Here is a 144,179-nt window from a genome sequence, read left to right on the forward strand (position 1 = left end):
CATTCATTAAAAAAATTATCACTTTTACTAAAAAAAAAAATTTGGCTTCAGACAAAAAAGTTCAATTTCACTCAGAAAATTCCACTTAATTCTTAATTTCACTCAAAAAATTGTAACTTTCACATTCACACAAAAAATTGTCACATTCGTTAAAAACATTCTCACTTTCACTGAAAAAAATGTTTACATTCATACAAATAATTTTACTTTCCCTAAAAAAACTCTTATTTTCGTTAAAAAAAATTTTCACTTTAATTAAAATAATGCTCACTTTGACTAAAAAAAATAAAAAAAAAAATAAAAAAACTAAAAAAAACTTTACTCAATAAATTGTCACTCTTACTTTTACACGAAAAAATTCCGCATTCATTAAAAGAATTCCCAATTTAACTGAAAAAAATTCAGTTTCATTAAAAGATTCCACTTTCCCTAAAAAATTCTTAATCTTACTTTCACTCAAAAAATTCGACATTCATTAAAAAAATTATCACTTTTACTAAAAGCAATTCAACTTCAGTCAAAAAAATATAATTTTCCTTAAACAAATCTTACTTTTACTCAAAAAATTGTCATTTTCACATTCACTTAAAAATTTTCACATTCATTAAAAAAATTCTCACTTTCACTAAAATAATGTTTACATTCACGCAAATAATTTTATTTTTCCAAAAAAATTCTTATTTTCGGTAAAAAAAATTGTCACTTTCAATAAATAAATTCTCACTTTCACTATAAAAATGTTGACTTCCCTCATAAGATATTCACATTCATTAAAAAAATTCCCACTTTTACTAAAAAAATGTTTACATTCACACACAAAATTTTATTTTTCTAAAAAAGTCTTATTTTCTGACTAAAAATTTTCACTTTAATTAAAGAATTTTAATTTAATAAAATGAACTTTACTCAATAAATTATAACTTTCACTTTTACTCAAAAAAATTCCGCATTCATTAAAAAAATTTTCAGTTTTACTAAAAACAACTCGACTTCAGTCAAAAAAATATAATTTTCTTTAAACAATTCTTAATTTTACTCAAAAAATTGTCACTTTCACATTCACTTAAAAATTTTCACATTCATTAAAAAAATTCTCACTTTCACTAAAATAATGATTACATTCACTCACAAAATTTTACTTTTTCTGAAAAATTCGTATTTTCGATCAAAAAAAATTTCACTTTCAATAAAAAAATTTTCACTTTCACTAAAATAATGTTTACATTCACTCAAATAATTTTATTTTTTCTAAAAAATTCTTATTTTTGATAAAAAAATGTCACTTTCAGTAAAAAAATTCTCACTTTCACTAAAAAAATGTTGACTTTGCTCAAACAATTTTCACTTTTCCAAAGAAAATTATCACTTTCACTCACTAAATTGTCACTTTCAGTTTGACTCAAAAACTATTCACATTCATTAAAAAAATTCCCAGTTTTACTAAAAAAATTTGACTTCACTCAAAAAATTCAGTTTCAGTGATGAATTTTACTTTCCCTAAAAAATTCTTACTCTTACTTTCCTGAAAAAAATTCTCACTTTTACTAATGAAAAATTCAACTTCAACCAAAAAAGTTTAATTTCACTCACAAAATTTCACCTTTCTCTTACTTTCACTCAAAAAATTGTCACTTCCACATTCACTCAAAAAACATTCCTTAAAAAAATTCTCACTTTCACTAAAATAATGATTACATTCGCACTCAAATAATTTTACTTTTCCTATAAAAAATTCTCATTTTCGTCAAAAAAATTGTCATTTTCATTAAAAAAATGTTGACTTCACTTAAAAAATTCTCACTTTTACTAAAAAAAATTCTCCTTCAGTCAAAAAAGTCCAATTTTACTCACGAAATTTCACTTAATTCTTACTTTCACTCAAAAAATTGTGACTTTCACATTCACTCAAAAAATATTTACATTCGTTGAAAAAATTCTCACTTTCACTAAAAAAATGTTTACATTCTCTCAAACAATTTTACTTTTCCTAAAATATTCTTATTTATTGTCAAAAAATTCTCACTTTCACTAAAAAAATGTTGACTTCACTCAAAAAATTTTCACGTTCATTAAAAATATTCTCACTTTTATCAAAATAATTCCAATTCACTTAAAAAAAATATTGTGAAAGGGAAAAATTAAAGAAATAAAAATTAAAAACTGAAAATTTTTGAGTGAAAGTGAAAGTTACATGAACGCATCTCTGAAAAATTTATTTTTTTAGAAGAAAAGTAAATTTTTCTTCTAAATGAAAAATGCATTTTTTTAAAGGAAAAGTTGTAAATTTTTTTTATATACAAAAAAAGAGTCTTTATGAATTCTGGAAAAAAGAAAAGTTACCAATTACTTTCAAGAATCAGAGGACATATTTAATTTCCGCAGGATAATGAGAGTGGGTTTGGGAAGTACTTTGGAAAAGATACGACTAGGAGTGCCGGAAGGCGACGCCCGTTTTTCTAGTGTAGAAAGAAAAGGAAGAGAAAAGCGTCCAGAGTTATCACCTCTCTCCTATACTATATTCTAACATTTAAGAAACATGTTTCAAAAAATTTAAAACAATTTTTGCATTGTTCCTAATTAGAAAAACCTATTTTTTCTTTGTAGTTTATTTCTATTAAAAATTCTCTCGCTTAATTCTTCTATATATCAGAGTTGTAACAGGACAGATGCAATAACAGACGAGGCGCTCGGACTGATCCAAGCAAAAATTGGTGAAAATTAAAGAAAATAATATCGAGAAAGCTTGTGCGTTATGTAATTCTTGTAAATCTATCATAGAATTATTACTTGTAAATTATTTAATGAATAATTTTATTTTAATATTTTTAAATTAATTATATTTTAAAAGAGTTGCGATAACACTTTTCATAAATAGATTAAATTCAAAGGGATTGAATTTTAAAATTTATAAACATTTCAATTTTGAATGGATTTAATTTTAATTAGAAATTTTAATGAACTTAGATTTAAAAAAAGATTTTAATAATTCCAATTCTTCTGAAATTAGTTAAAGTTTTTAATATATTTTTAATTAATTTATTAAAAATAATGAATTTATAGAAGATTTTTAGTTAAAAACACTAAAAAAAATATTAAATTTTTGAGAAGTTACAAATAATGATTGCGAAAATTCAATTATTATTTTCAAAAGTAATAAAATTATTTTCACAAAATTCAATTATTTTCAAAACTAATAAAATTATTCTCACAAAATTTAATTATTTTCAAAAGTAATAAAATTATTCTCACAAAATTCAATTATTAAAAATTTTATTAAAATTTATGAAAAGAATTCAATTATTTAAAAAAAATTATAAAATTTATGAAAAGAATTCAATTATTTAAAAATTTTATTCAAATTTATGAAAAGAATTCAATTATTTAAAAAAAATTTGACATAATTTTATTTAAATAATTGAATTCTCGTAGAATTTTCTAATAAAAATTGATTTAAAAATGAATTTCAGTTAAAATTTTCGATTATATAATTGAATATTAAAAGCATATTCTTGCATGAATTTTTAGAAATAATTGAATTTTGAGAAGGTTTCAAATTAAACTCTTTAAAAATTAAAATTTTTTATACTTTTGACTAACAATTCTGTAGAATTAATTTCTTTTTTTGAAATTATTTCAAGTTTTTATTTTCTAAATAATTAATTGAAAAATTTCCGAATAATCGAAATTTCGAAAAATTGAATTGTAATCAAATGGATTTGAAAATTGTTAAGGAACTTTTGCAAAATTTATTAAAAATAAAATTAATAATCGATTTCTTTTGATGTGAATTTTAATAAAATTTTTAAAAACAATTACATTTTTCGATTGGAATTTATTTAAAATTCCATTAGAAATAATTTAAATCCTGTGAAGAATTTTATTATTTAGGAAAATAATTGAAATCCTATGAATACTATTATTATTTATGATAAAATAATTGAATTTTTGCAACGAATTTTATCACATTTCTTTATTAAATAATTAAAATTCCTTTGAAAAACTTTTCTAAATGAAAATAATTGAATTCTTGCAACGAATGTTATTACAATTTTTAAAAAATTAAATTCTTTGGAGAAATTTTATTAAAATAGTAGATTTTGAAAATATTTGAATTTCAGCAAAAAATTCCATTATTTGTGAAATGTAATTGAATTCTTGCAAAAAATTTTTAAATTAATTACATTTATCGAGGAATTCTTTTAAAATTGTATTCAAAATAATTGAAATCCTATGAAAAATTGTATTATTTATGAAAATAATTGAATTCTTATACAACGAATTTTATTACATTTTTCCAAGTAATTGAATTCCTGCGTAAAATATTTTTCACAGTGAAATAATTTTTCCGAGTCTTCGACTCGGAGTGACCCGTTTCTTCATGCTTTATAATAATTAATTGTATCCATACAATTTTTCAGAATAAATCAAATTATTTACAAAAATTTTTTAAATTTGATGAATTATTTCAGAGTGACTCGGAGTTATTCGACTCGGAGTGATCGATAACTTCATGTTTTATAATTATTTAAATATCCATAGCATTTTTCAGAAAAAATCAAATTATTTTCAAAAATTTTAATAAAATTATTATATAATTAAATTTTTGTGAAGAATTTTATAAAAATTTTTGTACATAATTTAATTTTTTCTGAAAAATTTTATGGATATTTAAATTATTATAAAACATGAAGTTTATTAGTTTTAGTTTTTTTATTTCGAGTCTTCGACTCGGAGTGATCGATATCTTCATGTTTTATAATAATCTTATAACTTATATAATTTTTTGATTTTGAAAAAGGTTTGAATTTAAAATTTTTAGAAAATCCTAATTCCTATGGAATAATAATAATGATTAAATTTAAAACAGAAGTTATATTGATGTTTTCGAATAACTTTACAATTAAAAAAAAATTCGTAAATAAATGTAATAGAATTTTTTTTTTTGAGTATCTAATAATTTTTAAAGTGATTCAGAATATTCTTTAGGGTAAGGAAAAAAGTCAAAATTTTGTCTGCAAAATGGAAATATTTAATAATGGATCTATCTAATTATACAAAAATAGATGAAAAAGAAAAGAAGACGTCACAAAATTGAAAAAGAGAAGAAAAAGAAACTATTTTTTTTTAAATTCAAAAAGAGAGAAGAAAAAGAAAAGACGCGGCTAGAAAAAAAAGTGTCTGGAAATAAAATTCTACAGGAAGTTGAAGTCAGTCATTTAATTGAACGTTAGAATAGGGAGAGTTTAAAAGCGGAAGTCAAAGTTTCATCGTTCATGATGCTAAAACGCGGCATTCTTCTCTACCTTACTCCGACACAGATGAGCGACCATGAGTATACAAAAGATCGCTAATTATGATTCTTTTATGAATTGATTTAGCCAATCCGGCTATAAAACCGGTAGTCGCTTGGTAAATTTGCGCGCCTTCTAAATAATCTATATATGTATATACATATTGTGAGCGCGAATTAACAGACTATTAGGCATCGGACAAAAGGGAATTTTTTTTTATCTTTTATTATAGCACGAGTGAGGCAAGTCGTTGATCAATGTTCCATCAGCTATGAAAACGTTTTCTCCGCTACCTGTTTTCTTCCCATTGTCATTTTGCGCGCTACTTTCGTAGTAACTTTACTTTTTTTTACTTAAATTTCACCCGCAAACAAAACTTGTACTACATTTTAATTTTTATTTCTATATTATACAGTCAATGTAAATTCCCTATAGAAATTTTTTTTTCAAATATCAAAAATGATTTTTTGAACAAAAAAAAATTAACTATAATAATCTTCGTATTCATTCTTCCAAATAGTATTACTGTAATTTCTTCGAAATTATTTTCATCACTTCAATTCAATTATTATTTTCTAGAATTTGTAACTAAAATTATTTTCTAAATCAATTTTTTTTAATAATTTTAGACAAAGTTCTTTAAAAATTATCAAATCCATTTGTTCACAATTCAATTTTACAGAATTTTGATTATTCGGAAATTCTTCAATTAAATATAAATTAGAAAATTAAAAACTTCAAATAATTTCAAAAAAGAATTCAATAAAATTGTTTAAAAAAAATTAATATTCTATAGACTATTATTAGTTAAAAGTATGAAAAATTCAAATTTTCAAAGATTTTAATTTAAAACCTTTTTCAAAATTCAATTCTATGTGAAGTCAATTATATAAATATAAAAATAAATATTTTATTAAATAATTGAATTTCTTTTAAATTGAATTTTTAAAAAGAATTTTATCAACAAATTTTTAAATTCTGCTATTAGTTTTATAGTTTATGAAAATAATTGAATTAGTGCAAAAAAATTTATAAAAACTTTCGAAATAATAGAATTTGTCTGAAATTTTTTTTATTATTTATCAAAATAAATAAAAAGTGTAGAATTTTATTAGAATTTCATTTAAATAATTGAATTCTTGGTAAAATTTTATTAAAATAATTGATATTAAAAAACATTGAACTAAGGCAAATTTTTGAAAATAATTGACATTTTGGAAAGATTTTTATTAAAATTTTTAAAAATAATTGAATTCCGTAGAAGAATTTTTTTATTTTTAAAAATCATAATTGAAATTTTTACGATAATTCTATTAAATTTTTTCAATTAAACTTTTTCAAAAAAAATTTATTCTACAGAATATTGTTAGCTAAAAGTATGTAACATTCAAATTTTCAAATATTTTAATTTGAAACCTTTTAAAAATTCAATTATTTCTAAATATTCACAAAATAATGCTTCTTATATTTAATTATTATCTAAAATTTAAACTAAATTGATTTTTAAATATATTTTTATAAGAAAATTCTACGAGAACTCAATAATTTAAATACAAAAGTGAATCATTTATTGAATAATTGAATGTTGCTTAAAATTTAATTTTTTATTTAATTTGCTTTAATTTAATTCTTATAAAGAATTTTATGAACAAATTTTTGAATAATTGAATTCTTTTGACGAATTTTAATAAAAATTTTAAGAATAATTACATTTTTGGAGGAATTCCACTAAAATTGTATTAAAAATAATTGAATTTCTACAATGAGTTTTATTATTTATGAAAATAATTGAATTCCTAAAAAGAATTTTATTATTTATGAAAATAATTTAATTATTGCGAAGAAATCTATAAAAAATTTATAAATAATTTAATTCCTGTGAAATTCACATTATTTTTGAAAACCAACTATTTTTAATGCAATTTTAAGTAAATTCCTTTAGAAAAATGCAATTGTTTTTAAAAATTTTATGAAAATTCTTCACAAGAAATCAATTATCAACTTTATTTTTACATAATAATTTTTGCAAAAGTTCCTTAATAATTTTCAAATTCATTTGTTTATAATTCAATTTTACGAAATTTCGATTATTCGGAAATTTTTCAATTAATTATTTAGAAAATAAAAACTTGAAATAATTTCAACAAAAAAATTAATTCTACATGAAGAAATCCAAATTTTCAAAGATTTTAATTTGAAACCTGTTCAAAAATTTAATTATTTCTAAAAATTAACATTTAACTGAAATTCATATTTAAATCAATTTTTATTAGAAAATTCTACGAGAATTGAATTATTTAAATACAATTTTATCAACATTTTTTTAAATAATTGAATTCTTTTCATAAATTTTAATAAAATTTTTAAATAATTGAAATCTTTTTATAAATTTTAATAAAACTTTTAAGAATAATTACATTTTTCGAGGAATACTATTAAAATTGTATTAAAAATAATTTAAATTCTTTGAAATATTTTATTAAAATAGTAGACATTGAAAATCATTGAAATGAAGAATTTTTTTGAAAATAGTTAAAATATTATTAAAACCTAGTATTAAAACTATATGCCAATTCATATATCATTTTTATGAAAAAAAATATGAATTAAAAAGTTTTAAATTCTATTATTTTTAAAATTGCTAATTTTATTTTAAAAAGTGAATTGCGCGAATTTTTGATAGATAGTAATAATGTAAATGATAAAATAAATAACGAACAATTGATATTAAAAAAATACAATATAATTATATAATACAATATAATATAATAAATAAAACAAAGTAAATAATAAATAGTTAATAGAAAAATATTAAAATTAATTCAATTCAATTAATAAATTGATGATAATGACGATGAGAATAAAAATAATTTTTGAAAATGAAGATAAAAATTGAATTGAAGATACATTTGTATGCAAAATCGATTAAGTGGCTATATAGCTAAAGGGGATTTCCCGTTTTTTTTCTGTGGGAAAAAAACAGCGAGAGAGTAAACCACGTTCTGAGACCTATTTAAATCCACTAAATGGTATAGGGCAGCGTTTTCTTTCAGCAAAGAAGATTCAAAGGCAGTGGTTTTACTGTTAAATTTAGTACACACGAAGGACTTACAAAAAAGAAAATAGCCAAGAGAAAAAAATGTTGAATGGAATTTTAAAATAATCTTGTCGATTTATTTTGCAAATTAATTGCTTAAGTTTACAGCTAAATTAGCATTCGAAACTATTGTTATTAATTTAATGTTAATTTAACAATAACATAATAATAATGTTAATAATAAAAATGTAAATAATAAAACTGTTAATAATAATAATGTTAATAATAATAATAATTTTAATAATAATAATGTTAATAATAATAATAATATTAATAATGTTAATTTAATGTAAATAACGTTTATTTTTTTCCGCTCGTCCGGTTAATCTAAAATAGTCATTTTTACTAATAAAATAAGCGTAAAAAAAAAAAAAAATTTTTTTTACCTACCATTCCAATTATTTTTATCAATTTTTGAATTTAAATACCGATATATGAATTTTCCAGAACGTGCGGTATTTTTTCGCTAAGTAATTTTGATCTAAAATTGCAGATAGAATGAATTTGGACCTATATTGTTTAATTTAAATCACGAAATTTCTACTATAAGTGAATATTAATTATCGAAATTATGATGAATTTGAAAAAAGAGAAAATCAGTGAAAGTGTTGAGAAAGAGATGTCTAACGGATGGTCCACGACACAAATTGCCTCTTTAACAAAGGTTGCTATATATTCGTCGAGTCGAAGATCTAGTTCTGGGTGGAAAGATGGAGTGGTCCCATGAGAGGGAACGCTTCGAGAACAAAGAAAAAATGTCCGGTCTTAGGACTCATGGGGAGATACCGAGACATTGGTTCAATCGAAATTTTTCCTCAAATAAAAGGTTTATACGCAAAATCTAAAAGAAGTGTTGTGATAAAATTGTCCCTGATGGAATAGCAATAAAAACACTATCAAGTGTGCATTGTCAAATTTTATTTAAACATTTTTACTAAGATAGCACTTAATCTTGCAGTAAGCAAACACCTCATTTTCTAATACGTTTTTTTTTGTCTCAATTTGATATATCTGAAAATTTTGCTGGAATTCTTTTTGGTATTTTTTTATGAAAACTGAAACTTTAACAAATTATCAAGAAATAATAATTTATTTAGCAACAGTTACTATGGTTACGGTTGCTATGGGAATCATTACTATAGCAACGGTTACTATGGTAGCCACTACAACGTAATTATCTTACTTTAATTAATTTAACTTAATTTAATTTAATTTAATTAATTTAACTTAATTTAATTTAATTTAATTAATTTCCTTAAAGTTTGCAGAAAAGTGTTCAGTTTCTTAATATTATGAAATAAAGAAAATTTTTATTTTATAAAAATTAACAACATTTAGAAAAAAACTTGAAAACTCTTAAAATTTTCAAGAATATATACATTTTACTAGAAGTTCCGGAAAACTACCCTAGAGCTTTCTAGGAACTTTCCCTTGAATTCTTAGTGAAGTCGTCTTTCTTTAAGGTTCAAATGAAAGCTACCTTACAGGGGTGCGTTCACGTAACTTTCACTTTCAGTCAAAAAATTTTCAGTTTTTTTAATACTTTAATTTACTTTCCCTTTAATTAAAAATAATTTTATTTTCATTTTCTCCAACAATGTTCACTGTCACTTAAAAAATTTTTACTTTCACAACAGATTTCCAAATTTTTCAATTAAAAGTGAAAATAATTTAAGTCAAAGTAAAACCACTTTCAGTGATAGTGAGAATGTTCTTCAGTGAAAATGCAAGTATTTGAGTCAAAGCGAAAGTGACAATTTTGTGAGTGAAAGTGAGAAACTTTTAGGGAAAGTGGAAATTTTTTGAGTGATGTCAACATTTTTTTTTAGTGAAAGTGAGAATCTTTTTAAGGAATATGAAAACTTTTTAAGTAAATGTGAATGTTACAATATTTTAAGTGAAAGTAAAAATAAGAATTTTTTAGGTAAAGTGAAATGCTTCACTGAAACTGAATTTTTTGAGTAAAATTGAATTTTTTTAATGAATGTGAAAATTTTTTGAGTCAAAGTGAAAGTGACAATTTAGTCAGTGAAGGTGAGAATTTTTTAGGGAAAGCGAAAATTGTTTGAGTGAAGTCAACATTTTTTTAGTGAAAGTGAGAATTTTTTTAATGAAAGTGATAACTTTTTGAGTGAACGTGAAAGTGACAACTTTTTGAGTGAATGTAAAAGTCATTTTTTAGGGAATGTGCAATGTTTCACTGAAACTGCGAATTGTTTGAGTAAAGTCGAATTTTTTTTAGTACAACTGAGAATTTTTTTAATGAATGTGTAAATTTTTTGAGTCAAAGTGAAAGTGACAATTTAGTCAATGAAGATGAGAATTTTTTAGGGAAAGTGAAAATTGTTTGAGTGAAGTCAACATTTTTTTAGTGAAAGTGAGAATTTTTTTAATGAAAGTAATAACTTTTTGAGTGAACGTGAAAGTGACAACTTTTTGAGTGAATGTAAAAGTCATTTTTTAGGGAATGTGCAATGTTTCACTGAAACTGAATTTTTTGAGTAAAGTCGAATTTTTTTTTTAGTAAAACTGGGAATTTTTTTAATGAATGTGTAAATTTTTTTAATCAAAGTGAAAGTGAGAATTTTTTTTATTGAAAGTGACATTTTTTTGACCGAAAATGAGAATTTTTCAGGAAAAGTAGAATTTTGTGAGTGAATATAATCATTACTTTAGTAAAAGTGGGAATTTTTTTAAGGAATGTGAAAACTTTTTGAGTGAATGTGAAAGTGACAATTTTTTAAGTGAAAGTAAAAGTAACAATTTTTTAGAGAAAGTGAAATTCTTCACTAAAACTGAATTTTTTTGAGTAATTTCGAATTTTTTTAGTAAAACTGGAAATTTTTTTAATGAATGTGCAAATTTTTGAGTCAAAGTGAAAGTGACAATTTAGTCAGTGAAAGTGAAAATTGTTTGAGAGAAGTTAACACTTTTTTTAGTTGTAGTGAGCATTTTTTTTTTTAATTAAAGTGAACATTTTTTTAATCGAAAATAAGAATTTTTTTAGGAAAAGTAAAATTATTTGAGTAAATGTAAACATTATTTTAGTGAAAGTGAGAATTTTTTTAATGAATATGAAAATTTTTATGTGAATGTGAAAGTGTCAATTTTTTGAGTAAAAGTAAGATTTGTTTAGGGAAAATGATATTTTTTTGACTGAAGTCGAATTGCTTTTAGTAAAAGTGATTTTTTTAATGAATGTCGAATTTTTTGAGTGAAAGTAAGAGTAAGAAATTTTTAGGGCAAGTGAAATCTTTTAATGAAACTGGATTTTTTTTTAGTAAAAGTGGGGATTCTTTTAATGAATGCGAAATTTTTTCGTGTAAAAGTATAAGAGTGACAATTTATTGAGTAAAGTTCAACATTTTTTTTAGTCAAAGTGATCATATTTTTAATAAAAGTGAAAATTTTTTTTACCGAAAATAAGAATTTTTTTAGGGAAAGTAAAATTATTTGTGTGAATGTAAACATTTTTTTAGTGAAAGTGAGAATTTTTTTAACGAATGTGAAATTTTTTTGAGTGAATGTGAAAGTCACAATTTTTTGAGTATATGGAATTAAGAATTAAGTGAAATTTTGTGAGTGAAATTGAACTTTTTTGTCTGAAGCCGATTTTTTTTTTTAGTAAAAATAAGAATTTTTTAATGAATGTGAACATTTTTTGCAGGAAAGTAAATTTTTTTTAAGTGAAAATTAAAATTTTTTCAGTTGAAATGAAAGTTACGTGAACGCACCCCAGGCAGAAATTTTGAGCTTCAAGGCGGTTCCCTCAAACTTCTAAAGGAAGTTTAGAAAGATTCCACTGGAAGCTTTCGGAAAGATCTTGTGCTGTGTGGGTACTATTTATTATTATTTATATAATTTTATGGCTTCCAAAAAATATTAAATTATTATTATTATTCACGAAAATAATCTAAATTTTACTGTAATACAAGCAATTAATATTCAAGAACTTATATTCACTCTAATCTTGCTTAACGCAAGATTATATAGCTCACGAAGACGAAATCTCTTTCAGAAAGTTTTTAAGCCTTTTTTTGAGGTTCGGATGTTGGTTGCGGGTTAAACTGTATGTGCATGCTTTGAAGTCATAATACAAAAAAGTAACCCCTTGACCGCGAAACACCTGCTAGCGTTATAAAGGACAATAATATTTTTATAATTGAAATTAATTTCAAATTAAGAATTGCACGTGTGCTTAAAGAGAGAAGTGTTTTGAAAGTTTTTGTATAATATATATGTTGAGAGAAAAAAAGAAAAATTCTTATATCTTATATTCACTTTTTTTTTAAGTGTGAAATTAAAAATTCGATTTGTCCAGAAGAGAAATAATCGTTGCTAATTTATTTTAAGGGAAAGTACCCCGAGATCTCGAATTCCTGAGGGCTACATGGTATTCGCATTACCTCCAGAAGAAGGGTCAAGGGGTGTGTCTCCAATTTTGTTAAGGCACCTTCTAAAATGAAAAGGGACGAGAGGGATTCGGTGGTCATGGGTTTCTACTCTTTAAAGTGACGCAAGTAATGAAAGGGATACAAGTATAAGAGAGAGAGAGAGAGAGAGAGAAAAGGAGAGAGAAAGAGGGAAATTTTGATAGGGCTTAAAATATAGGAGAAGAAAACGAAGAGAGCGTATATATTGTAGAGGAAGAAGGTTTTGGGATGCGGCGTGTCGGCAAACGAGAAATGCGGCCACAACACACGCGGTGGCCGAGAGCAAACCAAACCAAAGATTAATGCACTACACTTACTGGGGCAATTTGTGCCAAGTGTTGGTCGAAAAACCCTGTACCTCAAAACGACTCGGGTTAGATTTGTTCCACTACGCGCCCTCTATATCCAAATCCCAAAGGACACAAAAGTTCCTCGAGAGCGCCAAGCAATCCAAAAAATACACATATCATTCGATTTTCTTTCGGCGCAGCTTATATCTTTTTCCTCATACGTTTTCTACTCCCCAGTATACCACAAATGTATTTCTTTTACAATAAAAAAAAAAAATCTTCACCTAAAACAATGAAAAATTTCACTATATTAGTGAAATTTTTAATTTCAACTAATTTCGCTAATTTCCCGTGTAGAAATTGCCATGTTATGGCCTACACAATGATCATAAGATCTGGCCCCGATTTGGGCCATGGTTAAATTTCTACACGGGTTTAACTAATCCCGTGTAGAAATTTTTCCATGGCCCTAATCGGGGCCAGGGAAGGTGTTTCATGCCAATAATAATAATAGGGCCACAATATCACAGTAAAACGTGAGGTGTTAAAATAACACCAGAATGGATTAAAATAATCTGCAACAGTTTATAATCCCTCTAGGATTAAATTAACACCCAGAAAGGATTAAAATAATCTATTTTGGTGTTATTTTTAACTATGAATGAATTTTTACTTTAAATAAAACACAAAAGTCAACAATTTGTAAAAATTCAACGAATTTACATAGATTCTCCAGGGAGAATAGTAAGTTAGTAAGTTAGTTACTAACTTAGTTACTAACTTACTAACTAACTTAATAACATGGTAACTAAATTTAATTGTGTTCAAAAATTTAACAAAATTTTCGTCAAAATTTCCATTCTCTTTATAAATAATAAAATTCTTCTCTGATATTCAATTATTTTACAAAACTTTAATCAAATTCTTGTCAAAATTTCAATTAATTTCAAAAGTTTTCTAAAGTTCAATGATTTTCAATATCTACTATTTCAATAAAATTTTCCAAAAGAATTCCATTATTAAAAAAAAATGTTAATGAAATTCTACGCAAACATTCAATTATTTTCATAAATAATAAAAAATTTTACAGGAATTCAATTAATTACAAATTTTTTTTTATAAATTTCTTCGCAATCATTCAATTATTTTCATAAATAATAACATTTTTACAGGGATTCAATTATTTTTATAAATAATAAAATTCTTTTATGAATTCAATAATTTTCATAAATAATAAAACTCATTGCAGAATTTCAATTATTTTACATGCAATTTTAATTGAATTCCTCGAAAAATGTAATTATTCTTAAACATTTTATTAAAATTCGTCCAAAGAATTTTAGTTAAAATTTAAGATATTATATGTAATTAAATATAAAAAGCATTTTTGCATGAATTTTTCGAAATAATTGATTTTTTGTAAAAGTTTCAAATTAAAATCTTTGAAATTTTAAATTTTTCATACTTTTCATACTTTTGACGAAAAATTCTGTAGAATTAATTTTTTTAAAATTATTTCAAGTTTTTATTTTCTAAATAATTAACTGAAAAACTTCCGAATAATCGAATCGAATTATCTTTAAACATAAAAAAAATTCTTCTCCGGAATTCAATTATATGTATTTTCAAAGATTTTAATAAAATTCTTTCCAAAATGTCGATTATTTTGAAAAAATTTCCTTAGTTCAATGATTTTCAATATCTATTATTTTAATAAAATTTTCCAAAGAATTTAATTATTTAAAAGTAATTCTCATAAAATTCTACAATTTTTATTTATTTTTATAAATAATAAAAAAAAATTTCTCACGAATTCTATTCTTTCGAAATTTTTTAAAAATTTCTTTGCAATAATTCAATTATTTTCATAAATTATGAAACTTATAGCAGAATTTCAATTATTTTTAGCACAATTTTAATCTAATTTCTGGAAAAATGTAATTATTCTTAAAAATTTTATTAAAATTCGACGAAAGAATTTAATTATTTAAACATTTTTTGATAACACTCTTTTTAAAAATTCAATTAAAAAAAAGATTCAATTATTCAATAAATAATTTATTTTTGTATTTATATAATTGATGACGATGATTTCTCGTAGAATTGAATTTTGAAATGGTTTCAAATTAAAATCTTTGAAAATTTTAATTTTCCATACTTTTAACTAATAATACTCTATAGAATATTAATTTTTTTAAAAACAGTTTAATTGAATTCTTTTTTAAAATTATTGGAAGTTTTTAATTTTCTAATTTATATTTAATTGAAGAATTTCCGAATAATAAAAATTTCGTAAAATTGAATTGTATACAAATGGATTTGAAAATTTTTAAAAACTTTGTCTAAAATTTAATAAAAGATGTTAAAAGTGTTGATCAGTCAATTCGTAATTTGTCTAAAATTATTAAAAAAAATTTATTTAGAAAATAATTGCAGTTAAAAGTTCTAGAAAATAATAATTGAATTGAAATGATGAAAAAAATTTCAAAAAAATTACAGTAGTAATAATATTTGGAAGAATTAATACGAAGATTATTATAGTTAATTTCTTTCTGTTCAGAAAATCATTTTTGATATTTAAAAAAAAAATTTCTTTAGGGAATTTACATTGACTGTATAGAAATAAAAATTAAAATGTAGTACAAGTTTTGTTTGCGGGTGAAATTTAAGTAAAAAAAAGTAAAAAGTCTCATAAAATTCTACACTTTTTATTTATTTTTATAAATAATAAAAAAAAATGTCTCACGAATTCTATTCTTTCGAAATTTTTTATAAATTTTTTTTGCAGTAATTCAACTATTTTCATAAACTATAAAATTCATAGCAGAATTTCAATTACTTTTAATGCAATTTTAATCGAATTCCTCGAAAAATGTAATTATTCTTAAAAATTTTATTAGAATTCGTCCAAAGAATTTAATGATTTCAAAAATTCATTGATAACATTATTTTTATGAGAATTTAATTTCAAGAAACATGAAATTAATAAATAAAATTCGACAAAAGAATTCAATTATTTAAAAATTTGTAAATAAAATTCTTTATGAGAATTGGAATTTGAGAAACATTCAATTATTCAATAAATTATTTACTTTTGCATTTGAATAATTAAAATCTTGTAGAATTTTCCAATAAAAATTAATTTTCATTTCATAAAAATGATGTTCAGTTAAAAGTTTAGATTATAATTGAATATTAAAAGCAATCTAACGTAAATTTTTAGAAATAATTGAATTTTGAAATTAATTTTTTTGAAAAAGTTTTATTTTCTTTTATACACGGAGAGAGAATATATATTAAATTTTGTAAAAATATTTTCAAATTGGGGAAAAAGTGCAACAAAGCGAAATTTTGATATAGAAAATACTAAACTTTAAAAAAACTTATGTGAAATTTACTAAAGTTATATTAGAATTTAATTAATATTCTTGATATTTAATATAATTATACTAAATTTCACATAAGTTTTTTTAAAGTTTAGTATTTTTTATATCAAAATTTCGCTTTGTCGCACTTTTTCCCCAATTTGAAAATATTTTTACAAAATTTAATATATATTCTCTCTCCGTGTATTATTTGAAGTTTTTATTTTCTAATATGCACTTAATTATAGAATTTAGGAATAATTGATATTTCGCGAAAATGAAAATTGTAAACAAATGGATTTAAAAATTGCCAAAAAACTTTTTCGAAAATTATTAAAAATAATTGATATAAAGTAAAATTGTAGTTAAAATTTTTTGAAAATAATAATAGAATTTGAAATAATGAAAATAATATTCTTATAATATAAAATAATGATTTTATTACTCGGTCATCTTTAATTATTATAAAATATGATGAAATCGATCACTCCGAGTCGAAGACTAGGAGTTATTGATATCTTCATGTTTTATAGTTATAAAAAAATTTATTGAACTAAAATTTCATTCATTGTAAGAAATAACACCAAAATTGATTATTTTAATCTTTTTTGGTGTTAATTTAATCTGCAACACTTTTTAATACCTCTCGATTTACTGTGATGACACTTTCTACACAGGATTAAATTTCAATTTAATTTCACAATATTAGTGAACTTTTCAATTGTTCCAATTAATACTTTCGCTATTTTAGAGTAACTTGTCGCTCTTTCAAGGTGAAGGTCCTTTTTCGTGTTCCAAACTATACGAATTAAAAGTCTAATTATCAAATCGAACCAACTGTATATCCATTCGTCAATTATACATAGATTACAACATACATAATACAACTGTATTTCTACAAGATATATATAAGGTAAATATCAAAATATATTTCTCAACATTACGAAAACCAATTTTCATTAACAAATTTCTAAATAGTACCAAAGAGCGAGTTTGCGGTTTTCGAATAGTGGAAAATCACAAGCTGCGGTCGCGTCTTGACATTAGGTGAAGATTGCCTTGTAATGACGTCGTAAGTCGAGCAGGAATGTGGTTTTCAATATAGTTATAGTGTAATTTAATTTAGGTAAACCTTGTTTTCAAAGGACCGCCCATATAGCGAATAATATTTGCACTTAATATACTGTGTCAATATTACGCCAATATTCACAAAAATATCACTCTAAAAACAAAGACTTGAAAGTACAAATTTATTTGATTTCATAAAAAAATTATTGAATCCGCTATTTTCAATTTTTAAAAGCTGGTGTCAGATTCGTAATCAGGGACTACGAAAGCTCCCACGCGGGTATGACAAGTTTCAAGCCAATCCGATTGATTTTTAATTTTGTCCCAAAATTAATAGGTATTTGCCAAATTGGAAATATTGCTATGCAACATTGACACAATATTGAGCCCAAATCTTATGCTACCGTGTGAAAATTTCCTTGTTTATTCTTGTTATAAACAAGCCTAAGAAGGAACAACAATTTTTTTGTTGTTAAGAAATAAATATTTCTGATATTGATCCCTATAACCGGAAGCGCGAGTCATTCCTGCGGTATCACGTTAGGTGTATAAACTTATTCGCATAAGGCTTTTATGGTTTCGTCGTCTCATCATTCTCCAGAGGAATGAATGATGACTTGCAATAGTAACGAGAAAGCATGACTCAACAATCAAGCGCGCAATAACACCAAACGAAATCTTCTACTCTCTTCATTGCTCGATTCTAGAAAAGCAGGTCCCTAAACTTTTCTTCTTACACCACCCTCTAAAAAAAATAAAAAAAAAAAACTAAATTGTCAGTCCCTTTCGCACAATCATTTATCTATCCGAGAAAAATAATGTTTACTCAATTTACTATTTTCTCCGCAATGATAAGCAAACTCTCACTATATAACAAAATGTTCATATCTCGGTGAGACTACTTTTTATTCCATCAGGGTGAGACTACTTTTTATTCTATCAGGGGTGAGACTATTTTTTTATTATATCAGGATAAGAGTATTTTTTCTTATATCACGATGATTTTTTTTATTATATCACGCAGAGAGTATATATTTTTTATTGTAATACGGTAAGAGTATTTTTAATTACACCTCTGTGCGAGTATTTTTTTAGGAAAAAAAGTAGGGGTAACACCAATAGGCGCCTGGGTTCCGCCAGTGGGGAGAGAGGGCAACGCCAATAGGCGTCTGGGTTCCACTGGCAGAAAGAGGGGGCAACGCCAATAGGCACCTGGGTTCCACCATTAGAAAGAATAGTTCCGCTACACACTGTAAAAAATTTCTTTTTCCTATTGTTTTTAAAATTGCTAATATCGCTAATATGTACGAAAATGATCAATAATTTTCAGTAATTTATCATGTCTAATATATTCAATAATTTTTGTAATATAATCTTTTCTCTCTCGTATATAGCCGAACAATTATTTCGAACCAAAAAGAAAAAAAAATGGATTGCGAGATGAATATATGGATGATTCTTTCTTGGGTCTGAAATGTTGGTGGAACAAGAGGATTTCTTGTGAGGGAATGAAGAGAGCGAAAGAGAGAGGGAGAAGGAGTCTGAGGTTTTAATTAAGCTTTCTCTAAAGCGATATCGCAGACCTCTTTATACTTCATAGCGGCCAGATGTTGCTATACGGTTATCCTTACGACGATTTCAATGCACAGCAACCAGCACGGCTAACCTCGAAGTGCGTCACTCGGAAAATGCGAGCGGTAGACTCTCTTCAACCCTTTAATTATGCATATATAATTTGCTTACATCTTGCCTCATGATACCATAGTCGAGACAGTCCCTCCCAACACTCTCGCGATAGGGAGGGGGTTCAAATGGATCCTTGAATATAATATAGAACTTGCGATTATACAGGTGAAGTGCCTCAAAGTGTAACTTGAATTTCAAGAAAGAACACTCTCTTCAAATTGCATTTTAATTTCATCCATTTCTTTTAATTTTACATTTTTATCATTTTTTCCTGTATACACTGAAAAAAAAAATTTAATTGATTCAAATAACCGATTAATTGACTATTATCAATTAAATATTTAATTGAATCAAATAATTTTTATTGGAGTCAATTAAATGGTTCAATTCATATTTGCTTCAATCACTGAAATTATTGGTTCAAATACCATTTAATTGACTCCAATAAATATTATTCGATTCAATTAAATATTTAATTGATAATAGTCAATTAATTGGTTATTTGAATCAATTAAATTTTTTTTTCAATACGAATTAGAAATGTCGATTTTTAAGACTTAAGATTCTATTTATTGCGCAACTGTAACTTAAATGATTTAGTATTTTTTTATGAAAAAAATTAAAAATGTTATTTATATAAATAAAATGATATTATACATAATTGAAAATTGTATAATAAATAATAATTATTCAGTTTGTTGGTACGTTTAAGCTTGCGTCGAATATTCCACAAATCAGTAAGGAACAGTATTTTTATTTTTTACTACAATTTTATCAAAATTTTCTACATAATAGTAAATCCAAATATTATCCAAAGACTATTTATGACCAGATAGGAAAGAAATTAATTAATAATGTTGTAAAATCCAGTGGTACTACATATTTCAATTAAAGCGAGACTTCGACTACATTTTTAACTCATATATCAAGAAAATGATTTAAATCTTTCATAACATTATTTTTATAGTATTTTTTAAAGAAAAAACCAATGGTCGGAAAATTAAATCAATCAGAAAATATTCTGACCCTTATTTTGGAATTTATTTTTTTTTTTAAATTGCAACAGATTTTAAAATCCATCCATAATTTTGTAAAAAATGTTTTTGTATCCACCAAAAAAATTGCCGAGTGAAAAAATTTATTTTTATTATTTTTTAAGCAGTTTTTTTAAACATTGTTTTTGTATTGAAAATGCTAAAAAATACCCTTGTTATTCAATTTTTTTATACGGAAATTCACTCGTTTATTTTTCTAACTAATTTCAAATCATAATTTTTCAAAATAAAAAGTATAAAATACAAAAAAATTATAATAAAGTTATGATTTAAAATTAGTTACAAAAATAAACAAGTGAATTTCCACATAAAAAAATAACAAATGGTATTTTTTTGCGTTTTCAATCTAAAATCAATTTTTTTGTTAAAAAAAATGCTTCAAAAATAAGAAAAATAATTTTTTTCATTCGGCAGTTTTTTTCTGAATATACAAAAACATATTATCTACAATAATTATGGATGGATTTTAAAATCTATCAATTTTTAAGAACAATAAAAATCCAAATAGGGTCAAAATATTTTTTTCTGACCATTGATTTCCACTCTAAAAATTACTTTAAAAATAATTTTATGAAAGATTCAAATCATTTTCTTGACATATAATTAAAAATGTATAGTTGAGTTCAACTCGCACTTGTTCGGTTTTTCATATTTTTGATAATAATTTGTCATTAAATAACTTTATTCTTGAATAACTATATCATAAAATAAATAAATTATTTCACGAATAATTTTACTTAAATATTTTTAAATTAATTTAATTTTCCCATAAGAATTCATTTATTTAAAAAAATTTTTAATAACATTGTACGCAAACATTTAATTATTTTCATAAATAATTAAAATTTCACAGGAATTCAATTATTTACAAATATTTTATAAATTTCTTCTTAATAATTCAATTATATTCGTAAATAGTACAATTTTTTTTATGAATTTAATTATTTTTATAAATAATTAAACTCAACACAGACTTTAAATTATTTTTAATTTTCGAATTCTTCGAAAAATATGTTCTTAAAAATTTTATTAAAATTCGTGAAAAGAATATATAATTATTTATTTATTTACATACGGGTCAAGCCCTATAATTAAAATCTAAGTTACAACCGGCAACTAAATTATACAAATTTGGCATTATAAAAGTTTTTTTAAAATATTTAAAAATTTGTTGATAAAATTCTCAAAGATCTTTTGTAAACATTATTAAAAATAATTGATTTCTTTTGCAGAATTTTAATAAAATTTTTGAAAACAATGAGATTTTTCGATAGAAATTTACTTAAAATTATATTAAAAATAATTGAAATCCTGTGAAGAATTTTATTATTTAGGAAAATAATTGAATTCCTGCAATGAATTTTATTACATTTCTTTGAAATAATTGAAATTCCTGTGAAGAATTTTATTATTTATAAAAATAATTGAATTTTTGAAAATCTTAATTCCTATAAAGGAAAAATAATAATTATTAAATATTTATTTAAAACATAAGTTACTGAAGAGTTATTGATATTAAAGTGAATCAAATTGATGCCAAAAATTTATATCAATTTTTGATTTGATCCACACTTTTGATATCATTTCATTTTGATACTATTTAGTGCAGAAAAAATGAAAGAATGGATACGAAGATTGTTATAGTTAATATTTTTATTTAATATCAAATTGAGACAAAAAAATGTACCAAAACAGTTAATTTTTTTTTGTCTTTTTTGTTTATAAAAATAATAAGAAACGTCAAAGGGAAACATTATTTCCAATGTGTAAAAGCTAAGAGCGTTATAGTGCTTATTGCGAGGAGGGAATAATGTTTTCTCAACCGTGAGGTGTGGGTTACACATTTAGTAAAAACGAGAAATTTTTACTTTAGCCTCTAACGAGTTCGTTTTGAGCCAGACGTCGCCAGAGGATGCTCTGCAATGAAGGAAGGAAAAAAAAAGTTGGTCTCGAAACGGAGAATGAGAGAGAGAAAGAGGGGTTGAAAACCCTCCCCTGTTTCAGCTAAAGCGCGTAGTTTCGTTTCAGTGATCCGGTGATTGACAGCTGTGCCCCACACTCGACACTGTCATGCGACGAAAATGGCGACGAAAGATGGTGTACTTTTTTAATTACCCAAATTCCTTCAACTTTATTTTCCATTTGTCATCGAATTTTTATGAATATTTGTCGATTATTATAGTTAATATTTCATTTCTTTTTTATTATTTATTTTATTTTTATTATTTCTTTATTATTTTAGTTATTTAAATTATTATTGTATTATTATATATTTTACTTGTTTATTTATAATGTTATGTATTTATTTTTATTTATTATTTATAATATATAATATTATTTAATATTATGAACTTAACAACATTACGAGGCAACATTGGATCAACATTGCCATGCAAAATATTAACACAATATTCCGCTTAAGTCTTATGCCTTTTTGGAATATATAAATATTCTTGTTTATTATTATTTCAAAATTTTAACAAAATTTCTCTAAAGAATACAATTGTTCTTAAAAATATTAATTAAATTCGATTATTTTTAAGAAATTTAATATAAATTCAATTATTTTCAACAATTTTGATGAAATTCTTTTAAAAAAATCATTATTTTCAATATTTATAATAAAATTCCCTCAAAAAATTGAATTATTTTCAAAAGTTCAGATAAAATCCTTCAAGACAATTAAATTATTATTATAAATTATAAAATTCTCCACAGGAAATTAAATTATTTTTCAGGTACAATTTTAACAAAATTTATCTAAAGAATACAATTATTCTTAAAAATATTAATTAAATTCGATTGTTTTCAAGAAGTTTAATATAAATTCAATTATTTTCAACATAATTTTAATGAAATTCTTTTTAAAAAATCATTATTTTCATTTTTTTAATGAAATTCCTTCAAAAAAATTGAATTATTTTCAAAAATTCAGATAAAATCCTTCGAGACAATTAAATTATTTTTATAAATTATGTAAAATCCTTCGAGACAATTAAATTATTTTTATAAATTATGTAAAATTCTCCGCAAGAATTCAATTATTTTTGCATAAATAAGAAAATTATACGCAAAAAATTCAATTATTTTCAGATACAATTTTAATAAAATTTCTAGGAAAAAATTCAATTATATTCAAGATAATTTTAATAACATTTCTCCAAAAGGTTCAATAATTATTTATAAAAAATGCAATAAAATTTTTCTAAACAGTTCAATATTGTTCTCAAACGTTTTTAATAAAATTCTTTGTTAATTTCAATTGATTTCAAAATTTTCAATTAAAATTACCTACTTTTAAAAATTACATGTTATTTTTACAAAATTTAATAAAATTCTTCAAAAAAAAAAAAAAATTAGGAATTATTTACAAAAACTCTATAATATAATTGTTGAAAAGAATTTAATTTTCCATGAATAAATTTAATATAATTTAATAGGCAAATCTTTAATTGAAAATAATAAAAAGCACGATTATTTTAAAAACTTGAAACAAATTCTTATTCATAAAATTCAATTTCTTTCAAAATTTTCAGTAAAAATTATTAGAAAGACTTCATTATTTTCAAGAAAATTGAAATAAATTCTTAAAGACAATTGAAATATTTTAAAGAATTTTAATAAAAATCTTGCGAAGAATTAAATTATTTTTAATACAATTAATTACATTTTCCTGAAAAAATTCAATTATTAGAAAAAATGTTGATTAAATTCTTGAAATGAATTAAATTTCTATTTTCAAATGTTTTTATAAATATATACATACTTAACAAGAATTCAATGATTTTCAGTACATCAACAATTTAATTATTTCTAAAAATAAATTACTTCCTTAATAGAATTTTATTAAAACTTTTTTAAATAATTGAATCCATGCGAAAAAATTTTTTATTTCTACAAATAATTTAATTTTTGCAAAATTTAAAAAATCATTGAATTTTTGAGAAGAATTTTATTAAAATTGTATTTGAAATAATTGAATTCCAGCGAAAATTTAATTATTTTTAAAAATAATTGAATTCTTAAATTGGATTTTATTACAAGTTTTTTAAATAATGGACCTCCTGTGAAAATTTCAATTATTTTTTCAAAATAATTGAATTTTCTCGGAGAATTTTTACAAGAGTTTTACAAATAATTGAAATTTTCGAAAAAAAATAAAAAAATAAAATAAAAAAAAATAAAAATAAAAAAAAATAAAAAAAATAATTGAATTTTTTACGAAGATATGATTCAGTATATTAATTTAAAAATTTCAAACATATAAAAAGAAAAATTATTTAAAAAGTTAGGAAACAAAAAAGCAAGCAGCAAATATAACTTCAAAATGACAACAGATTGCCGGAATCAAAATGATACCAAATTGGATTAAATTGATAGCAAAAATTTGGATCCTATTATGATTTGATCCACTTTTTGGTATCAATTAGTCATGCAATTTGCTATTTTTAAGTCAACAGTGAAACCAAAAAGAGTTCGTTACATTACGTCAAATAGGTCAATTTTACCCCATTATCTTCAATAACCTTGAATAACTTAACTTATAGATCGAAAAATAAGTCAAATTTGACGTAAAGAAACTTCCCCTAGAGGGGTCGTTAGCTTGAATGACCTAAAAAAAAAATTCCTTTTAGAAAAAAAATTTTCTTTTCTGAAAAATAATGGAAGATTGAAGTTTTATAGTTGAGTTTTTCACCTGTCAGTTTGGATTTGCAATATGTCGGGAAGAAGACTACGCTTCTTAGGGGAAAAAAGAAGAAGAGAGAAAATGAGAGAGAGGAAGAGAGAGAGAGAGAGTGAGGCTGTGATGTCAATATATATGCAAACGCCGACATAACGATCTATCGGTACGTAAATATATAGGGTGAAACTGGGGAGGAAAGAAGGAAAAGCTCAAGTAAGGAACTTAGGTTAGGTATGTCTAAGAAGGGCGGAGTAAGCAAGAGAGAGAAAACTCCAGGCTTAATATAAAACTTCATTTCGCAATCGGTGAATAGAAGAAGAGAGTATATATATATATATGTACATAGAAGACTGTCAGTCTCGAACAAAGATAAAAAAAAAACTCAACTATTACTTGGACTTATTTTCTATTTTTCAATTTCAAAATCACTTTCTGTTTTGTAGTATCAAATTTTAATAATTGCAAAAATGTTAACAACTGGGATTAAATTATATACAATTAAATATTATTCCAAATAGCACCCAGTGAATATATAAAACCAATTTTTTTTTTTTTGAATTTCGCGCCAATGAATTTCATTAAATTGCCGCCTAGATGGCATGAATACTCGCTCACAAACGAAATGAAACGAATCGAGTATAAGTAGTTATACTCTTTCATAATTAAAAATATAAAAATAAAATATAAAATAATATAAATATTATATATTATTATATTAAAAATATACAACGCAGCTATAATGCCCACAGGTCAGGAAAATCAGTGAATTTAGGAAAAAGTAAGGGATTTTTATTGAAATAAGTGTAAAAATGAAGTGTTTAGAATTTATAAGAAAATTCTAAATTTCAAAAAAACTTAAATTTCTTCAATTTCTGACAATAATTTATTTTAAATAACTTAATTCTATTGAAGAACTTCCATAAAGTTATTACTTATAATTTGATTTAATGAAGTATTTTTTTTTTAATTTTAATTTCACTTCTATTGAAATTATACTTTCAATTTTAAAAATATTAACGCAATTCTTCAAAAGAATTTAACTATCTTAATAAATATTAAAATTCTTTACAGCAATTCAATTATTTTCAAAAATTAAAAAAAAAATCTCGTCGACACTTTAATTATCTTTATAAAATTCAATTATTTTCATAAAAAACAATATTCATCTCAAGAATTCAATTATTTTCAAAATTAATCAAATTCTTTGCAAAAACTCAATTATTTTCAAAAATTTCTCTCAATTCAATGATTTTCAATATTCTATATTATTTTAATAAAATTTCACAAAAGAATTCAATTATCATACAAAATTTTTGATAATATTCTATACACGAACATTCAATTATTTTTCAAAACAAATAAAAATTTCACAGGAATTCAATTATTTAAAATAGAATATGCATAAATTTTTTCGAAAAAATCAAATGTTTTAAAATTTAGCATTAAATTCTTCGCAGTAATTCAATTATTTTTATAAAATTTAAAAATACTTTTCAGTAAGGTTTTAATTATTTTTATAAATAATAAAATCATTCAAAGGAAGTCAATATTATTTTCATAAATAACAATATTAATCACAAGAATTCAATTATTTTCATAAATTTTAATAAAATTCATTATAAAAAAGTCCAATTATTTTCAAAAATTTTTCCTAATTAAGTAATTTGTATATAATCGATTACTTTAATAAAATTTCCTAAAATAATCCAATTATTTAAAAACAATTTTGATAAAATTCTACACGAATATTCAATGACTTTCTAAAATAATAAAAATTTAACAGGAATTCAATTATTAAAATTTAAAAATAGATTAAGAATAAATTTTTTCGAAAAAAGTTAATTGTTTTAAATTTTTTTATAAAATTCTTCGTAATAATTCAATTATTTTCATAAATAATAAAACTCATCGTAGAATTTCAATTATTTTTAATAGAATTTTAATCGAATTCCTCGCAAAATGTAATTATTCTGAAAAATGCTATTAAAATTCGTCTAAAGAATTCATTAATTCAAAAATTTATTAATAAAATTCTTCTTGATAATTTAATTTGAAGAAACATTGAATTATTCAATAAATTATTTATTTATTGCATTTAAATAATTGAATTCTTGTAGAATTTTCTAATTAAAATTGATGTAAAAATTAATTTCAGTTAATGTTTTAGATAATAATTGAATTTTAGAAAAGTTACTAATAATGGAAATTATTTTTGAATTATTTGAATTATTTTTGAATTATTTTTTGAATAATTTTACAATTAAGGAAATTCGTAAAGAAATGTATTAAAACATTTTTTTGACTATCTAATCATTTTTAGAGTGAATCAGAAAAAAAATAAAAATGTTGTCTGATGAAAATCAGGGAAAAGTCAGACAAAAACAAAATCAAATTTTCCTGGTAACTCTGTATAATAATATAAAAAATTTTCTTTTCAGTACTAGAATAAATATTATTAATGACATTTAATATACATTGAGAAAAACAATATATTTAAATCAAAACATATAATAATTATCTTCGTTATACAGTCAACCAAAAATTATTTTTGAATTAAGCATAATAATTTTGAGTCAATACAAAATAAGTTTAATTCAATTATAAAATATGTTTAATTCGAACATATTCTTTTGGTAAGATATAATAACCTGCGGCAACCTCTTTGTATTGACGTCAGTCATATAACAAATAAACTATATATATTCTTTTGGTTGGTTATTTTTTAATTAAAAAAAAATTCTCTCACTGTAGGTGTTTGATTAAATTAATTTATTTATAATAAATCATAATGAGAATAATCTAAAAAATTGAAATAAAAATTGAAAACAACATATATAACGAACTCGGATAAAATAGAGAAAGAATGTTTATATGCAGGATACTTTTCGCGTCATTTAGAGACGAACTCTCTTTTCTCTCTCCCCCCCTTCTTCGCAGTCTGGAATATATATAAAAAAGTTGAATCGAGAAAACTACAAATGGAAGTTTGTCGAAAAGAAAGTTCGTCTCGCTGTTTTATTGCTGGAAAGTAAATAAACGTATCAGAATCTATCTCCGGCAGCGTTTGGTCCGGAAGTTGGTTCCGTATTTGGAAAAGGTTTTCTTCAAAGGCGCGCGCAAAAGAAAGAATCAAGAGGGAAAAAAAAGAAGAGAGAGAGAGAGAGAGGTGAGCGGCGCGCGATGAAACTTTTAATAAATGGCAGAGTCGATATGAAGTATAGGACTTTGACATATCGTGTGTCTGTAATGTATAGTTAAATCTGGCAACAGATGTGGCGGGTGCGCTCATTCTCTCTCTCTCTCTCTCAAACTCTCAGTGGGGTCGAGAGGGGTGAGGGGGAGGTTTTTTCCACCCTCGCAGCATCCCTGACTTTTACTCCCCTGAACCACCATATATATATATATATATATATATATATATACACATCATCCTCTGCTCTCACATCCACTGTGAAATCAAATAATTCACCGCGAAAAAAAACAAACTACAATCGAGAGGCAGGTACGTTTCATTGGAAAAAAGTTGACTTGTCTCGTCGTTGCGCTCTCGTTTTTATAGCTCAACGATTTTCAAGTGCATATGGAAAATATATCTCACTTCTCATCCATTCTTCATATATATATACGTGTTCAATTCCTCTCCTTTAGTATAAAATAAATATTTATATTAACCGCTTTTTAAAATTTATAAAAGATTCAATATTATTTGGAAAGTAACATTTTTTATATTCTGATTGTCTTTCCTGAGGAAAATTCTTTTTAGGAACTAAAAATTAACTTCAGTTTATCGAGAGAAGAAAATTTGGAAAATTCTTCTCTTAGAGAAGAAAATAAATATTTGAACTAAAATCGCAAGTGGTTTAAAAATTGAAAAATATGTTCCAGAACACGAGGACAGAGTTTAAAACTAAATTTGTTGCCAACAAAAATTTAATTTTTTTTTTCCTGACTTTCCCATGAACAAGACAAAATTCCCAGACGAAATTCTTCAGGGTTGGTATAGGTCAGGGAAGTCAGAGAATTCAGGGAAAAGTCAGGGAAATTAAAATTGGTCTGGGAAATCAGGAAAAGTGAGGAATTTTTATTAAAAGTACTGGAAAAAATTAAATTTTTAGAATTTATAAGAAAATTCTGAATTTTAGAGTTCTTTTTGTTTGCCTCATAAACTATATGAAATTGTCAAGAATTTTAATACAAAACCTTCAATTTTTTCTATTTATGACAATAATTTATTTTTACATAACATAATTTTTCAAGAACTATCATAAAATTATTACTTAGAAATTATTTCAATTATTTTTAATATCTACTATTTTAATAACATTTTCCAAAAGAATTCAATTATTTAAACAAAATTTTATTAAAAATTTCACAGGAATTTCTTGCCAATTTTTTTTATAAATTTCTTCGAACCAATTCAATTATTTTAAATTTTTTTAATGAAATTTCTTGAAAAAATTATTTATTGAGAGAATTAAAAAAAATAGTTCTGAGAAATTCAATTATTACGAAAAATTTAAATAAAATTGTTTTAAAAATTCTATTATTTAAAAAAATGTTGACAAAATTCTTTACAAGATTTAGTTAATAAAATTTTCAATTCAATTCTTCTTAAAAATTTAATTATTTCCCCTAATACATTTTTTATGCGAATTAAATTATTTTAAAAAAATTGAATAAAATTCTTCGCGAGAAAACAAATATTTTCATAAATAATAAAATTTTTCTAGAGAATTCAATTATTTAAAAAAATTTTGATAAAATACTTTATAAATTTGAAAAATTATAATAAAATCGATCATAGAATACAATTATATTCGTAAAATATAACATTCTTCCTTGGAATATACAATTATTGTTAAAATTGTTTGTAAAAATCTTCGAAACAATTCAAATATTTTAGTAAAAAATAAAATTTTTCGAATCAATTCAATTATTTATGAAATTTTAATAAAATTCTTCTCAAGAATTCAATTCTTTTTAAAAAACAAACATTTTCACAGGAATACATTAAAAAAAGTTTAATAAAATTCTTTGTCAGATTTTAATTATTTTCAATTTTTTAATGAAATTTCTCGATAGAATTTAATTTTTTTGAAAAAGTTTTAAAAAATTCTAAGAAATCCAATTATTATTTAAAAAAATTGGAATAAAATTCTTTGCAAGAAATTAATTATTTTCATGAATAATAATATTTTTCTATGGAATTCAATTATTTTCACAAATAAAATTCTTCACAGGAATTCAATTCTTTAAAAAAAATTTTAATAAAATTCGTTGCAAGAATTCAATTATTTCCATAAATAACAAAAGCTTTTATGTCAGAATTCCAATTATTTTTTATAAAATTTTAATTAAAATGATAGAAAATTGCATTTATTCTTAAAACATTTTTTTTTAATTCGCCAAAAGAATTCAATTATTTTTAAAAATTTTGATAAATTTCTTTATAAAAATTCAATTTTAAGAAATACATATTTAATGATTTAATAAATTATTTATTTTTGTATTTAAATAATTCAATTCTTGAAAAATTTTCTAATAAAAATTGAATAAATAATGAATTCTACTTAAACATTTTTAGAAATAATTGAATTTTGAAAAAAAATAATTAAAATAATTAAAATAATTAATAATTAAAATTAATAATTAAGGGGATTTGAACCTTGATGACGTCACAGTTTGTGCAAAGCATTAGTTTTAAATCTGTGACGTCATCATGGTTCAAATGCCCTTAAAATGTTTGAAAATTTGAATTTATAGTTTCAATATTTTTATGATATGAAATAATGATTTTATCACTATGTCATCTTAAATTTATCATAAAACACGAAGAAAGCGAAAATTCTACGAGAATTCAATTATTTAAATAAAAAAATATATAATTATAAAGTTGAAATTATGTTGAAAAAAATATATAATTTATGGAAAAATTGAATGTTTCTTAAAATCAAACTCTCATAAAGAATTTTACCAACAAATTTTTACAAATTAAAATTTGAATTTTAATAAAATTTTTAAGAATAATTTCATTTTTCGAGAAATTATAGATTAAAATTGTATTAAAAATAATTTAATTGAATTCAGAAAAGTTTTTAAAAATAATTTAAATTTTGCTAAGAATTTTATTAAAATTTTTGAAAATAATTGAATTTTGAAGAAGAATTTTATCATTTCAAAAAATAATTGAAATTTTGACAAGAATTTTTTAAAACTTTTTGATCATAATTGAATTCCAGCGAATAATTTTATTACTTTCGAAAATAATTGAATTCTTGAGACAATTTTTAATAATATTTCTTTTTAAATAATTGAATTCTTTTGTGAAATTTTGTTGATAGAGTAGATATTAAAAATAATGGAATTTTGATAAATTATTAAAATTAATTAAAATTCTACAAAGAATTTTACTAAAATTATTGTGAAGAAAATTGAATTGTTAAAAAGAATTTCATTAAAATTTTTGAAAATAATTTAATTCTTTTAAGAAATTTAATTAAAAATGTATTGACAATAATACTTGTATTCTAATAAATAAATTATAGTTAGGATTTTAAAATAATTCAATTTTTTTGATGTATTTTAATAAAATTTTTAAGAATAATTACATTTTTCGAGAAATTTCATTAAAATTGTATTTAAAATAATTGAAATTCTGCGATGAGTTTTATTATATTTATGAAAATAATTGAAAACCTATAAAGAATTTTATATTTTATTATTTATGAAAAAAATTGAATCTCCGAAAAAAATTTGATTATTTATGAAAATAATTTAATTATTGCAAAGAAATTTATAAAAATTTTGTAAATAACAGAATTCCTGTGAAATTTTTATTATTTAATCCATTTATTAAAAATTAAAATTTTCTAAAATTTCAAATTAAATCCTTTTAAGGTTCATCTTTTTATGAAAATTGTAATTACGCAACTCTTTTAAAATTCAATTAATTTTGAAATATTTAAGTAAAGTTAGATTTCAATTCCATGACATTTCCAGGTTGCGTGGCAACCCTGCGAGAAAGAAGAGACGAAGGATTGTCAAAGAGTGGGGAGAATGAGAGCGAGAAAGAATGATTGAGATTTCTCTCTCGGTCCCATTGCCCCACTCCGGCGCTTGCGCCTGCGCGTCACGGTTAATTTCGTCCCGTTCGCGCATATAAAATAGAAACACGAATAAAAAATCCATCAGAAATTCTTTTGATGTGTAAAAATTAAAGACAAAAGTAAATGAATAAATTCTATAATAAAAATTAATAAAAAGTAATGAAACAAAATGGATTTTACAAGTACCAAACAGTTTTTCTAAGGAGATCAAATTGAGACAAAAAACGAATCGAAAGTGTTGCGAAGCAACATTTTGATTCGTATTTTGTCTCAATTTGATATCCTTAGGAAAATTGTGCTATTTAAAATACTAACTAACAAAATATAAAATTAAAATACTAATTAAAAAATCCACAAGGTTTACCTTTATTAATTCTTAATTTACTAAAGAGAAACTTTTCAAATTCTTGTTAAATTAACTTCTTTAAATCACTTTTTTTTTGTCTTGAATTATTTATTTAAAACTATTAAATATAATATGAAACGAAAATCATTTCTTTTTTTTTCTATCCGCATGAAAGTTTTTTAACGAAGAACGTGGAACGAAAGTTTTTTTTTCAGCTCGCGGTAAACTTTTCAATCAAATTTACCGTTCAAATGAGAGCCCACCACAAAGCGAATCAGAGTAATCTGTCATCAAAACTGCCGCACGTTTTGTCCCGTCGTGTCTCCGTTACAACAGCCGGCGCCCACAGCAGTTCCGACCGTTAATACAACATACGCTTGCTTTCTGGGCATACAAAACTGTTTCAAAATAAGCCTTCTGTTTTATAAAGATACACATACATAGACACTTGTTTTTTTATATAGTCCAAAAAGAAATATTAATTTTCATATTTGCAGAAATGATTAAAATTGATTATTTAAAAATTTTAAATATTAAGAAAATTAACTTCTCTATTTACATGGGCATTCGAATGGGCAAAATTGACATTAAATGATGAGTGGTTCAATTAGTGGTTTTATACTCGAATTTAATGAGGCTATAAATGAGGCTCATTAAATCCGAATTGACAACAAGTATATAGGAGTAGTAGATTTAAAGCTCAAAAGTCGATGAAAATTGGGGGACAAAAATCAACGAGAATGATTGAGGTTCAGGGTTTATATTTACTTTATTTGTTATTTATATTTATAAAAATTTATATTTGGCTTATTGTTACTAATAATTAATTATATAGATAAAAACTTAAAGTATTGAGCCTAACTATATACAAAATCACTGTTAACTTGAAAGTATCAAATATAGTAAAGAATTGATACCAAAAATGTGGATCAAATCATTTTATTTTTAAATAAATAAATAAATTAATTTTTGGCATCAAATTGATCCACATTGGTATCAATTTGATAGTTTCAAGAAAACTACGAGAAAACTCAAAATTTAAGTCTGAATCTTGATTCAAGACTATAGAAAGGGAACGAACCTAAAAGCTCAAATAAAGATTTTGGAGGCTCAAACTTTGATTATAATTTTAGGATAATCTACAGCTGAAAGCCCCATTAAACTTCTTGTTTCAATCAGTTTCCAAGCTCACGTTTGAGCTTAACCTGAAACGAAATAAAAAGTGTGAATAAATTTTAAGAATCTTAAGGTCAAGTGGCCTGAAATCTGAAACAAAGTTCTGACCTTAAATTAATATTTACAGACTCGAAATCGTTTACGAAACTGAAAAGTGAACAAAATTATTTTTCAAGGCTCATGCCTTAATTAATTTTAAGCCTCAAACTCTTTTTGACCTGATGGCTTAAAAAAATCTATATAGGAAACTTTGAGTGATCTCAAAAACATTCGGAGCTGAAAGGATTATTGGACCTTTCATGCTTTAATGTCCATGAAGTCCATAACTCCATAGTTTAATAAATTTCAAGGATCAATTTAAACTTCTTCAAAATTTAAAAACTGCTCAAAAATCCTTTCAATATTTTAAAGATCAACAAAGGAATCATTAATATTTTGAAGTTATTTAAAAAGAGTTAAAATTCTAAAATCAAGTTTTAAGTTTAAGGCTTTGATCTTAAGACTGGATCAAAGTTGCGAGAGCTTCAAATCCATTAAAAGATTGAGTTCTAAACATATATATATAGCCTGAAGCTGTAATTTTTGCACTCAGAGTCGATTTAGCCTTGAAAGATTTCTTTAAATTTGTTCGAAATTTAAAAAGCCCTCAGAATTTTAGGTTTAATTATAGCTCATTTTATAATCAATGTTCAAAAATTGATGAACATTCGGGTAAATAGTTCAAAGTTTAAGTATAAAATATAATTTGAGACTTTACTCTCAAGACTCAAAGTCGATTCAAGATGAAAACTAATATTCTCAAAATTTTTCAAAATCTAAAAAAGTATAAAATATAATTTGAGGTTTTACTCTGAAGACTCAAAGTCGATTCAAGATCAAAACTATTCTCAAAATTTGACCAAGCTTCAAAGATTATTCCTGATTTAAGGTATGATTAAAGCTTATTTTTTAATCACTGCTCAAAAGTTATTCGTAAAATTCAAAAATTTATCAAAGCTTATGAGTTGAAACTTCAAACATCACTCACGATTCGGAGTTTAATCATAATATTTATATTTTATATATAATTCACGGCTCAAAATGTCTTAAAGTCAAATTAAGCTCAAAAGCGTTGATAAAATTTGTTGAAGATTTTAAAAATCTCACATGATTCAAGGCTTGCGATTAAAGCTTATTTTGTTAATTACTTCTCAAAGTTACTCAATAAGTTTCCAGATATATGAAGATCAAAGTTTGATTCCTACAAATTTACTTCATAGTTTGTTTAATCATAAAACTCAAAAACGGGTTTTGAATTCAACCCATTTTCTGGTTTAAACTTTAAAATAATAATGAAACAAGTTTAGGTCTTAAAATCAGTTTTCGAATGAGAAATTTAGTCAATAATTGGACTAATGTTTAGTTGTTTCAGCCAAAATCAATAGCTTAAAGCAAGACTTATTTTTTACAGTGTTGACCAAAGCTCAAACATTATTGATTAAGCTTCTAAAGTATATTTAGTTTATGTTTATGTTCTAAACCGTGCTTTGAGGCTTATTTGATTTTAAGACTCAAAATCGGTTAAAGCCTGAAGAAATATTCTTGAAGTTATTGTTTAAGCTTCAAAAATTATTTATGAATCAAGTTTTCAATGAAAGCTCATAGATTAATAATTGCTCAAAAATTGCTCATGCTTTTAGGTATAGAAAAATCAAAGTTTGAATTCTGAATATAAACTTTAGGGCTTATTTGAACCTAAAACTCAAAGTTGGTTAAAACTTAAAGGCATTCTTAAATTTTTTTAAACTTCAACATTTGCCCAAGAATAAATTTTGATCGAAACTCAAGCTCAAAAATTGCTCAAGCTTTCAGGTATAAAAATCAAAGTTTGAGTTCTGAACTTCTAAACATATACTTATAAAAACGCTCATCTGATCTTAAAACTCAAAGTCAGGTTTGAAGGCACATTCTTCAATTTTTTAAGCTTCAAAAAACTCTCTTTCGAATCAAATTTTGCTCAAACCTTTATAGTAGCTTATATTATGTTAATCACTGCTCAGAAATTGTCCAAGCTTTCAGTGTACAAAAATCAAAGTTTGCGTCTTAAATATATTTTGAAGCATTATTTGCACCTATAATATTCAAATCCGTTTATAAGCTTAATAACCTTTTAAACTTTGTATAGAAGCTTCAAAAATCGAATCAAACTTTGAGCAAAACTAAAGTTCGCATATATTAATCAATTTGAAAAATTACTTAAGGTTCAGATACATATATTTATCAAAATTTGTGTCCCAAAATACTATATGAAAGCTCAAATTTCAAGTGTCGATCAAACAGGGTGTCTATAGAAGTTTTTCAGGTCGTTGATTACGAATTTAAAGTCATTTTTTAAAAATTCAAAATGGCGATTCCAATATGGCGGAAGAATTTAAAAAAATTATTTTATCTCAAACTTTGTTATTTGTTTTCAGGGTCACTGCGATTATGAATCTAAAGTAAGATTTTAAAAATACAAAATAGAGTCATCCTAATGTATAGCGGACGAATTTAAAAGAAATTATTAGTTTTTTTATTAAATGTGAAGGTCTCTAACAAATTAGGGTGTTTGAGAATGGAAGGGGGGGGGTTAAAGGTTTTAGGGGAGTAAGACCATTTTTGAGGAAAAACAAAAAAGTAGGTTCAAAAATTTGTTAAGGAACAGATAGTACCTTTAAAGACATTTGACCCCTAATTTTTAAAGAAATCAGCGATTAACACTTCCATAGTGTTACTTTTGTAAGACACTAAGAACTATTAAGCGACTTTTAGAAAAGCCTACTATTGAAAACAACTCGCAAGCCCCCATGGAGAATCACTTTTCTCTTTCAATAAACATATTCGATTCGGTAAATGGATTCCTGCCTATCTCTCTCTCTCTACCTCCAACGATAAGAATGTATTCGTTCATCTTTATCCATGAGATGAAAGTTTCAAAGAGTATACCTGTAAAACCTCGTGGTCGAGCACGTGACATTGGCCCCCTCCACCTTAAAGGGAGAAGAAATACGCGCCAGCGCGTACCGCCCACGGTGCGTCAATGTTCGCGGCCGCCCTTGGGTGCCTCGTGCTCCGCTGCACAAGAGTCGGTTATATGCACTGCCGCAGTCCGGACCTACGTTCTTTCAAGCCCGTTTATGCCCTCCAACATGATGCCAATAGCCCGCCTACGTTAAAAGAGGGTTGAGCTCAACGGGCCCGTTACCGTATTGCCATTGGTCCGCACCCAATGTCACGTGATCCTCACCAAAGTGAGTGCCCGCTTCCTCCTTTTACTGGTGTCCAAAGAAAAGGAGACAGTAGTAACAACAGAGACACGCCACGAAGAACGTTTTTGGAGAGAAGTGAAAAAGATCGTGTGGGATTTCAAAGTATAACCATCCTCTCTCTCTCTCTCTCTCTCTCCACCCTCTCTCACTCTCTTTCTCTCGCTTCATCTCTTTATCTCTCTCTCTCTCTTTCTTCATTTCTTCTTTTTGCTCTTTCTTCATCTCTCCTTCATTTCGCCACTCGATTCCGTTCGATCGGAACAGTACAAGCTCGACAATTGTTGTGAATATTTCTTTGCAAATTGTAAATGAAAATTCACTCGTGGAAAAATAGTGTTTTTCAGTGAATTGTGTGAATTTTAATCTGGATAATTAATGTTCGCAATTAGTGATTGAATATAGTGATGATAAATAGTGCAAGGATCAATTATTGTCCCGTTTGCAATAGTTTGGAACCAATTCGGTGTGCTCAGTATCTAAACAATCGAGTTGAGACAATTAGGGGACTGGTTGTCTTCCCTTAATTTTTTAATAGTCCAGTGGTTCAAATCCTATTCCAAAGGTTGATATTAATAAAGGAAAATTTTAAAAAGGTTTCAAAGGGAATTTTAAGGAACCTTCAGAGGGAATTTTAAAGAAAATTCCAAGAAATCTCCAAAAGGAACTTTAAGGAAATCTCAAAAGGAATTTTAAAGAAATCTCAAAAGGAATTTTAAAGAAATCCCAAAGGAATTTTAAAGAAATCTCAAAGGAAATTTTAAAGAAATTTCAAAGCATATTCCAAGGAAATTTCAAAGGGAATTTTAAAGTAATTTTGCAAAAGGAATTTCGAAGAAACCCCAAAGGGAATATCAGAGAAATTTCAAATGATATTCGAAAAAATCTCAAAGGAATCGCAAAAGGGATTTCAAAGAAATAAAGGGGATTTTAAAGAAATTTGAAAGGACATGCTAGAGAAATCTCAAAGGAAATATCAAAGAAATCTCAAAGGGAATATCAAATAAGTTTCAAAGGATATTTAAAATCGTAAAGGGAATTTCAAAGAAATCTCCAAGGGAATATCAAAGAAGTTCCAAAGGATATTTGAAAAAACTCTCAAAGGGAGTTTCAAAGAAATATCAAAAGGAATTTTAAAGAAATCTCAAAGAAATCTCAAAGGGAATTTTAAAGAAATTTCAAAGGACAATTGAAGTCGCAAAGCGGATTTTTAAAAAATTGTAACGACTATTGAAGAAAAACCTGCAAAGGAAGTTTTAACGTAATTTTTCAGGAACGTTAAAGGATTCAAGGAAGGTTATTTCAAGGAATTTTGAGGAGAAATTCCCCCTTTTTGGTACATTTGTGAAAGACACCCGTTTTGCGATTGATGCGAGGACAACAATTGATTCATCAAGAGGAGGGTCATTATCGGCAGCATTTGGAACAAATTGAGGGTCTAATTGGGGATAAGGCGATTGCATCAGTGAAGACGAGGTCCCCGACGCCCGTCCTGGCGAACGACGGAGGGGGTGGTGGCTTCTGGCTGGCCTCGGTGGCCGCGGGGGCCGGGGCTGGAGCCGTTCTGCCCCCGCACGGGGCCCATCCATCAGTGATGGACCCAAATTGTGGCTCAGCCGAAACTGGCTTCATCAATAGTCAACCATCAATGGCCGAATTTATGACGGCATTGCCCCAATTGTCGAGCGATGGTCCTCTTCAGCATTCGCCAGGCGCTGTTGGACCAATGAGTCCTAATGCAGGACATCATCCCGGTTATCATACAATGATTGATCCACACGGTGTCGCGGATCCCTCGGGTGTCAACGTTCCCGAGTACCCGTGGATGAAGGAGAAGAAGACCACGAGAAAGAGTAGTCAGCAAGGTAAGAATTGTCTTTTAATTTTTGATGAAGAGAAGAATTAGTTGATATTTTGGTTGATTTTTGGCTTGAAGATGAGCCGTCCGCAGATAAAAATTATATATCCGCAACTATAGCCGGATTTCTATATAGCCATTTCTAAAAACTATTCTTATTGGATCCTGTAGCTATAGACAGAAAATTGTGGAGTGTATTATTTTAATACCATTTTGGTGTTAAAGTATACCCAAAAGATTGTGGGGGGTTATTTCAACACCAAAATAGATTAAAGCGTTGCAGACCTGCAACGCTTTAATCCATTTTGGTGTTAAAATAATCCCCCACAATTTTCTATGCAAAAGTCAGCTGTCCTGTTTTATCTTTCACACTCTTAACTAAGGACCAGTTTCACCAACTCCGATTAAAAGTTAATCAATGATTAAAGTCGTTTTAACCGCCCATGATTGGTCGGTTAAGGATTTAATCATTGATTAACTTTTAATCGGAGATGGTGAAACTGGCCCCAAGACGGATAATAATTATCGGATGCCAGAAAGCTAAAAGTGAGCTGTACTGTTATGGGTTCCACATTTTAGCTATGGTGGATAACAAAATTAAATATAGTTATTGATTGCAGTATAGGTAAAAATGTACTATCTGCTATATCTTCCAGATTTTTTATTTCACCCAATTAGTATCGGCTGCCGTAGACTTTTTGTTTCAAAAGTTAATGTAACTCATTTTAAACATTAATATGGTTCATTTTAAACAGGGGAAAAAGGTTTTTTTAGGTTATTTAATTGTACGAACGTATCAGCTTTTGACAAAGTAATATGCAAAAAATTAGTACGGTCTGTACCAATCTTTAGTATGAAAATATAATAATAGTTGATACGTTCATACGATTAAGTAACATAAAAACATCGTTTTTCCCTGTTTTAAATGATCATATTAAATTTTGAAACATAGAGCCAAATAGTTAATTTTTAGCTGGACAGTTGTTAACTAAATAGTTAACAACAACTGTCCAGCTAAAAATTAGCTATTTGGCTATAAGTTCCACTATACATTTCTAGTCATGGTAGCTTATAAAACTATTATTATTGTCTGTTGTTGCTATAAAAGTTAGCTATCCGACTGTAGCTTTTATATTTTTAGCTATTGGCAGCTCAAAATTATCAGCTGCCACGTAACTAAAAGTCAGCTGACTAGCTAAAAATGAGCTATTCTGCTATGGGTTCCACATTTTTATAGCTATGTCAGCTAATGAAACTATACAGTTATTGCACTGTTTTCTTAAAAGTAGAAAATTGATACTACAATAGAACATATTGATGCCGAAAATCCGAATCAATTTTTAACTTGATACACATTTTTAGTGTCAATTCGTTGCACTTTGATACTTTTATGCTAACAGTGTGGCTGCAGTACAGATAAAATTTAGTTATCCGGCTGTAGCTTCCATATTTTTAGGTATGGTAGCAAATAAGTATCAGCTTCAATGTAGCTAAAATAAGCTGTCCAGCTAAAAATTAGCTATTCTGCTATGGATCCCACATTTTTGGCTGTGACAGCTAATAAAATTATATATAGTTTTTGGCTGCTCTCTAAATTTTAATTAGTAAAAATGTTTACTATAATTTGACATAGTAACTGACTTTTTGCTCTTGGAATAGTAAAGTTTACTAATAAATAGTTATTTCTACTAATTTATTGGTAAAATTTACTAATTCAAAAGCAAAAAGTCACTAATTCAAATTTGTAAACATTTTTACTAATAAAAATTTAGAGAGTGCTGTAGAAAAAAATTAGTTATATCTTCCAGATTATTAGCAATGCAAAGGAAAAAAAATTTTATCCTAAATTTTAAGAAACAGATTATTAAACTTGGGTTTTTCGATTTTAGCTAGAAAATATTAATAACGTCACTAGTAAAATGTCACAGAGAAATGAAAGGAATGAACTAAAAGAATATGCTAAAATATTTTCGTCTTTTCGATTTGATAATCTGCTAGTGACTATGTTAACTATTTCAAATAAATCTATTTCAAATGCAAAATAGAAAATGCAAAATGTCTATTTTCAGTTTATATTTTAAATGCATTTGCCGAAAACAATTTTGCATTTTGATTTGAAATGGTTTTTTTGCTATTTTGGTATTCGAAAATGCAAAATACAAGAAAACTTTTTTTAAATTGAAGTAATTTTTCTTTTAAGGAGGTTCATTTCCGCCACATTTATTTTCTTTGAAATTTTACCAAACTTTGGGAAAATATTCATTTTTGTATGCTTAAAATGGAACTTTTTAGGTTCAAAGTTATAGGATTCCATATCAAGCATTTGAAAATGAAACATTTTATTTAATTGCTGACAAAGTTTTCTAACAATTTTTTCAAAAAATTAGTTTATTGTATAGAGTCAAATTAAAAGAATAATATAAAACATTTTCAGAAGGGGTTACCATGCTCGCTTTTTTAATAGAGCATTTTGACTTTTCTCTTTTGGAGGCATGATCATGAGAGCTTTTAAAGGCTTTCAAATTTTTAGTGTTTTGTAAATTATATTCTGATTTAAACTACAATCCTATTTTATGAAAATGTCAAATAGTTATATAAAAATAAAGTTCATTTAAAGAAAAGCTTTTTATTTTTGTAAAACTATTTTAAAAATACGTATTTTCTATTTTGCATTTGAAATAACTTTTTAAAAACTAGTTTTTATTTATATTTTATATTTGAAATACTTTTTGAGAAACCATTTAGTATTTAGCATTTCAAATAGGTTTTGAGACCCATTTTTAACATCTCTAGTGACTATTAATATTTTGTGTATAGCTAACATCACATAGTCAAATTTTGTGATTATTATAACAGCTAAAAACCATAATTATTCGTTACCAGCATTATAGCTAAAAATCGCAGCTATTGTGCTAAGGTTTAAAATTTTTGGCTATAGCAGCAAATCCTGTTATAGAGGTGTAAAATTTTTTGGTTGTAGCAGCTAATAATCATAATTATATTATAATAAAAATAGCAGATATCCTGCTATAGAGGTTTTAAATTTTTTACTCCATAGAAGCTAATAATCATAATTATTTGCTGCTAATACAGCTAAAAATTCGTGTGATGTTTGGGAATTCCGAACTAAATACTTTTATTTCATTACCTTTTATTCTTAATTAAAAGATCATAATATAAATTTATGCGATAACTTCGACCATTTTAATTACACATTTCTATATAGAAAACTTTTAAACATGCTTTACTCATATCTCTTTAGATTCTCCATTTGAAAATTAAATAAAAATTTCGTATTCATTAGGATGTTCATTATACTAATAGAGGGACGTTCGCCAATATCGCGTCTGCCGAAGCCGTCGGTTAACCGTCCTTGAGAGGTCGTATATTATGAGGTATTCTTAAATATCTTAAATAGAAAAATTTTGATAGAAATTAGATCGAATTAGGCCGAATTTTAGGCTAAAATTAGCCTACAATTTTTATTTCTGAGCATTCAGGTCTGCCATTTCTTTTCGTTTATTTTCCGTCCCCTTGTATGGAACCAATTTTTTTCCTCGAAAATCATTCTGTTAGGATCATTATGCAGAAACTGACGTTTACGGATGTTCGACAAATGTCTCAAAATCTTCCTGTTTTATCTGAAAATATAGTTAATTTGAAGATAAAAATTATTGAAAATAGCTAAAATATAGATAAACTATATGAAAAATTGTTAGATTCACAAACAGATGGATCTAAAACAATCATACAGTAACAACAAAATTATTTAAAAAAAAGTAGAGAATAAACAAAAGAAATGTTGTAATTTACCAAAGAAAAACGAAAAAAGGAAAATTCGACCAATTTTTGACGACCATATTCGAACATTAAGTGATCCATTCATTAAGTTCAATATGCACTCGTGCTTTAACTACCCGACACCAAATTTTCAACCCTCCACAGGGTGCCGCATGGACTTCCGACGGCTAATGACACTCCTCGAGCCACTCCTTTCATTTTCATGAAAATTCTGCATCTGGAATACAGAAGTTTGTATTGTATACATGCAGGATATGGTGTATGATGAAAATTTACCGCCGCACGCATGCATTTACAAAACATATTCGACTATTATAGAAATATTGTCTACCGCAATGTGTAGGAATATCGTTTATTTTCCCGTATGTATGAAAGGATTTTGACAACCACCGTATCCAAATTGTCTTGACCGATGGACTATATTATAGGAGAGTCAAGACCCCTTGGACCATTGCCGCTGAGTGTAGAAAAATAGAATTAATTCAGGATTCATTTTCATTTTCCGAATACAAATTGGACCTTTGTAATGTGTGGATGGAGAAAATTTTGTTTTGTACTTATGTGCGTACATGTGTGGACTGCTGTGAACAAAATGCCATCATCAACAGCATGGGGATAGTTTTTAATGGTCACTATTTCCTATGTCTCATTAAGCAGGATCATTATGATATTTTGGGGTATTTTTGTATACTTGTACAAGAGGGAACTGGAACTTTTGGGACGATAGATTTTACTACTTTTACTGGCATTGTTACTAGGACTACTTTTACTACTAAAAACACTATTGATATTCTACTAGTACTATTGTTATTGTTACTAATATTATTTCTAATACCACTAGTAAAACATTACTTTACTCTACTAGTACTACTATTGCTAATAATACTTCTACCACTACTAATACCACAAAAAATACTCTTCTATTGCTGCTGTTGATAAAAAAAACTATTATTAATACTATTACTACTGAGTACTACTACTACTACTACTTCACTAGTACTTATGTTACTAATGTTATTATTAATAATAGTAATTAAGTAGTTGTAGTATAGTCAATAGTTACTAACAATACTACAACTATTTCTTATTACTATACTATCATTAATTACATAACTTATTACTATTATTTATACTACTAATACTATTGAATATACTAGTTTAGACCCCCTCCAATAGGCTAGTCAATTAAATAATCAATTAGATAATATTTCTAGACCCCCTCCAATAGGCTAGTCAATTAAAAAATCAATTAAATAATATTTCTAGACCCCATCCAATAGGCTAGTCAATTAAATAATCAATTAAATAACATTTCTAGACCCCCTCCAATAGAATTGTCAATTAAACTACAATTAAATTACAATACTATACTAATACTACTAATACTATTTAATCTACTAGTAATATACTACTAGTGAAACTACTCTTACTACTTCCAACGGCTAATTACTATTAGTACTAAATTGATAATAACCATTAGCATACATTAATGTTGCAGGAATTTTAAAATATCTTAAAATTATATTTGTAAAATAATGGCAAGGTTTTGGTCAAAAGCTCAAAGAAGAAAAGTATTCTTAAAATTCAGGTCAAGTTTTTAAATGTAAAGAAGAGAATAAGAAGCCTACTAATTTTTTTATTCTCTATATACTTAATGTTTTCTAGTTCAAAAGCTATGTAGTTCAGTGACCAATCATAGACTCAAAATTTAGGTCAAAGCTTAAAGAAGGAAAGTATTCTCGTAATTCAGGTAAAATTCAAAAAGTCAAGTCGAAAATTAAAAATCATTAAAATTTTCGCTTTCTTTTGTATGCTCAAATGTTTAGGTTAAAAGGTAAAGTTCAAAAAGTAATTTTAAACATAAAGTTCAGGTCAAAGCTTAATGAAGAGAAGTATTCTTAAAATTGATGTCAAATTCGATAGGTTAAGTCGGGAATTAAAAATCATTAATTTTTATGCTTTATTTTACACAGAAGTGTAGATTTGAAGGTAAACTTCAAAAAGTAGTTTTAAAATTGAAGTTCAGGTCAAAGCTCAATAAAGAAAAGTATTCTTAAAATTCAGGTCAAATTTAAAATAAGGTTAGGTCAGGAGTTCAAAATCTTTAAAATTTTCGCTGTCTTTCATGCTTTCTTTATCAAAAGGTAAAGTAAAGCCAAAAATTCTTATCTTCTTTTTAGTTTTTACTCAATGTTCTAGATCAAATGCTATAGAGTTCAGACCAGAGCGAAACAAAAAAATTTTAGGTCAAAGCTCAAGAAAAGAAAAGTATTTTCAAAATTCAGGTCAGATTGGAAAGGTTAAGTTAGGGAGTCAATAATCATTAAATTTTTCGCTTTCTTTTACGTAGAATTTTAGATTGAAAGATATAAGGTCCAAACAGCAATTTAGTTTAGGTCAAAACGAAAAGTATTCTCTAAATTCTGGTCAATAAAAGCGGTTAAGCAGAGAATAGAAAACCCTTAAATTATTTACCCTTTTTTTTACTTAATATCAAAAGATCAAAAGCTATAAAGTTCAGCAAGCAAATGTAAACTTAATATTCAGGTCGAAGTCAAAGCAGGAAAGTATTCTCGAAAGTTCAGGTCAATTTTAAAAGGATAAAAGATGAATCGAAAACCCTAAATTGTTTTACTTGCTTTTACTCACAATTTTATATTTTAAGGTAAAGTTCAGTAAACAATCGCAAGCTCAAAGTTTAGGTCAAAACTCAAAGGCGGAAAAGTATTCCCTAAATTCAGGTCAATAAAAGCTGTTAAGAAGAGAATAAGCACCGTCAAATTATTTATCGTTTTTTTACTTAATGTTTTAGATCAACAGCAATAAAGTTCAGTTAGCCATCGTAAACCTAATGTTTTAGGTCAAAGTGCAAAAGATGAAATAGTATTCTCAAAAGTTTAGGTCAATGTTAAAAAGCCAAAAAAAGAATCAAAAACTCTACATTTTTTACTTACTTTAACTGACCATTTTATATTTTAAAGTAAAGTTCAGTAAACAATCGCAAGCTCAAAGTTTAGGTCAAAGCTCAAAGATGAAAAGTATTCTCAAAAGTTTAAGTCAATTTTAAAAGGGTAAAGGAGGAATAAAAAACCTAAATTTTTTACTTACTTTCAGTCACAATTTTATATTTTAAAGTAAAGTTCAGTAAACAATCGCAAGCTCAAAGTTTAGGTCAAAGCTCAAAGGCGGAAAAGTATTCTCTAAATTTACATACAGTTACTTTTACTCACAATTTTATAACATAAAGTAAAGTTCAGTAAAAAATCGCATATTCAAAGTTTAGGTCAAAGCTCAAAGATAAAAATTATTCTCAAAAGCCCAGGTCAATTTTAATAGGCTAAAAGTGGAATCGAAAACCCTAAATTTTTTTAATTACTTTTACTCACAATTTTATATTTTAAAGTAAAGTTCAGTAAACAATCACAAGCTTAATATTAAGGTCAAAGCTCAGAGGCGGAAAAGTATTCTATTAATCCAGATCAATAAAAGCGGATAAGAAGAGACCAGAAAACCCTCAAATTATTTTCCATTTTTTCTTTTTCATGTCTTAGATCAAAAGCTATAAAATTCAGTAAACAATCGCAAGCTCAAAGTTTAGGTCAAAGGTCAAAGATGAAAAATATTCTCGAAAGTTCAGGTCAATTTTAAAAGGCTAAAAGAGGAATCAAAAACCCTAAAATTTTTACTTACTTTCACTCACAATTTTATATTTTAAAATAAAGTTCAGTGAACAACCGCAAGCTTAAAGTTTAGGTCAAAGCTCAAAGGCAGAAAATTATTCTCTAATTTTAGGTCCATATAAGCAGTTAAAAAGAGAATAAAATGCCTTAAATTGTTTACCGTTTCTGTACTTAACAATCTAGATCAAAAGCTATAAAGTTCAGTAAAGAAGCTTAATCTTAAAGTTCAGGTCAAAGCCAAAAGCAGGAAAAGTATTCTCGAAAGTTCAGGTCAATTTTAATTTTTTGTAAATTCCACTTTTTTAGATATAAGTTTATTTAATTTAAGTCTATTACTTTTAATTATTATTAATGTTTTTTATTATTATTTTTCTCATTGAATATTTTTTTTCTTATTATTATTGAGTTATTAGCAATTATTATTGAAACAAGGAAATTAATTTTCCGCATGAAAAATATTGAACTGGAATAAGTGTCACTTATCGACGTTAAGATGTATTGGCTTGGGATCGTTTTCCGCCAACTTGTTGGCTATTGTCGGACGATCGAGGACCCATAAATCTGCGGAGAGGTCAGGGCACGCGTTCTGTGTGCACGGAGAAAACCAATGTATATCTATACATATATATAAAGCGATCAGTGAGAGAGAGAAGAAGGGTAGAAGTTTATGGGCCACGAGGGTCGGCATTCAACGGGGTATGAGATGAACAACAAAACCCAAACGACGACTTCTCTATGAAACGACAATTTCGCCAGCATATAATATTTATAGACGAAAATGGTCCATATATACATTTGTATTTGTGTGTGTGTGTGTGTGTAGGTGCGAGAGAGTATTTAATGTAACGCTCGCGGAGAAATGGATGGAGGGGAAGATTAAGTGTTTGGCACGAAGGTTAACCAGACGCGGACCAGTGGTAACACGCGGAATCATCTGTAAATTGAGCGCCGGACTATGAGTGAGAGAGAGGTCCGTTTGGGATGACCATAATTCACTCGAGAGCCTGCCGCACACAAAATTCAAGAGGTGGAGAGGTACATAGTGCACGTCCCTTATCGCGTCAAACCACTGACCACTTGGCCATTCTGTTTGGCCATCCTCATGATTTGCGACCTTTCTGCACTTTTTCAAATTAAGAAAGATAATTTTTGTTTTTAAAAAAAAATTTTTAATTTTATGTCACCAATTCGTGAAAATTTATTCTTTCTTATAATTTTTTTCACTGGGTTGGTTCAAGATAGGTCAGGGAAATTTGCAACAAGCTTGAAACAACGGGGTTACCACAAAAAATTTAATTTCGTTTTTTCCTGATTTCCAAACAATATTTTCACTTTTTCCCTGACCCCAAAGAATATTCTGATGATTCACTCTTAAAAATGATTATAGATACTTAAAAAAATGTTCTATCACATATTATTTACGAATTTCTTTAATTGTAAAATTATTAAAAAATATCAACAGTTTTATTTTAAAAAAATCATCATCTTTATCAATCATATATTTATCATTTTTCCATAGGAGTTACCTAAGATTTTCAAAAATTTCAAATGCAAACCTTTTTCAAATTATAAGAATTATAAATTATAAAACTTATAAGAGTATTATTCTAGAACATGAGGAAATCGATCACTCCGAGTCTTCGACTCAGAGTAATCGATTTCTTCATGTTCTAGAATGATTAAAGATGACCGAGTAATAAAATCATTATTTTGTATTATAAAAATATTATTATTGTAATTTCTTCAAAATTATTTTCATCATTTCAATTCAGTTATTATTTTATAGAATATTTAAATAAAATTCTTATCTAAATCAATTTTTTTGAATAATTTTTGACAAAGTTCTTTAAGAATTTTCAAATCCATATTTGTTTACAATTCAATTTTACAAAATTTTGATTATTCGGAAATTCTTCAATTAAATATAAATTAGAAAATTCACTTAAAAACTTTAAATAATTTCAGAAAAAGTTCAATGTTCAGTGTTTCAAAAAAATTAATATTCTACAGTATTGTTAGCTAAAAGTATGAAAAATTCAAATTTTCAAAGATTTTAATTTCAAATCTTTTCAAAATTCAATTATTTCTAAAAATTCACGTTATAATGCTTTTAATATTCAATTATTACCTCACTTTTTAACTAAAATTTATTTCTAAATAAATGTTTATTAGAAAATTCTAAGAGAATTCAATTATATAAATACAAAAATGAGTAATTTATTAAATAATTTTATGTTTCTTAAAATTATATTCATATAAAGAATTTTATCAGCAAATATTTAAATAATTGAATGCTTTTAACAAATTTTAATAAAAATTTTAATAATAATTACATTTTTTGTGAAATTTGATTAAAATATATTGTATCAAAAATAAATAAAATCCTGCGATCAGTTTCATTAGTTATAAAAACAATTATTAAATTCCTAAAAAAAAATTATTATTTATGAAAATTATTGAATCCCTGTAAAAAATTTTATTATTTATTAAAATAATTGAATTATTGCGAAAGAATTTATAAAAAATTTCGAAATAATTAAATTTCTGTCAATTATTTTTATTAGATATTTATGAAAATAAATGTAAAGTGTACAATTTTAATAAAATTTCTTTTAAATAATTGAATTCTTTGGAAAATTTTATTAAAATAATATATGTTGAAAATCATTTAACTAAAGAAAATTTTTAGAAATAATTGTAATTTTCTGAAGAATTTTATTAAAAATTTTTGAAAATAATTGAAATCCGAAGAAGAATTTTCTTATTTCTAAAGATATAATTAAAATTTTTACGATATTTCTTTTGAATTTTCTAGACTAAACTTTTTCAAAAGAATTCATTCTACAGAATTGTTATAGTTAAAAGTATAAAAAATGTAATATTTCAAAATATTTTAATTTGAAACCTTTTCAAAATTTAATTATTTCTAAAAATTTACGCTATATATTGATTTTAATATTCAATTATTATCTAAAATTTGAACTAAAATTCATTTTTGAATTAATTTTTATTACAAAATTCTACGAGAATTTAATTTAATTAAAAAGAATTTTAGTTTTTCTTTTAAAGCAATTGAATCTCTGTAAAAAAATTATTATCTATGAAAATAATTGAATTATTGCTAAGGAATTTATAAAAAAATTTGTAAATAATGGAATTCGTGTGAAATTTTTATTATTTATGGAAATAATTAAATGTTTGCGTACAATTTTATTAAAATTTTTTTTAAATAAATTGAATTCTTTTGAAAAATTTTATTAATATAGTAGATATTGAAAATCATTGAATTCATGAAAATTTTTGAAAATAATTAAAATGTTGCCAAGAATTTTTTTACATTTTTGAAAATAATTGAATTTCTAAACTAAAATTCTTCTATACTTTTCCAAAAAAAAGCATTATCAAAAATTTCCAATTTTCCAAAAGTGGAAACTGGAAAAGAAAATTCAAAGTGAAAGCTATGAAGGAAAATTCAAAGTGGAAACTAGAAAAGAAAACTCATAGTGAAAGCTGGAAAGAAAATTTCAAAGTGAAAATTGGAAAAGAAAACTCAAAGCAAGAGCAGGAAAAGAAAATTCAAAGTGGAAATTAAAAAAGAAAGTTCAAATGTAAAAATTGAAAGAAGAAAACTCATATTGATGGAAACTTCCAAAACCAATTTAACAATTTGTTGAAAGATTATTATAAAGTATAAGTGACATTACTAATAAGTAACATTCCTAACGTATAAGTTTTTAGTCACAATGGTATATATAAGCAATGCTCTAGCGTACTTTGATATCAGCCCCTCCCCCTCACGTATTAAATTCCAATCTGTTACCTCGAGACGTGCCCTTCATCGGAGTTATGCCGTCGCGTCTCCTCTAGGAAAAGTGTTTTCCAGAAGGGAGTCACTGATTAGTTGAGTTATTTGCCATCAGTCAAGCTCCTTTGCACAAATTGTTCCACACAAATTTTTTGTCACACACATTATGTGTGCGTGTTTATCTTGCGCCAATATATACAAAATAAACATAATATCCATAATAGACATAATACATTATAATTTTTAAAAAAATTTAAATCTCGATTTACTCTCAAAAATAGGTCTAATGTGTTGGAAATTTTAACATGATGACTAAGTACTGACATGTAATTCGAAAATAGTTTAATTTGAACTGTTTTGACGAAAGGTAAAGTTGTAGCTATGTAGTTGTAGTTATGTAACGTTCCCTTGGGAACGTTGTAGCGCTAATTTTTGACCTGTAGCTATAAAATTAGGTCACTTTTGACCTAAATTTTGACGTGGGGTACCGACTCTCTAAATGGCGTTTATGGCGTCTGTTTTTGACCCGTAGGTTAAAAAATGGGTCAAATTTGACCTAAATTTTGACTTAGGGTAACGAGTCTTTAGAGGGTCTTTATAATGCCTCTTTTTGACCTAAAGGTTGAAAAATACGTCAAATTTGACCTAAATTCTGACCTAGGGTAACGCTACTCATTAGGGGGGCCTTACGAGGTCTTTTTTTAACCTGTAGGTCAAAGAAAGGTTAAATTTGACCTAAATTGTTACCAAGGGTAACGACTCTTTAGTGGGTCATTATGGGGCTTCTTTTTGACCTGTATGTTAAAAAATAGTCCAACATTGACCTATATTTTGACGTAACGTAACGGTCCTCATGAGGGGGCCGTTAGAAAATTCTGACTCTACGGCGATAAAATATTTTTAAACAATACGAAGAGTATTTATATACATAATCCATAAATAATTTGTAATTTTTGGATATATAGGCTTTCGAGAGAGCAAAAAATAAGATTACGCGAGTCCTTTTTTTCAACGCCTTGTTCTCATCAGTCACGAGAAAGAAACCTTATATATACTAGAGAGCAATAGATGCGTTCTCTCTTGACAGTAAAGGCATCTCAATGCCAATGTGTCAATTAATCCCTGAATCTCGGGGGATATAGGAAAAGTTGTTAGCTGCGGTCAGGTTATATCCAAAAAGAAAAAACCTCTCCTAAACCATTTCTCTTTCTCGAGAGGACATTATATCCTTCTCACACGTCTTTCCTTAATATATATGCGTCTCCAAATACACGTACACCCTTTCCTCTCTCTCTCGCAGAGACTCTCGCAGAGTCGCAGCATCCCTAAAATTAATCTCAAGCGCGTACTTTGTGGTATTCGACAATCCACTAATGGTTTATGGCTTCCTTATTGTCGCACATCTTGACGATGTTATAACATCATCGTAAATGAAGGATTTATTAAAATTTCTCAAATTGATATTTTCTGAAAACGTTTTCCAAAAAAATTTTTTTTTAAATTTTCTTAACATTTTTTTTTTTAAATTCTTTCTAAATATATTTCTTTTAAAAACTTTATGTAAAAAATTGTCACTTTCTCATTCACTCAAAAAGTTTTAACATTCTTTAAAAAAATTTTCACTTTTACTAAAAAATTGTTGACTTTACTTAAAAAAATTATCAGTAAGGAGAAAATATATCAGGATAAATTCTCTCGTTTTCAGGGGAATAAAGAACAAAAAATTTAGGTCAACTGTAAAAAGGGCAAGACGAGACGAAAACCCCATGAAAATAAAAAAAAAATTCACATACGAGTTTAGGAGGTCTTTTATTATTACTAATATGACTAACTAATAAGGTCACTAAATTCACAAAGGAACAAAAATAATTTTAAAAAATATTTTCCGTCTTTATATAAATAATTATATTCTTAACAAACAACAAACATAAAATACTAAAATAAAGAAAATAAATTATGTTATAAATTTAAAGAGTATAATTTTTAAGTCAACTAAGAGAATTTCGTATATATAACATTAGAGAGCAACCCCATAGAGAAAGATGAGGAGAAAAATAGAGGGGGGGGATAGAGGGAGAAAAGAAACGATACCAACACCCCAAGGCTTTTATAGCGGCCCATTTGGCGCGACAACGAGCGTAGAAACTTCTTTTAGTATCAGAGGGCCACAGATTTAGTTGAAAAATATATTCGTATACGGTTATGGGGTTCCGGATTATCAATTTGTTATCCCGTGTTTATTATTTCGTTGTGGTGGGGGAGGAGAAAATAGATGGAAAGCATGCGATTTTATTGTGTATAGATGTATGTGTAATATTCTATGTTCTAACCGGACGTGTGCATCATGTATAATAATTTGGTGTGAGATGTATATTCGTATATATATAAACCATAGGATTTCTCCATATGCCACTGCCGTATGTTCAAGAGGGATATTCCCTCTAATTTATGATCTCAATTCTCGCACTCAAATTTAATTAAATATTCATCTTTAATTGCTGTATTAATACTGGAGACAAGTAATTATAAGAATTCTGCGAGAAAAAAAAAATTCCACTGCTGAAAGTCGAGCAAACTATGAACAAAAACAAAAATACATTTAAGTATGAAAAAATTTCAATTTTTATATATAAAAATATGGCAAAAATCTGTAGAAAAAGTGCCCACCTACCATGGTCAAAATATGCATATTTTGAGGGTTTATAATATTTTTGGCATTGGCTAATATTCACTAATATTTTGGATTTAGCTAAAAATTTTAATAATTTTTTAAAAATAAGGAATTAATAGTTATTTACAAAGAAGAATGAGTTAAAACTTAAAAATAAGTTTGAGATAAGTTATTTATAAAGAACCTTTTCTTCTTCTTTTACACAACAATTTTTTACTTTTTAGGGAAAGGGAAATTATTTCACTAAAACTGAATTTTTTTTAGAGAAGTTGAATTTTTTTTAATGAAAGTGACAAATTTTTGTCCACAAGTAGGAAAAGTTTTTATTCTTAGGAAAAGTAAAATTCCTTGAGTGAATGTAAACACTATTTTAGTAAAAGTGGGAAATTTTTTAACGAATTTGAAAATTTTTTAAGTAAATGTGAAAGTGACAATTTTTTGTGTAAAGTACACATTTTTTTAGTGAAAGTGAGAATTTTTTGAATTAGTGTGAAAATTTTTTAAGTGAATGTGAAAGTGACAATTTTTTGAGTGAAAGTAAAAGTAATAATTTTTTAGGAGTAGGGAAATTTTTCGATAAATCAGAATTTTTTGAGAGAAGTCGAATTCTTTCTAATGAATTTGAAACTTTTTTGAGTTAAGTCAACATCTATTTAGAGAAAGTGAGAATTTTTTTATGAATAAGTGACAAATTTTTTACCATAAATAGGAAAAGTTTTCATTTTTAGGAAAAGTAAAATTTTTTAACTGAATGTAAACATTATTTTAATGAAAGTGGGGAATTTTTAAAAGAATTTGAAAATTTTTTAAGTAAATGTGAAAGTGACAATTTTTTGTGTGAATTCAACATTTTTTTAGTGAAAGTGAAAATTTTTTGAAGAAGTGTGAAAACTTTTTGAGTGAATGTGAAAGTGAAAATTTTTTGATTGAATGGTAAAAGTAAGAATTTTTTAGGGAAAGTGGAATATTTCACTGTAACTGATTTTTTTGCGTAAAATCGAATTTTTCTAATGAATGTGGAATTTTTTGAGTCAAAGTAAAAGTAAGAATTTTTTAGGGAAAGTGGAATGTATTACTGAAAGTTAATTTTTTGAATGAAGTTGAATTGTTTTAATAAAAGTGGAAATTTTTTTAATGAATTTGGAAATTTTGTGAGTGAAAGTGAAAATGACAATTTAATGAGAATAAAGGTCAACACTTTTTCAGTGAAAGTGAGCTTTCTTTTAATGAAAATGAAACATTTTTTACCCTGAAAATAAGAATTTTTTAGGGAAAGTAACTATATATTTTGAGTAAATGTAAACATTTTTTTGTGAAGTCAACATTTTTTTAGTAAATGTGAAAGTGACAATTTTTTGAGTTAAAGTAAGAATTAAGTGCAATTTTGTGAGTGAAATTGAACTTTTCTGACTGAAGTCAAATTCTTTTTTTTTAGTAAAAGTGAGAATTTTTTAAAATTAATTTAGACATTTTTTGAGTGAAAGTAAAAGTTTTTTAACTGAAAGTCAAAATTTTTCTCGTGAAAGTGACAATTTTTTGAGTGAAAGTGAAAGTTAATGAACGCACCCCTGGACCTGTGACACTTGACCTAAATTTTTTGCTTTTCTGATTCCACGGTAGACGAGGGAATTAGTCTTTACTTTCAAGTTTTTTTCTCCTTTGGACCTAAAACTTGACCTAACTTGACTTTTACTTCAAAAAATTCTCACTTTCACTAAAAAAATGTTGACTTCACACAAAAACTTTTCACTTTCACATTTACTTAAAAAATTTTTTACACTGTTTTTCTGTTCCACTGCTGAAAAGTTAATTAGACGTGAATGTTTAGTATTTCTTCCGGTCTTGACCTAAATTTTTTTCTCTTTATTCCCCTGAAGATATATCCTAAATTAAAATTTTTTTTCTACTTTGGACCTTTGACACTTGACCTAAAAATTTTTTCTTTTCTGTTCCATTGCTGAAAAGTGAATTTGACCTAAATTCACTCTCAGGTGAATTTAGGTCAACTAAAAGTATTTTTTGTGACCTGTCTTGACCTAAAATTGACCTAAATTTTCTTCTCTCTATTCCCCTGAAGACGAGGAAATTTATCCCAATTTCAAATTTTTCCTCAGACCTGTGACACTTGACCTAAATTTTTTTGCTTTTCTGTTCCACTGCGAAAAAATAAAATTCGACCTAAATTTTAAGTTTTCGAATTCAAAAGTACGAGAACTTTGGAAAAAATGTACTTTTCACTAAATATCAGGACCAACAGTGTCCCTTTAATGTCGAGAAGACGGGCTTTACGAATCTGATATGATGACAAGATTCTGAAGATTGGTCGATGAAAGGAGGGGATTTTTTTTTTTTCATCTAAAAAAGGTCGAAGGTATACGCGAGTCAAGTTATCGAGTTTTTGGTTGGCTGGAGCAGAATCCACTGTCCTGCCGCTTCGCTTCTTTAAATCATCGTAGCAGGTCTCTTCGATGTCGGACTAGATAAGATTCTTTTTAGAGAGTCTACACACCTATCCATCCTTTTTCCTCTCTCAAGACTAGAGAGAAAGAGAGAGAGAGAGATTGAGAGAGAGAGAGAGGAAGAGATGAAAAGAGGGGGAGAAAAAGAGAGGCATCGCCATCTTGAAAATGTCTCGTTCGTCTTTTCTCTTCCGCCACTTTTCCATATATATAGCACACAAAAAGGGGTTGAGAGGGAAAGGAAAAAAAAAGAATGAGAAACCCCACGGTTTACGATTCACGTCAAGAGTTATCTTTAATTCGCTAAGGATTTACTTTGACGATGAATCTTTAAAATTAGACGCTTTTCTTTTTAAACCCCTAAAATGTTCTGTGACAATTTTATCTCAATTTGTGAATATTCTCAAAAATTTAAGAAACAATTGGGTGGGGGGGAGAATTTATTCCTTTTGTTTATATGAAAATTAAATTTTTAGATTATAATAATTTTATTTAAAATTAAAATTGACAGAAATAAGGAAATTTTGATTTGTATAAAAAAAGTATAGAAAACAAGATTGCGACAAAAATTTTATTTGATTTTCCCCTGACTTTTCCCAAATTTTCAGAAAAAATTTTGTTTTCTTACTGACACTGAAGAATATTCTGATTCACTCTAAGATTATATAGATACTCAGAAAAATATTCTATTACATTTATTTACGAATTTCTTTCAATGTAAAATTATTCGAAAACATTAATAATTTCTTTTTTAAAAATATATTTGATTATTATTATTTCTCAATAGAAATTAAGATTTTCAAATTTCAAATTTAAACCTTTCTGAAAATTAACAACTTATAAGAATCTATATTATTATAAAACATGAAGATATTGATCACTCCGAGTCTTCGACTCGGAGTCATCGATTTCTTCGTGTAATAAAATTATATATTTTTATATTATAATAATTTTAGTTACCGCAATTTCTTCGAAATTATTTTCATCATTTCAATTAAATAATTATTTTCTAGAATTTTGAAATAAAATTCGTCTTTAAATCAATTATTTTTGAAAACTTTTGAAAAAGTTCTTTAAGAATTTACAAATCCATTGTTTACAATTCAATTTTACGAAATTTCGATTATTAGGAAATTCTTCAATTAAAAATAGAATCTTTAAATAATTTTAAAAGAATAAAATTATTTTGAAAAATTTTAATAAAATTCTTGGCAAGTATTCAATTATTTTCATAAATATCAAAATTTTCACAGAAATTTAAATATTTTCAAAAATTTTGATAAAACTTTTTCCTAGGAATTCAGTTATTTTTAATACAATTTTAATAAAATTATTCAATTTTTTATAAAATTTTAATTAAATTCTTTAAAAGAATTCAATTATTATGAAGAATTTTGATACAATTCTTTACAACAATTAAATTATTTTCAATATAATGTTAATTGAGTTCCATGAAATAATTAAAAAAAATTTAAATAATTGAAATTTTGAAATGATTTTTGTTATTTGTGAAAATAATTGAATTTTCGGGAAAAATTTTATTATTTGTGAAAATAATTGAATTTATGGGAAGAATTTTATAAAAATATTTATACATAATTGAATTTTGGTGAAAAATTATATTATTTGTGAAAGTGATTGAATTTGAATTCAATGTTTCTTAAAATTGAATTCTCATAAAAATTGTTATCAACAATTTTTTAAATAATTGAATTCTTTTGCCTAATTTCAATAAAAATTTTCGAGGAAATTTGTTAAAATTGTATTAAAAATAATTGAAATTAAGCATTGAGTTTTATTATTCATAAAAAGAATTGAATTATTGCAAAGAAATTTAAAAAAAATTGTAAATAATTGAATTCCTGTAAAATTTTTACTATTTATGAAAATAATTGAATATTTGCGAATAATTTTATCAAAATTGTATTTTAAATAATTTAATTCTTTTGAAAAAGTTAATTAAAATAGTAGATATTGAAAATCATTGAATAGAGGGAAATTTTTGAAAATAATTGAAATTTTGCCAACAATTTTAGAAAAATTTTTGAAAATAATTAAATTTTAGAGAAAAATTTTATTATTTATGAAGATAATTGAAATTTTGACGAGAATTTTCTTTTAAATTTTTCAACATAATTGAACTTCTGCGAAGAATTTTATTACTTTGAAAAATAATTGAATTTCTGCAATCAGTTATTACTTCTCAAAAATTCAACTTTTTTAATGTTTTTAACTAAAATTCTTCTAAAAATCCTTTATTTTTAATAATTAATTAAATATACCTAAAAACTGTAACTAATTTTACAAACATTTTAATTATTAAAATTTTTCAAAAATTTAAATGTTTTTATGAAATTTCTAATGAAATTAATTCAAAATTAAAATTTTATGAACTTTCCAATTAAAAACTTTTTGAAGTTCATCTATTTATGAAAATTGTTAACCCAACTCTTAAAATTCAATTAATTTCGAAGTATTTAAGAAACAATATAACATTAAATAATTTATAAAGTGTATGAATTTATAAAATTACTTTACACATAATTGAAAGGAATAAATTAAGAAAAAAAAGAATAAACAAAAAAAAATAAAGTAAAAAAGAGAAATAAAAAATAGATAATTAAAAATTAAAGTAATTAAAATTATTTAACGATTCGGTTATTGGGCGACATTCGGATAATTCCTTTCATCGCTGCGAGAGACGGCAATATAATGATCAGTTTGAAAAATGAGGTATCGATTTTGATGGACAAATTAACGTCAGAGAGAAATGTGAAAAGAAATACAAGAAGAATGAATTGAGTATTAGTTAAAATTAGTTTTCAGTCTTCTGGTCAGTCTTATATTCGAGACGTCGAAGACAGGATAAAAAATTGTTTTTAAAATTATAATTAAAAAAAAAAATTAATTTCAAAAATAAATTAAAAGTTGTATTTACAAATAAATTTAAAATTGTATTTAAAACTTAAAGTTAAAAATGTATTTCAAAATGAAATTCAAATTATATTTCAAAATAAATATTTGATTTAATAATTAATAAATAATATTGAATAATAATTTCTATTAATATAATAAATAAAAATATTGTGGATAAATAAATAAATAATGGAATAATTATGGATAATAAATATTGTGGATTTATATTTTATATTTATATTATTTATTTAATTTATATTTATATTTAAATATATTATTTATTTAATTTATATTTATATTTAATTATATTATTTATTTAATTTATTAAAAATAAATGTGACGCGTCGCGAAGTAAAGAACTTAAGAAGTTAAATTTTATAGGTTACTTTTGTCTCGTTTTAAGTGAAAATGTATAAAGCGGGTTAACTCTCAATTAAAAATTAAATTCATATGCCTTTATTACATTTAAAATATTTAATAACAATTGTTTTTTATTTTACAAAATTAAAAATAAATCCTTTATTCAAGGTAAGAGGGTAACAAACATAACCTATAACATTTTTCTTCTTACGTCTCTTTTACTTCACAAATTTAACAAAATGAATAAAATTAAATTAATAAACAGAAGAATTTAGCAAAAAAAATTTAAACTAATTAAAACAAAAAGAATAAAAAACGAAAAGAATAAGAAACAAAAAAGAACTCTTTCTTCAAAGAACCAGCTTACATTTATCAATTTTTATTTTCTTTTTTTTTTGCAAAGAAGAAACAGTTCGATCTGAGTAAATAAATTTCTCGTAAATATATATACTTTAAAAAAAAATTCCGGACCCTTATAGTGTACAACCCACATTAGATATATATACTACAGAAGCGTAACCGCGACTCGGAGCGTTAATAATAATTTTATGTAAATGTCCGACGGCAAAGGAAACGAGGACCGCGACGCTCTCTCTCCGGAAGAAAGGGATGAGATTTCTCCTCTGGTTTGTTACTTCAGTCACTCGTAAAAGGGAAGTAGGTGTAAAAATTTGCAGGGAATCACTATACGGTAGCATATGGAAGACCGGATTTCCTCTCAATGACGATTTTTTTTTCTTTTCCTTGTTTGAAAGAGGAGGGATGAAAAAGAAAAAGTCGTAAAACTCGACGCATGGTTTCATTACAAATGATAATCTCTGCTAAAATCGGGACAAAACAGTTGAAATGAAAATTTTATGCTCTTCGTATAAAACTTTGATTCTGCAATTGAATGCTTTTGACGATATCATAAAAGTATTCTCACGCACGTATATCGTTCTAAAGTAAATTATATATCGAAACATATGTATACTTATCGAAATTTTTTCAAAGAGTTAACGTAATATTTTGAAATAAATACGAAAGAAAAAAGTAGAAGTCAAGCTGAAAAAGTTTTATACAATTTCACTAGAATCATACAATATTATTTGTAAAATTTTAGAGAAATTACAAATGCGATTGCAAAATTTAATTATTTTCAAAAGGAATAAAATAATTCTTAGCAGAAAATCAATTCTGTTCAAAAATTTTCGTAAAAATTTCAATGATATTTATAAATAATAAAATTCTACTCTAAAATTCAATTATTTTCAAAAATTTTAATAAATTTCTACACAAAAATTCAAATATTTTCATAAATTTCCTTCAATTCAATTATTTAAAAAAAATTTTCATAAAATTCTACACAAACATTTAATTATTTTCATAAATAATACAATTTTTTACAGAGATTAAATTATTTTCATAAATAATAAGATTTTTTTACAAAGATTCAATTATTATCATATAAATAATAAATTTTTTTAGGAATTTAATTATTTTCACAAATAATAAAACTAATCGCAGAAATTCAATTATTTTCAGTACAATTTTAATTGAATTCATCGAAAAATGTTATTATTCTTAAAAATTTTATTAAAATTCACCAAAAGAATTCAATTACATATTTAAAAATTTGTTTATAAAACTCTTCGTGAGAATTAACTTTTAAGAAACATTCAATATTATGCAATAAATTATTTATTTCTGTATCTAAATAATTGAATTCTCATAGAAGTTTTGAATAAAACTTGATTTAAAGATCAATTTCAGTTACAATTTTAGATTGCAATTAAATAATATAAGCATTGCAGCACGAATTTTTAAACATAATTGAATTTTGAAAACGTTTTTAATTAAAATCTTTCAAAATTTGAATTTTTCATACTTTTAACTTGACAATTCTGTAAAATTAATTTTTTTTGTAAAAGTTTAAAATTCAATGCAAATGATTGCAGAAATTTAATTATTTTACAAAGTAATAAAATTCTTCGCAAAAAAGCAATTATGTTCAAAAATTTTTATAAAATTCTCGTTCAAATTTCAATTATCTTTATAAATAATAAAATTCTTCTCTAAAATTTAATTATTGCCAAAAATTTTTATTAAATTCTTGGCAAAATTTTAAACAAATTCCTCGAAAAATGTAATTATTCTTAAAAATTTTATTAAAATTCTTCGAAAGAATTTAAATTTTTTGAAAATTTGTTTATAAAATTCTTTATGAGAATTCAATTTTAAGAAACATTCAAATATACGATAAATTATTTTTTGTACTTAAATAATTGGATTTTAGTAGAATTTTATTATAAAAATTGATTTAAAAATCAATTTCAGTTAAAAACAAATAAATTTGAAAATTCTCAAAAAAATATTTCAAAAATTAATAAAAATAATGAATTCATAGAAAAATTTTAGTTAACACTAAAAAAAAATTAAATTTTGGAGAAGTTACAAATTATTGCAGAAATTCAATTGTTTTCAAGATTAACAAAATCTTTCGCAGAAATTTAATTATGTTCAAAAATAGTAAAATTCTTCTTAGGAATTCAATTATTTTCATAAATAATAAAACTCAATGCAGAATTTCAATTATTTTTCAAACAATTTTAATCGAATTTCGCGGAAAATGTAATGATTCTTAAAAATTTTATTAAAAATTGTCGAAATAATTAAATTATTTAAAAATATGTCCGTAAAATTGTTTATGAGAATTTTGAATTTTGAAAAGCATTCAGTTATTCAATAAATTATTTATTTTGTATTTAAATAATTGAATTCTACTAGAATTTTCTGATAAAAATTTATTTAAAAATGAATTTCAGTTAAAATTTTAGATAATAATTGAATATTAAAAGCAATATAGCGTGAATTTTTAGAAATAAATTAATTTTGAAATTAATTTTTTTGAAAAAGTATAATTGAATTTTTTTTATTATATTTGAAGTTTTTATTTTCTAATATATATTTAATTGAAGAATTTACGAATAATTGAAATTTCGTAAAATTGAATATTGTAAATAAATGGATTTTTAAAATTGTAGAAGAAAACTTTTTTTAAAATTAATTGATTTAAAGAAAAATTTTAATGAAAAATTCTTAAAAATAATAATTGAATTGAAATTAGAAAAATAATTTTGAAGATGTATACAATATTATTATAATATAAAATAATGCTTTTATCAATTTGCCATTTTTAATTATTATAAAACATGAACAAATTTTAATTATAAAAATCCTTCGAGAAACAATAATATTTTTCCTTTTCCGCAAATAGAATATAATTTAAGAGAAATTTTTTATATTGTATATAATTTCATATAAACTATATAGTATCAAAATGTTTTGAAAGTTTTTGTGAAATTCAGTTGAAAAAAAAAAATGTTCACAAACTGTTGTTAAAAAATAATTACTCTTGTCTCTCACAATTTCTTATATACTTTACTTTCTCTTAATTTCACTAAATTACATATAATTTCTTCTATTATATAAATTTTGAATTATAAGGTAAACAGTTTTTATTCCGCGCACTAATCAATGTTTCTCTCGCTCAACAAATATAATAAAAAAAAAGAAAAAGGAAATTTTCTCTTTTCCCTGAATAATAAAAAGTGTATAAATATTTCTCAGGGTAAAATTGAAATTTTTGCAAATTCATCTGTCACGCGTATCATATTTCACTTTTTCATAAATTGTCATATGAAATTCAATACGGCCACGGTCTTTTTCTCCATAAGGGAGCAATCAACGGAAATAGATCATTAATTTTCTACTGACTGCAAATGGAAAATTAAGGGTCTCAGAGCACTTCGAAAATTGAGATGCCATATTTCAAATGTAAATTTATTCAACGCTCGGAGAATATTTTTATATTACTATTTTTAGACTCTTATGCATTAAAAATATGTTTATATTTTTATTAATTTTTATAGAAAAGGAAGTAAATAAAAAGTTGGGAAAAAATTAAATGGAAAGAAAAGAATAAGTAAATAAATAGTAAGTAGAAATCGAAAGAAATTTCTTTTTCTTTGTATTTATTTTTTTACCTTTATACTTTTACTTTACCTTTACTTACTTTTTAGTTACTGTTCCGCTTTTACTGTTCATTTACTTTTTTATTTTTATTATTACTTGTTTACTTTAGGGGTCGTTCATATTCCACGTGGACAATTTTTTATCACTTTTTGACCCCCCTCCCCCCATCGTAAACTTTTGACAAACCCTTCCCCTCTCATAATTATTCACGTGGATAATTTTTCCTGACAAATTAAAATTTTTGATAGAATTTGAAAACTTATAATTATAAAGAAGGTTTTCTTATTTTATGATGGTAAATAAATTGATATTTAATAATAAAATAATTATTTAATATTTTTTAAAATATCTTAAAGTTTTGTCACGAAAATTTTATTTAGTATTTCCCTGACCTTTCACTGAATTCTAAATTCAATTATTGAACCCTTCTAAAATTCAATTATTTTCTATAATTTTAAACTAAACTTTATCTCTTAATCAAATATTTTTAATAATTTTCCGAAATTTTTTCAAGAATTCAATTATTTAAAATTTTAAATACAAAAATTCAATTTTTTTTATAATAATTTCAACTGTAATTTAACCTTTTAAAAATATTTTAAATAATTAATGAAAGATAATAGATTTTCAATTGTATAAAATAAAAAAATTTCCAAAGAATTAAAATTTGGTAAAATCTTATAAAAATAAGTAAATTTAAGAAAAAATTTTTAAAATATAGTTATGTAATCAATTTCTTGAAGAATTTTAATTAAAATTTTTAAAATTATTGTTGTCTCCAAAATGTAAAAAATGATTTTAAAAAATTTAAATGTCATTATTTATTGTATTTATTTGAATTTTCAAAAATATGTAATTGAAAATATGGAAAATAATGGAATTTAAAACAAAATTGAATGAATTCAATTATTTTCAAAATTTGCATTTAAAATTCTTTAAAAGTTAATTTTTAAAAACTGTAATAAAATACTTGAAAAAAATCAATGAATTAAATTTTACAATATTTCAATTATTCAAAATCTTAATAATTGTACATTTGGAAAATTCAGTTAGAAAAATTATTCAAAAATAATTTTTAAAAGATTTGTCTACAGTTATATTTTTAACACCATAAAAATCGAAATAAATTGCATTTTATACTAAAAATGTGGTATTTTGTTGCAATGTTTGGAGGAGAAGTAGTTAAAGTCGTAATTTTTGAAACTCAGTCGAAAAAAAACTTTTTAATAAGAAAAAAAAAATTAAAAAATGATTAAAAATGATTAATCAATAATCATTAATAATCATGATTAATAATTAATCAATGATTAATCAATTTTAATTTTTAATTTTGTGGAACGTAGTCAGGGTTGGACCATCTTTTGTTTTTATAATTTTTTGTAAAAAATAAATTTAGGAAATTTAGTCATATTGTTTGTTCTTATTTAAAAAGTAGCAGGGGTCCAACCCTGACTATGTTCTCTTACTTTTCATTTACTTTTAATTTACTTTCATGTTTATACTCCATTTATACTGTTTATTTACTATTTTATTTACATTTATCGCTTTTAAATAAATAATAACAAATAAATAGTAATTAATAATAAATTTTAAGTAAATAAAGAGTAAATAAGAAGTAAATAAAATGTAAGTATAAAAAATAAAGAAAAAGTAATTGAAAAGTAGATACAAAATGAAAGAGAAGTAAATAAATTGAATGAAAAAAGTAAAAAAGTGAATAAATAGTAAATAAAAAGTAAATAAATAGAAAAGGAATGAAATAAAGGAAAGGTAAATAAAAATTAAATGCAAAATAAAGAAAAAGTAAAGAAATAGAAAAGGAATGAAATAATGAAAAAGTAAATAAATAGGAAAGGAATGAAATAAAGGGACAGTAAATAAAAAATAAAGTAAAAATAAATAAAAGGCAAATAAAAAGAAAAATTTTTTAAAACTTCTGCAAAAAAATAAATTTACATTTTTCTTTTAATTGATGAAAGTTATTTCCTGCTCGTTTAAAATTGAATCTCTGCGGTGGTGATGGTGGAGGAATCAACTCTCGGCGAGTGGACTAATGAATCGGCGTGCTGGGACTGTTTATAAACCGTTTAAGCGTTGGCAGGTTCGCGAACTGAGAGCGTATGGAAGGGAACGAGAAATCGAGGCTTTTGGGAAAAAGGACGAAAGCGAAGAGAGTGATGAATGAATGTGGACAGGTGGCTGAACCTTGAAGACTCTGTATATGAAAAGTACAATTATTATTATGCCCGCATACGCCCAGAATTGAATGAGCGCATATATTTCATTTTTTCTTTTTTTTAAAAATGTAAATTGGTAATTTTTCAAATAATGAAAATTGGTTATAATTTTAATCTCAATTTTAATATATTCGATTTTTTAATGAAAGAATATTGCAAAACATGATTATGGTAATGATTATGAAACATGTAGTTATTATATATGATTGAAAATTATTTCTCTGTCATGATGAATATAAGATTTCATTATGAAGATGAAATAAACATATGAGAGCAAATTTATTAATGTAAATGCTTTGATAAATTTTTTTCAATGCATAATAGCTTTAATGAATTTTAGTTAATAAATTTGCGTGAATTTTTTTAATGCAATAGCGCTCAATTGCGCTCAGTTTGCACTTTTAAACTTACTAGTCAGTCCGAGTTTATATAGTAACCGTAATTCCAGAAACGTGAGAAAATTATTATTCTTAATAACAAAATATACTTTTTTCTCGGTTCTGTAGTTGAAATAATAAGAGTAACATTTTTTAGTATAAAAAGATAAGCGTTTATAATTTTTATAAATAAATCAATTTCAGAAGGTTTTAATTTGAAATTTTATAAAATTTCAATTTTGAATAAATTTAATGAGACATTTTAAAAAACTTTGATTTTTAAAAAATTTTAATAATAATTCAAATCCTTTTAAAATTAGTTAAATTTTTTGATATATTATTTAATAAATAATGAAAAATAATAGATTTATATAGAAGAATTTTAATTAAAAACATTAAAAAATTGAATTTTAGAAAAGTTACAAAATTCTTCGCAGAAATTCAATTATGTGCAAAATTTTTTTTTAAATTTTCGTAAAAATTTCAATTATTTTTATAAACAATAAAATTTGTCTCCGAAAGTCAATTATTTTCAAAAATAAGAAAACTCATAGCAGAATTTTAATTATTTTTAATGCAATTTTCAATCGAATCCCACTAAAAATGTAATTATTACTATAAAAATATTATTAAAATTCGTTAAAAGAATTCAATTGTTTAAAAATTTGTTTGTAAAATTCTTCATGAGAATTGAATTTTTTTATCTTTATAAATAGTAAAATTCTTCGCGGAAATTCAATTATTTTCCAAAAATTTTCTCAATTCAATTATGTTCAATATCTACTATTTTAATACAATTTTTCGAAGAAGTTAAATTATTTAAAAATAAATTTAATAAAATTCTAAGCAAACATTTAATTATTTTCATAAATAATAAAAATTTGTACAGGAATTCAATTAATTACAAATTTTTTTTATAAATTTCTTCACAATAATTCAATTATTTTCATAATTAAAAAAAATTTTTACAGGTATTCAATTATTTTCATAAATAATAAAATTCTTTTTACCAATTCAATTATTCTCAAAAATAATAAAATTCATAGCAGAATTTTTATTATTTTTAATACAATTTTTAATCGAATTCCTCTAAAAATGTAATTATTCCTAGAAATATTATTAAAATTCGTCAAAAGAATTCAATTATTTACAATTTTGTTTATAAATTTTTTTGGCAATAATTCAATTATTTTCATAAATAATAACATTTTTTTTACAAAGATTCAATTATTTTCACAAAGAATAAAATTCTTTGCAAAAATTCAATTATTTTCTAAAAATCTAAAAAACATTTCAATTATCTTTGTAAATGAATAGTAAAATTTTTCGATAAAATTCAATTATTTTTAGGAATTTTCATAAAATTCATTGCAAGATTCAATTATTTTTGAAAGTAATAAAATCCAATTATTTTCAAAAAATTTAATAAAATTCATGGCAAAATTTCAATTTTTTCAAAAATTTTTCGTCATTGAATGATTTTTAATATTCTACTATTTTAATAAAATTTCCCAAAAGAATTCAATTAATAAATAAAAATTTTTATAATATTCTACACTAACATTTAATTATTTTCAAAACAAATAAAAATTTCACAGTAATACAATTATTTAAAATAGAATTTTGAAGACATTTTTTTGAAAAAAATCAAAGTTTTAAAATTTGGCATTAAATTCTTCGCGCAGTAATTCAATTTTTTCATAAATTTTAAAATTTTTTTCAGGGATTTAATTATTTTTATATAGGATAAATAACAAAATCATTCAGGAGAAGTCAATTATTTTCATAAATAACAATATTCATCACAAGAATTCAGTTATTTTAGAAAGTATATAAAATTCAATTATTTTCGAAAATTTTAATAAAAATCATTGCAAAATTTCAATTATTTTTAAAATTTTTCCTAATTCAGTAATTTTTATATCTATTTTAATAAAATTTCCTAAAAGAATTCAATTATTTAAATCAAATTTCTCGAAAAATGTAACTATTCTTAAAATTTTTTTTAAATTCGTCGAAACAATTCAATTATTAAAATTTTGTTTATAAAATTCTTTATGAGAATTAAATTTTGAGAAACATTCAATAATTATTCAATAACTTATTTATTTTTTCATTTAAAAAAAAAAATTAAATTCTCGTAGAATTTCCTAATAAAAATTTATTTAATAATGAATTTTAAGTTAAAATTTTGGATCATAATTGAATATTAAAAGCATCATATAGTGATTTTTTTTAGAAATAAAATAATTGAATTTTGAAAAAGTTTCTAATTAAAATCTTTGAAAATTTGAATTTTTCATACTTTTAACTAACAATTCTGTAGAATCAATTTTGTTGAAAAAGTTTAATTAAATTGTTTTTGTAATTATTTGAAGTTTCTTTTTTAAAATTTATTTAATGGAAGAATTTTCGAATTGGTCAAAATTTCGAAAAATTAATTTGTAAACAAAGTGGCTTTGAAAATTTTCAAAGAACTTTTTCAAAATTTATTAAAAATAATTGATTCAAAGAAGAATTTACAATTTAAAAAATCCGTAGGAAATGAATGTAACAGAACATTTTTTTGAGTATCTAAACATTTTTTAGGGTCACAGGGAAAATAGTCAAAATTTTTCCGGAAATTAGGGAAAAACCAAAATTAAATTTTTGTATGGCAACCCTGATGTATAAAGATTACTAAAATGATCTTTAAAGTAAACATCGAAGTATTATACTTTGATAATAATTGAAATATAACGAGAAACTGAAGGTAAATGAAGAAAACAAGTTTTCTCCGACATTCCTGCGAATACTTGGTGCTGTTATTTTTTATTTTTTTTTTTTTGCGAGCCACCCTTCTTTCTTTTATATTAAAAATGAACTGTCGCTTCCACTGACGACATGGACGGGTATTTGACTGTACTACCGCTTTAATTTGATAAATCGCGGAGCGACCTCCTCTTTTGGTCATCTGAATTTCTAATGCATTATTTTTTCCCGAGCGGCAGCGCAGCCACCATCCGCTATACTATGGCAACGCCAAATGCCAAGGGGCGTGAGGGCGGATAGCGAATTCGCGTTATGGAATGAGGACGAAAAAAAAACACCCCCAAGAAGAAAATCCCGCTCGACTTTCAGCCTCTGACAATAATTTTTGTCCAAATCTGAATGATGACCTCTTTTTTATTTATTTATTTTTTTTTTTGCTAAAAGCTGGATTTTAAATTCTTTAAAGAAATATTCATACAAAATAAGCAGTCAATTATTATCTTCAACAAAATTATAATTACAATTTTTCAAAAGTCTAATTTAATTATTTCCTAAAATTACTGTTATAACGCTTCTAATAATTATTCAGATTAATGTTTTTATTCAGATTTTGTATTTTATTCACATTAATTTTTCTATTCAGAATAATTTTTTTAATTCAGATTTATTTTTTTATTCAGAATAATTTTTTTAATTCAGATTAATTTTTCTATTCAGAATAATTTTTTTTATTCAGATTTATTTTTCCATTCAGATTAATTTTTTTATTTAGATTAATTTTTTTATTTTGATTTATTTTGTAATTCAGTGTTTGTGTTCAAGTGTTAAAATTGTAGGACTGAAAGAAAGGTTTATGATTCTTTAAAGCGGAGGGATTTTTGCGCTTTCATATATTGTATATAAAAACCTGTTTTTGAAGCGATAAAAGACGATTCTGACAATACAGTAGCAAACAACGAAGTGTTATTTAATTCAACTCTTCATCATGAGTGAGTGGTGTTTAGCTTAAAAATACAGAGACGCAGAGTCATCTGACGATCAAAGTGGGTGCCGCGCGCTTTTAAATCGTTTGCGCCGCGCGTCTTTTCAGTAGCTTTTGCTGCCAGTTTTCTTCTTCTAACTTTTTGAAGGCTATAGGCGCTTATATTTGCGCGACAATGTTATATACCTTTTCCCTCTAATGAGCACGAGTATTTTTATCCTCCCTTCTTTTTCTTTCATTCTAATTCTTTAGGGACATTTATACATATGATGAAAGCAACTTTTATTGTATTATTCTTTCTGTATTTTCTGTTTTTGTATTTCTTCAATTTTTCACCTTCTTTTTGACGAATGTCAACGATTTTCTTTTTAGAGAATTAATTTTGTTTCTTTAAACAAAATGTTGTCACATTTTGTTTAAAGGAACAAAATTAATTAACCGATTAATTAACCGCTTTTGATGACTCTTCAGGTGCACCTGAAGAGACGCACATGATTATTCACCAAATGTCATTTGACCGAACTGTCATTTTACCGCATTGCATTTTTTCGAATTGCCATTTTTACGAAATGTCATTTTTGCGAATCGTCATTTTTGCGAAAAATCATTTTTACGAATTGTCATTTTTGCGAAAAATTATTTTTACGAATTGTCATTTTTACGAATCGTTATTGTTCCGAAATGTCATTTTTTCGAATTGTCATTTTTACAAAATGTCATTTTTAGGAATCGACATTTTTGCGAAAAATCATTTTTACGAATTGTCATTTTTGCGAAAAATTATTTTTACGAATTGTCATTTTTTCGAATCGTTATTGTTCCGAAATTTTATTTTTTCGAATTGTCATTTTTACAAAATGTCATTTTTAGGAATCGACATTTTTGCGAAAAATCATTTTTACGAATTGTTATTTTTGCGAAAAATTATTTTTACGAATTGTCATTTTTACGAATCGTTATTGTTCCGAAATGTCATTTTTTCGAATTGTCATTTTTACAAAATGTCATTTTTAGGAATCGACATTTTTGCGAAAAATCATTTTTGCGAATCGTCATTTTTGCGAAAAATCATTTTTACGAATTGTCATTTTTGCGAAAAATTATTTTTACGAATTGTCATTTTTACGAATCGTTATTGTTCCGAAATGTCATTTTTTCGAATTGTCATTTTTACAAAATGTCATTTTTAGGAATCGACATTTTTGCGAAAAATCATTTTTACGAATTGTCATTTTTGCGAAAAATTATTTTTACGAATTGTCATTTTTACGAATCGTTATTGTTCCGAAATGTCATTTTTTCGAATTGTCATTTTTACAAAATGTCATTTTTAGGAATCGACATTTTTGCGAAAAATCATTTTTACGAATTGTCATTTTTGCGAAAAATCATTTTTACGAATTGTCATTTTTACGAAATGTCATTTTTGTGAATCGACATTTTTACGAATTTTTACTTTTGCGAAACGTCAGTTTTGCGAAATATCATTTTTACGAATTGTCATTTTTCCAAATAGTTATTGTTCCGAAATGTCATTTTTTCGAATTGTCATTTTTACAAAATGTCATTTTTAGGAATCGACATTTTTGCGAAAAATCATTTTTACGAATTGTCATTTTTGCGAAAAATTATTTTTACGAATTGTCATTTTTACGAATCGTTATTGTTCCGAAATGTCATTTTTTCGAATTGTCATTTTTAGGAATCGACATTTTTGCGAAAAATCATTTTTACGAATTGTCATTTTTGCGAAAAATCATTTTTACGAATTGTCATTTTTACGAAATGTCATTTTTGTGAATCAATATTTTTACGAATTTTTACTTTTGCGAAACGTCAGTTTTGCGAAATATCATTTTTACGAATTGTCATTTTTCCAAATAGTTATTGTTCCGAAATGTCATTTTTTCGAATTGTCATTTTTACGAAATGTCATTTTTGCAAATCGACATTTTTAAAAATTGTCACTTTTGCGAAAAGTTATTTTTTCGAATTGTCATTTTTGCGAATTGTTATTTATGCGAAATGCCATTTTTTCAAATTGTCATTTCTACGAAATGTCACTGTTGCGAATTGTCATTTTTTGCGAAAATTGCTATTGTAAACTTGTGCGAAATGCAAATAATTGTGATTTGTTTTTCCTGAAATTAACTGATTGTTCATGATCCTTCAGAAGCATCTGAAACAATTTTTTGTTTTATCGAAAAGATATTTTCGAAAAGCAAAAATTGCAAGCAATTAGAATTTAATCAAAAGTCAAAAATAATTGCAATTTGAAAATTAAATGCTTTTGACGAACTTAAAATGCATTTAACAAAATTTTCAGGCCTCGAATATTATATATATATAAATAAATATAAATAAATAAATATATAATATATAATAAATATAATAAATATATAATAAATATAATTATTTATTTATTTATTTATTATTATTTATTATATATTAATATAATAAATATATAATAAATAAATATAAATATATAAATAAATATAAATATATAAATATATATAAATACCTATATAGAATTTTTAAAACAGACATATAATTAAAAAATTGTAGAATAATTGAAATTTTGTACAATTTAATTGAAAATAGTTTATTTTTTTAAAGTGTTTTATTACAATTTCAATTATGAAAATCAATTTTTGAAGAATTTTAATTGCAAATTTTTTAAATTTAATTAAATTCTCAAAAATTTTAATGTCAAATCTTTAAGTGTAAATTTAAAAATGAAAATTAATGAAAATTTGTTTCTAAAAATTGTATTAAAATATTTTAGAAAAAAAGTATTCTTAGAATTTTCCCATTCTAATTTTTAATAATTTTAAATTTTTCAATATTTTTACTTAAATATTTCAAAAAATTCAAATACATAAAGAAAAATAACATTAAAACTTTTTAGAATTATTTTTAACATTTTAGAGAATACAATTATGTTCAAAATTATAAATTAAAAGTTTTTCAAAAAAATTTACTAGTTTTCTATAACAAACAGAAATTCTTTTAAGAAATTTTATTATTTAAAAAAAAATTACAGTAAAATAGTTTAAAAAAACGAAGTCTTAGAAATGTTTTATTGTAATTTTTTAACAATCAATTGAACAAATAATTAAACAATTCGAACAAAGTAAATTAAAATTCTTAAAAATTTAATTTCTTAGACTTAATAAAATTTTGGAAAAAACAATGTTCATATTATTTTATAATTAAAATTGTTTAAAAATTTCGTAACTTTTTTAATACTTTTCAAAAATTCTTTTATTTTTAAAAATATTTATTAAATTTTAATTATTTTTAACAGATTTTATCAAATTTTAATTATTATTATTTTGTCAAATTTTAATTATTTGGAAAATTTTGAATTGTACCTACATTTAATTAAAACACTATTAACTTTCAAAAATTATTTTAAAATATTTTTTTTAATTTTATTTAAAAAATTCTTTTATTAGGTACAATGTTTTGAAAATATTATACTTTATTAACTTTTTAAAATAAACAATTTAATTATTAAAAAACATTGAATTTTTGTATTTAAATAATTGATTTAGAGATGAAATTTAGATAAAAATTGTAGAAAATAATTGAAGTTTGGAAGGACTATAGTTGTAATTTTTAGAAAGTATTCAGAAGGTTTTAAATTGAGATTTTAAAAAATTTATTTCCTGTCGTAAAACGAATAAGAAGAATTTAAATATTTATTTAACAAAATTATTCAAGTTTTGAATAATTGAATTTAGAAATCAGTGAAAGGTAAGGGAAATAAAAAATAAAATTTTTGTGGCAACACTGATATTAAATATTTAAATTAAACGACTTTTTTTTTACTTTTTTGTATTTTTAATCGACTAAAGCGATTTGGTTTCAAAATTTAGTTTTCTGAACTAATTAGTTAAAAACAATTTAATTATTAGTTAAATAATTCCAGATTGACAATTATTCCAAGTTCAAAGGCCACTTTAAAAAAACGAAAAAGAAAAGAAAAAAACAAAAAACGAAGAAACAATAAAATAACGAAACAAACAAAACAAAAAAGCAAAAACACCGTAAAATTGCAAGCAGTTGAAAAGCCACTAATTTTCTCCATCCGAAATATACATACACACACAGAGAGACACAAATGTTGTATTTTCAGCATAATTCAGTAGTGTCCCAATTTAAAATCAACTTAGCGGTAACCAAATGCCTCGGTTACATCCGGTGTAGACTAAGCACTTTACTTTTAAAGGACATTAGCCCCCGCTTGAAGGGAAAAGGTGGTTTCCATTCTCTCATGCTTTCTTTCTCGGCTAAAGCCAAAGCCACGACGGCAGAGGGTTGGAACTCTCCACATTTTCCAGCAGGGTTGTCTGGGGGTAATTAGCCGACAGCCCAGAAAACGATCCCAAAGATTTCCCATTCCACGAGGCGAAAAATCATTCAACTCAAGTCACAATTTTTTTCTTTCGAATAAAAATTAAGAAAAAAAAAGAAAATATGCCAGCCAGCCAACCAATAAAAAAAAAGTCACGCAATATCGAATGAAGGGAAGAAATATCTTTACTGTATCAATTATAGAATGTGTCGAATTTTATTCTTTAAGTCACGAACACTGTTTGATATTCAGTTTTCAAAAAGGTCAATAGTTCCATTAGGTTTATTATAGAAGATTGAATTTATTTTTCTTCGAAATAATAATAAATTATTTCTTCGAAATATTACCTAATAAATTATTTCTTCGGTTTTTTGATTTCATTATTTTTTCAGTTTACTTTTAATTTTATTATTTCTTCGGATATTTTTAATGTTATTATTTCATCAGTTATTTTTAATTTTACTATTTTTTCGGTTTCTTTAATTTCATTATTTCTTCAGTTTTCTTTAATTTTATTTTTTCTCAATGGAATTTTTTTTAAATGTATTTTAACGAATTAATTCTTTACAAGCAACTTGAAACTGTCGAATTGTATAACGAATTTATACCAAAATTGTGAATCTAATCTTAATTCGCTCCAATTTGGTATCAAATTTGCATCAAATTAAGATATAATTTAGTTTCAATTTGATCCAATTTCGTATCAATTACATTCAATTTAGTATCAATTCGTTGCAATTGGGTATGAATTTGATCTAATTTGGTATTAATTAATTGCAATTTGGTATCAATTTGGTCTAGTTTCGTATCAATAAAATCCAATTTGATACCAATTTCTTTGAATTTGGTATCAATTTTATCAAGTTTGGTACCAATTCGATACAATTAGATATAAATTTCATTTAATTCGTTATCAATTCATTTCAATTGGTTAATAATTGAATCTAATTCAGTATGAATTCGTTGCAATTTTTTGACAATTGGATCTAATTGAGAATCAATTTGCACCAATTTGGTTCCAATTCGTTGCAATTCAGTATAATCAATTTCATCCAGTTATAGGTATCAATTCGTTTCAATTCTATATAAATTTTATCCTATTCGGTATCAATTCGGTGCAATTAGTTAACAATTGGATATAATTCAGTATCAGTCTGTTGCAATTTTATACCAATTTCATTCAATTTGGTAACAACTCATTTCAATTAAGTATCGATTCTATTCAATTTCAATTTCAATCGTTAAAAATTTTTTTTAATTGTCTATCAATTTGGTCCAACTTGATAAAAATTGATCCAATTCAATGTCCATTTGATCCAGTTTATTATCAAATTAATTTCAGTTTGGTAACAAATATTCTTTATTTTGTTACAATTTGGTACCAATTAGATCCAATTTGGCATTAATTCGATATAATTCAGTATAAATCTCATCCTATTTGGTATTCGTTTGACTCAATTTGGTAACTATTAGGAATTAATTTAATTCAGTTTGGTATCAATTCGTTGTAGTTGGTTATCAATTGGATCTTATTAAGTATCAATTTGTATCAGCTTCTTGCAATTCGGTATCAATTTTTTATTATTTTTTATAAATTCAATTTATTTTTATGTCAATTCTATTCAATTCCTTATAAATTATTTTCAATTGGGTATCAATTTGGTTCATCTTTGTGCCAATTGATCCAATTCGACTTCAGTTTGATCTTTAATATCAATTCAGTGCAATTCGGAAACAAATTTTTCCTTTTTCGTTAGAATTCGGTACCAATTAGATCTAATTGGGTAACAACTCAGTATTAATTTGTTGTAACTTGGTATCAATTCCATTGAATTGTGTATCAACTCCTTTGCAATTCGGTATCAATTTTTCTCTGTTTGATTTCAATTCGATTCAATTCAATAACAATTCCTTGTAGTTTTGTGTCAAATGGGTATTTCAATTGGGTATCAATTTAATCCAGCTTTTTGTCAATTAATCCAATTTAATGACAATTTGGTTCAGATTATAATATCGATTCATTGTAATTTGTTAACAATTTTTTATATTTTCGTAACAATTTGTTATCAATTTAATTAAATTCGTTATCAATTTAATTCGTTTTAATTCGTAATCATTTTCATCCTAGTTTGTACCTATTGGATTCAATTTGTTATCTATTCGGTATTAATTGAATCCAGATTGTTTTTAATTCGTTGCAATTCGTTGTCAATTGGATACAATTCAGTGTAATTTTTTTCTAATTTGATATCAATTATATTGAATTTGGTACCAGCTCTTTTGCAATTCAAGGTCAATTTTTTTCAATTTGCTATCAATTCGATTCCATTTGGCACCAATTCGTTACAATTGCGAATCAATTTGTTGTCATTCGGTATAACTTTAATTCTATTTCGTATCAATTAGATCCAATTTGGTATCAATTCATTGTAATTTGGTAACAAATTTTTCCCATTTCGTCAAAATTTGGTATCAATTTAATCCAATTTGGTGTATTTAATTGCAAATCGGTATAAATTTTATCCTATTTGGTATCCATTCGATTCAATTTGATATCTGTTCGGTATTAATTTAAACAATTGTAATACGTATCAATTTATTGTAATTGGATATCAATTGGATCTAATTCAGTATCAACTTGTTGTAATTTGTTATAAATTTCATTGAATTTGTTAGCAACTTTTTTTGCAATTCGGTATCAATTTTTTTCCTTTTTAGTATCAATTCGATTCAATTTGGTACCAATTCGTTACAATTTATTATTAATTTTATCTAATTTGGTATTAATTCGTTGTAATTCGGTATAAATTTAATTCAATTTGGTACCAATTCGTTACAATTTATTATTAATTTTATCTAATTTGGTATTAATTCGTTGTAATTCGGTATAAATTTAATTCAATTTGGCATATTTAATTTCAATTCGGTATAAATTTTAACCTATTAGACATCTATTCGATTCAATTTGGTATCTATTTAGAATTAAATTGAACCAGTTTAGTATCAATTCGTTACAATTGGTTATCAATTGGATATAAATAAGTATCAATTGGTTATAATTTGGTATCAATTCCATTGAATTTGTTAGCAGCTCTTTTGCAATTCGATATCAATTTTTTCCTATTTAATATCTATTCGATTCAATTTGGTTCCAATTCGTTACAATTTGGTACTAATTTCATACAATTTGGTATTAATTCTTTGTCATTCGGTATAAGTTTCGTCGTATTTTGTATCAATTAGATGCAATTTGGTATCAATTCCATTCAATTTGGTATCTATTCGGTATTGATTTAATCCAATTTGGTATTAATTCATTAATTAATTAATCATTATTTAATTCTGGTATTAATTAAATCTTATATGAATTTGAATATTTGATACAGTGTAGATTTGATCAATTTGATTCAATTTGGCATAAATTTGACCCAGTTTCGTATTAGTTTGTCGCATTATTTTAAAATTATTTAGTTTGTTTTGAATTTGTTTTAATCTGATACCAATGGATCCAAATTAATATCACTTTTATTAATTTGATCCAATGTGGTACCAATTTGAACCAATTTACTATAAATTTGATCTAGTCTCGTATCAATTCGTAGCAATTTAGTTTCAACTTTCAATTGATCTAGTTTTTTTTCAATTTATTTAATCTGGTTTCAATGGGTCCAATTTAATTCCATTTTCAATAATTTGATCCAATGTGGTATCAATTTGAATCAGTTTTATAAAAATTTGATTCCCTTTCGTATCAATGCGTTTCAATTAAGTATCAATACGAGTTTGTTCCAATTCGGTAACAAATTAGTTTTAATTTGATATCAATTTGATTCAAGAAAAGATGAAAGGAAATTTTTGTCTTTTTTGTTGGGTTTTATTATTTTCATCACTAGATTCGTTCTCTCTTAATTTGAATCATTTAGAAATCGTGGTTTTCACTGACAATCAGTGACTGACTTTTTGCTTCTAAATCAGTTATTTATAACTGATTCAAATTCAGAGAGTTATATTCTATAGAAATTTATTATCTCTCATTGTATTTTTATTATTTTTTCTCAGATTTAATTATTTTTTATTCCCTATCGGATTCTATTGTTTCTTTCGCGAAAATCAATTTTCGAAAATATAAATCGCAAATTTTTGGAAACTGACTATACAAGCGTTTGCGAGAGCGGAATGAAATCGCTGTTGAAAACCCGCGCAGTACACAGGATGACTCGCGAATCTGTTGAAGGTTGAAGGAAATTTCGCACGAGTTCTGCACCAACACTGATATATACAGATATACACGAACACACCCTGAACTGACCGGTCGGCCGAGAGAGAGTCGGACGGCTGACTGCCTTTCTGATTGATGATCGCTACTGGACTCTCTGCCGCCATACATATAATACGTAGCCAACACATTTCTCTGTCCTGTTTTCGCACTCCCATTCCATTCCCTAAGCTCCCTCATCTTTCCATGTGCGCTCGCAGGACCCAATCTCATTTTCAACTTCGCGCCTCCGTTCTAATCTCTCCGCTTGAATTATAAATAACGCCCACATACCACGCTTTTCCCACATGCTGCATTTTAAATGCGTCCCTTGATCATTCACTCCAAATCACTGATTCAGTGTGAAAGAAGAAGAAGATGAAGAAATTATCTAAATTAGCGGAAATTTTAATTAAATTCAAACCTTTTTGGGTCAAGATATAATTATATCAAGTCGTGTGGAATTATATTTGAAATTTTGTAATTTAAAGATTAAATTTCAAATTTAAGAGATGGAGCTTTAAAATAAGGGGGCGAAATTTAAACTTTCAGAGTGCAGAAAGGTATCATATATTGATTGCTGGTGAAACGGTGAGGAGATGGGATTGGCTTGATAGTCGGAAAACAGGATTGGAATAAGCCACAGGAGATAGGGAGGAGGCGATATCAAAGTGATGAAAAGTGACTCTGCAGAAAAAGAAAAACTCCTGTCGATAGTCTCTTTTTCTAATCAATGATTCGTCATTTCCGTTTTTGTCGAAAATTTCAACAAACTTTTAGCTACAATTTCGAATTTTACACCCTCTACTATATTACATCAAAATTATATTAATTCATTTTATTTATTTCCTTATTTTCATTGACTAACAATGTAGAGAGAGAACATCCTTAAGTTTAGTCTGTTTTTATGTTATTTTTTTCGAAAAAATACTGAAAAATAATTAACAAATAATTATACATAATTTTAGATGATTCCTCAGGTGCACCTGGGGCAATATTTTTAATTGATTCAAGAAACAAAAATTAAAAATAACTTTTTACTGAAATTAACTGCTTTTGACAAACCTCAAGTGCACTTGAAAGGATATTTATAGTTTTATCGATAAAATATAAAGGCAAGAAGTGAAAATCAGAAAGCAATTAGGATTTGATTTTCCAAAACTTTACTAAAAAGTATTTATAATTCTTTAGTTGTACCTAAAACAAATTATTCTTCAGATGCACCTGAAAGAATATTTCCATAATATCAAAAGTTGCCTTCAATTTTCTTAAAACTATTTTAGCCATAATTTTTCTAAGGACATCAAATTGAGACAGAAAAAGTATCAAAAATGTCTCAATTTGATGTCCTTAGAAAAATTGTGAGACGATAAAAAAATACAAAAAACAATTCAATTGTTTTCGTTACCAAACAGATGTAGATTGAAATATATATTTTTTCAATTAGATATATATATATGAATGAATAAATGAAGAAAATGAATACTGATTCGCGGTGACTGTGCACGCGTTATTTAACTTCTAATCGAGCAGCGTTTGCGCACGAATGACCTGGCACGAGAGAAGACCAAAAGAGCGTTTTACATGCGAACGGTATCCCACTTCCTTTCATTGGGAGCAATATTTCTTTTCGCCGAGTCCCCCAGGTCTTTATCTAACAAGGAGCAAATCATTTCCCTATTATTTGCTCGCTATCGTAGCACTCTGCTTCTTTCTCTCTGTCTCTCTCTCTCTCTCTCTTGCTCTTCGTTTTACGAATCGTATACTCAAACCCTGATGATGGCGAAATATACTTTCTGGATGCCATCCAAACCTTATCCATTGTGAACCTCGAGGACAGTCACACACCTTCATTTAAATTTTTATTTATTCTCCCCTTAGAGGTTAAATAACATTTTACTGACGAATTCATGTTTTTTATATTCTGATACTTTTTGTTTTTTCTCGATTTTTTTGGTCTCCTAGATTTGTTCTATTTTCTCCATTTATTTAATACTCTATTATTTCTTTTTTTTCTATTTTCGTATTTTCTATATTTTTTATTTCTTTTACCTTTCATTTCTTCTACTTCTACTACATTTCGTCTTCTACTTCTTCTATATTTTGTCTTTTATTTTTCATTTCAATTTTCATTGTTGAGTCATTCAGTGGAATGACAAAATATTTCGACTAAAGTCATTGCAGACTAATATTAAAAAATTATAATAATGTTCAGAAATAATTTTAAAGAGCTTAGGATCACGAAATAAAAAGAAATTTTTAAAAAGTGTTATTATTTATCGTAAAATAAGCATTTAAAGTATGTGAGGTAGCCTTTGTGTTAAAATGGCGCGCATGCGCGGTGCGCGACAACGTGAGTGAGAGAGAAGTTCCCGTTGGTCTCTCTCGCTCACATTGACGACGCTCCGCCCCTTTTCGGCGCTCGACTAAGAGCAATGGGAGAGAAAGAGAATGACTCAAAATTCTAACTCACTCGTACTGTTTTAATTCTAATTTATAATTTTTATACTCCTATGATACTAATAAAAAAAAAATATAAAATACAATAGAAATAATTTTTTTTGCATTTATTGACAAATGAAACTTCACAAGATGTTTGTTTCAGCTGAACATTAATTTAAATACATAAACTTAATGTCTCGTATTATCACTTATTATTCCTATTATATTTTCTTCGTTTGCTTTACTAGCTATTATGTTTAGATATTTAAATTAATGTTCAGCTGAAATTAAACTTCTTTCGGAGTTTCACTTGTTAATATAAATTCATAGAAAAATTATTTCTATTGTTCTTTTCTCTATTATTTTTATAATTAATATCATAAGGGTAATAAAATTATAAATTAGAAACAAAAAAGTACGACTAAGTGATAATTTTGAGTTGTTTTCTTTCTCTGCCATTAATTCTAGTCGAGCGCCGAAAAGGGGAGGAGCTTATACAATGTGAGTGAGAGAGAAAAAGGGGAACTTCTCTGTCACTCTTGTTGTCGCGCTCCGCGCATGCGCTGCTACTAAACAGGCACAATCTGACGCAGAAAATCGAATTTTCGATTTACTTTCTATTTTTTTCTTCACTTTTCTAACTTTTTTCTTGTATTTTTGTTCTGTTATGGACATTAATTTTGTTTCTAGTAAATATCCGCAGTATGTCAGTGAAACGATATTCTTTTTTTTTGGATACTAATAGAGAAACCCAAATTGTCAAAGTTGTATTATTTAGTGAAATAAATGGTCTTGGAAATAGGACTCGAGTGGCCAGAAACGAGGGGCTGGACACAAGTCGGTTTAAACAATTATCACAAGGGTCGAGCTGCTACAAGTGGACAAGGGCGATAAGTTATGGCAAAGGGTAATTCTGAATGTACTTCTTCTGGTCACGAAATAATCTTATACCTATTATAATTTATTTACTCCAATTCGCACTTTTCAATTGCACTTCATCTCCTTTTCTCTCTCTCTCTCTCTATCGCTTTTTGTTCAATTATAAATATTAAACTAATTTTTTTCGTTTTGGTAACAAACGTGATTTTTTTTTTGGTGATTTTTCACCTTTTCTAAAAAGAAAGGAACTTTACAGGAAATGAAGTTCGCTTGAAATAATTTGACAAGAATAAATTGACAACGAGGTTTATATACAGAAAAGAAATTTAGTTAGAGATTTTTTTTTTTTGCACGAAAAGCATTAATCGAAACAGGGGGTACACTTGATTGATTGATTTTAGATCTGAATAGGAGAGGACTTTATTGTATATTGTGGTGAGGTAAATATATTAAACATATTTTTTATCTCCTTTTGGGTGGCGTATCAGTGTTTATCCCGGTTGAAGGGTGTTAGGTAAGAATTCGCTATGAAAAGGAGCGAGTCGTAAATCTCGCAATGTTAAAATGTTTCGAGAGGGTGGCGAGTGAGAGTGTCCTTTATAGCATTGTTAACAACTAATGTATGCGGACCAAGTCTCCTACGGTTCCCTACTTGAACATTTAACATTCTTTAACATTATTATACACATGGCGCCCATCCACTTATAAATACACCCCACGAATTCACCAACCAAAGTTGCGTGTGTCCTTTCTCCCTCCTTGCAAAAAAAAAAAAAAAAAAGATTTTTATCCTCCGTTCCTTATTTCTTTTTATGGTTATATTCTTTATTTCCATTTCAAACCGTACAAAGTGAATACACACCGCCAACTTTTTCTATTTAAATTCAATTTCATTGTTTTCGGAAAGGAGTTTGCAAATTTTTTTTTGCTTTGTTGGGAAGTTTTTGAACTTACGTGATAACTGAGCGAAAAATAGTTAAATGGTTTTTTTTGAGAAACTGTTTGTTTACGAAGAGGTGCACCTGAAGTAACTGGAGAAATGTGTGGTCTTTCTGAAACTAACGACCACTTTTGGTAACCTTCTAGTTGCACCTGAAATATTTTTTTTAAAGATACAAAAAAAGCAGAAATTTAAAACTGTTAGAATTTGGTTTTTTTGAAACACGCTTGAGATGCACCAGCTTTTGAAATATTAAAAAATCGACAATTGCTTTTTTCTTAAACAATCTTTTAATCCAAAAATCATCCAATCGAATCCAAACAACAGATGCACCTGATACAATTTTTTGGTTCAAAAGAGTCATCCAATCGAATCCAAAAAATAAAAATTGAAAACAGTTGCAATTTTGTTTTTCTGGAACTAACCGCTTTTGATGATTCTTTAGATGCACCTGAAACAAAACTTTCGGTTCAAAAGCCATTCAATCGAAACTAAACAATAAAAATTGAAAATAGTTGCAATTTTGTTTTTCTGGAAATAACCGATTCTTTAGATGCACCTGAAACAATCTTTTGGGTCAAACAAGTGATCCAATCAAAAGTAAAAAATAAAAACAGTTGCAATTTTGTTTTTCTGGATCTGCTTTTGATGATTGTTTAGATGCACCTGAGGCAATCTTTTCAGAAATTCCGAAGTCGGAAATGTTTTTTTGGTTCTTCTGAAACTAGTTCTTCTTTCGTCGATCCTTCAGATGCTCTAAAAGAATCTTTCATTAAATCCGAAAAGTAAAAATATACAAAATTGACAATTTGGTTTTCTAACGCTAAACTTTTGATGATTTTCTTGGATGCACCTCTAGCAATCTTTTTATAAATTCAATAGAAACAAAAATTTTCTCTCGTTTTTTTCAAGAGTAATTTTCGGATGCACCTGAAATAATCTGTTGCTTAATCCGATAAGTAAATTATTAAGTTACTAACAAGATTTCTAAAATTAATTAACACCTTTGGATCATTACTTTGATGCACCTCAACTATTTTTTCCATAAATCCAAAAAACAAAAATTAAAATTTGGTTTTCCTGTAACTTACTTTTGTAATTCTTGAGATGCATCTAAAACAATTTTTTTTACTAATTCCAAAAAGTAAAATTTCTAAAAACTTTTTAATATTTTTTAATTTAAAAAAAAAAGATTTTTTAACTCAGAGTGAAATTTTACATAAGTTTAGTATTTCAGTGGAAAGATTTATAAAAATAGAATCAATATTTTGTATATTATTTTTTATATTTTGTTGAATTAATTTTAACAAAAAAAAAAAAAATTCCCTTATAAGTAGGTCACCCTTTTTCGATTAGGCCTTATTTGGAGATGTCCATGACCTTGACCCCTCAAGCGACTATGGTTCCAGTAATGAATAGGGTTTTCTTAATGATCTTCAATAAGAAGGGGAATGTACACATTGAAATAAAAGGCCTTTAACTTCTCTCTGCTTTCTTTTATTTCTTCTTTTTCTTTTCCCTTCCTCAATAATTTATAAACTTGAAATATTAAAACAAAAACAATCCTAATTTTTCATAAAATTCTAAAAAACTTTTAAAAATTAGCAAAAGCTTCAAAAAACTTTTAAAACTTTACGAAAACTGTAATGAACATAAAAATTATTTATAATTGTTAATAATTAAAAAAAAATAGAAATAATAATTTATAAACTTGAAATCTTAAAACTAAAACAATCCTAATTTTTCATAAAACTCTAAAAAACTTTTTACCTTTAAAAATTAGCAAAAACTTCAAATAACTTTTAAAACTTTACGAAAACTGTAATAAACTTATAAAAACATTTAAATTTTAAAAGAAATTTTAAAAAAATAATTTTTTAATTATTAAAAAATTATTAAAAAACTAAAAACTTTTAAAAAGGAAAAAAACAAAACATAAATTATAGACAAAGGAATCAATTTTTCTTTTTCTGAATTATGGAGCATTTTTGCACAAACGTAAAACTTGGGAGTTATACACAAGTTTTGCGACGGTGCGGTGGATTTAAAATTTTCTTTTTTAAAGATTAAAAATAAACTTCTTATCCTTGGCTGTCGAGTTGTTGCGCCGACCACGCAAGAATATAACGTATATATATATAAAAGGAGGGGTAGGAGAAAAAAAAATAACGCAAAAGAAGATGCGAAACAGCTCCAAGGGATGTTGCTTGGAATTGGAAACTGATGGAAAGACCCAGCAAGACCCTCGAGTAAAGATAGCGAATTCGGTCTCGCACAATTCTCGCGAGGAACAAAAAAAAAAAAAAACACCGAAAGAGACGACGACTTTTCTCTTGAATGTCAGAATTATCGAGAAATTACTTTTCGCCTCGTCTCGCAGTTTCATTTCTGCAGCTGTGCGAATTTCAAAAGAGGAAAATTGTCTCACACAGAATCGAAGGAGCGAGAGCTTGTTCGAAAAGTGAGAGGGGAATTAAGATAGAAAAAAAAAATTTGTACGTCCCCTGAGAGAGGAGTCAGATTGATCTCGTGAGAAAGCTTTCTTTCATTATACAAAAGGTCATTCGGCACTTGCACTAATGTGATTAAAATTATCCAAATTTACCAAAGTTCCATTTTAATTTCATTTCACTCCAACTTTCTTCACATCTTTCTCAGTATTTTTTCTCTTTGAGTTCGTTTCACATTTTTCTAAATTTTGTAAATAAAATTAGTTTCAACATTCATAATTTTTTTTCCATACTTTTTCAAAGGATATCAAATTGTAACAAAAAACGAATCAAAAACGTTGTTTCGCAACATTTTTGATTCGTTTTTTTGTCTCAATTTGATATCTTTAGAAAAACTGTGCCTCTGCAATTTGAATTTTTTTTTCTGAATTTTGTAAATAAAATTAGTTTCGACTTTAACATAATATGTAATCTTTTTCTTCTACAAAATTCATTTTTTCTAAGGAAAAAAAGAGAATAAGAATAATTATTTATTTCGTTGTTAACAGAAGCGAGATAAAAATTTTTTTGGGACCAATTTTTAGAAACTATTTTTTTTTTTTTAAATAACACTGTCAAACAAAAAAAATTTGCAGCCCTATTACGTCAAGTTTTTGAGAAAATTAGTGCAAAAAAGTCAAAACAGCATATTTTTGAATTTTAAAACAAGTGATGAACAAATGATTGTTTCGCAGTATTTAAATTTAATATCATTTTAAATATATTTTTCAGGTTACTTATTTATTTAAGAAGAGGCTTCGGTTACATTTTTAACTATAATAAAAAAAAATTTTTTTAAATCTTGCATTAAATTTTTTTATAGTATTTTTTTGAGAGGAATTCAATGGTCATAAAATGAAGTCGTGCAGAAAAAATTCTGACCCTTCTTGGATTTTTATTTTTCTTAAAAATTGATAGATTTTAAAATCCATCTGTAATTTTGTATAGAATATGTTTTTGTATCCAGAAAAAAATTAACGTGTGAAACAATTTATTTATATTGTTTTTGAAACATTTTTTTTTCTTACATTAATTTTAGATTGAAAATGCTCAAATATACGATTTTTATTCAACTTTTTATATGGAAATTCATTCGTTTATGTTTCTGAATAAATTCAAATCATAATTTTATGATAATTTTTTTATATTTTTTATTTTAAAAAATTTAGTTAGAAAAATAAATAAATGAATTTCCATATAAAAAAATTGAATAAGAATGGTATTTTTGAGCATTTTCAATCTAAAAACAATTAAAAAAAATGTTTCAAAAATAATAGGTATAAATAAATTGTTTCACACATCAGTTTTTTTTGTGGGTACAAAAACATAATTTATACAAAATTACGGATATAGATTAACCTTTCACTTAATTTTTATTTTTCTTAAAAGTTGATAGATTTTAAAATTAAAATCCATCCGTAATTTTGATTCGACAAAAAAATTATCAAATGAAAAAAATGATTTTTACTATTTTTGAAGTACTTTTTTGAAAAAAAATTGTTTTTTGGTAGAAAATGCTAAAAAATACCATTGTTATTCAATTTTTTGTATATAATTCATTTTTTTTTCTAATTAATTTTAAGTCATAATTTTATCATAACTTTTTAAAATTTTATATATTTGAATAATAAAGTTCAAATTATCCATCATTCCAATTAATATTTTTTATTTTTAAAAAATTTAGTTAGAAAAAATAAAAAAATGAATTTCCATATAAAAAAATTGAATAACAATCGTATTTTTAAACGTTTTCAACCAAAAAACAATTTTTTTCAAAAAATTGCTTTAAAAATAATAAAAATCAATTTTTTCTTTCGGAAATTTTTTTGTACGTAAAAAAAATATTTTCGTGAAAATTGAATTTGGATTTTAAAATCAATCAAGTTTTAAGAAAAATAAAAATTCAAATAGCGTCAAAACATATTTTATACAAAATTACGGAAGTAGAATAACGATCCACTTAATTTTTATTTTTCTGAAAAATTGATTGATTTTAAACTGCATCCGTAATTTTGTTTCCACAAAGAAATTGCCGAATGAAAAAATTGATTTTTACTTTTTTTTGAAGTACTTTTTTGAAAAAAAAAATGTTTTTTAGGTTAAAAATGATAAAAAATACCATTGTTATTCCATTTTTTATATAGAAATTCATTTGTTTATTTTTCTAATTAATTTTAAGTCATAATTTTATCATAACTTTTTTAAATTTTATATTTTTTAACACAAAAAAATTGTGAAATGAAAAAAATTGATTTTTACTATTTTTTAACTATTTTTTTGAAAAGAAAAAAATTTTGATAACTATTTTTGTTAATCTCAAAATATTATAAGTTAACATATATAAAATAAATTAATAAATGATTTGAAAATACAATTACAAATTCAATACGAATTTCATCACACGGAGAGAGAATATATATTAAATTTTGTAAAAGTATTTTATCAATTGGGGAAAAAGTGCTACATAGAAAAATTTTGATATAAAAATTAATAAATTTAAAAAAAAATTTATGTTAAATTTTGTAAAGTTATATTAGAATTTAATAAAATTGATAATTGATATTTGATATAATTATACTAAATTTCATATAAGTGTTTTTAAAGTTTGGTTTTTCGAAAATGTAATTGAATCTTACAATTAGTCATTTTATGGGTTTCAAAATTTATAATTTCGAAATATTTTTTAATGGTACGTAAACTTCGGTTTTACGAAAATTACTGATTTGTTAATAAACAAAAAAATAGAAACAACAATGATTTATAAATTCTCTTTAATATTCTGTAAAGTTTGCTTAATTTTATTAATTTTTACAATTTTAATCAATTTAGGAATTTAAAAATAAGATTTACTTTTTACTTTGTTCAAAAGTGGAAAAATCCATATCTAGTGTAATTAGTTGAAAATAAAATTGAGTAAAAAGTAAAAATTCGTTGAAAATATATCTAATTGCGGTAAATACATAATTTTTCGATTAGGAAAAGTTGGAAGCGAAGTAATGGAGGTAAAAGTTGATCAATAATGCGGTCGCACCTTTAGGTTCAATGTCCTGGTTTTCTGACTTTTATACCCGACAGGTTGAAGTCCCTGTGGCAGGTTTTACCCTGAACCCGCAGAATGGCGATGGGTCGAACAACTTGAGTCGCTCCACCCCGATGATTGCAGGTTGCACCGGCACGCCTATGCTCTCTGTGTTGTACAACTGTTCTGGACTCACTATACTTGTTCGCCTCTTGGTATACATACACTTATACATGCATATACATAAGATATCCCCATATCTAATTTTCTAGACCGAGAGAAAGAGAAAGAGAAAGAGACAGAGAGAGCCACCATAATCACAGGTTAACATAGTCGGTACCAAGCCGGAGCCATGTCAAGACACCATCGCGTGTCCGCATTATGGCTGCCAAGGCCCACAATATACATTCTCATTCTACGTTTGTATTGGTGCTGATATTTTTTTACTTTTTTTTTTTGCTTTAAGAAGAGAAAAACCAGCTCTCTTACTCTCTCGACCCACAGACCCTATATCTTATTTCTTATTTCACATTTCTCATTCCTCATTCTTTTCTTTTTCTTGCTTTCTCCAATTTCAACAGTTGCTCACGCTCTCAAACAAAAAAATCTTCCTTCAAAGTTTCCGGCACAAAATGAGAGTTTTTCCTCTTCGTATATAGATGTGCGTCTTCTAAATCTGAATTAGAACCCAGTTGTAATCGGATTTAATTGTATTTTTTGGACTATTTTTTTCTTCTTTTTGTAATAATAATGATAATGTTATTATTAAGATGAATACACAATATTAAAAGTAGAATATGAATTAGAAATTAAAATATAATTCGAAAAAGACGAAATAAAAGATAAAAGTACTTTTAAATGGAGTGGAGTGAAAATTGAAGAATGTTTCTGGAGGCACCTGCAGAGAAAATGAAAATTATGACGATTTAAGCAAAATTTAAGAGGGTGAATGCAAAAATTAGTCAAAAGAGAGTAGCAACCGCAAGATTCACGAAAATTGGGATATTTTCGTATTTAAATCGAAGGTGCATCCTTCTCTATACAGGTCATCACCAACAATAAAACTATTTTTGATAATTTTAAGTAAAAATGTTAAGTAGATTAGTTCAGACTTTAGTCAGACGAGAGTGGTAGAAACAAATTCTGCAGAAAACTAGGATGTTTTTTATTTAAATCAGACAGGTGCATCCAATTAGAAGACTTTCTCTTCAGAAGAAAAAGAAAAATCTTTTCAAAATACTTTTTTTGATGATTCAAGAAAAATTTTTAAGTAGATGAATCCAGACATTTGTCAGACGAGATTAGTAGAAGCAAGGTCGACAAGAAACGGGGATGTTTTTTATTTAAATCATAGGTGCATCCGATGACCTTTTCTATAGAAGTCAACATCAATAGAAAGACTTTTGTTCATGATTCAAGTAAAATTTTTCAAGTATAGGTGATTCCTAATATTAGACAGACGAGAGTGGTAGAAACAAATTTTGAAGAAAACGGAGATATTTTTTATTTAAATCAGAGGTGCATCCAATAAAAAGACTTTCTCTACAAAAATCATCAGTAAAGGAAAGACTTTTTTCTATGATTCAAGCAAAATTTTTAAGGAGGTAAGTCCAGACTTTAGTCAGACGAAAGTAGTAGAAGCAACGTCTACAAGAAACCGGCAATTGTTATTTAAACCGGAGGTGCATCCAATAAGGAGACTTTTTTATTAAAATCATCAGCAAAGGAAAGACATTTTTCGATGATTCAAGCAAAATTTTTAAGTAGGTGAGTCCAGTAAAGGTCCAACAAATAATGGAATCAACTTCCAGAAGCAAAAAAATTTTATGATTGTAGAGGTGCTCCCATTTTTATGAGGCCACAAGAGCACAGAAAATAGTCACTTTAAAAAAGGATGAAAGTAAAAGAATATTAAAAGCTACCAAAGAAAAAACGAATGACGTTCTTTCAGGTAAACTGAATAAAGAAAACCACTAAACCAGAGATTATTTGGTTAAAATCGGAGGTGCATCCGATAAGAAGACTTTCACTATACGAGTGTCATCAAAATGTTTGGAAGAATTAGGAACAATTAGTAAGAATTTGCATTTATGCAAAATCCGAAAATTAGATTTAACTTGCACAGGAATAAAAGTTGAGCAAATAATGAAAAAAAAATTTCCAAACTCCGAGAAATTTGACTAATATAGTATAGAGTTGCACCTTGGTCCTTGAAGCGCAGAAGGTGAAAAAAAATCCGTTAGTTCTGAGAAATACTTAAAGCGATTTTAGTAACGTATCTCTCTATGTTGACAACTCCTAAACTTATTCTTTTTTAAGAAGAGGAGGATGCACCTCCAAAGAAGATGAAAACAAAGGCAACTACAATTTTGACAAAAGCCATCGAAGAAAAGCCGTTTGTCGACCTTCTATAGTCAAGTGGATAAATCTTAACTTCAATCAGACTGAAACTTAGGCAAACGTCTTTTTTTCATTGTCTTTTGTCATAATTGTTAATGATGTTATTGACTTTGTTTTTATTTTCTTAGGAGGTGCTTCCTTCTCTTCTTAAAGAAGAATATAGGTTTAGGAGTTCCCAACTTCAATGAGACGAAAATGTAGTATTATAGTCAACAAGGCCCACAAAAAAGGGAAAATTTCCATTAAAATCAGAGGTGCCTCCAATTACAATATCTCTAAATATTATATATTAACTTCTCTACTATTCACTCTTAATATTCATAAAATCGTTGGAAGCACAAGTAAAGCACAGATCAAAAGGTAATCACAACATTCTGACCAGGATGACGTTCAAGAGAAAGAAGAACCTCTAGAGGTGCGCCAGTAAATGAAAAAAGTAAGAAAACTTCACACTACTCAAGGTTCCCTTTAATAGATGCACCTCCCATAACATATGTTCAAAAACGTCATTATAAAATATTATAGACGCATTTTTCTTCTCTTCCCGAATAATAATTGTTCCACAATTGAAAAAAATATTTTTTTATTAGTACTGAGACTAAAAATAATAAATTATTTCTACCAAAATATTTTCCAATGCTCAAATTGCGCACCTAATATCTAATGGAACATATATATCTTATAACCGTTTTCATTTCCGCTCTCGTTTTTTTCGAACTATGCATATACATTCACCCTGACAAGTACAATCAGATAGAGAGAAACAATTTCTACATCACAACTCTGCGGTTATGTGTGTTCTATATGGAAATAATTACAACGCAACTGTGAAATTTCAAATCAAGATCTATTTAGCTATGTAGAAAATTTACTCTATGAATACATATGTGCATATATTCATGTTTATATGTGAATATGTGTATATATGTGTATATATTTGTAAATGTGAATATGCGTTTATGTGCACATGTGCATATGTGTACGTCCATATATGCATATGTGTAAATATCTATTTTTCTATATGTGCATATGTGTATATATCTATATGTGCATATGTGTATATGTCTATATGTGCATATGTGTATATGTCTATATGTGCATATGTGTATATGTCTATATGTGCGTATGAGTGCGTATATGTGCATATGTGTACATGTGTATAAGTGCACATATGTATTTGTATAATATGCATGTATATGTCTACATGTGCATATGTGCGAATATGTCTATATGCGCATATGTGCATATATCTATATGTGCATATGAGTATATATGTGTATATGTGCATATGTCTATATATGTGCATATGATAATATGTGTATATATGTGCACATATACGTATTTGTATAATATGCATGTTTATAACTATGAAGATATGTTTATGTGCATATGTGTACATGTGTACATGTGTACATGTGTATATCTGTATATGTGTGAGGGAAGCATAAATGAGAACATTTTGCTGCAGGGAATAAACGCTCTCGCTGGATGGTCAAGCGAGACTTCTTGTTTTGCAGCGAGTGTTAATTGATTACAGGTTCGAAACTGTGGGTTCGACGTTATCCGAGCTTGAAACTCTCTGTTTCGAAAGCAAAAGCCTACCATGCGTATACGCGCGGTTTTGTTTCGGCAATATATACCCTTCCTTCCACAATTCTCTCTCAAACCCTGCGCGCAAATATTTTACTTCTCTCTCTCTCTCACCCCCAGTTTGCTCTTTTGCTTACGGCATTGCCCCCCTGCATAAATCTGTAATAAGGACGGTTTACGACGCTACTTCTACTCGCCATTTACACTACAGACTCCCCAAACCCGCAAATTACCTAATAGTCCGCGAAGCACGTTATTCGCCATTACACAATGAATAATTCTCACTCACATAACAATATATATACACCACCGCTCGGGAGAAATCAAATCCAGAGTCAGATTTCTCTCTCTCTTTTTTTTCTTTCTCTCTCTGATTTAAGAAATCTCTCTCTCTCTCTCTCTCTCTGGCTTTGATTTCTTGCAGCAGAGAAAGAAAGAAAAAAAAAGAGAGAGGGAGATTCAATATATGTTGAATTTCATTATTATTTTAGGGAGTTGATTATATTTTTATTCCCGATTCGTTTAATATGAAATATCGCTGGTTATTTTCTTTAATTTTATAGGATCCAAGGAAAAAAGAGAAGGAGAGAGAAGTTTTATGAAAAAAAGATTGCAGATACAGTTCATTTAACTGTTTTTCCAATTCATCAAGAGTCAGAACCCTGACTATTTGTTCTCCTATTTTTTTAAAACTGTATTTTTGCAATATTTTTTATCGCTGTGTTTTTACAGCATTTTTAACACTATTTTTACATTATTTTAATACTGTATTTTTACATTTTTTTCCATTCTATTTTTACATTTTTGAAATACTGTATTTTTACAGTATTTTTTAACACTATTTTTACATTTTTTTAATACTGTATTTTTACAGTATTTTTAACACTATTTTTACATTTTTTTGTAATACTGAATTTTTACAGTATTTTTGACACTATTTTTACATTTTTTTGTAATACTGAATTTTTACAGTATTTTTGACACTATTTTTACATTTCTTTGTAATACTGTATTTTTACAGTATTTTTGACACTATTTTTACTTTTTTGTAATTTTGCATTTTTACAGTAGGTATTTTTTAACATTATTTTTACATTTTTGTAATAGTGTATTTTTACAGTATTTCTTTAACACTATTTTTACATTTTTTGAATACCGTGTGATTCTCCACGAAGTGGTAACTTTTGACTACTGTAATTTTTTTTTAAATTTCCTAGTAGATCTTTTTAATAAGGCTTAGAAATATCTTTTTAGTTGATATTTCAGCTTAAATTTTTTTTTTAAACTTATGTAAACAATTACAAAATTTTTACTTTAGATGTTAAATAATAATATTAAAAGGCTTGATAATAACTATTTAGTTGATATTTAAGCTTAAATGGTTTTTAAACTCATATTAACAATTTTTAAATATTTAATTTAGTGGTTAAATAATAAGTTTAAAAAAATCAGGTTTTGTCCATTAATAATATAGTTTTTAATATATATAGTCAGTGTAATAAAACAAGTAAAATGTATTCTGCGCAATCCTCTAAATTGAGAAAATTGCCTCAATTGTTTGGAAACCTTTTGCAAATTTTTAAAGAAACTTGAGGATTTCTAACATACGAGTTAAAAAACGACTTTTAGAATATTTTATTACTCAACTGGAAATTAAATATTATATTGACATTATTAATTGAAAATGTAAAGAATTTCAGAATCTTTTTGTTCGTTTTTTCAACGAAAGTGAAGACTATCTTCAAATTTTTGAGGAAAATTGAGATTTTCTGGAATTTAGTATTTAGTTCAAAAACTGTTTTAAAAGATATTTGAAGACTTAAACTGAAAATTGAATTTAACTCAAATTCCTTTTTCTAAATTATACAGCAGTAAAAAATATTTTTGAAAAAATGAATGTAAACAGTTTCATCAAATTTTTGAGGAAAATTGAGAATTTCTGAAATAGGAGTTTAAAAAACGTATTTAAAATATTTTTACGCAATTGGAAATTTAATTATATGTAAATCATTAACTCCAATTTAAAAAAGTTAAGGATTTTATTTTTTTGTTTCTTTTACTAAGTTTATGTGGAATTTTTAAATAAAAATTGAGATTATGCCCTAAATTGAAAAACATTTTAACACGCAATCATTTTTCCACAAATTAAACTGTAACTTGCACTAAAATTTATCGAAACAAACAAAAATTATTTAGTTTTTTAGGAGTACATAAGGACTTTTTAAACAAAATTTAAGATAATGTCCTAAATTTGAACAAAATTTTTTAGTGCATTCAATCATTTTTCAACAAATTTTTGATGAAAATTGAGATTTTCTGGAATTTATACTCCATAAACTGTTTTAAAATATATTTAAAGACTTAAACTCTAGTAATTGAAAATTGAAAATTACCAAATTTTCTTTTTTTTAAATTATAAAGCAGTACAAAATATTGTTAGTTGACAAAGCGAACGTAAACAATTTCATCAAATTTTTGAGGAAAGTTCAATTGTTCAGATTCTCTCATTCAATCATTTTTCCACAAATTTTTCAATAATTTGTACTTAAATTCGAATAAAATCTAAATTATTTAGTTTTGTAGAAACTAAAGTGTAATTTTGAAAGAAGATTTGAGGCAATCTACTAAATTGACCACATTCGCACACTCTCTCAAATTTCCACAAACTTTACTGTAAATTGTATACTTAAAATCATCGAAATTATTATTATTATGCACTTAATTTTTTAATTTTATTATGCAAATTTTTTAATTTTGTAAGTGTTCAAGTAGACTTTTTAAACGAAATTCATCAAGAATTCTATAGCGAATTCTAAATTTCTAATATTAAAATTCTATACTAAATATTTTTGAAGAAAAAAAAAGTGAAAATTCAAAATGGTGGATCCAATATGGAGGACGCAAAATTTTGAATATGTTCGGAAAATATATTCCTCCTCGTAAATTCAATGGGTGCTGCCTCATATCCGGTACCGGACGAATGTCCATAAAATATATATTCTAAATAATCCAAAATGCCCTCAGGGCGCGGCGCATCAATTGAAAGTGGACTGTCAAAAAAAAAAAAAAAAAGAAAAAAAGAAATTTTTCCGCCGTGAGAACAAATTGAGGGAAAAATGAGTGTAAATTAGAATCCATTAGATGCTGCATTTATTCCAAACAAAAGATGGTTTGTTTTCGATTTCCCTTGTGATCGACTATCATTTTCAACGGTCGGTTGAAACCGACAGTTTCTCTCTTTCTCCTTTACACACACCCATTCTGTCCCTCATTTTTGGAGCATTGAGTCGAACGGACGCGGAACCGGCTGTACCGTCATTTATTTCAAACTCTCGTCACTCATTTTTCATACGTTTAGTCTCTCTCACTCTTTCTCTCTTTTTTCCTTCTCTCTCGCACTCTCTCTATTTCTCTCTCATTGTCTCTCTCTTTCTTTCATTCTTTCTCTCTCTTTTTTTCTATTTTTTTCTCACTGTCTCTCTTTTTTTCTTTCCTTCTCTCTTGTTAGAAAAAGAAAGAAAGAAAAAGAGAGAGAAAGAGAGAGAAAAGAGAGAGCGAGAGAGAAAGAAAAAAAGAGAGAGAGAGAGAGTCACTCTTTCCGCCTCTTCCTTTGGAACTCACATCGTGCGGAGAAACGGGCCGATTTTCGCCTTTGTTCTTCTTCATCGATGGAGTTTTCTTTTTCTGTGAACGAGCCAGAAATGGGGAAACAAAAGACAAATTACAGGGACGGTCATCATGTGACCCTTTCCACCTGTCCATAATACTCTATGTATATACTCATCGTCTATCGAGTGAACCGAGACCAAGGTCTTGAAATGCTCTAAATGGTTCAAGGAGACTGCAAAAAAAAGAAAAGGAAAAATATACTGAATGGAGTCGCGTGTTCTTTCCCATTTTTTCCACGCAATCTCGTCTCTTTGATTCTCTTTCAAATCGATGAAAATATACAGAAAAATCAGAGGAACAAGAAATAAAAATTGATCAATTTATAAATAGAAAATTTATTTTTCGAATTTTTTCTTTTTCTGATACACGAAAAATTTTTTTTCCCTCTTCATTTGATTTAAGTAGCCGGACTATAAAATTTTTTAAATAGATTTGTTTATTTTTCTAACTAATTTCAAATCATAATTTTATCATAATTTTTCTAAATTTTATATTTTTTATTTTAAAAAATTTAGTTATAGAAAAATAAACAAATGAATGTAAAAAAAATTGAATAACAATGGTTTTTTTCAGCATTTTCAATTTAAAAAAAAAGGTTTTTTTAAATGCTTTAAAAAATGGTAAAAATAAATTGTTTACACATTAATTTGTTTGTTAATGCAAAAACATATTTTATTCAGAATTACGGATGTATAGAGAAAAGCTCCAATTAATTTTTATTTTTCTTAAAAATTGATGGATTTTAAAATTCATCCGTAATTTTGTAGAAAATATGTTGTTGTATTGGCAAAAAAAATTTCCGAATGAAAAAAATTATTTTTATTATTTTTAAAGCTTGTTTATTTTTCTAACTGATTTAAATCTTATTTTTTTAAAAATAAAAAGTATAAAATACAAAAATATTATGATAAAATTATGATTTGAAATTATTTAAAAAAATAAGCAAATGAATTTCCATATGAAAAAAATTGAATAACAATAATTTTTTTTAGCATTTTCAACCTAAAAATTTTTTTTAATGAAAAGTATGAAATACAATAATATTATGATAAAATTATGATTTGAAATTGTTTATGAAAATAAACAAGTAAATATCCATAAAAAAAAATTGAATAACAATGGTATTTTTGGCATTTGTAACATAAAAACCATGTTTTTTATAAAAATAAATGGTTTAAAAATAATAAAAATAATTTTTTTCATACGGCAATTTTTTTGCGAATACAAAAACATATTTTCTAAAAAATTACGGATGAGTTTTAAAATCTATCAATTTTTAAGAAAAATAAAAATTAAATGGAGCTTTTCTCTACATCCGTATTTCTGAATAAAATATGATTTTGTATTAATAAACAAATTAATATGAAAAAAAAATTTTGTTTACTATTTTTTAAAGCATTTAAAAAACACATTGTTTTTAGATTGAAAATGCTGAAAATTACCATTGTTATTCAATTTTCTTTTATTCATTTGTTTATGTTTCTAACTAAATTTTTTAAAATAAAAAGTATAAAATACTTTTGTATTTATTATGATAAAATTATGATATGAAATTGTTTAGGACAATAAACAAGTAAATGTCCATATAAAAAAATGGGATAACAATGGTATTTTTAGCATTTGTAACCTAAAAACCATGTTTTTTTTAATAAAAATTCTTTAAAAATAATAAAAATCATTTTTTTTATTCGCCAATTTTTTTGTGAATACAAAAAAAATTTTCTACAAAATGACGGATGGATTTTAAAATCTACCAATTTTTAAGAAAAATAAAATTCAAAAAGGGTCAGAATAATTAATGATTCACTGATAATTTTCTTTTCCCGTGAAATATTCCAAAATAATATTAATTTGGAATATTCTCTTCTTGTGGGAATATTCCAAATAAATATTCTCAATCTTTCAATGGAATATTCCAGGAATGTGAATGGAATATTTCGTTCTATTGAAGAAATTATACTATTAATACTGTATAATAGAAAAAAATTATAATTTTAACAATTTAAAAGATTTTTTCATAATTTCAATATTATTTTTTTGTGATAACATTAAAATTATTTTATGATAGAACTTGACTGTAAATTAACATCATTAAGTGTCGGGTAATAAAGACAGAGTTTTATTATACTATAATGTCTGGTAATAAGAATCTTGTCAGTTATAAACACCCAGATGTGGGAAGTTGTGATTCTCGCAATATTACAAAATCCGAATCTACTGTTATTTTACATTCATTAATTTATTTATCTATTATAATTTTTTTCCTTCTTTCTTCGATTTCTTTCTATTTCGATTTTTGGAGAAAAAATGTGTGTCTTGAAAATATTTTCCTTTTTCAATATTTCTTTTTAAAATTAATTTTTGTAATTCTAGAGCAGACAGATGAACAAGAATACTTTGTCAAAAAAAAAAAAAAAAAATTCTCAAAAATTCAGGGAAATATTTTTAATAAGGGATAAAGGAGAATTTTTCTTTTTTACAATAAAAAATTAGCTATTAGGTAAATGAATAATTATTATAAGCAAATTTTGAAAATTTGACATTTTGTATTTTTACAATTCTAAAAATAAGACTAATTTGCTAATGATTCTACAATTAATTATGTAGTAGTGAATTAAATTTCCATTTGCTTAATTAGCAAAAAATGTTAAACGTCATTCCTATTATTTGCAAAAAAAAAAAACTTTACATTCGCTTTAAATTGTTTTCTTTTTTGGTTTACACGCGTATATATATATATATATATATATATATATTCTTTTAAAAGTGCGAATATTTCACAAAATGAAAATGGATGTGAGAACCGAAAAAAAAGAAGGCAAAATGCATGAGTTGAAAGCGGTATAAACAACTTTGTATATCTAGTGTTTAGTTGCATTCTTTGTAGAAAAACGCGTGTAACATTTGATTAATGATCTGTGAACAAATTGCTACAATGTTTACAAGAAGTGATATTAATCACAGTAACATAAATTCCAAATAGGAAAAAAGAATTCCCAATTTCCATTCTAATTCTCAATTTTTCTATTTTATATCTATATTTATATTTATTTTTATATTATTATTTATATTTAAATTTATATTCATTTTAATATTTATATTTATACGTTTATTTATTTATTTATATTTAAATTTATATTCATTTTAATATTTATATTTATACGTTTATTTATTTATTTATATTTATATTTATATTTATAATTTTATTTATTTATTCAAATTTATAAATTTATATTTATATTTCTTTTTTCTAACTTTTCCTGCCTTGAAGTCGAATTAAAATTCCCCTCGTGTCTTGAACTTAATTAGTGCGTGTGAATTAAATTAAATTAAAAATATTCTTTTTTGTTCCTTTCTTGATTCATTTATTAAACACTGTACATGCGTATATACATAAAAATAATAATACTCTTGATTGACATATCCTTGACTGAAATGATTCACATTTTGTTTCGATGCAGAAGAAAAAACCGCAAACTCCTTCGTCATTACTGCGATATGTGATATCATGATGCAGCTGGATAAAAATATATAATATATAACCGCGACTCAATAGCCAGAAGGTAAATAACTCGCAATTATGTTACTTCTATGCACCACTTATATTCCTCAGCAAAAAGAGAATTTTTTTACGTATTTTTTATTTATGGAAATGTTCCATTGCAGCCGAACCATTAGCAAACAAACTTCAATTTTTTTTTGTATAATTTCTAATCCTAACAGCGTAGAATTTTTTTTCCTTATTCGCAATTTCTATGAAATTATTACTTATTTTACTTTACGTTTATTACTTACTATTACTTATTATTCCTAACTTTATTACTTAACTATCGTAAAAGAACGAATTAGGATTTTTTTTCCTTCAATTATTATTTTTCTAAAACAAAATTGGAATTTTAAGGGAGAAAATAAAAAAAAGGAGAAGAAAAGAGAATAGACAAACAATGGGACGCATCACTCATTGAGTCTCGCCACTTGTATAAAGACATAAAACTGAAGGTGGAAAAATGCGTCGCGACGCCAAGAATCCAAAAACGTGCGAAGCGACGGCCGTCGGATCTACAACTTTCTGTCGATGATTGAGATACTTCCAAAAATAATAATATTCCATCACTCGACACATTCGACAATTTTTTCACTATTTCCTCTTGGAATAATATTTTCGAGTTGACTGGGAATTATTCTCGTTCATGAGCCTATTTTTTTGTCATCGCTTCTCTTTAAGTTTTTAGGAAATTACTAAATTTTGATAAAAAAAAATTGTTCATGAATAATTTATTTAATCTACCTTGAGTATAAGGTTCAATCTTGACTATTTGTTCACCTATTTTTTTAATACTGTATTTTTACAGTATTTATTTAACACTATTTTTACATTTTTTTGTAATTCTGTATTTTGACAGTATTTCTTTAACACTATTTTTACATTTTTTTTGTAATCATAACAATAATAACAATAATAACAATATTGCATTTTTACAGTATTTTTTTAACACTATTTTTACATTTTTTTAATAATGTATTTTTACAGTTTTTTAAACACTTTTTTTACATTATTTTAATGCTGCATTTTTATTTTGTACAGTATTTTTTAAATACTATTTTGACATTTTTTATACTATTTTTACATTTTATTAATACTGTATTTTTACAGTATTTTTTCAACACTATTTTTACATTTTTTTGTAATTCTGTATTTTTACAGTATTTTTTAACACTATTTTGACATTTTTCTTTAAAACTGTATTGTTACAGTATTTCATTAACAATATTTTTACATTTTTTTAATACTGTATTTTTTTAGTATTTTTAAACACTATTTTTACATTTTTTTAAAACTGTATTTTTACAGTATTTCTTTAACACTCTTTTTACATTTTTTTGTAATACTGAATTTTTACAGTATTTTTTTAACATTATTCTTACATTTTTTTAATATTGTATTTTTACAATATTTTTAACCTTATTTTGACAATTTTTTAATATTGTATTTTTACAGTTTTTTAATCACTATTTTAACAGTATTTTTTTAATACTGTATTTTTACAGTATTTTTTTAATACTATATTTTTACAGTATTTTTCAACATTGTTTTTACATTTTTTGTAATTATGTATTTTTACAGTATTTTTTGAACACTATTTTGACATTTTTCTTTAAAACTGTATTTTTACAGTATTTCTTTAATACAATTTTTACATTTTTTAATACTGTATTTTGACAGTATTTATTTAACACTATTTTTACATTTTTTTAATACTGTATTTTTACAGTATTTCTTTAATACTATTTTTACATTTTTTAATACTGTATTTTGACAGTATTTATTTAACACTATTTTTACATTTTTTTGTAATTCTGTATTTTTACAGTATTTTTTTAACATTATTTTGAAATTTTTCTTTAAAACTGTATTTTTACAGTATTTTTTAATTCTGCTTTTACATTTTTTTATTACTGTATTTTTACAGTATTTTTTCAACACTATTTTTTTGTAATTCTGTATTTTTGCAGTATTTTTTTAACACTATTTTGACATTTTTCTTTAAAACTGTATTTTTACAGTATTCTTTTAATACTATTTTTACATTTTTTAATACTGTATTGTTACAGTATTTTTTTAACACTATTTTTACATTTTTTTGTAATTCTGTATTTTTACAGTATTTTTTTAACATTATTTTGAAATTTTTCTTTAAAACTGTATTTATACAGTATTTTTTAATTCTGCTTTTACATTTTTTTATTACTGTATTTTTACAGTATTTTTTCAACACTATTTTTTTGTAATTCTGTATTTTTGCAGTATTTTTTAACACTATTTTGACATTTTTCTTTAAAACTGTATTTTTACAGTATTTCTTTAATACTATTTTTACATTTTTTAATACTGTATTTTGACAGTATTTATTTAACACTATTTTTACATTTTTTTGTAATTCTGTATTTTTACAGTATTTTTTTAACATTATTTTGAAATTTTTCTTTAAAACTGTATTTTTACAGTATTTTTTAATTCTGCTTTTACATTTTTTTATTACTGTATTTTTACAGTATTTTTTCAACACTATTTTTTTGTAATTCTGTATTTTTGCAGTATTTTTTTAACACTATTTTGACATTTTTCTTTAAAACTGTATTTTTACAGTATTCTTTTAATACTATTTTTACATTTTTTAATACTGTATTGTTACAGTATTTTTTTAACACTATTTTTACATTTTTTTGTAATTCTGTATTTTTACAGTATTTTTTTAACATTATTTTGAAATTTTTCTTTAAAACTGTATTTATACAGTATTTTTTAATTCTGCTTTTACATTTTTTTATTACTGTATTTTTACAGTATTTTTTCAACACTATTTTTTTGTAATTCTGTATTTTTGCAGTATTTTTTTAACACTATTTTGACATTTTTCTTTAAAACTGTATTTTTACAGTATTTCTTTAATACTATTTTTACATTTTTTAATACTGTATTTTGACAGTATTTATTTAACACTATTTTTACATTTTTTTGTAATTCTGTATTTTTACAGTATTTTTTTAACATTATTTTGAAATTTTTCTTTAAAACTGTATTTTTACAGTATTTTTTAATTCTGCTTTTACATTTTTTTATTACTGTATTTTTACAGTATTTTTTCAACACTATTTTTTTGTAATTCTGTATTTTTGCAGTATTTTTTTAACACTTTTTTGACATTTTTTTAATACTGTATTTTTACAATATTTTTAACCATATTTTGACATTTTTTTAACACTGTTTTTTTACAGTTGTTTAAATACTATATTGACATTTTTTTAATACTGTATTTTTACTGTATTTTTTTTTTTGACCGGATCATCTAATTCAATAAATTTTCCAAAAATTACACTGAAATCTGTATGTAAAATCATTTCAACAATCCTAAATTATTTAGTTTTGTAAGAGTTTAAGCGAATTTTCAGAAAAGAAAATTTCAGGCAATCCTTTTAATTGACCAGATTCTCACATTCACCCAATTTTTCTCAAATTTAACTGAAATTTCAAATCATTTTGAAACTAAATTATTTAGATTTTTAGCAGTTCAAGTGGACTTTTTAAACGAAATTTGAGATAATCCCCTAAATTGACTAAATTCTTAAAGTCCAATAATTTTTCCATAAATGTTTATGTAATTCTTACTTAAAATAATTTTAATTAACCTAAATTCATTAAAGCCGTAAAAATTAATAAAATCAAACCATGTTTATAGAGTGTTAAATATAGATTTGCTTGCTCTAAATCACTATTATTTTTATTTATTTATTTTTTTGCATTAAGAATTCAGTAATTTTTGCTCAACTGGAGTTTACATTCAGCATTAAAATACCAGTTCAGTTGCGGTAACTTTTATTTTTGTTACCGTTTCGTAATTTTCAAAAAATATTATCTTGATTTTTTAAAACCGTCTCATAGATTTCAGTTGCATTACATTAAATTTATTAAAAAAGTTACTGATTTTCTATTAAAATCTGTTACTCATTCGAAATTTCCACTTTTATTTTTAAGAAACATTTAGGAATCTGTTATAAAAACCAGTGCCAAAAATTAAACATATTCCGTTAAAACAGAGAAATTTGAACCCTTTCTGGATAAAACTTATTTTTCCGCATTATACTATATCATATTTGCGGATATAATTTTAATTCCGCATACTTATAATTCCCTAATTATAATTTCCCAATTATAATTTCCCAATTATAATTTTCGGCAATTAAAATAATTGCTTTCGGAAAGAAACTGATGCGAAAAGTGAATAATAATAATAATAATATAATAAGAGAAAAATTATAAGAATACATGCGAGCTATCTTTGTACTGTATGTATTTCACTTCGCACACGTTCCTGTCACTCTTCATTCTGTGAATAGTCTGACAATCCGTCATCTCATGTCTCGGAAGAGTGAAAAGCTAGAATGCCATACTGATATATTTTCGTCCAGTCTTGTCAGTAGACTTACAACAAAATTCTCCTTCATGTGGAGTAGTGTGTGCGACCTCGTTGTTTCGTTACGATCCACTCAATTATTATGGCATCGTGTTGTTATAAGCCCCTCACTAATCCCACTAAACAGCCACGCAAAAACTTCCGTTTCTATTTTCAATATATATTTACACCAAAAAGCCACTGATTTTTTAATTAAAATAAAAAAAAATGCCCAAAAAGAAATAACCCAAAAAATGCCCTTTTTGGACATTTTTGGGTATAATTATAGATCTGTAAAAACCCAAAAAAATGTCCTTTTTTGACATTTTTGGGTATAATTATAGATCTGTAAAAACCCTTTTTGGGTTTTTACAGATCTATAATTTTACTCAATTTTTGACTAATTTAAATAAAAAATAATTTCATTAACAATATGGTCAAAGTTGCATGATAGTATTGCAAATATTACCATACAAAATATTAACAATATCGATGCAATATCGTCGCAATATTGTCGCCATATTTTGTGCCATTTAGATCGTTAAAAAAATGCAGACAATTCAATAAATAGGAATTATTTTTATGGATTTTATTTAAGAAATTTTGAAATTAAAATTTGAAATTAAACATGAAATGTAAATAGCATAATTTTGAAGTATGGAAAGTAATCGAAAAAGGTAAATGGAGGGTAAGATAAAACGAGGCGTGGATCAGGTTTGATTGACAGGTCTGTCCAACCAATCGCAAGACTGGTAATACTGATGAGGCCCATGTCAATCAAGTTGCACAGTTCCATTTCACTGCAATGGCAAAACCCTCATTGGGGCGCTATCGGTCTGCTTCGACGGATGACCCACCCTATTTTCTTTCTTTCCTCGTTTTTTTTTATCCGACGCCCTAGGCCACCCTAACATCCGTTCGCACGCCATGGGGTAGTTTAGCATCTCCAGCGCGTAAATGCTCAACAAGAACGGTGAATAAAAAAAAATTGTATCATCTGAAAGAAATACCCCATTGTTTTTTGTACCTAAACAATAATTATTATTTTTTCTCCAATATTATTATTAATTTATTATTATTATCAATTACTTATTAAAATCCATTATTATTATTATTGTCGATTGTTTTTTAACAGAGAATGTGCCACTTTCTATTATTATATTTAATAAGCAATTTTTTAAAGCGAAATATATTTATTATATTTAGCAAGTTTGTACCTACACTGAAAAAAAAATTTAATTGATTCAAATATCCATTTAATTGACTATTATCAATTAAATATTTACTTGAATCAAATAATATTTATTGGAGTCAATTAAATGGTATTTGAACCAATAATTTCAGTATTTGAATCAAATACCATTTAATTGACTCCAATAAATATTATTTGATTCAATTAAATATTTAATGGATAATTAATCGGTTAATTGAATCAATTAAATTTTTTTTTCAGTGTACTACTATTTACTACTTCTTTTACGATTTGCTACTATTTAGATAATTTTTTTATATTTCTGATACTAAAATCTACTTTTTTCTCATTTATGAGAAATTGCAATAATTTAAATCTGCACATAGTTAAAATAAACAAATTATTTTAAACATTTTAAAAATAATTCTTTGCAAAAATCAATTAATTTAAAAAAAAAGAAATTTTTAGCGTAAGAATTACATTATTTTCAAAAAAATTTTTAAAATCATTAACATAAATTTAATTATTTAAAAAAAATTTACATTTTTTAACAAAAATCTAATTATTTTCACAATTAATGAAATTCTCCACAGAAATTCATTATTATTAAAAATTTTAATAAAACGTGTTTTACAAGAATTGAATTACTTTCATGAATAATAAAATTCTTAGCGAGAGTTCAATTATTTTTGTAAATAATAAAATTCGTTGCAAGAATTCAATTAATTTAAAAAATACTGAAATTTTCAGCGCAAGAATTCAATTATTTTCAAAAATTTTTTTAAAATCATTCACATAAATTCAATTATTTTTAAAAAAATAATTTTTTTTTAACATATAAAATACAATTATTTTCATAATTAATAAAATTCACCGCAGAAACTCAATTATTTTTGAAAATTTTAATAATACATTCTTCACAAGAATTCAATTATTTTCACAAATATAATGAAAGCACAGAAATGCAATTCTTTAAAATACAATTATAGCAGAAGATTTTTTGAATAAATGAATTATTGAAAAATTTTTTTTATAAAATTCTCCGTAGCAAACCATTTTTAATAATTTTGATAAAATTTTTTTTATGAGAATATTAATCTATTTTTAAATAAAATTGAAATTTAATTCTTGAAAAAAATTTAATTATTTTTAAAATTTTTAATAAAAAAATCTTTAAAAAAAGTTTTTAATAAAATTTTTTACAAAAATTCAATTATTTTCATAAATAATAAAATTCTTAGCAAGAATTCAATTATTTTCGTAAATAATAAAATCCTTCGCAAGAATTCAATTGTTTCCAAAAATATACTGAAATTCTCAGCAAGAATTTAATTATTTTTGAAAATTAAAAAAAAAAATTACTCATAGAAATTCAATTATTTTCATAAAAAATAAAATTTTTCACATAAATTCAATTATTTTTATAAATCATTCAATTCTTATAAAGGAAATTAAAATATTGCCAAATAATTTAACAAAATTCTTGACATAAAATTCAATTATTTTTTAATAAATAATAACATTCTTAGCAAGAATTTAATTATTTTTGTAAATAATAAAATTCTTCGCATGAACTCAATTATTTTCAAACTTACTGAAATTCTCATCGAGAATTCAATTATTTTCGATAATTTCAAAAAAATTCTTCAAAGAAATCTAATTATTTTCATAAATCATTCAGTTCTTAGAAAGAGCTCAATTATTTTCAAGTAATATAAAAAAATTCTTCACAAAAATTCAATTTTTTTCATAATTATTAAATTCGTAGAAAAAGTTTAATTATTTTCAAGTAATGTAAAAAAATTTTACGCAAATAATAAATTACTTTCATAAATCATTCAATTCTTAGAAAAAGTTTAATTATTTTCAAGTAATGTAAAAAAATTTTTCGCAAATAATCAATTATTTTCATAAATCATTCAATTTTTATAGAAACAGTTCAATTATTTTCGAGTAATTTAACAAAATTCTTCACAAAAATTCAATTTTTTTCATAAGTAATAAAATTCTCCACATAAATTCAATTATTTAAAAACATTGTAATAAAAATATTCGAAAGAATTCAATTATTTTTTCAAATTTGGTTAAATTCTTTTAAACAATTCAAGTATTTTTCTAAACGATTTTATGAATTCGATTATTTTAAATACAATGTTTAAAAAATGTTTTATACTTATTGTATTATTTTTAATCATTGTAATCAAATTTTTATAATAAATTCAATTATTTTTTAAAATTTTTATAAAGTTTTTTAGAGCAGAAATTCAATTTTAAGAAATAATCTTCGGAAATATTATTTTCTTCAAAATTGTAATAGTATTTAAATATTTATTTGAAATAATGATTAATTAATTATTTTCCTAAATAAAAAATGAATAAAGTTTTTAACAATTTTATTTAAAAACTAGCTGTCGTACCCGTCTTCGACGGGTTTAAGTTTCTACAAATACCAAATAATTTCCAAATAATTTTGGAAGAATGTTATGTTTTTTTTAGAAATTAGTTGAATTTTAAAAAGTTTTTAAATTGTAATAAAAATTTTAATTCCTAGGAAAGAATAAATAAGTAGGGGAACATAGTCTAGGTCGGCCACCTTTTTGACTTTTGTTTATAACTTTTTTTTAAAAATGAATTTGGACAATTGAAGTATATGGTTGGAAAGTCCTGTTTAATAGGAACATTTTTTCTGTACAAAGTAAATTGACAGGTTTAAAAATGAAAAAGTTATAAAGATTTAAAAAAAAAAAAATTTGTAGTCCAGGTTGGCCATTACAGTCAAGGTCGGCCATGTTTAAAATTCAAAGGGCATTAATCGTTAAAAAATAAAATAACATGTTTGGAGTTACGGAAAATTGATTCTTTATTGTTTACAGTTTGTAACTTAATGAAATAACAAAATAATAACAATAAACAATATAAAAAAATAAATATAAATAAAAAAAAGTTTTGCACTAAAATATTAATAAAATTAAATAAAAATATTAATAAGATGATCAATTATAATATGAGTTATTCAGAATTGCAGTTTTTGCAAATGAAGTAGCTCGTCGTCATCTTTGCGCATTTTAAACACATAGTGGCCGACCTTGACAGTAAGTAACATTACCGAATTGTTGTAACCGTAAAGAAATACGTTTCGGGATTCGATTTTTTACTTTGTTTTCCTTTCAACCATGAGTCCCACAAATTTTCTGCATACTTGCCTTGACGATTCAATTTGTTTTTTATCTTTTATTAATGGTTTTTCACATTATGCACAAAACTTTTTTTGAGCTTTTTTTGTACCGACGTCACAGAAAACACAATTTTCGATTTTCCGAAAATGTAATTGAACAAAAAGTTAGGTTTCACTAAGACAAGCTTCGACAAAAATGCGCGTAGGTGGCGCTAGTGAACTTGACAAAAAAACGCGAGTGGCCTACCTAGACAGTAGGCCAACCTTGACTACATTCCCCTACCTATTAAAATTTTTATTTCGCAAAGATTATTCAATTTTTAAATAATTTAATTTAGAGTTTGTGAAAAAATTCGCCTTATAGAAAATTGTAATTAAAATGTTTTTCGAAATATAGTTAAATCTCAGTAAATAATTGAAAAAGTTTGAATGAAATATTTAATTATTTAGTAATTTCGTCAAATTTAATTGAAATAAATTTTATATTTTAAACAATCTTATTTTATTACTTTCAAAAACTATTTTTAAATACAATCGCATTTTTGGAGAATTCTACCTAAAAATTTGGAAAATAATTAAATAGAAAAATTTAGAATTGAAGTTCCTATCAGTATTTATCAAGAAACTTATTTTTTTATGGATATCAGGAGAAATTCGAGGAAATTTTAAATATCAAATTTTTGTGAATCGACTAAAAAAACTCGTTTTAGTTAAATTTAATTTTTCGATAACTATACTTTTTATTACTTTTTTCAGTCTCAAATATACTTTTTTAAAATTAATTATTGAGTTCAAAGCCTGCGTATTCTAAGAGGACAAAAAAATTGTTTGGATAATTCACTGAAACCCTTTTAGGCGAGGATCCCTTGTTATCATAGGACACAAGTTTCTTACTTGGTGATAATAATTAAGCAGTGTTTGCGCTTCGACATGAAATACCATAGCAGTTAGGAAACTTAGCCCAAAAGTTTTCCGAAGGAGTCCTCCTGAATTCTATCCGCTTAGATCGTTAACGTATATATATAACAATTTCTTTATATTACTGCGCCTTTAGTTATTAATCATTGTCAGGAAAGAAAAGGTTTTTCGATAGAATTTTTTTCTAAGAGGAAAATTTTTTTTCTGTTACAGAAAATGGTCTTCCAAGGAGATTACGAACAGCTTACACGAATACTCAACTATTGGAATTAGAGAAGGAATTCCATTTTAATAAATATCTGTGTAGGCCAAGACGGATAGAAATCGCTGCATCGTTAGATTTAACGGAAAGGCAGGTGAGATTGCGATTTGGTTTAATTCAAAAACAATAATTTCTAGAAAAATTTTTTGGTTTCTAGATTTGAGAAATTTGGATAAAAAACACAATAAAACTTGAATATTTTACAGGTGAAGGTTTGGTTTCAAAATCGAAGAATGAAGCATAAAAGACAGACCTTGACGAAGGAGGATGGTGACGAGAAGGACGGAACATCATCGGATGGTTTGGAGAAGCCGAAGGGTGAAAAAATGTTATTAATGGACGACGATGAGAAGAAGAGCTGCCACAATTGTGATATTTCGGGGGTAGGTGATGTGGGCAGTACTCTTTCCGGTGAAATTGGTGAACTCTCTTCAGGCCGAGGGAGTAGCAATAATAACAATACGCCTAGTGCAACAAACAACAACACAGGTTTCAGTACCAACAGTAATGGAGCAAGTAGTGTAGGTAGTACCAACAGTGTTTCCAGTTCCTTCGAGAAAATGATAGTGGACGACGACGACTCCCGCTCACAAGATGGTAGCGAAGTGACATCGCCAAGTCTAGTTAAAAAATTAACAGGCGAAGTTCGTGTGAAAATCGAAGCCGGTCACAAGAGTCCAAATCCAGTGAAGCATGTCGGTAAAAAATCACCGTCGACAAAAGATGTTTGCTCTGTTAAAAGTAACGGAGTACTTCTTGCACTGCCAGACTCGACAGTCAGTACACTTCCAAGCCAGGGTTCATCGACTAGAAGTCTTACGCCTTCTTCAACGCCTGGAACGCCGGCTTCGATCCAACTTCAACAGGGAAGTCCCCTAGGTATCCAAACCCCTCACAATTACATGCAACGACCTAGAAGTTCTCCATCCTCCACAACTTCGACTCTCTTAGGCGGATCTTCTCCTCACAATCGAAACATACCTCCGAATCAGTCCCATTTTCAACAGACCTATCAACCAACCACTGGAGTCGACTACCGGAATGGCCTACCCAGACAATCCGTACAACAAAATAGTCAAAATAGTACCCAACATACTTCACATACCCAACATACTTCACATACTCAACAGACGCAACAGACACAACATTCCCAACAATATTGCTCAAGGGACTCCTATCAACAGAGGCTACCCTACGGAGGGGAAATCCATCCCATGTACCCACAAGTCAGACAAACTCAACGAACCAACCAAACAAGGAGTCATCAATCGAACCGATCGGTTTACAACTCAATGCAGTACCAACAGCACCAACAGTACGGAACACCAGGAGAGTATAACGGATACTCCCAGGGCTATCACACCTACCACAGGGGCATGCAGAACAGTTCCTATCAAGCTTACCCTTCTGGTCAAACCGAACAAGACAGTTACTACTACCCCAGTTCATATCACACCTCTGAGACACTCAATTCCCACACACATTCTGCGATAAACGGACAATACTACGGAGAAGTACAGCAGCAACAACAACAACATCAACAGAATTCCGACTACATTCCGACTACTCATTCGTTACACAGTAGCACTGATTATAGAACGGGGAATAAATGTCATTATTACGAGCAAACAAATCAGAATATGCACATTCATCAAGGTGGTGAGGCATCGAATATACCGAATAGTTATGTCTCCTCACCGGATCCATTCCCAGCGCCAGGTATTACGACAACTGCAACTGCAATTGCTGCGGCGACTGCAGCTGTTATCACTCCGCCCTGCAATAGTTCGACGGGACAACAAAATGACACGAATGCTGAAGCATATGGTAACTTTGGCAATTACTATAATGAACAGGTGCACAATAATGCTCCGCCTCCATCGGCTGACAATAGTAACAGTTCGTCTGATTTCAATTTTTTGAGTAATCTCGCTAATGACTTTGCTCCTGAGTACTATCAGCTTAGCTGAGTTCACGATAGTGAAAATCAATTGGACTGGTGTGATGAACAATATCTACTTAATGAATTGTATTGAAGGGGTATGAGTGTTTTAAAAATTATTGGATGATACTTTAGGGATCCTCTACCTTGGACGTTGAACTAAATGCTGCTAAAATTAATCAATCAAAATCTGTAAAAATCGAAGAATATATCATTTCTAAAGAAGAAAATAAAAAAGAATTTTTAGCAATGTTTATTTGTTAGGTTGATTTTCGCTTACAAGAGAATAAGGATCTTAAAGAAAAAGTTACTTGTGGAATTTTTTACTTGGCGCTACAGAATTGGTATAGATGATTGTAAATCCGAATTTATTTTTGGTGGGGAAATTTTCTAGTCCAGGGTGCGATTTTGTAATTTGACTTTGACTTCTGATTCAAATTTGACATTGACAATAATAGCTTTAAAGACTTTCACTATGACTTTGAGTTTAAAAGTAAAAGTCGAAGTCGAAGTGAACGTTAAAAATAAAGTCAAAGTTAAAATGAAATTCAGGTCAAAGTTCAAAAGAAGGTCAAAGTCAAACACAAAGTAAAAATAAAAATAATTTTCAAAGTCAATGTCGAAGTCAAAATCGAATCGAAAATCAAAGTCAAATTGCAAAATCTGCAGCAAGCTTACCCTGAAAATTTTTAAATTTTTATTTCAAATATTTCTTATTAATATTTCTTAATATTTCTTATTTCTTATTTTGAGGAAGTAATCTTCCTCAAAATTAAACAGAAAAAGAACTTTTATTTTTAATATAAATTTTGACTTATCTTTCTATTATTTTAACGAATAGAACTTGAAATGTTATAAATTTATTTCATTGAATCGTAGAACAGTCGATCTTTTTGAGCCATTTCTGCAAAAATTTGAGAAAAATTGAGAATTTCTTAAACATGATTTAAAGAAGCGTTTTTTAAAATTCTATACAATTGAAAATTAAAGTATAATCATATTTTTAATTGGAATTGACAAGAATATCAGAATTTGTTGCATGCTTTTTTAACTAATATGCAGACTTTCCTCAAATTTTTGATGAAAATTGAGATTTTCTGCACTTTAGTTTAAAAAATATTCTACAAGATATATTTAAAGACTTAAAGTATATATAGTAACTGATAGATGACTTTTACTAAAATTCCTTTCTTTAAATTATAAAGAAGAAGAAAATTTTTTTGACAAAGGGAACGTTCACAGTTTCTTAAAATTTTTGATGAAAATTGAGGATTTCTGAATTTCGGTTCAAATTCGTTTTTAAAAGGTATTTCACTGACTTTAGAAATTAAATTTCACTAAATTTGCTAATTAAAATTATAAAGTACTATAAAATATTTTTCAGAAAGGGAACGTAAACAGTTTTTTCAAATTTTTGATAAAAATTGAGTTTTTCTGGAAGTTAGTTTAAAAACTGTTTTAAAAGTTATTTAAAGAATTACTATATAGTAACTAAAGGTTCATTTTTAATAAATTTCCTTCCTTTTTAATTATAAAAAAGTAAAAAATGTTTTTGTCAAAGCGAACGTAAAGAGTTTTTTCAAATTTTTGATGAAAATTGAGAATTTCTGAATTTCGGTTCAAATTCGTTTTTAAAAGATATTTCACTGACTTTAGCAGACTAGTAACTGAAAATTAAATTTTACTACATTTGCTTTTTTGAATTATAAAGCAGTTCGAAATTTCTGCAAATTTTTGAAGAAAATTGAGGATTTCTAATATAGGAGTTAAAAAACGACTTTTAGAATATTTTACTACTGAACTGGAAATTAAATTATATTGAGACTATTAATTGAAAATGTAAAGAATTTTTGAATTTTTTTATTTTTTCCAGCAAAGATAAAGACTATCTTCAAATTTTTGAGGAAAATTGAGATTTTCTAGAATTTAGTTCAAAAACTGTTTTAAAAGTTATATTTAAAGACTTTAACTATAGTAACTGAAAGTTGAATTTTACTAAAATTCTTTTTTTTAAATTATCAAATAGTATAAAATATTTTTCAGAAAGGAAAACGTAAACAATTTCTTCAAATTTTTGATGAAAATTGAGATTTTTCGGAAGTTAGTTCAAAAACTATTTTAAAAGTTATTTAAAGAATTACTATAGTAACTAAAGGTTCAAATTTAATAAATTTCCTTCATTTTAAATTATAAAGAAGTAGAAAATATTTTTGACAAAGCGAACGTAAACAGTTTCTTCATGTTTTTGATGAAAATTAGGAAATTCTGAATTTTTTGTTCAAAAACATTTTTTAAAAGATATTTCATGACTTTAGAAGACTAGTAACTAAAAATTAAATTGCAGTTCATTTGCTTTTTTAAATTATGAAGCAGTTAGAAATTTCTGCAAATTCAAATTTTCTTCAAAAATTTTTGAAGAAAATTGAGGATTTCTAAATATAGGAGTTGAAAAAACGACTTTTACAATATTTTATTACTCAACTGAAAATTAAATTATATTGAAACTATTAATTGAAAATGTAAAGAATTTTTGAATTTTTTGCTTTTTCCAACGAAGATAAAGACTATCTTCAAATTTTTGAGGAAAATTGAGATTTTCTGAAATTAAGTTCAAAAACTGTTTTAAAAAACATTTGAAGTTTTAAACAGAATGTTGAATTTAACTCAAATTCATTTTTTTAAATTATACAGCAGTAGAAAATATTTTTTCCAAAGTGAACGTAAACAGTTTCATCAAATTTTAGAGAAAAATTGAGAATTTCTGAAATAGGAGTTTAAAAAAACGTATTTAAAATATTTTTACGCAATTGGAAATTTAATTATATGGAAATAATTAACTACAATTTAAAAAAGTTAAGGTTTTTATTTTTTTGTTTCTTTTACTGAGTTTATGTGGAATTTTTAAATAATAATTGAGATTATACCCTAAATTAAAAAATATATTTTAACAAGCAATCATTTTTCCACAAATTAAACTGTAATTTGTACTTAAAATTATCGAAACAAACCTAAATTATTTTGTTTTGTAGGACTTCAAGTAAATTGTTTAAAGTTTCAAAAAATTTTTGATGAAAATTGAGATTTTCTGTAATTTTTTGCAAAAATTGTTTTAAAATATATTTATAGAGACATAAACTACCTACAGTAACTGAAAATTGAATTTTACTTTTCCTTTTTTTAAATTATGAAGCAGTAAAAAATATTATTGACAAAGCGATCGTAAACAATTTCATCAAATTTTTGAGAAAAGTTGGTAAATTTCTTTATAAGAAAAAAGTTCTCTAACCTTCATTAAGGTCGATTTTCACTCATAAAATCACGGACAAAACGACCTTGAACCAAAAGTCACTCATTTACTTCTAAACAGCAACCAAAAAATTGTCCAATTTTATTATATTCTCAATTCGAATATATATTCATCATGGGTAGAGGAATTCTAATGTATAATGTACGTATTATATGTATATAATAGTGAAAAAAAAATTATACCGGATGACAGAAAGTGTAAGTGCAATCTTAGTATACAGGTTATAGCTTAGGAGTAATAAAAGATTTCTCGGTATACTGATACGTTTGCAAAAAAGAAGTGTATTATAATGAAAGACCAGAGAGCTAGGAGATTGCAGGAAACAACGAAATGATTCCCAACTCTCTGCAGTAACGGAAATAATAATTCTTTTTTTTCTCCTTGTAAAAAAGCTCGATGTCACTTACATATCCAGGACGCAATAAACCGTCTCAGGATGCAAGCAATTTTACCCATATGTATATATAACTAATTTCTCATCAAACTAATTCTTCCTAATTCTCCTCTTGAAAATTTTAATTTTTTTATGTATATTATTAAATAATTTATCAGAAATCGGAGAATTTTGTTTTCTTTTAGAAAAAATATCAAATTTAATTTAATTTTCGATATTTTGGGCATTTAAACGTTGCGCTTGAATAAAAATTACAATTCTCTCACTAAAGGAAACATTTCTTAAAATTTTATTTCCAATTGACTGTTCGATTCTTTATTCTTGTAAAGAATATTTATTATTTTCAATTGATGAAATTGCGAATATTAAAAAAAAAAATTGTTACGAAAACAAAATTTCCCTTAGAACAGCGAAAGTCTTAACTGAATCAATAAAAACTTTCGTTAATACAGTGAAATTTGTCGCTATTCCAAGAAAAACTTTTTTTTTCCGTCAAATAATAAATCTCAATGGGAAAATTGAGTCAAATTTTGAATTTTGTAAAGGGAATGTAATTATTGTAATAATAATAATAATAATAATATTAATAATAATTAATAATTATAATAATAATTATAGTAATAATAATAATAAAAAATAATAATAAGAATAAAATAATAGTAAAAATAACAATGATTATAATAATGATAAAAATAATATTGATAATATTAATAACATTAATAATATTAATAATATTAATTACTAGTAATAGTAATAATAATAATAATAATAATAATAATAATAATAAAAATAGTAATGATAATAATAATAATGGTAAGAATAATAATATTATTAATAATAATAATATAGCAATAACAGTAATAATTGTAATAATAGTAATAATAATTATTATAATTCTGAGTATAATTATAATAATAGAAATAATAATAATAGCAATATCGAATATAGGAAATATGAAAAAATTTGTAACATACAAAAATATATTAGTTGTAAAATGAAGACGAAGATTTTCAGCTGTGAATAAATTAAATGCGCGCAATCAGACATAGAGCGCAATAAGTATACGTGTAATTTATATAATTCAATTAGGAAATGCACTAATTTTGAAAAAAAGCGACTTTTATTTGATTGAAAGAAAAGTAGAAATTTTGTTCACGAATATATATAACTATATTAATTTTAAATAGAAAAAATATTAAAATTCTAAAATAAATTTATAATCTAAAACTATGCAATTATAATATAAAATTCGATGAAAATTGTTTATTTTCTGATATTAAATTTATCGATTGTGTAAATATATAATTTTTCGATTGTTTTTTTTTCTTTATCACTAGTGCGAAAAGAGGTTTTCTTAAATTTTTTTTTAAATCGAGTCTGGAGTGAATAAAATTGTAACGAAGAGTGAGGAAACTGTCGCTAGTTTCTGTCCTTCAGACGTATATAGTTATAAATTATATGAATTGTTGTTGTTTATACGAAAAAAAATTACTTGTAAATAGGCACAATAATCAAATATTGTTTAACGATTCAAATTGTACGTAAGCGTTGTTGGGTGAATTTCTCAACATCAATAATGTTATTGCGCACCTATACATTCGTTCACTAACACCCTTGTCAAATACAGGTTATAGCTAAAAAAATTTATTCTTGTTGTTAATCAAAACTACCTCTTTTTCATCATATTTAATTTTTTTTTAATTTCAAATTATCATTTTTAGTTCAATTTCCTCTTTTTTTACTTTCAAAGTTAATTTAATTATAATTTAACTTAATTTGAACTAGCAACAATTCACACGAGGCTGACTTCTCTCTCAATTTTTTAAAAATAAAATTAGAAATTTCAAAAATAATAGAACATAAATATTTTTAAATCAATTTTTTTTTATAAAAATAAAATATGAGAATTGGAATATATAGTTTTAATATTATTATAAAATATAATAATATAATATAATATATAACATAATATAATCAAAATCCCAATTATCTTTATAAATAAAAAAATTATCCTTCAAAATTTAATTATTTTCATAAATAATAAAAATGTCAAGAATTCAAATTTTTCTGAAATTAGATATATATTTAATTAATTATTAAAAATAATGGATTTATAGAAGAATTTTATTTGAAAACACTATAAAAAATTGAATTTTGGAGAAGTTGCAATTAATTGCAGAAATTCAATTATTTTCAAAAGTAATCAAATTCTCCGCAGATATTCAAATTATGTTCGAAAATTTTCCTCAAAATTTCAATTATCTTTATAAATAATAAAATTCTACTCTGAAATTCAATTATTTTCAAAAATTTTAATAAAATTCTACACAAAAATTCAACAATTTTTATAAATTTTCCTCACTTCAATGATTTTCTATATCTATTTTAATAATATTTTCCAAAAGAATTCAATTTAAAAAAAAAAATTTCATCAAATTATACACAAACAGTCAATTATTTTCATAAATAATAAAATTTTTTTACAGAGATCTAATTATTTTCATAAACAATAAGATTTTTTTACAAAGATTCTTTTTTATAAATAATAAAATTATGTTTAGGAATTTATTTTTATTTATTCATAAATAATAAAACTCAACGCGCAGAATTTCAATTATTTTTAATACAATAATTTTAATCGAATTCCTTGAAAAATGTAATTATTCTAAAAAATTTTATTAAAATTCGTTAAAAGAATTCAATTATTTAAAAAATTTGTTAATAAAATTTTTTATAAGAATTAAATTTTAAAAAACATTCGATTATTCAAAAAATAATTTACTTTTGTATTTAAATAATTGAATTCTCGTAGAATTTTCTAATAAAAATTGATTTAAAAATGAATTTTAGATAATATAAAAATATTTTTTAAGAAGTTACAGTAACAATATTCTTATAATATAAAATAATTATTTTAACACTCGATCCTCTTTAATTATTATAAAAAATGAAGAAATCGATTACTCCGAGTCGAAGACTCGGAGTGATCCATTTCTTCATTTTTTACAATAATATTTTTATCAGTTATTGAATTTCAAAATTTTTAAATTTGCAATTTTTGAAAATCTTAGTTCCTATGGAATAATAATAATAATTAGATAATTAAAATATTCAAAAAAGAAATTATTGTTTTCGAATAATTTTACAATTAAAGATATTTGTAAATAAATTTAACAGAACATTTTTTTTCAATAAAATTTTTTCCTTTATTTTAAAAAAATTTTCAATTTCATTTTCAATTAAATTTTCTAATTGACAAATATAATTCATAAACATTTTTTTCTTTTATTTTAAAAAAATTTTGAATTTTATTAAAACAATTGAAATTAAGAAATAGAATTGTTGCAAATTATTTCCTATGAAAATTGAAAATTTTTTTCAAAAATATTAGGAAACGGGAATATCTAATATTTTTCTTCAAAAAAAAAAAAAAAAAAATATTAACGGAGATTAATTATAGTTAATAATAATTGTTATCCACTCGAATAAATATAAAAAATTTTTAAAATTAGAGAAATATTTTATTTTTATAGCATTTGTGGTAATTCGCAATTGGAAAAGGAACTGTAAAAAAAGTCATATATTTTTTTTTTGCACAATTGAGATGGGAACAATAGAGTCATTTCTTTTATTTTGGTATATGTGATTTGAACCAAGAGTTTTATTCTCTCGATCATGTACAGAGTTGCGATCTGTAAAACCTTAAAGATGATCGCCATTGGGACATTGAGGACGTAGTTTCCGGGACGCGAAAAGTCTAGTGTGATATCGGGCGGAAGGCGAAGTGGCGTGAATGAGTCGTCCCTCGACGATCGTAAGATTTATGGTCGCGTCGGTTGCTCGGGGGAGGCCAATGCTGTTCAGTTCGAGAAGAAGAGAAGAAGAGAGGAGAGGGGAGGATATTGCTAACCCTTGACTCTTACGGACTCCGGAGGCCACCCTTCTCGACCTGTCATACCTTTCCTGACACTACATTATTCGATAAAAATATCCCACTCCTGAAAAAAAAACAAAGATTCCCAATAATATTTAAACAAAAAAAAAGAAATTTTCGATTAGGCTAGAAACATATTTTTTTCTCCTTTGCTTTCTAATTTTTTTAATTTGATCTTTTTCAGCCATTTCTGCAAAAATTTGAGGAAAATTGAGAATCTCTCAAACATGATTTAAAAAACGTTTTTTAAAACTCCATAACTGGAAATCAAAGTTTGACAATATTAATTGGAGTTTTAAAGAATTTCTGAATTTTTTTGTTCGTTTTTTCAACGAAAGTGAAGACTTTCTTCAAATTTTTGATGAAAATTGAGAATTTCTTAATTTTGGTTCAAAAACGTTTTTAAAAGATATTTCAAGACTTTAAGAGATAAGTAATTGAAAATTAAATTTCATTACATTTGCTTCTTTGAATTATAAAGCAGTTGGAAATTTCTGCAAATTTTTGAAGAAAATTGAGGAGTTGCAGAAACGATTTTTGAATAGTTTTACGCACTTGAAATTAAGTTATAGGTATTGAGATTATTAATTTAAATTGTAAAGTATTTAGGAATGTTTTGTTTCTTTTCAGCGAAGGTAAAGACTATCTTCAAGATTTTAAGGAAAATTGAGATTTTCTGGAAGTTAGTTCAAAAACTGTCTTAAAAGTTATGTAAAGAATTACTATAGTAAATAAAGGTTCAATTTTAATAAATTTCCTTCCTTTTTGATTATAAAGAAGTAGAAAATATTTTTAACAAAGCGAAAGTAAACAGTTTCTTCAGATTTTTGATGAAAATTGGGAAATTCTAAATTTTCGGTTAAAAAACATTTTTAATAGATATTTCATGACTTTAGGAGACCAGTAACTCAAAATTAAATTGCACTTCATTTGCTTTTTTTAATTATGAAGCAGCTGAAAATTTCTGCAAATTTTTGAAGAAAATTGAGGATTTCTGTAATAGGAGTTGAAAAAACGACTTTTAGAATATTTTTACTCAACTATGGAATTAAATTATATTGACATTATTAATTCAAATTGAAGAGAATTTTTTTGCATTTTTTTATAACAAAGGTAAAGACTATTTTCAAATTTTTGATGAAAATTGAGATTTTCTGGAAGTTAGTTTAAAAACTGTTTTTAAAGTAAATTTAAAAATTACCATAGTAACTAAAGGTTTAATTTTAATAAATTTCCTTCTTTTTTAATTACAAAGAAGTAGAAAATATTTTTGACAAAGCGAACGTAAACAGTTTCATCAAATTTTTGATGAAAATTAGGAAATTCTGAAATTTTGGTTAAAAAACATTTTTAATAGATATTTCATAACTTTAGGAGACTAGTAACTAAAAATTAAATTGCGCTTCATTTACTCTTTTAAATTATGAATCAGTTAAGAATTTCTGCAAATTTTTGAAAAAAATTGAGGATTCCTGAATATAGGAGTTGAAAAAACGACTTTAGAATATATTTACTCAAATGAAAATTAAATTAAATAGACATTATTTTTTGGAATTGTAAAGAATTTTTTGTTTTTTTTCAACAAAGGTAATGACTATCATCTTGATGAAAATTGAGGATTTCTAAACTAGTACTTAAAAAAAGCCTTTTAAAAATTTTTTCAACAACTTACAATTCTTTTACATTGAATTTGATTACTAGAATTATAAAGTGTAGTTCAAGAATTTTTTTTTACTATACCATTGAATAAATTTCCTTGAATTTGAAGAAAATTGAGGATTTTTGAAATAGGAGTTGAAGAAACGTCTTTAAAATATTTTGCAATAACTGAAAATTAAATTTTTGGAAATTATAAACCAAAATTTCAAAGAATTTAGTATTTTATTCTTTTTACTTTTACTGAACGTAAAGATTGCCTTCAAATTTTTGATGAAAATTGAGATTTACTGAAATTCAGTAAAAAAAAAAAATTTAATAATATTTACTTACTAAGAGACTTGCAACTGAAAATAAAAATCAACTTAACTGCTTTTTTTTAATTCCAAAGTAGAAGTAGATTTTTTTTAAACAGATGTAATTATTAGTTTCTGCAAATTTTTGAGGAAAATTGAGGATTTCTGAACTAGTAATTTAAAAAAAGCCTTTTAAATATTTTTTCCATAACTAAAAATTCTTTTACATTGAATTTGATTACTAGAATTATAAAGTACAGTTTAAAAAATTCTTTTTACTAATCGATTGAATAAACTTTCTTAAATTTGAAGAAAATTGCGGATTTTTGAAATAGAAATTGAAGAAACGTCTTAAAAATATTTTACCACAACTGGAAATTAAATTTTTTTGGAATTATAAACCAAAATTTTAAGGAATTTGGTATTTTATTCTTTTTACTTTTACTGAACGTAAAGATTGACCTTAAATTTTTGATGAAAATTGAGATTTTCTGGAATTCAGTTATAAAAAAAATTCTTGTTTTTTTTAGTGAATTGCAACTGAAAATAAAAATGTACCCAACTACTTTTTTTAAATTATAAAGTAGAAATAAATTTTTTTGTAAGAGGATGTAATTGTAGTTTCTGCAAATTTTTGAGGAAAATTGAGGATTTTTGAACTAGTAATTAAAAACAGCCTTCTTAATATTTTTTCCTTATAACTAAAAAATAAAAATTCTTTTACATTTAATTTGATTACTAGAATTTAATAAGAATATTAAAGTTAAATTTTATGGAAATCATTAATTAAAATTTCAAGGAATTGAGGATTTTATTTTTGTTTCTTTTAGTGAATTCATGACTTTTTAAACACAATTTGAGTCATCCCCTAAATTGAAGAAGATTCTCACATTCAAGGATATTTTCACAAATTTTACTGTAATTTGTACTTAAAATCATGAAGACAAACATAAAGTATTTAATTTTGTAGAAGTTCAAGAGGACTCAAAATAGTAAAAAAAAAATAAAATTCAAAATAGTAAATAGTGCAGAAAAGTATAATTTTCTATACAGCATTCACTAGAGTCCCTGTATGCAGAATTTTACAATATTATGCCACTTTCACATTGAAGTAATATATGGGCAATTCCACGCAAGATTTACCTATGACCTTGAAAATTCGGTTAAACATATTTTTTTCTAAATCTATATGGAAAAATAAGAAATACGTGTTTTTTTATTTTTGTTTAATCGCCCAAATTTTCGAGTTATGAATTTTCGAAATTTTGGATTTGTACCTGTAGACATATTTTCAGTAGCTTATAAGTCTGAAAATATTGAGTTTAGCAAAAACTTGTCAAGGAATGAAAGTTTTAGTTTTCTTTCAACTTTTAAGAAATATAAAAAAAAATTTTTTTTTAAATTTTTTATTAAAAAAAAATTTTTTTTTTATAAACAAATTAATTTTTTTTAACTTTGGACCCTTTTCTTTTTTAATTTTTTTAAATTTGTTTATACCTTATAATATACAGAAGATTTTCCAAAAAGTTTTGGAGTGGGCCGACGCGTGTAATGAGTTGTACAAAATTTTCAAAAATCACGTGCAAGGTGCTCGTGTTCTACGAAACGCCTCACAATGGAATTTTTTTACAATTTACTTCTCAAAAAATGTCTACAGACTAAAATTTTTAATCGATTCGAGTGTTTTTTGTTTTAAATAAAAGGAGAACAATTTCTGAAGATGTCTCTCCATGCAAACCTAAGAATCTTCAATTGTTTATAATTTTTTTTAAAAACAAAAAGTTAACAAATTAATTGTGTAGTTTCCTTTAAAAATGAAAGATTATTTTCTTATTTTGCTACTACACATGTCCTAAATCAGATTCAATTAATATAATATACGACCACCAAATAAATAGTAAAACATAAAATAATTTATCTAAACTGTTATAAACAATATTAGTTAACAAATAGTTAACTTTGGTTCCTCTCTATAAAAAAACTTTGTTCTTTCATATTCATATTGTACTTTAGGTTCATTTAATGAATACATCTCCCTTTCGTTAAAAAACAATTTTTAATTGTTATAAACAATAATAGTTAACAAATAATGAACTTTGGTTCCTCTGCCCAAAAAAGAATTTTTTTCATAGTTTTCATTGAAGTTTATTACAATGAATATATGTTAAAAAATAGTGAACGTATGAAATAGTTTGTTCAATAACTATAAACAATTTAATATATATATATATATATATATATAAATTTGTATTAAATGTTTTTTTTCTTTCCTTGTGTTTTTGAAATTAAAATAAAAAAATTAATTAAAATAAAATAAATGCAATTAATATATATTTTACATTAAAATGTTTATTGTTTTATTTTGAGACAAACATTCTTTGCAATAAACTTCAATGAAAACTATGAAAAAATTTTCTTTTTGGTGCAGAGGAACCAAAGTTTATTATTTGTTAACTATTATTGTTTATAACAATTAAAAATTGTTTTTTAACGAAAGGGAGATGTATTCATTAAATTAACCTAAAGTACAATATGAATATGAAAGAACAAAGTTTTTTTATGGAGAGGAACCAAAGTTAACTATTTGTTAACTAATATTGTTTATAAGTGTTTAGATAAATTATTTTATGTTTTACTATTTATCTGGTGGTCATATATTATATTAATTGAATCTAATTTAGGACATGTGTAGTAGCAAAATAAGAAAATAATCATTCATTTTTAAAGGAAACTACACAACTAATTTGTTAACTTTTTGTATTTAAAAAAAAATTATAAACAATTGAAGATTCTTAGGTTTGCATGGAGGGATATGTTCAGAAATTGTTCTCCTTTTATTTAAAACAAAAAATACTCGAATCGATTAAAAATTTTAGTCTGTAGACATTTTTTGAAAAGTAAATTGTAAAAAAATTCCATTGTGAGGCGTTTCGTAGAACACGAGCACCTTGCACGTGATTTTTGAAAATTTTGTACAACTTATTAAACGCGTCGGCCCACTCCAAAACTTTTTGGAAAATTTTCTGTATATTATAAGGTATAAATAAATTTAAAAAAAATAAAAAAGAAAAGGGTCCAAAGTTAAAAAAAATTAATTTGTTTATAAGAAAAAAATTTTTTTTTTACATTTCTTAAAAGTTGAAAGAAAACTAAAACTTTTATTTCTTGACAAGTTTTTTCTATACTCAATATTTTCAGACTTATAAGCTACTGAAAATATGTCTACAGTTACAAATCCAAAATTTCGAAAATTCATAACTCGAAAATTTGGGCGATTAAACAAAAATAAAAAAACACGTATTTCTTTTTTTTCCATATAGATTGAGAAAAAAATATGTTTAACCGAATTTTCAAGGTCATAGGTAAATCTTGCGTGGAATTGCCCATATGGACCTTTTTGATGTACATGTTAAAGAGAAAGGATTTTCCTTTTTCCCAAAAAAATTTTTCTTTTTGGAAAAAAAATCCAAGAAAAAAAAGGAAAATGACAAAAAAGTAAATTAGGTCCTGACCTATGATATAAGAAGTCAGCCTTCTTCCCTCCTTTTTTCTGCCTGAACGAAATGAAGTTACGCTGACGGAATTGATATAGCAATTTTTTTTCGAGTCGGTTGTTTTTTTGTTGATTGCACACATACATGTGGACACACATGCACACAAGTTTGAAAAACAAGAACAGTACAGGAAGTATTCGGAAGGAGAAAAAGCTAAAAGCGTCGATATTAGTCGACACGGGGTGGGTCGTGATCAAGGGGTCGTGTTCATATGTACTGGGGTGTAGTATAGAAGCACAGATGCAACGATAGCAACAGTTCGGACGGATGGACGGAGGCTCTCACATATGAGCTCACGATTGTGGCGTCGTATGGGCCTGACTCACATACACCGCACGTAGTCATCCATCATTGTCACGAACTCTTCACTGACACAGGCGCCCATATTATAACCCCCTTCTCCTCTTTCTCTCTCTTTCTCTCTTTCCCACTCTGACAAGAGTCTTGACACGAGAGTAACCCAACTCTCTGCCTCTGGATTTGTCTCCTTTCCGATAATCATTTTCGATCCTTCTAAACTTCCCTGGTTCGATGAAACGAAAACCTCTTTCTCTTTGCTACTGAACCTCCAGGCAAGAAGGCAACAAAAGACTGCAAGTATCTCTCACACTTAATTCTCAAGGTTGTGGAATATTTCCTATGGATAACCACCGCTAGCCAAAAGATGTCCCTAGGAAAGCCTATAGGTTTTTTTTCTAGAATTTTGTTTAAATTTAAACAGTCTATATAAATTCACTAAAAGAAACAAAAATTATATTTTTATTAATTTTTCATTTATTCTATTTCTATTCTCAACTAAGAATTCTGAAATTCTAAATTCTTAAAAATTTCAGTTAATGATTTCGATAAAATTTTAATTTAATGTTCTTATTAAATTCTAGTGATCAAATTCAATGTAAAAGAATTTCTAGTTAAGAGAAAAGAGTATTTAAAAAGCTGCTTTTAATTATTAGTTCAAAAATCATCAATTTTCTTCAAAAATTTGCAGAAACTATAATTAAGTCTGCTTAAAAAAATTTACTTCTGCTTTATAATTTAAAAAAGTAGTTTAGTACATTTTTATATTCAGTTGCATGTATAGGTCCCTCAATATTGTTTAAAAACCTTTTTTCTAATTAAATTCCAGAAAATCTCAATTTTCATCAAAAATTTGAAGACAATCTTTACGTTCAGTAAAATAAAAAAGAATAAAATAGTAAGTTCTTTAAAATTTCGGTTTAAAATATCTGAAAAATTTAATTTCCAGTTCTGGTAAAATATGTTGAAGACGTTTCTTCAACTCTTATTTCAAAAATCCTCAATTTTCTTTAAATTTAAGAAAGTTTATTCAATGGTTTAGTAAAAAGAATTTTTTTAACTATACTTTATACTTCTAGTAATCAAATTCAATATAACAGAATTTCTAGTTGAGGGAAAAAAATATTAAAAAGGCTTTTTTTAATTTCTAGTTCAAAAATCCTCAATTTTCCTCAAAAACTTGCAGAAACTATAATTAAATATGATTAAAAAAATTTACTTCTGCTTTATAATTTAAAAAAAGTAGTTTGTCACATTTTTATATTCAGATGCAAGTCTAAGTCCCTCAGTATTGTTTAAAACCCTATTTTTAAAATTGAATTCCAGAAAATCTCAATTTTCTGAAAAATTTGCAGAAACTATATAATTAGATCGGCTTACAAAAAATCTATTTCTACTTTATAATTTAAAAAAAGTAATTAAGTACATTTTTATTTTCAGTTGCAAGTCTAAGTCCTTAATATTATCTAAAAACGTTTTTATTAATTGAATTCCAAAAAATCTCAATTTTCATAAAAAATATGCAGACATTCTGAACGTTCACAAAAAGAAAAAAGAATAAAATTCTAAATTTCTTAAACTTTCAGTTAATAATTTCCATAAAATTTAATTTTCTATTGCGTAAAAATATTCTAAAGTCGTTTGTTCAACTCCTATTACAAAAATTCTCAATTTTCCTCAAAAATTTGTTTAAATTGTTCACTTTCGCTTTGTCAAAAATATTTTCAACTACTTTATAATTTAAAAGGAAGGAAATTTATTGAAATTGAACCTTTAGGCTTTAGATACTATAGTAAGTCTTTAATTAACTTTTAAAACAGTTTTTTCACTAACTTCCAGAAAATCTCAATTTTCATCAAAAATTTGATGATATTTTAAAGTCGTTTTTTCAATTCCTTTATTCAGAAATCCTCAATTTTCTTCAAAAATTTGCAGAAAATCTCAACTGCTTCATAATTTAAAAGAGCAAATGAAGTGCAATTTAATTTTTAGTTACTAGTCTCTTAAAGTCATGAAATATCTTTTAAAAGTGTTTTTGAACCAAAAATTCAGAAATTCCCAATTTTCATCAGAAATTTGAAGAAACTGTTTACGTTCATTTTGTCAAAAATATTTTCTACATCTTTATAATTTAAAAGGAAGGAAATTTATTAATATTGAACCTTTAGTTACTAAAGTAATTCTTTAAATAACTTCTAAAACAGTTTTTGAACTAACTTCCATAAAATCTCAATTTTCATCAAAAATTTGAAGAAACTGTTTACGTTCCCTTTGTCAAAAATATTTTCTACTCCTTTATAATTTCAAAAAATGAAATTCAGTCAAGTTTAATTTTCAGTTACTATAGTTTAAGTCCTTAAATATAACTTTTAAAACAGTTTTTGTACTTAATTCCAAAAAATCTCAATTTTCATTAAAAATTTAAAGATAGTCTTTACCTTCGCTGAAAAAAAACAAAAAATTCTTTGCAATTTCAATTAATAATATATATTTAATTGAATTTCCAGTTGAATAAAAATATTCTAAAGTCCTTTTTTGAATCCTTAAATTTTAAATTCCTAAATTTTCTTCAAAAATTTGCCTTCATAATTAAAAAAAAGCAAATTAAGTGCAATTTAATTTTTAGTTACTAGTCTCGCTAGTTTCCTAAAGTAAATAAATATCTTTTAAAAATGTTTTTAACCAATAATTTTCAATTTTCATCAAAAATTTGCTGAAACTGTTCAGTTTCGGTTTGTCAAAAATATTTTCTACTGCTTTATAATTTAAAAAAAAGCTTGAAATAGGTATTAAGGAGCAAAGATTTTTTTATTTCGTTAATTATTTTTTTTAGAAAAACAACAGTTTTGATAATTGGAACAATAGCATTAAATTCAATGCTCATGTACTTTAAAATAGATAGCTTGTACTATTTATTAAAAATAAAATAGAAATTAAATCTACCCTATTGAATTTATAACAGATCCAAAGGACAGCCAAAAGAAAATGAGAATTAAAATGACAGAATTGAAATTTTTTTTTTGAATTTTTTTTCCAAAAAAACTTTTGAAGTGGATTTATTCCTCATTTACATGCGAAGTGCAACATCTTGCGCGCAGGTATAAAGAGAGAGAGAATGGAACAAAATGGAGACGGCATTGGTTCTAATTAAAGAGAGCGACGAGGAAGTTGGTCCGTTCTTGTTTTTCGATGGCGCGGAGAAATGTTGTTAACGCTTAAATGTTAACAAATGTAGGTAAGAAGGGGCCCGATGAGAATCGGACAGGTAAAGGCTGCAAGCCGGTTGACTAAGTGAAGGAACACCGCTTGCCTGGCGGCTGCTTTTGAGCTCCGTTTGTCATGGTTCAAATGATAGATGAAGGAAGCGGAGACTCTCTCATACCCACTGAATAGTGTTAACTTTTACACCCAGCCACCTTATTGTCAGCCAAATAGAATCTATCCCTTTCTTATCATTTTTCTCCAATCGCAACAATAAAATTATAATTTTCTCAAAAAAAAATGAAGATATCGATTGCTCCGAGTCGAAGACTCGGAGTGATCGATTTCTTCATTTTTTCTTTTGATTAAAGATTTGACCGAGAGATAAAATCATTGATCGATTTAAAAAAAACTTAATACATTATTTTATATTATAAAATAATTGAATGTCTGCCCAATTATTTCTAATTTCTCCAAAATTGAATTTTCTTAGTCTTGTCAACAAAAATTTAAATTAGAAAATTGTTATATTCTATTATTTTTAAAATTGATAATTTTATTTTAGAAAGACAATAAGAAGTTAGAATTGTTGCTCGTGATTGAATATTCATTCCTTTATTCTGTCCGCAGATTATTATAGTTAATAATTAATAATAGTAAAAATAAAAATAATAATAACGAAATAATAAAAATAGAAAAACACTAAAAATGGAAAACTCTCGATATTGAAAAGAATCGTAAAGAAAAAATTGCGATAGGAGGGATATAAGAAAAGGGACATAATACGACAAGTTGGTGATTAGTTAATGTCGTGAATGATAGAATGATAGTTTATTCTCATTATTCTGTAAACGCCATTAACGGTAGTCGGATACATCGACTATAAGGCATATTTCGCAGGTTGACTCGAGAAGTCAAGGGTTATTCTCCAATTTGGCACGCACCATAAATCTCAAGGAGAGCACCAAGGGCGCACACTCTTTCCTCATCCATCTATACGTATACATAAGAACATTATATGATAGAATCTAAAATTGTATATATTTATTGAAATTCTTTTCCATTTCTTTTCCACTTATGTATATGAAATATTATATGATTTGTTACTTCAAGTCACGAAACAATTCAAATACTATCGATTTCTATTATACGGGTGCGCCAGATTATTGAGACTTATAAATAAAGAACCATTTCTATATATAAGGTTCAATATTTTTGAAATATACTTTTTCGTCCCTTCTCTTTTCTTCTTCTTCTTTTCTTTTTCTGCTTTTTTCTTTTTTCTATAACAATACTATTTTTGCTAAAAAGATGTATTATTATGTAGACAGTAGACTTTTAAGGAAACAAGTGAGATGTGTACATAATTCAGGAAGTTTGATAAAATGAGTGATGATGGAGAAGTGAATGTAAAGTGAAGCAGCTATTGATTCGTGAATGCACACAAGTGACACATCTATTGGTTATACCGAGCCACCAGTCATGCTGAGGTTTTAACTCTTAGCACACGGTGAACCCAAAACTCGAGTCAACGATGACGTAAAGGAGAGTTTGCAGATGATAAACGGTTTTCTTCCTCTAACCCTGGGGATTTTCGAGAGAACCAAACATCTCATTTTATTATCATACTTCTCATTTGGATTTTTCCCACATCACCCCAAAAAATAAAACCGCGATTCGAATTATTCAACAGTTTTCAAATTTATTTATTTAATTTTCTTTTGCCCCTTTTTAATAATTAATAATCAAACTTGGTTAATAACTTTAAATAATCAAATTTTGATTTAAATAATCAAAAAGCTGAAGCACAAATAATGGTTATAATAAACATATAGTTAATACACTCAATAAAAACTACGAGAAAGACAAAGAATACTAAAAGAACTGACTTCTATCAACAGTCGATGAATAATATAGAATAAAAGGAATATGTATATAAAAAATTAAGAGAACAAAAATCCAATTCAAATATAATATAAAAATATAAGAATACTAATGGTATTAAAAGGTAAACATGTTATATACGAGGCGAAGCAGACGGTCAATGAATTCCTTTTTTCCCTCGGCTATAATCGAACGCACTCAAAAGACCCTCAAACATTAATCATTATATATCCGTAAAACAATACAGATAATTAATACGTGCTCAACATAATTGGATACACGGTTACACACTATGCAGAAGAAATAAGAAATTCAAAAATCTGTTCCTTCAATTTATCATACTCGGAGAAAATTACATGGCTACGTTATTCGTATATATTTATATATCTACGCATATATATATACACGTATCTACAGGGTTTTTTGATCTATTTTAAAATTCGAATCACAGGAAATGAAATAATATTTAAGAAAGCCGACAGTATATTAAAAAATGTATTTTAAAAAAATTGTAGTCGTTAAACTTTTGAGTATAATTTTACGATTCTTTTATACTACTGATTTAGTTTTTTCTAAAAGAAAAAGTATTTTTTAGGACGATTTGTGATTTCTGGATGAAAATATCCAGAAATTAGAATATCTGCCAGATATTCTAGGAACGCTCATGGATATCTTGAGGACTAATGATGTTTTAATTTTTTGATATGGATAGATATCCTAGAATATCTATTGCACTGTTAGGGCGGGCACTTAGTACCCTCAATGATTATTATTACGATTTGGTTTTCTAAAATATAACACTTTTTTTCTATATTACCTTCCTGCTGCAACTCGAAGATTCTTTCCGCACTTTTTCCGCACTGTCGATGATCCTCCTGTGTATTTGAAACAAAAAACAATATTAAAAGCATATTTTAACTAAAAAATTTTTTTTTCATTTTAGAAAAAAATTTCTATTAAAAAAACTTAATTATTTTTATATTTTTAAACATTTTCATGTATAGAAACATGACAGGAATTAAAAATTCAATAATGTCAAAGTGATACGAAATCCAATCAACGTCTCTATTCGTCCACTAACCCGAAGGAAAATTGGGCTCAGGATCCAGACGGAAGATTAATGTTCAGTCTGATTAGTCTTGGAGTATTCGGAGTGGAGACTCCAACAGTAAAAGTATGAACAGAAACCTTTCGAAATTTCCGTTTGTAGTGCCAAATATCACTTAGGATGTCTCGATTCGACTAAAGTATTTTATGCATCGAACCAACTTTAAGATAAATTAGTAATTTATTATTTTTGGTTCAAAACTTCGTTGATAAAATTGACCGGCATTGCAGTAATATTGTCAACATGTTTTCAATATTGAAAAAGTTGATGAAAGAAATGTCAACGCTTTCTCAATATTGAAAATGAATAAGAGAAATTGGAATATTTGTGCAAGTTTATCACTTCTGTATGGCCGTAAAACATAATTTTTTGCGTACAGTTTAAATTTCTACATGTCGTAGATTAATTCTATAATATTTAACTGACGTAATTAAAATTTTTTATACCTCTTTAAGGGTGAATAGAGAAATGTTTCTTTATGTGCGTATTAACATGGCGTCGACGAGTCCCCTTCTTCTTCTTCTTCTTCTTGTCATTAACCCACCCACGAAAAACACACTTGAATTTTAGGGTGGAGCATCTGACAGCAATTCCCCCATTTAGTCTACCAGAAACTTGATTCTTATTTATTTTTATTGAAGCGAGAGCCCTCTGGAGAAAATTCTCCGAAACTTGAACACGATTGTAGGAAACTTCTTTTGACAGTTACCGATATCACATGCAGATAAAGTGGGAAATCAGTTACTGTCGTAACTAATTTCCCACTTTATCTGTATGTGATATTCAAAAGAACTTTAAAATTACATTTTACTTTTGCACTGAGAAAAAATGCTATCGAATTAATGACATATTTTTGTTGTTGCAAATTTTAATAATTAATTATTTTAATTTTCACTAATATTTTGAATAGACGGTTTTATCCCTTTTTATAAGGAGTTTTAATGGGTTTTAAATTAGTTCTAAGGGTTCTAAGGTTAACCATCGAATTCTGGGATTTCTAGAAATTATGACATCTGCAGGACGTTACTACAACTGTAGAAAACTCTTCAATCCCTGGTTATGTAGGTATTCTCTTTACCATTTGCCGGTATGGTCGCTCTTAGGATAAGTATTTACGATTCTACCAACATTCGGTATTGAACTTCCTACTTTATCTTTCAATGCTATTCTCGATTCGTGCTTTTGGTTACCTCTCGAAGAAAAGAGTGGCATTCGACTAAAAAGCTTCTATTTCCTGTCGAAAATTTTGTAGTTGTTGGTAAAATATTGCTGCATGTTTCGAGACAATATTTTTATTTCTAGCAAGATAACTAGTAATATTTATTTTCTTTATAACTTAAAATTTGTTATAAATCTGTTATAAGTTATAACCCCATGGAAGTTGTAATTTAACGAATATTCTCAGGACTAGAATGTTCCCAAGGCATCTTTTTGCCAGTAAAGAATGTCGGGACACTCAGTTAACGCTCATATCACGGAGTAACACACTGGTTCTCGTTCGATCACCAAAGTTAAGCTCCGTTGAGCGCGGTTAGTACTTGGATGGGTGACCGCTTGGGAATACCGTGTAGTGTTAGCTCTCTTTTTTTTCCTTTTCACTATAATTTTTAACTTTTTTTTTTAGCAAATATCGACTTATTTTGTTTATTTATCTTTTTCTAATTCATTATTTTATTTGTTTTCAAATTTTTGAACCACTGTATTGAATATAATCTTATAAATACCAGAATAATTATTATTTTGCTTTAGAAATTTTTCAGAAAGCTTATTCGTAAAAAGTATGTCTTGTATTAAGCCTCATTTGACTAAAAACAACTTACATTAGTGACAGTTAACGATAGATTAACGTTAGCCTAACGTTAGCTAATGATATTAACGTTAAACTAACGTTAGGCTAACGTTAATCTAACGACATTTTTCAGTCACTAACGTTAGATTAACGTTAGCCTAACGTTAGTTAACGTTAACTTCTTCACCTGGGACTTTGTTTTTACAGTGCACCAACTTTGGTACCAATGTACCAAAATAAGAGACTTTGATAAAATTATCGGTACCAAAGTTTGTGGTTGAAAGAAATTCGTCTGGAAAAAAATACAAATTAAGAAATATTCTCTATACGTGTATATGTATATGAATAATCCAGGGACATATTTTGAAAGTGGAATTTCTTAATAGAAACTTCAGAGCAAGATTGGCAGCAACTGCGAAAGGAGGTGGGTTCGGAAACTTGGGGTGCAAGGGGCTGCGATCCTTATGTTGACGCTGAAAATGCTGTCCGATCGATCTTCGTCAGACTTGATTTCGCAGCAGTACAATCATCCAACAAATAGAATTGTACGTTGCGCCCTATAGCTATATAAGCGTTAGACTATACAGCTCCCCGAAAAACTTCACAACTGCCAATCGTTGTCAACAACCCTCCCCTCTCTCTGACTCTCAGTAAAAAAAAATATATATATATTCTCAAATAATCCTTTGTCAATCTCATCCGTCTCGTCTCTAGAAAAAAAAAAAAAAAAAAATTCGACCGACAAAATGTCTTCTTTTTCCATCAAACGATTTTTGTCCGTTAACAATAATACATCCCTTCAATCTCTGTATTACAAACTGATGACTTTATATAAAAAGAAATCAGTATCTTCAAATGCAGTTGTATTCGATATAAGTTTCAATTTTACTATTCTATAATCTATAACACTGATGGAATTTTTAATTTTTGAAAAATGGGTTTAAGTTTTAAAACTATTTTTGTAATTGTATGGATCAGATCAACAGGGCTCGAACCAATGAATGTATTTAAAAATACAAACTTTACGGACAAAAAATGAAAAATTACGAATCATTTACGGACCAACTGACAAAAATATAATCAGGCTGAGTCAAATAAAGGAACATTTTACTTAAAACTATAAATTAAACTTTTCATAACAATAAAACATGGAGATATCGATAACTCCGAGTCAAAGACTCGGAGTAATCGATTTCTTCATGTTTTATAATAATTAATTATTAATTAATAATTAATTATTAATTAATAATTAATTATTAATTAATTATTAATTTTTAATTAATGACCGATTGATAAGATCGTTTACCATTCAATTATTATTTACAAGAATTTTTAACTAAAATTCTTCTTTAAATCGATTATTTTTAATAATTTTCGAAACAGTTCATTAATAATAATTACATTTTTCGACAAATTCGATTAAAATTGTATTAAAAATAATTGAAATTCTGCAATGAGTTTTATTATTTGTGAAAATAATTGAATTCCTAAAAAGATTTTTATTAATTTTCAACAATATTTAATTCTTGTGAAGATAATTTTTGTAAATTTTACAAAACTGAATTTTTTTCGTATTTTTAACTAAACATCTTCTATAAATCCATTATTTTTAATAATTTTTGGAAAAGTTCTTTAAGAATTTTCAAATTCATTTATTTACAATTCAAGTTTACAAAATTTCAATTATATTCGTAAATTCTTCAATTAAATATAGGAATATATTAAAAAATAAAAATTTTAAATAATTTCAAAAAAAAATCTATGCAAGTACATAGTTAAATCAATGTTTATAAAAAAATTCTACTAGAATTCAATTATATAAATAGAAAAATAACAATGTAATGAATAATTGCATGTTTCTTAAAATTAAATTTTCATAAAGAATTTTATCTATAAATTTTTAAATAACTGAATTCTTTTGGCGAATTTTAATAAAAAATTTTCGAGAAATTCGATCAAAATTAAAATATTTTTATAAAAATAATAAAATTTTTACGAGGATTCAATTATTTTCGTAAATAATAAAATTCTTTTTAGGCAATTATTTTCATAAATAATAAAATGCTGCATTAATGAGTTTTATTATTTATGAAAATAATTAAATTCCTAAAAAGAATTTTATTATTTACAAAAATAATTGAATTTTTAAAAAGAATTTTATTATTTTATGAATATAATAATTGAATTATTGCGAAGAAATTTATTTAAAAATTTGTAAATAATGAAATTCCTGGAAAATTTTTATTATTTTCCGAAAATAATTAAAAGTTTGTGTAGGATTTTTGCGAAGAATTTTATTATATACTTTTGAAAATAATTGAATTTTTTCAAAAATTTGTAACTTTTCCAAAATTTAATTTTTTAGTGTTTTAAACTAAAATTTTTCTTTAAATCCATTATTTTTAACAATTAATTAAATAGGTATACACTAAAAAATAATTTATCAAATGTGTCTTAAAATTGAATTTTCATAAAGAATTTTATCAACAAAGTTATTATAATAAAATTGAATTCTTTTGACGAATTTTAATAACATTTTTAAGAAAAATTACATTCTTTAAGCAATTTCTGTAAAATTTTATTAAAAATAATTGAAATTCTGCGAAGAATGTTATTATTTATAGAAATAATTGAATTCTTTGGAAAATTTTATCAAATTTTTTTTTTAATATTTTGAATTCTTTTGGAAAATTTTATTAAAACAGTAGATAATTAAAAATTATGGAATTCAGGAAAATTTTTGAAAATAATTGAAATTTCGCCAACAATTTTATTAATATTATAAAGATAATTGACATTTTAACGAGAATTTAAAAAAAAATTTAAACATAATTGAATTTCTGTGAAGATTTTTATTAGCTTTGAAAATAATTGAATTTCTTCAAATATTTGTAACTTTTCCAAAATTATCCAAATTATATCGTAGAATTCACGAACTTTTCGTCCTTTTTGAATCAAATTACAGACTTTACGGACCTTTTTTCAAAAAAACTGACTTTTTACGGACTTCAAGCAAAGTTAGGGACTTTTACGGGTTTTACGGACTTAGTTCGAGCCCTAGATCAGAATTATCATCATCATCATCAACATAATGTTTAGGAATTTGAAACAATGTTAAGTGATTAGAATCTTGAGAATTGTTGGAAGCCGCGCACAGTGTATCGCTGATATTAATCAAATACGTAGCATATCTTCGGAGCCTGCACCTTTCATAAAACATATCAAAACGTCAACTTCTCGCCTTCAGTTGAAAAGAAGAAAAAAAAACTTCATTTCAATTCGTACGTCGAACGAAAGGCATGAAATGCTTTATCGCTAGCCGATCAAGTGACACGCACAGGAAGAAATCGCATGATTGATACTCATACTTCTCCTCGATATCTTTAGCATATTCATCAACAATGGTGATATTTTAATTAAACCGCGCATAACTGGTTACACGGACCCTTGAACAAACATCTGGACATCATTATTGTTTGTTAAACGAGTCGCGTGTCAAAAAAAAGAAGGAGACGGTACAAAGAGAATGGATCATACAAAACAGAATACGGTATTATATTGTTCATGTGTAAAGTAAAGAGTATAAAGTATGGAGTCTAGAGTATAGAGGAACAGAATAGAGGAATAGAGTACAGAGGAACAGTAAAGAGTCTAGAACATGGTATAGAGGAAAAGGACTGGTAAAAAAAAGCTGTATGGAAAGGTCGAACAAACGGAGTTCGAAAGAGGAAGCCAGTGGCAGCGAGAAGAATGTCATAGCTAGTAGTTTCTGGCAAGGAGGGAGCTTGACACCTCAGTGATGGATGGCCACCGCCCGCCAAAGCCGCTGCTTCTGACTGCCGTCGCTTCTGCTTGCTTCTAGTTGTGTTGTGTGATGCTGATGCCATAGTCCATTGCAAAATGGGGTCGAATTTTGTTATAGTAAACTTGACGTCTTTGTTTCACCTTCAACGTTGTTCATAATCCTTCGTGTATATATATATATGATATGATATGCTATAGTCTGTGTCCTCTTCATTTCCTATAAATATTTATTCAATATCTTACACTCGAGCTTTCAAGAAAATTGTTTGCTGAGAATGTCAAACAAAGGAGACGTCATCTTTTGGTATAAAACAGTATCGTTATAGTGTAATTGTAGTCTTAAGTTTATATTTAGAAAATTCATGGTATTTCTCTTTCTGATCATGTATGGAACATAAAATTGTGGTCCAATTTTTCATTAGGGTTGGATTGTATAATCGTTACCATGGTTTTTGATAACATTATAATCGTTACGATCATTCTCATTAATATAATCGTTACCATCATTTTCACTAGCATTATCATCACTATCCTCTTTTTCCTAAAGATTATCATCATTACCATCAGCATCATCTTTTTCCTTAAAGATTATCATCATTACCATCACCATCATCTTTTTCCTTAAAGATTATCATCATTACCAATATAATTATTACTTACATCCTCCACAGCATCTAAACTTGCAACAACATTAACAACATTGCCTCAATAATGTGAATCTTGCATCAATATTGTCAATTTATAGATAAACTACTGCAAGTTTATAGATTCTGTGGGGTATATGATGATAGTGTTGGTTATTCTTTTGTTCTTAACATTGTCATCATTAGCATCGTTTTCAGTAATATTAATATCAGTATCATCATCATCATTAAATATCATTACTGAACCTATAATTTTAATTAACATTAAAATCGTTGTCCTTATTTTCTTTTGCATTATTGTCATCAATTACATTGTCATCATTAGCATCATCTTCATTAACTTTATCATCGTTAGCATTATTTTTCTTAACACTATAATGTTAATAAGATATGTTTTTTTCCTAAAAACTTTACATGCGTATAGAAATGTCAAAAGGTTTGTATTTTTTTATCCTAGAATTTTTAGGTATTTTCTTCCGAAATGTTTGGGTAAAATTACCAAAAGCCTTGTGCACTTTTACCTAAAACTTAAAAGGGATTTTTTTAAGAATAGTTTTGGGTAAAAGTATACCAAAAATTTTGTGTATTTTTACCCACAAATTCTTGATGTACTTCCAAAATATTTTTGGTAAAATGACTCTCAAAATTGTTTACAGTGTACTTCATCGTTACCATCGATTTCTTTATTATAATAATCATTTTTATTATTTTCTTTAACTTTATCAATTCATTACCATAATTTTTACTAATATCATTATATCGTTACCATTATTTTCATTATTTTCCCTTAAAATTATAATCATTTTCATTAAAACTAACATTAATGTATCGTTTTTATTAATATTACCATCAGTATCATCATGTGCCCAAACATTAGCATCAATATCATAATTTTCATTTACATAATCATCATTTTCCATAAAGTTATCATCATTACCTAAATCTACATGAACATCATCAGGGTAACAAGAAAGTTTGAAGAAAGTTAGAAGAAGCTTAGAGTTAAAGATAAACAATTTTAGAAGTACATCAGTTTTTGAAGGCTGCGGATTAAATTTTTCATTACACGTAGACGCAGTACATAAAATGAAAAATTGAAGCAGAACTTTGGATTTTCTGATGTTTAAGAAGGTAGCAGCGGATACCAAGCTCCACAAAGTGGGATCGAGCAGATGAAGGACGGAAGGTATAGCCACCGATGGGAGCGTGCTAATGGCTACTGACATGCAGTTTTGATGGATCGGGTACCACTCTTCCTCGTTTCTCACCCCGCGTGCACGAGAACGAAATACGTGCGACTCGCGTTATATGTACACTATATATATACACACTGCAGAAGGGAAGATGGGGCAGAGAAATGGCGAATTATAGAGCATCAAGAGGAGGAGAGAGAGAGAGTGAGAGAGGAAATCTACAAAAGTCCGTAATAATACCGAGAGAACGCATATCCCAATGGTTGTGAACCAGACGCCTTGGCGGCGACAACAGCATCCACTCTCTTGGTCCATCTTGACGTATCTGTCCCTGAGGATATCCACCAATATCCAAAGAAACACATTGTTTCTCCAAGTTACCTTTACAAAATTCTTCAAAAACTAATGCTGATTTCCGTTCCTCTATTTTCCTAATATCTTACTTGGTACTAAATTTTTCCGTAGATTGGAGACGTTTGTGCTGCAGTCACGAACAATTTTTAGAAAACAGTGTTTTTTCAAAAATTACGTTTTTCGGAAACAGTAATCCGTTTCCATACACTTTTAAAATAAAGGTCCTAAATTATACCTGATTTCGGTATTAAAATTTAAAAAATCGCTGCCAAGTTGTATGTTTTTTTTATAATTTTGGTGCTCATTTCATGAACACTTTACTTCCTCATAGAGATAATAATATAATAGAAATATATAAATAACTTTTTATAAATATGGTAAAAGTAATTGAATCTTGGGTCAATCAATGTATTTTTAAATACCCTACAAGATAGTTATAATATTTGAATAGTTAAAAAAAAGTTTTCACACAAAAAAGAAAATGTCATTTTCCACAATTTTTGGTTTTTAAAATACCAATAATTTTGAAATTTATTATCGAATTAGGTTCAAAAATAGGTGAATCGAAGCGTTTTTTAATGATCTACAAGTTGGTAACGATAATTTTAAAGTTACTTCTACATTTTTCAACAAAATTTTCAAAAAAGTCTTATTTTCCAAAATTTTTGATTTTTAAAAGTTTAATATCTCCGGTCAATATGGACGAAAAATGTTCAATTAGAGCTTAAAAGATGCGTCTAAAAAAACTCTACAAATTTATGAAAAAACATTTATAGATGTCCTAACATTTTTTTAAAGTTATGGGCAAAAAACGTTTTTTTGCAAAATTAAAAATCCAAAAAAAATTTAGTTAAACTTTATTAATCTATCACAAAGTACTCTCACTTTATGTCCGCAGGTGAGATCTACAATTTAAAAAAAAATTCAACCCAAAAGCTCTTCCTGATTTCGAGATATTTATGAAAATGTGATGTTTACACATCGCACACACGCATACGGAATGACATTTTTTAAAAAATATCGAAGACTCGGAATAATCGATATCTTCCTGTTTTATAATAATATTCTTATAATTAAATTTTTTGTGGCAACTATTCTATTTCTATATAAATAGAAATAAAAATTGAAAAATATAAATAGAAGTAAAAAATTGAAATAGAAATAAAAATAGAATAGAAGTCCACTAAAAATTATAGATAAGACGTTAAAATAGATCTTAAGAAAAGAATCGACAAATTAGAATTTAGAAACAGGTTCAGTATATATGTATAAATGTTTACAGGCAAGAAATAAGCGGAGTCATCCCAATAAAGAATCTCCTGTTGACCTTTTCCAAATAGTTTTTTTTTTCTAAATACCGCACATGAAGGCAAAATGCTGTCGACAAAATGAAAAATGAATTTTTTTTGATTCGCTTTCGACAAAATGCGGTATGTCTGCATGTTTTGCGGGATTAAACGCGTGACTTGGAATACGAATCCTTTGGGACGCGACGAGAGGTCGCACAAAGTGTTGGATCATGTTATGGTATATACCTCTGACCAAGCCCCTTCAAAATTCCCATGGGATATTTCCCATGTACCTGGATCAACTTTTTGGAAGTTCAAAAAAATATATATATACGTTGACGAGAATAAATATTCCGTACCTATATCTGAAAACTTTTTTTTTCTTCGATTTCTATATAAATTTTTGTTCTTTTCCTTAAAGAATTGTTAGAGTGATAATAAAAAGTGTAAAATTAGTAGATGCTGTGTTGAAAACAATCTGCGATTGTGAAAGAAAAACTATTTCGTTTTAGGAAATTATAATCCGAGAATAAGGAAAAATTCATAGGGCAAATTCTTTTTTTTTTTAAGGGACTTTACTTACTAAAAATATTAATTCGAATGTAAGTTTCTTTTTCCAAGGAAAACCGGTTAATAATTCATCTCCAAAATTGCAAAAAATGTCCTTAAAAAAAACTGGTCTTCATAAATAATTAGATTCGAATTATAAATTTTTTTAAAAAAAGGAACTTTTTTGTAAAAAAAATTCATAGTTTCGAAAAGCTGGGTTATTGTAAAACTGTTTGATTCATTTCTGAATTATAAAATAATTTTCCTATGGATCAAAAAATGGTCCAAAATGGTTCCAAAATGTTTTTTTCTTTAACATCACTTTTTTGAAAAAAAGCTTTTTTTGGAATATTTTTTTTAAATGACATTCATTTCCGAAAAGGTGTGTTACTGCGAAATGGTTTATTATCCATCTTTAAATTATAAAATTATTTTTACTTCAGAAAAAAATGGCCTCGATGATTAATTTCATTCTAATTCATAATTTTATTAAAAAATGGCACTTTTCTGCTAAAAAGGGCAATTTTTTTTAAGAAGGTTACATTTCCGAAAAGGTAGGTTTTCATATAAATAAATATTTCTGAAAAAGAACATTTCCTTGAGAAAACAAAATGGTCCCGATTCTTAATTTCATCCGAAATATATTAATTTTATTAAATTAGGTCATTTTTGAAAAAGGGGACTTTTTTTTAAAAAAAGTGGCACATTTTAGAAAATGGTTTATTATTAATCTTCGAAATATAAAAAAAATTTTTCTTGTTTATAGAAAATGGTCTCGATGCTTAATTTCATATGAATTATTTTGATTAAAAATGACACTTTTTTGATAAAAAGGCATCTTTTTGAAAAATGGTTTCACTTCCAAAACTGTTCAGAATTCATCCTGGAAGAATAAAAAAATTGGAAGATAAACTGTCTCGATGCTTTATTTTAAAAGTAATATTTTTTTTTAAATGGCACTTTTTAAATAAAAAGGGCATTTTTTGAAAAAGTAGGGTATATTTCCGAAAACTTCTGGTACTGTAAGGCTGTTTATTATTCAACTCTGAAATATAAAATAACATTTCCTCTAGTAAAGAAAATAGTCTCAATGCTTAATTGTCATTAAAAAGTGGCACCTTTTTTTAAAAACGGCACTTTTGAAGAAAATAGCTTATTTCCGAACAAGTGTGGTACTGTGAAATGGTTCCACACCATTATAATATAAAACAATTTTTACTTGAGAGAAGAAAATGGTCTCGATGCTTAATTTCATCCTAATTCTTAATTTTATTTAAAAAATGGCACTTTTTTGTTAAAAAGGTCACTTTTCTTTTAGAAAAAGTACATTTCCGAAAAAGTGAGTTTTTTTTAAATTCTGTTTATTATTCTTCTCTGAAATAAAAAATAATATTGTTTTTGAAAAAACAGAATGGTCTCAATTATTAGAATTTCACCCGAATTGTTAATTTTATTAAAGAATGGCACTGTTTTGACAATAAGGGCAACTTTTTTTTTAAAAAAAGGGTTCATTTCCAAAAAGGTGAGGTTTTCAAAAACTGCGTTTATTATTCTTCTTTGAAATATAAAATAATTTTTCCTCGGGAAATAGAAAAAATGGTCTCGATGCTTAATTTCATCCTAATTATCAGTTTTATTAAAAAATGGCACTTTTAAAAAAATAATTTATTTCTGAAAAGGTGATACTGTGAAATGGTTTACTATCCACCTTTAAATTAAAAAATAATTTTTACTTGAGAAAAGAAAATGGTCTCGATACTTTAATTTCATCCGAATAGTTAATTTTATAAAAAAATGATAGTAATAAAAAATGCAATTTTTTATAAAAAGCGCTTATTTCCGAAAAACTGTGGTACAGTGAATAACTTTTCTTCGGGAAAAGAGAATTGTCCCGATTCTGAAATTCAACTGAAATCTCAGTTTCTTAAAAAAAATGGCACTTTTTTGTTAAAAAAAGGCACTTTAAGAAAATGGCTTATTCCTGAAAAGCTGTGGTACTGTGAAACTACCTATTACTAATCTCTAAAATATAAAAAAATATTTCCTCTAGAAAAGAAAATGGTTACGACGCTTAATTGCCATTTAAAAATGGCACTTTTTTGATAAAAAGAGCACTTTGAAAAAACTTATTTCCAAAAAGGTGTGGTACTATGAAATGGTTTATAATCCACCTTTAAATTATAAAATAATTTTTATTTGAGAAAAGAAAATAGTCTCGATACTATTTATTTCATCTGAATAGTTAATTTTTTTGAAAAATGGCACTTTTTCGTAAAAAGGACACCTTTCCTTTTTAAAAAAGTGCATTTGCGAAAAAGTGAGGTTTTTTAAAACTGTTTATTATTCATTTCTGAAACAAAAAAATAATATTGTTCTTGAGAAAACAAAATGGTCCCAAATATCAATTTCACCCGAATTGTTAATTTTATTAAAAAATGGCACTGCATTGACAATAAGGGCCACTTCTTTTTTAGGGTTCATTTCCAAAAAGGTGAGGATTTCTTAAACTGCGATTATTATTTATCTTTGAAAAGTAAAATAACATTTCTTCGAGAAAAGAGAATTGTCTCGATTCTGAAATTCAACCGAATTCTCAGTTTTATTAAAAAATATGGCACTTTTAAAAAAGTAACTTATTTCCAAAAAAGTGATACTGTGAATTGGTTTATTACCCACCTTTAAATTAAAAAATAATTTTTACGTTGAGAAAAGAAAATGGTCTCGATTATTCTTTAATTTCATTCGAATATAGTTAATTTTATTAAAAAAAAGGTACTTTTTTGATAAAAAAGGCAATTTTTTTTTTTAAAAAAGGTTAATTTCCGAATAGGTGACGTTTTCTAAAACGGCTTATTACTCATCTTTGAAATATAAAATAATTTTTTGTCTCGATGTTAAATTTCAACCGATTTCTCAGTTTTATAAAAAAATGGCACTTTTTTGATAAAAAGGGAATTTTTTTTTTAAAAATGGCTTATTTCCGAAAAGATGTGTTACTGTGAAACTGCGTTTACTATTCATCTTTGAAATATATAAAGTAATTTTTTCTTGAAAAAAGAAAATATGGTCTCGATGCTTATTTTCATCCTATAATTGTCAATTTTATTAAAAAATGGCACTTTTTTGCTAAAAAGGGCATTTTTTTTTTTTTAAAAAGGGTACATTTCCGAAAAGGTGTTTTTTTAAAAAAACCTTTGAGAAAAAGTGATCAAGTTTTTGAGAAAAGTGGCTATAATGTCCCAAAAATTTTGTTTTAGTATTTCTTTACCTCCAATTTTCGATAACTCCTCAATTTTTTTTTTTTGTCTGCTCATGTGGTTCGTATAAAGATATGTTTTTTAAACTTTCAGTTCAGTGGACAAAAATACATTGAATCACCTATAAAATTAAAAAAAAAAAGAAGTAAATTTTTTTAAGTGACTATTTTAAGAGATAAAGTTGATGCAGAAAACTACTCATTACGAAGTTGAATTCGTTGTCCTCGACATATCCGCACCGCAGGGTATCTACGTTATCTTTTGTATAAATATATATATGTGTATAATATTGAGATGAGCGTGCTTGGTGGGTGCTTATTTCGATCGTGTAGTTTAGTTAGTTAGGTCCTCGAGACGAGAATGAGAAGTAGGATGACACGGTCACTCAAACTGACAGGTACACGGTCTCGAAGTCGCAGGCTCTTGAGACTGATATCGCGAGCTCATCTGACACACAACCCTGCGACGGTCAAGTCTGTCCTCTCAGTCTCTGCGTTTCTTGTTCGCCTGCCAATATGCCTGCCTGTCAACACACGCTGAATTCAATTAACTCGACAACCAACGCGATGCCTGTGTAATGACGCGAAAATCTAAGGCGCTATATCTAAAATCACCCCCACCTACATTATCTTTTATCTCCTTTCTTTCTTATATTTCTTTCCCTTTTAGAAAAGACACTGAAATTTCAATTCCAACAAAATTTTAATAACTCAATTTTCAATTCTCTTTTGTTTTAGCAAAATAAATTTTAACTACACAATAATCTTCGTATTCTTGCATTCTTTCATTTTTTCAGTCTGTACACACTTTGAAGTTAGTTTTTGTGTATGCTTTTGTTTATTCTTTTCTTTAAAAATATTGTCTGACAAATCGGAAATATGCTGGTATTTTTTTAAAATTTATAATAAAATAATATTTAAAATTAGAAAATTTAGAAAAAATTATGATTAACAAATAAAAGATATACCCATTATATTTATTATATGCTTTCTTCTATAACAAATTTCGTTATTGACTGATCTAAATTATGCAAATTTTTCTCCATTTTATTTATAAAAAATATGAAAATTGTTAATTGTTTAAAAATTATGATTAAAAAATAGAAAATATATCCATTTTATGCAAATTTTTTATTTCTCAATAACAATATTATTCATAAACTCATTCTTTTCTTTTAGTAAAAAAAAATTTTTTTAAAATTTAAAATTTAAAAAATTTTTTAAGTAAAAAAAATTACATATGTTCCCGTTTCTTAATATTTTTGTGGAAAATTCTCAGTTTTTATAAGGAAATAATTTGCATCATTTTAATTTCTTAATTACAATTGTTTTTAAAAAATTCAAAGTTTTTTTGAAAATAAACGAAACAAATGTTTATAAATTTTATTTAATTA

General features: G+C 25.5%; 1 protein-coding gene and 1 non-coding gene across 2 annotated transcripts; both read left to right on the top strand.

Annotated features, from left to right (window-relative positions):
* The first annotated feature begins 36,763 nt into the window (after positions 1-36,763).
* LOC122503993 (homeotic protein proboscipedia-like) lies at positions 36,764-111,171 on the top strand. Its single transcript, XM_043614816.1, has 3 exons — positions 36,764-38,746; positions 108,286-108,428; positions 108,541-111,171. Exons 1-3 carry the CDS (start codon positions 38,251-38,253, stop codon positions 110,302-110,304), a joined length of 2,403 nt encoding a protein of 800 aa, XP_043470751.1. The 5' UTR covers positions 36,764-38,250; the 3' UTR covers positions 110,305-111,171.
* Positions 111,172-131,366: 20,195 nt separating this feature from the next.
* On the top strand, positions 131,367-131,486 carry LOC122504419. The gene has a single exon (XR_006301832.1). It is a non-coding gene; the product is annotated as a 5S ribosomal RNA (ribosomal RNA).
* Positions 131,487-144,179: the final 12,693 nt, after the last annotated feature.

The sequence above is a fragment of the Leptopilina heterotoma genome, unplaced genomic scaffold (assembly GCF_015476425.1).
Source record: "Leptopilina heterotoma isolate Lh14 unplaced genomic scaffold, ASM1547642v1 Lhet_11, whole genome shotgun sequence".
NCBI classification, from domain to species: Eukaryota; Metazoa; Arthropoda; class Insecta; order Hymenoptera; family Figitidae; genus Leptopilina; species Leptopilina heterotoma.

Excerpts from the sequence above, each read along its gene's own strand:
- LOC122503993 (XM_043614816.1), top strand. The coding sequence starts at position 38,251 with ATGCGAGGACAACAATTGATTCATCAAGAGGAGGGTCATTATCGGCAG. Across the intron at positions 38,747-108,285 it reads GAGAAAGAGTAGTCAGCAAG|AAAATGGTCTTCCAAGGAGA; the intron begins GTAAGAATTGTC and ends TTTCTGTTACAG. Across the intron at positions 108,429-108,540 it reads TAGATTTAACGGAAAGGCAG|GTGAAGGTTTGGTTTCAAAA; the intron begins GTGAGATTGCGA and ends AATATTTTACAG.